This window comes from Delphinapterus leucas, chromosome 1, assembly GCF_059928025.1.
Source record: "Delphinapterus leucas isolate spDelLeu-1000000601 "Yukka" chromosome 1, BTC_Dleu_Yukka2, whole genome shotgun sequence".
Classification (NCBI taxonomy): Eukaryota; Metazoa; Chordata; class Mammalia; order Artiodactyla; family Monodontidae; genus Delphinapterus; species Delphinapterus leucas.
In genome coordinates, this window is record NC_143129.1 from 142926877 (window position 1) to 143071055 (window position 144179).

General features: G+C 45.5%; 1 protein-coding gene across 2 annotated transcripts; it reads left to right on the plus strand.

Annotated features, from left to right (window-relative positions):
* The first annotated feature begins 263 nt into the window (after positions 1-263).
* Positions 264-82585, plus strand: PLPP3 (phospholipid phosphatase 3). Of its 2 annotated transcripts, XM_022575778.3 has the most exons (6): positions 264-1027; positions 41124-41281; positions 55537-55817; positions 56219-56276; positions 67143-67319; positions 80635-82585. In XM_022575778.3, the coding sequence occupies exons 1-6, from the start codon at positions 889-891 to the stop codon at positions 80758-80760; spliced, it is 939 nt and encodes a 312-aa protein (XP_022431486.2). In that variant the 5' UTR covers positions 264-888; the 3' UTR covers positions 80761-82585. The 2 variants fall into 2 exon arrangements, with proteins under 2 accessions (XP_022431486.2, XP_089778141.1); XM_089922015.1 differs by lacking the exon at positions 264-1027 and having other exon boundaries at positions 29880-41281.
* The last annotated feature ends 61594 nt before the right edge of the window (positions 82586-144179 follow it).

The following is a 144179-nucleotide window of genomic DNA, read 5'->3' on the forward strand; positions in this document are numbered from 1 at the left end:
ATTTTTTTTTCTTTGAGTATTTTCGGGATAATATGATTCAAATCAAAATAAAGACTTGAAAGCCCCAAATGTGTCAGGGAGGAGAAATGTTTTTGAGCTGCACAGCCTCAACTTTTGCCTGACCCAAGGCCGGCAAGAAAATGTTTCTTTTTATTCTTTTATTTATTTATTTATTTTTCCTTTTGTGACAATTTAGTGTTTCTGAACGCTAGGGGCTCCCGGATTCTCTGGTTTGAGAGTAACTTTTCCTTTTAGGATTTTTTTTTTTTTTTTGGAAAGGGGTGGGGGAAAATGTGGCCTTAATTATCCTACGTCTTCGGCTGCTTAAGGAAGGGGCTGTGCCTTCGGAATCTCTTCTGAGCCAAGTAAGGAGGTCCCTCTCTCTTTTTAAAGGACCTCTTGAAATAAAACTGCCGAAAACAAATCCAGGCGATCACAACGGCAGCTGCGGCGGCAGCAGCAGCAGCAGCAGGAGGAGGAGGAAAGTTAGAGTTGCGGCAGCGCTTCGGCGTGGCTGGGCTCCGCGCAGCTGGACTCCGCGCAGCTCCCATTCATTAAGCAACCAGCCGCGGAGGAAGGTGGTCGAGGGCCCGCGCTGCCCGCTCGCTGCTTTGCACACAGAAACGGGAGCCCCGCGCGTCCGGGGCAGCGCGGCGCTGCAGAAGTTTCTGCTCGGGAGTTGTCTCTCTCCCCCCTGGACTTTCGAACGATTCGGGATTGAGGCAGGAAAAGCAGAGGAGCCCCAGGGGAGCAGAAAGCACCACCGCCTGCCGTTGGAAGCGGGCAGCGGGGCCGCACTCTCCCGCCGCGCCCCGAGCAGCCTCGGCCGGGAGGCGACCCGGGCGTCTGGGTGTGTGACTGCTGTCGCGGGGCGTCTTGACCAGCGCCATGCAAAACTACAAGTACGACAAGGCGATCGTCGCGGAGAGCAAGAACGGCGGCAGCCCGGCGCTCAACAACAGCCCGAGGAAGGGCGGCAGCAAGCGGGTGCTGCTCATCTGCCTGGACCTCTTCTGCCTCTTCATGGGTGAGCCCAGCCCCGTTGTCCCTCCGGCCCTCGGCGCCCGGCGCGCGTCCCAGCCTGACCAGGGCTGCGCGCCGGGCCGCGTCTCCCGGCTGCGCCGCGCAGTCCGCCCCGGGGGCCGCCCGCAGGCTTCTCGCGGAGCCTTCGCGCCGCTCCCGGTCCCCGGGTCCCCGCCCTCCCCTTTCCCGCCGCCTCCCCGGCCTGTAAAGGAGTGTCGGGAGCGCTGTAGGCTTTCGCGGGCCACTTGGACACCGAATCCTAAAAGACGACCTCCGGTTGGAAGCCCGGCCAGAATCCCACGAAAGGCGTGGGCTCGGCCTGTTAGGATAGGGGATATCGGTGGAACCAGGACCCGGAGCCGGCGTAGAGCTGGTTGCCCTCCATCCAAGTAAGATGGATCTCCTGGAGCGCTGGGCTCCAGCCTGTGTAAGAACGCTGCCTTCCCCCGGCCGAATGTAAACATCCAGCCCTTCCGCCGGGGCTGCCTGGGCCTTTTCTCATGCCGCTATCCTGAACGCCCCCCGGGGGTTGGGAGGGTGCTTTCGAGGGGCGTGATGCGGGGTACCGATCCAGCAGTCACTTTTTAGGCGCCTACTGTGTGCCACGGAGTACTGCCTCTCCCTGACTCGGTGCAACACGGGCGAGGAGGTCCATTTCACCAATGAGGCAACTGAGGCACTGGGAAAGCTAGCCACGGTTCATGCATCGGGACCACAATTAATTGTACTCCCAGAAAGCTGAGGCCGTAGCCCGCTTCTGTTTTCCAAACTAGTTGGAAGCACAGCTGGAAGAGCAGGAGTAAATGGAATGGAGTGGGAGGGAGAGGAGGATTTATGAACTCGCCCCCGGGGCAGGGGGTGGCTATTGACAAGAATCTACAGGAGTTCCAAGATTGAAGTAAGTGTAGATTTTTTTTTTTTAAGCGAATCATGGTGTTATGGGAAGCGTGCAGGACTTGTCATCAGGACACCACCACTCTGCCACTTGCCGGGGGGGCCACCTAACTGCCTCTCTGGCCTCAGTTTCCTCATCAGTTGAGTGAGTGGCTTGAACTAGATGCTCTCTAAGGCCCTTTCCTGCATTAAGAACTCGGATTTGGTCCCGGAGCTGTTCTGCCAACTCTGCTAGCTGAAGAAACATCTGTGTTCCCTGTTCCCCTTAAAATAGAACTCCCGCACGGAAGCTCAAGTCCCTTTGAAATGGAGTTGTCCACGCAGAGTGTGCAAACCAGAGACTTCTTGGGCTGGAGTCCAATGACCCTGTGTTCTTGACTCTGTAGCAGGATCCTTACTGAGGTCCATCTGTCCTTGGCTTGACTGTCCATAGTAAATTTTGAGAGTCAAAGAAAGAAAGGACTCTTGGAGTTTAAATATAAGAATGGCCCCCTTTAGATATGCAGAGACAGCTGAAGGTCAAATTGTATTCTGCGGAAGGGAAGAAAGGTGACTGTAGTTCAGGTGGCAAATCCCATTCCCACCTCCTCGTATCAATTCAGCATTAAGATGTTATGTAAAGGAATTGTCACTGGGGGGCCTACCTTCCTGAAGGCCACTGGCTTATTATCCACAGTGCAGAGCTGAGTACTTCAAAGTCCCCTTGCCAAGCTATTGAATGTTTAAGAGACCTTCCCTGGTCCTGGGGGAGTACCAGGAACACAAACACATTGAAGCTGTTTGCTGTAAACTTGTCTGGGGCTTCCCAGTATTCACTGATGTGTTTTGTTCCCTGGTGGTAGGGTGAATTCTTTCTAGACTGTCTGTTCCCTGTACCCTCCTACCTCCTACTTGGTGATTAGGAAAGCAGAGCTAGAACACACTTGACAGCCTTCGGACAGTTTTATTGTACTCCCCTCCTCTTTCCACTCTTCTGATTTCAGAAGGCAGTCCCACGAGATGGTGTATCTTATCAAAGGAAAAAGTGTGAAGGAATTTGCAAAAAGACACACCTATCAGCTATAGTTTAGCGGGGGACACAGAAATCCCAAGATACTGTTGTACATTGAAGGTGTTAAGTAAGGTGTATGTTTGCACATTACAGCTCTTCATCTGCCCCAACTCTCCCTGTGTCCCCTTCAAAGCTAATATTCTATAGCTAGCTGTTTGTTAAGTTTACTCACTATTGGCCTCTTTGAGCAAATGATTTTTGTTTACTGAAAAAAAAAAGTTAATAAGATACCAGGACCTTGTATTTTACCATAAGGAGCACATAGCTATCCGTTTTAAGGTATGTGCCTTTCCATTAACATAATGTCAACCAAGTCATTTTCAAAGTGTCTGCCCTATGCATAGGCCAAATTACAATATCACTAATTTAATGCCTCTCAACCACCCTTAATAGGAAACACTGTAAGGTAAACATTTACTTGAGAAATTTTTGCAGGAGAACTCTATTGGCTTCTAAAAGAAAATTATTAACACAACATGTGATTTTAATATTCCACACATCACAGTCCTAAAAAATTGTTTCTACTTGGTTCACTTTCTGCCTGGGACTGTCAGTATGATTTAATTTTTATATAGTGTATTGATCATATGGTCTGGATTACAAGGCCCTAATATATGAAAAAGGGAGACATTTTTCTGTTTATTCTCTCACAGGAATATATACCAAGCTTCCTCTCCTTGTGTCTGGAAAAAATAAAAGCTGATGTGCAATATACGTGTTATGTAAGTGGAAATATGCAAGCAGTTTAACTTGTTTCACATACCTTTTGGAATGTTAAATTCTTGGTGAAAAAACAGAAGTCCACTCTCCTTTGAGGACCAAAGGAATCTGGTGTCAGAGAATCACCAATGGAGGTTTATGGCTCAGAAAATAGCATCTTTGCCGATTATTGCTTTTATAAACACAGTTATGAATCTTTGCATAGTAGTTTTTCTGAAATCGATTTTGTTTTCCTTTCAGTTGCATAAAAGTATGGCCTTCTATTTTTTTATGCACTCCTTCTGCTCTACCAGGTTACAAGAGAGCAGCGGACAATATTCCCAGGCAAGAAGGAATGAGCATCTACTGTCTTTCTAAGCTCTGTTAGCCTCTTTTTCAGATGAATGAGCTTATGTCCTTTTCACTTCAACTCTGATGATGAGATTATCTCCATTTTATAGATGAGAAAACTGAGGTACACACTGAAGTCAATTTGAGTTGATCTCTAATCCTCAGTGAGCATGACTGGAGTCCATCCCCCTTTTCTTCCCTCATCTGAAGAACCCTGAAACTCAGATCATTAGAAAATTCTAAAGCTCGGTTTGCAGAAAGTCCTGCCTCTCCACATTTTCCAGTTAGTCATTTGCACCAAAGCAGATGGATAAAGGTGGTTCAACTCTTCTGGTCAGTGATACGGCCTCGTCTCCCCAAGGTATCGTTTTGATTTGGGGTCGTTCTAACACTAATTCCCAAATTTTGAGGGTGCCTTTTTACCCCATGAGACAGTGATTCCAAAGAAAGCACAAATGGCAGTGCACGGCTGTAGCACAAATGCAGAGATTTGGTAAATCCCTGTGGAGCTTCTCTGCTCTGTCCCCTGTCTCTTCCTTGTCCCCCTCCCCAGATATCTACTGAGTGCCTCCTTCCAACCCATGCAGAGTCAGCCCTGCTGACTCTTCCAGGATGGTTGAAAACCTTTATTGTCTGGATTGGCTAGTTTCTTTTGTTTTTCGTTTTTTTTTCTCCTTAGCTCTTCCATCCCTTTCTCTTATACTTGAGATATACCGTAGGGTTATAGCTGCCTTTGTGGGAGACTGTTAAAGCCAGAGTTGGTGGCCTTTTCCACTTTTAGCCCTTTTGACTTCCTGTCAATTTGAGATTCTTTCTTTCCCCCTTCCTGTGCAGTTGTTTGGGCTGGCAAGCCCTGTTCATAGCGTGATGCTAATGATACCATAGTTGAGGGCTTCTTCCCCGTGTAGGCAGTTATGTTTATGGAGACACCCTGCCCTAGGTGTCATGTCAACCTGGTACACATTATTTGAGGAGTGATAATTTGGGGGATGCCTACTGTGTCAGTATTTCACCAACTCAGCTAATAAGGAGACCCATCTGGTGTGACATGCAGATTTCTCAGGCTCCTTCCCAGGAGATTCAAATTCACTAGGCTCTGGACCAGGGCCTAGGATTCTGTGTTTTCGAAAAGCTTCTGGTGATTCTTATCAGGCCAATTTGAGAATCCCTGTGTTGTTTAATAGCTAATGTCTTACAGGCAGTTGAGGAAAGGCAGTTGGTTTATGTAGAGGGATCGCATGTTCTGGCACGTTTTGAATTGTTAGGTTGTCTGTACTTTCCTTTCTGTTTGTGGCCAGTACACCTGTCTTTTCCAATAAAGATATTCAAGATACCTAGAGATTATCATACTAAGTGAAGTCAGACAGAGAAAGACAAATATCATATCAAATATCAAAGACAGATATCACATATCTCTCATAGGTGAAGTCTAATTTTAAAAAATGATATAAATGAACTTATTTACAAAACAGAAACAGGCTTGCAGCTATGGAAAACAAACTTATGGTTACCAAAGGGGAAACGTGGAGGGGAGGGATGAATCAGGAGCTTGGGATAACCGTACACACACTACTGTATATAAGATAGATAACCAACAAGGACATACTGTATAGCATAGGGAACTCAACTCAATATTCTGTGATAACCTATATGAGAAAAGAATATAAAAAAGAAAGAATATAGGTATATGTGTAACCGAATCACTTTACACCTGAAACGAACACAACATTGTAAATCAACTATACTCCAATTAAAAAAAAAATATTTAAGACTGTTAGAATCCCTTCAAAAGGAAAAATTACCTCTGGGTGCTGGCCTGAAGGTCTGATTTTTAGTGCAAGGACTTGCTGGTGTCTCCTAACTGCTAAGAGACTGGGATTTTTATTTATTTTTAAACTGAGTTCTCTGTAGTGTTGTAGGCCAAGTGACCACTTTGGATAAATGAAGTGTTAACTCTATAAATATTTTCTTTTGAGATATTGAAGTTTGTATATGAGTAGACAGTGAAATGAATGAATGAGACTTCTAAAGAGAGCCTTTAAAAGATCAAAGTTAGCTTGGCAAAGTATTGTAGCAACAACACAAGCTTCGGATTCACCCAGGTCTGGGTTTGAATCCTGACATAAAGTCATCTACACAGGTGACATGGGCAAAAATTATTTAACCTTTCAGGCCTCAGTTTCCTCATCTGTAAAATACAAAAGCAAACCTGTGACACTCGTATATGGTGAGGCTCAGATGAGATCACAAATCTGAAAGCACTTCGAAGAGGTAAAAAGCACTAAATCATTATCGGGTATTATGTGGCTATTATTATTCACAGTAATAGTAGCATTTTCCTTTCCTTCCCGGTGTCCTTACTCCTCGATGGTTCTATGAATTTAATATTTTGGCAGCAACGTTGCCTGAAATATATTAGGGGAAACAATTGTGAAGAGAATCCCAAGAAAAAACCAGACAGAGGGAACACAAATGTTTTCTATTAGCCAGAGAAAAGCAGTGGCAGGTTTGGGAAAAGTCACAGTGCAGGAACCTCAAGAGTCTTTGGTGGTTACCTTCTTCCCCTCTGGAAGGGACATGGCTATATCATCTTAAGGGAAAGACAAATACACCTTTGTCGGGGAGGGAATTTGGACAAATGGCCTATTTTAGTGTCAACTCTTATATGTGTCTTTTGAAAGCCCAGAGGAAGAAAAAATAACTAAAAAGAGCAACATGATTGAAAATAATCAAAATGCTTGTCATCCAGGGCACTCTCCATATCTCTTGAGGAAGGGAATCACTGTGGTGGTGAACATATTTATTGTTCAGGTCAACCATGTAATATAGATAGTAGATTCCTTTTAGAGAGGAGGAAACTGCAGTTCAGAGAGGTTAAGTAACTTGCACAACGGTGCCCAGCTAGTAGTCACTAAATTTTCCAGAACTCTTGTTGGCTTACCTTGCTGCCCACTTTTCAATGCAGTTAATGCAGTGAAGGCTCCCTCTTTTCTATTCCATTCCATTTCATTTATTTCCATTTTTTTGAGTCCAAATATGTACAAATATGTTCTGCAGGGCCCAATATAAATAGTTGCAGAACAGCTTGGAGTGTGCTGACTGAGCCTCTCGGTGGACGTAATAAAGAAAATTCCATTGGAGCAATTCTTTAGTGCCTAGATTCATGGATGCTTTAGAATTTGAAAGTACCTTGGGGATTTCATTATCAACAATACAAAGTCATTTTTTATCTCAGTCAGAAAAATAGGCCTCTTTGAACAGGGGACAGGTGGGAGGTCCAGGGAGGAAGCACAGGCTTTGGAGACAGATTAGGTGGGAGTTTGCTTAGGGTTATTAGCTGTACGTGGTTAGGCAAGTTGTGACTGTCTCTGAGGCCTCGGTTTTCTCATTTGTAAAATGGGATAATATGTGTTGTGAAGTTGTGAGGCGATGCCTGGTATAGTGTGTGGCGCTGTGCACTCACCAGCTGCTGTTGTCATTGTCACCACGTCCTAGTCAGTGCCCTTGATTCACATAGGAAGACTTGGATGCTTGGACTGGTTAGTAATTGTCTGGTGATAGGGAAAGGGCAGGACCTAGAACCAAGGTCTTGCCTTTATACCATTTTGCTTTTCTGGTGTCTACATGTCAGTTCGAAACTTGATTATCATTTATGAGGTAGTTCTCCAGAGAGCCCTATTCTCATTTTTCTCTTTCCTGGGTCAATTAAAAGAGGAGCAAGACAAACAGGTTTAACTTTTAACCCAAATCAGAGGATGGTAGTTTAGTGAGGGCAGAGACACATGGGGCAAATTTGAAGGGCTAGGCAGTTCTTTTGATATATCACTTTTCTTCCACTGGCCCTTGTTCTAGAAGGTGCTTATTACCAAAGATGACTGCTGACTGATTTGAACTTGAACAGACACCATCTTTTTCAAATGATGTGTCCCAGGAGAGAAGAAAGAGAAGCCCACGTTTTCGAAGTGTTTGTTTTTGACTGAGGAGGAAACTGAGTCTCAGATGAAATAATTTTCTCAAGGTCATGCATGAGTTGGTGGTCCCAACATTCAGAAGAAGGCTAGGTCAGTTTCTGAAACATCCTTGTGAAACTATTCTTCCTTTAGGTCCAAGTTAAATTATAAATTATGGTCTGCATTAAAATTGCCAAATTTAAACCAAACCAAACCAAACAACACACATAAGATCCAGTTGGCACCTTATGAAAGGAACTTGATGATTTCTGTGTGCTTTGAGAGTATACACTGCAATCAGAGTATTGGTGGGAAGTGTGTTTTTGAGGTTTGTCACAAATTAACAAAATTATATGCTTAGAGAGTTTTGCAGAGAAATGCAAATCAGTGTAAGCGCCTTGTCATAATAAGCAGTATGCTTTTGTTCCTGTTTATGTATCCCTAAAGCACATAATACACATGATTATATTGACACGAAGGAAGCTGTTCTCACTGATGGTTTCTTTATATCTGGCCCCCAAATTAGCATCAATCAGTGTAATTTCTAGAGAGCCTATTTAATTAAGTCTATGTTTGTACCTGTCTTTCAGGTATGTCTTGTCTTCTGCAGTTGTTTCTTGAGCATCTCCTATGTGCAACACCCCTTAGTCCCTTCTTCCCCTGGGATGGGGTTGGTGGGTGGGGTTCCTTGTGCTTTATGAATTCCCATGTTGGGAAAGGGTAACAGACTTTTGCGTAATTTTACACACTTAGTGCTGCTGATTTGGGCATGGTAAGGGAGGGGCTATAGCTGCACAGTGAAAAGCAATGAGTTTGCCTGAGGGCTTGGAGCTGGGTCTTGTTAGAGAAATAATAGCCTACCTTACATGGAGTGGGAAAGGGTATTGCAGCAGAGGGAGCAACGGATGCTGAGACTTAGAAACAAGAACGTTTTTGGGAAGGGTGAGTGGTTGGAGGCTGGAGTGTAAGTGCTGTGTATTTGCATTGAGTTGGTGGGGAAAGAGGATGTTGGGGATGAGGCTGGAGAGATAGTTAGGAGCCAGATTAAAAAGGGGAGCTATAAATGGCAGGCCGCTAAGGGACTTGAACTTTAATTTGGAGGACCAGCGAATGAGGTTGTATTTTCGTTTTCATTTTTCTTTTTATTATGGAAAATTTCATACAGAAACCAAACACAGTATACACCTAGGAGTGGAATTGCTGGGTCATATGGTAACTCCATGTTTAACTTTCTAAGGACCTGCCAAACTGTTTTTCCATAGCAGCTGCACCATTTTAGAAGTACCGTAAGGTTAGTTAAAATGTGTAAGGAAAAAAAGAATTACCAAAGTTTTACAGGCAATGTTTGACATTAACATATTCATGAGCAGTTTTTAAGAGGGGATGAATTTAATCTGATTTGTGTTTGAGGGGAGGGAAATTGGAGGCCAAGGAGGGAGATCATTTGGGAGGCAGATTAGAAATGAACCTGAGGTACAGGGGACAGAGAGGAGAAGGATGGGTGACAAGGAGATTAAAGGAGATTGGGGGGGGTGAGGGGGATGGTGGTGGTGGTGGGGTTCCTGATCTCCTGGTTGGGAGCCTCTGAACCATGGTGATGCCTCTCTCTCCACGAACACTTTAAAGGCAGTGTTTGTAGAAGACCTATGAAGCCTGTATTATAGGATTAGTAAATGCTTCTTTATGTTCATAGCCTTATTAGAAAGATGAGGCTATAAGTTTTCTATATACATAATTTATTTAATTAATATATATTTTGCTCTGGAATTTTTAAATTTCTCAAAGCCCCTTAAAATAAATGGGCCATTGGAAATCCTCTTGGTTTAGAGAAACGGTTTTCCTTGAGTTATAATGGTATTTTTAAAACAGTTTTGCTGAGATCTAATTTATGTACCATAACATTGATTCATTTAAAGTGTTCAATTCACTGGCTTTTAGTATATTCACAGAGTTGAGCAACCATCACCACAATCGATTTTAGAACATTTTTATCACTGCCGCAACAAAAAAACTGTACCCATTAACTGTCGCTCCACATTTACCCTCCTCCTCCCCCCATCCCATGGCAACTACTGATCCACTTTCTGTTTCTTTGCCTTTCACTCAGCATAATATTTTCGAGGTTCATCCCTATCGTAGCATGTATGTTCAGCATGTGTATTCAGCAGGTATTAGTACTTCATCTACTTTTTTTTTTAACATCTTTATTGGAGTATAATTGCTTTACAATGAGGTGTTAGTTTCTGCTGTATAACAAAGTGAATCAGCTATACGTATACATATGTCCCCATATCCCCTCCCTCTTGCGTCTCCCTCCCACCCTCCCTATCCCACCCCTCTAGGTGGTCACAAAGCACCGAGCTGATCTCCCTGTGCTATTGGACATAGATTTTCAATTCTCATGGTTATATTTACCTAGGAGTGGAAATGCAGGACGATATGGTTCCTGTGCTTGACTTTTTGAGGAACTGCCAAACTATTTTCCATAGTGCCTACACCATTTTGGAAGTATCTTAAGATTAATTAAAATATGTATGGAAAAAATACAAAAGGTTTACCGAAGACCTTTGGAATTAACATATTCATGAAACCACGCTAGTGCTGCTTTGTTTGTCAGAGAATATTTCACAAAGAAACAAAGTTTTCAGTCAGTTTAGCAGTGTCAGTGGGTTTACCATGAGTGAGCAGAGAACAATAAAGCTGCCTGAGGAATAGATGCTGGGTGGTCAGCTAGACCCCCTCACCCGCTGAGTAACATACTTCCACAAACCAGGGTGTGTGACAAGCAGATTCCTGCTTCAGCAAAATGAAAAGCAGCCTTAGATCTTCAGAGTACCCTGAAAACACTTAAAAGTACAAATATTAAAAATCTCTATTCCTTGGATTAGCTTTACAATATTTTTAAGACCATGAAATAGAACTGTAGTTCCTGATAAGGTTGATTTTTTTTTTTTTCCCCATCCCCTTTCCCCCCTGGAGATATGGCTGTATACATGATTATCATCTCAAAAACTAAAATTACTGTGCATCTTTTAGATTCATGTGCTAGATCCTGGGTGATATTAAAGAGTATAAGACACAAACACAGATCTTTAGAAACTGGTTGGAGTGTCAAGTTGGAAATTACAGTGAAGATTAAGCTATAAGTGCGTGAAAAATTAAACCACATAGAATACAAGAAGGTGAGGAAAAGGCACTCAACCTTTATTATTAGGAGTTTTAGTTGATATCTCACTTAATCTTTCCAATAACAAAAAAGGTAGATGTCAATAACCGGTTTTGCAACTCAGAGAGGGTAAATGATTTGCTCAAGTTCACACAGCTCATATGTGTTAGGCCTGGGATTTGGACTCAAGCAAGCCTGACTAAATAATGACAATTGCTAACATTTATTGAGTGCAAGTATGTACCTCTCACTGGGCAAAGCAGTGTGCATGCGTTCTCTTATTTAATTCTCCCAATGAGCCTATGAAGTCTTCATTACTATTATCTCCATTGACAGAACTGAGGTTCAGAGATGTTAAAAAATAACTCACCAGAAGTTACACAGCAGGTGAGTTTGAGTTGGGGTCAGACCTGAAAAGTCTGTCTCATGAGGCCATTTTTTTTTTTTTAACATCTTTATTCGAGTATAATTGCTTTACAATGGTGTGTTAGTTTCTGCTGTATAACAAAGTGAATCAGTTATATGTATACATATATCCCCATACCCCCTCCCTCTTGCTTTGAGGCCTGAAGCCCAAGTTTTCCCCACTATTCCCTGCCAGCTTTCACATCAGCAACACGTGATGAATTGTCCAAAATGAGTTAGACTCATGATTCTCACCCTGGGTTCTCTGGACCTGCCAAGGTCTGTTAGGGCAATCACAGGGCATCTCGTGCTCTTTTTAGGACTTCAGAAATACCTAACATGTCCTGTATGTTTTTCGATGATTAACTTGCCCAGACTAACTGAGAACAGCAGCATCTGCCTGGACTGGTCACAGCACCGGGTTCTGTGCTTGTGATCTGAATGTGGAACGACACTGGCAGATCACTCTGGTCTCGCTGGTTATTTCCACTCATCAGGGGATGTGACTGACACTCCCCATGCTTTGATTAACGGAAGTGGATAAATGATTTAAATATAGTTTACCTGGTAAATAAAGACATCTTATAGATGTCACAGAGGGTCGAGAAGGAACTGCAAGGCATCTTTGATGGTGAAAAGGTTGGACATTCTAGAATGGACAGGCAGCTCTGGATTTAGGGCAGAGGAAGCCCGCTGGATCCTGGGAAGGCTTCTTAAAGGAAGGAGAGACTTGAACAAGGCCTTTGTCACTCATATCAGGGAGCAGTCTCTCTGTTAGTGACCCTGTTTGTCCCGTGGGCTCTGTCTGCTGTCTTGGTGGTTTGGTGTAACCTTTGGGTCACACTGAGAAATTGTGAGCTTCTCTGGTTAGTGGCTGTGGATGCGGCATCTTCATTAAATGCAGTAAATAGAACTTCCCCCAGTAGCCTCTTCCCCACAAATGACCCACATTGTTGTCAAGTTAGCAACCACTGACAGGAAGTGGCAGGAGAGCTTCCAGCCACACAGTGGATTTCATTAGACACTGGCCCAAAGTAGCTGTTTTGGTCATTTTGGCTTTCATAGGCTTCTAGGGAGGAATGGCCTAATACATTCTTTCTCATCCTTGCATGTGTCCTGCTGTCATCTTCGCCTTAGTGGATATTTCGATTAAATGCCTAGTGTCTTCTTTTGAAGCAGCCACATGTATCGCAATCAAAGGGAGGAACTTGTAGCAGGCTGAGATTTAAGAATATTTCCAAAGGTGTCACCAACTTACAGGAGTCCTCCCTTATCTGCTGTTGCCCTTTCCATGTTCTCAGTTACCCTCAGTCCAAAAATATTAAATGGAAAATTCCAGAAATAAACAATTCATAAGTTTTAACTTGCATGCCGTCTGAGTAGCGTGATCAAATCTCTCGCTAGGATCCCCAACTGGTGACATGGTCAGCTACTGACATCCAACCGTCCACGTTGTTATGACTTGATGATCCAGGATCACCCGATGCATATGGTCCTTCTTCTGACGTATCATCAGAAGGTCAGTAGTAGCCTAACGCTGTGTCACAATACCTACGTCATTACTTCACTTTATCTCATCATGTAGGCGTTTTATCATCTTGCATCATCACAAGAAGAAGGGAGACTACGGTACAAGCAGGTATTTTGAGAGAGAGAGAGAGACAACATTCACATAACTTTTATTACAGTATATTATCGTAATTCTATTTTATTAGTCATTGTTGTTAATCTCTTCCTGTGCCTAATTTAAATTAAACTTTATCATAACGATGTATGTACAGGAAAATTCATGGTACGTACAGGGTTCGGTACAGCCCACAGTTTCAGGCATCCACTGGAGCTCTTGTAAGTATCCCCTGAAAATAAGGTGGGAGGCTATTATACTTGAATCTTTTGTATAGCAGTTTTCTCATTTAAATCTGTCTGAAGAGAGTGGCTCCAATGCCCTGGCAGGAGGGATGATGGGTCCCACTCACTCTAGTAAACCTTTGCTTTGGACGGTCTATACTGTGGGCATTGTGTGAATGCAGAATTCTCTGGGGCTGGCTGGGAAATTAAAGTATACTTCTTGAGTCAAAGTATTCAAAATACAGGGCTTTCAATCCCAGGGGAAAATAAGCCCTCTTGATTTTAGGGTTTAATTTTCCGAAGGCCACTGACGGAGTTGAAGACCCTTTAATTATAATTTTGCTTTAAATTGGATGTTTGTGGTTGTGTTGACCTCAGCTGTGAAATCCAAACATTTATTATTAATTAATAATCCCTTTCATTGAACAGTTCTACCAAATGATAGCATATACATCTGAGAATTTGAATGTAAATATTCTTCTTGCCTCAATTCATTTTTCTCATTCTAGCTCTTTCTTCAGCTCCCCAGCCCTGAAAAGCCCACAAAACAAAACACCCAAACCACCCTACCCAGGATATCATTCTCCAAATGTCAACAGGAAAAAGTCCGGGAAAGGAACATTTTTGAACCCTTGCACTATAGTCAGGCACATTCACGCATCTCATCAAAGCCTACAACTGTGGAGGGGAGATATCGCTGTAACTGATTTTACAGATGTGGCAGTTGCCCTTGGGAAAGGTCGAGGAACTTGCTGGGGATCCTGCATCTGGAAAATGGTGGAATGCCTGGGACAAGAACCAGCCAGCACCTATGTCTCCTCTTTCCTCCCACAGTGAAGACTCGCATTGAAATTTGCCCTGACTGCTATTTTCAATAATAAGCATATGAAGCAAGCAAGCCAGCCAGAAAATTTTAAAATGAAATGACTAGACCTTGTAAAGTGTTCAAGTGTGATTTGGGGGTTAAAGCCTTTTGCCTCTTTTAGTATTGCCTGTTTCTTTGTAAATTCCTAGAGGATAGATATTAGACTCAAAACGTCTGGGCTGGAAGGGGGAAGGGCATGAACTTTGCTGTACATCCCTGGCAGGCAATCATGCAAGGGGCTTGTTAACTGGCTTGAATTTCACAACAACCTATGGAGGAGGAGGGGGTTGGAGTTCATTTCAGTTTTCTCAGAACCTGGTCGGCTCTGCCTGTCTCAACTCTTTTTGGTGGGTGGCGTAACACATTGTATTGATAATTCAGCTACTTCATCACTAGCAGAGACTGTTCACTAAGATTCCAGGGGAACTGCTTTGCTAGAATCTATTTGGAGCTGGTAGCTTGGACCATGCATCCACTTTGATTGAAAATATGCTCACAGAGCATCCCAACTCCAATTCTGTAGAGCCTGAGAAGAAAAGGGCAGAAAACCGTGGCAGGGGACTACTTTGCCGATTTCGTACAGAAATGGAATGACTCTGGGGGATAGCAACTTCGGATTTGTATTGTTAATTCTTCCTATGGGTTTTCTCCAAAGGAGTTAAAAGGGCAGGGAAATGCAACAATTTGAGTGAAGCAGCCTACACTTGGGTTAGAGGCTCTGTGTATTTCCCAGGCTATTGCAGGACTCCTATTCAGCTGGGATTTGAATGGGAGTGTGATTTGCATGAGAGCAAGTGTATAAAGTAGGTCTTTTTTTCCCTTTCCTCAAAGAAGTTTTGTGGCATTTCTTTTTCTGACAGAGTTGGCATGAAGCTTTGACAAACACAGACCGATGGAAAAGTTAAACAGGCCTGAGAGCAAGCGCATTTTGTCCAGATCCTTCACACTTAGAATGCAGAGCAGCTGGCAGGAGGCAGCTTAGATCACAGGAGTCATGGCAAGCGCTGTTCCTCCACTGTGGACTGGTGATGAATGGGAAATGCTCACAGAAGCAAGGGGAAAATGGATGATTGCCTATTTATCATTCTCTGTGGTCGGGGGAAACTACAGATGAGAGCAACCCTGGGACTCAGCTGTCCATCTTATCTGTCCTTCGGTATTTATTGAGATAAATACAAAGAGATAACAAAGAAATACTAGAGGCAGATCCTGCCCTCAAAGTGTAGGAGAGAAGATGAGAAGATAGACACACATTCATTCCTGGAGAAAACATGGCCAGGTGTCTTGAGCTGATCATTAAATGAAATTTTAAAGAGTCTTAGAAAGTTTAAGAGGCAGCTCCACACTGATCCTGGGCTGTGTTCCCAACTTTGCTGTATTAGCTGGGTGATCCCTGGCATATCACTGCCACTTTAGGAATGGTAAAATGGAGATGATGATTCATTCCCTGCCTACCTCATGGAGCTATTATTGAGACCAAGGGTATGGTATCACATATATATAGGAAAATGCTTTGAAACTGTGAAGTCATATTTGTACAGTGTATATATATATATATATATATATATATAGAGAGAGAGAGAGAGAGAGAGAGAGAGAGAGAGAGAGAGAGTCTTCTGAATCTGCTCTCCTCCATTCTCCCTATTTCTATCCCACTTTAAGTGCATGCTGTCATACACCTAGATCTGAAAACATTCCTTTACAGATCTTATTTTTAGGGGGATAGTGTCCTCCCGTATATTATTTATGCATTAACTATACAGGAATCGTTTCTCAAAACTGTAATTCGGATCACATAGGCCCTTCTCTTCATGATTTTTATGACCCCTCATGGACTACAGAATAACACTTATTAGTATATTTGAGACCCTTCAGAATCTGGCCCCAACCAACCCTTTCTGCTCCCCATTCCCTTCCCGTCCCCCTCCACTTCCCCCCTTTATGCCCTTGTCCCAGACATCTCCATTCTGTGGCTCTTCCAGGAACTTTCCCACCAAATCATTTCTCTTTGCTTGATACGTGTTACTCACCTCTTATAATCAATTCAAGTGCCACCCCCTCTGTGAAGACTTTTCTGATTTCCTCTGGACAGAATTAGCCCCTCTTTGGGCTATCATAGCACTTTGTATTGACCTTTCTTGTGTCAAATTTTTTGGCTTGTTTTATGGTTTTGTACAGTTCCATCTTAATAGATTATGATTCCCTTGTATATAACAGGTGCTTTAAAATTTTTATTAAAGTCAAGACATTGAAGAAAATGTCAATAAAACATTATTTTAGTAAATATAGACAAGAAGCAAAAAGAAAAATAAAATTTTTGTTGCTTATCCTACCATAGTCCTAAGGTAGCCATGAGCACAGTATCTCTTCTTTCTATAAATGGCTGAATTATTATTAAGTATAATTATAAAGCTAAACACTGGATGCTTAAGACATACTTCCTGCAAATCAGTGTGATGGAATGGAAAAAAGCCTTCGCTTTCTAGAGTTTATAACAGCCCATAATAAAGTATTAACTAACCTGAGAGATTGGGGGTATGTAGCTAATTAAAGGCAGCTAGATATTTTAAGTTCAATTTTGCATTTCATGCAGTGTTTTGAACTTGGTCAACAGACTGAATTTGTACTAACCATAATAGCTTCCATTAAAAAAAAAAAAATTGAACTTACCCTAAAAGCCAGGGCTGTATTTTAGGATGAGTGGTTTTTCTCATCCTAATCGTGCCTTAAGGAGAGGCTCTGAATGAGGAGAGCAGACGCCTCCTGTTGGGGAAAGATGCCCAAGCGGAGAGTTACGAAATCTAGGTTTATGTCTTAACTTTCTTATTAACTTACTGGGTCACTTTCGCCAAGTAACTTTTCCTCTCTGTGACACTGTTGTCTCATCTGTGAAATGGGACAGTTAAATCTTCCAGCATGGAGAATTCTCTTGTTCTTTTGTCCAACTCGGCATTTCCTCTGAAATCTCTATCTCCGTTCCTTAAAATATTTTAAAGTTCACATTGAAGGAGGAAGGGAAGGATTTTCTCCTTTCAAATCTTTTCTGTTTGATCATATTGCTGTACTTTTTCTTATTTTTTTTTTTTTTTAAACATCTTTATTGGGGTATAATTGCTTTTGTACTTTTTCTTAATTCTGTCCCTTCAAAAGTATTTGGTTCATAGCTTTTACCATTGGAAAAACTTAAAAACAATCCCCTTGTATACTAGGACACTGTACATTTGTATGTTTACCTTTTTAGGTATTAATCTGGGTTAATCTTGCTTTTCATAATTTTGAGAGGGCTGAGATTGTAGTACCAAAATGTCTGATTCAGAAGAGAAAGGAACTAACAGTACAGAGCACCTAATGTGTTTTATTCGATCCCTGTGATATCCTTGTGGAATGGGTGGATTACTCCAATTTTATAAATGATAAAACTGAGGCATGAAGAGGTTAGTTACTAGGAATTAACCCCAGATCTGTGTATCTTATTTCAAAACTCAGGCTTCAAGACCATTTAATCAATCTTCCCACTTTCACCCACATCTGGGGCAATCCCTCTAAACCATCTTTTCTTGGTTAGTGTCAAGCCTCTGTTAATAATTTCAGTGATGGTAAATTTTATAGCAGTTCTAATTGTTCAGAATATTATGTTAATATAAAATCTACCTTTCTATAAACTTAACCCAGCATCGGCTAAGTTTAGTACTCTGCTGGTAAGTTGTTATCAACATTGATAATCATATCAATCAGTTTCATAATTAAAAGCTCCTGAATAAGTGGTGGTGATACGTCACTTCAGCCAATATTCATTGAGCACCTTTCATGTACCGAGTACTGTGCTTGCTGTTGGGGTCTAATGATGAATTGGATGTAGTTCTTCTAGGGTCTTCTAGAGGAGACACTGGTCAGATGCAGCTCTAGAAATACAACACAGACACAGTACAGAGGTAACAGGATCGAACTGGGGGCCCTGGGGACAGCCTCGTCACAGTTGTTTGGATAGGCAACTCAGGAGAATGCTCTTAGGGACCATTGTCAAAGAAGGCATTGCACTGAAGACCTTTCTTGGGCAGAGTGGTTCCTGTGCCTCAGCTCTAACCATTGGTACAGTGACCACCCTTTAGAATAACCTTAGAATGCAGGAGTGGAGGGGCCCAAGCATCAGTTGTTTTCCCCTGCCCCCTCCCATTGAATAGACGGGAAAACTAGGCTCAGAGAAGCTCAGTCTCTTAGAAAATGAGTAAGATCCAGAGCAAATAAAACCCTTACCTTGTGCAGGTTCAAGTTTAAATCCAATACATGCCATATTTTAAAGCATCCCTTTATGCTGTGGATTTGGTTATTATGCAAGTCAGATAATGACCCCATGTGTCATAAAGCCTTTTAAACCTTAACGTAACATCCCAAAGCACAGCAATATACTCTTACAGTAAAAAAATATTCCAAAAATATGATTATGTTAAAAGTGGATAACCCTCCCGCCCTCCCTCCCAATCCCACTCCCCAGAGACAGCTGCTGTTAACAGTTGTAGTTCCTGCCAGCCTTACTTTGATTGGCATCCACCTTCATCCATATTGGTTGTTTCCTGGACACACCCCACAGATGTCTGCCTTCTGGCTCTGGATCATGCCTTTGCTCTTCAGAGCACCCTCCCCTTCTTCTCTGCCTATGGGAAAGAGTATTCATCTCTAGTCTGGTTTCTGCTCATCCTGTACCCTCACTACCCCAACCTTGGGGAACTTTCACCTCCTCATTTCAAGTCCTTCCAGCTGTGACACTAGGTAGCGACCTTCAATCACTGACTTTCTGTTGGGTTAACTTTCCTTCCCTAAATAATGGGGCAGTTGAGTTAGATGATCTTTAAGCTCTGCTGAGGTCATCAAATATAAAAGACTCCACACTTAGGACATTGCTTCACGGTTAGATGTCTTGATCCGTGTTGAATTGCTGAATCCTGTATAGGGTTGCGACATAAGAGGAGAGATAAAGAGATTCACCCTAAGAAGTTCCCACAGTTTAAGCTCAAGAGTTAGAAAGTTTTAAACTTTCAGAGGCGATATGGCACAATGGAAAGAGGATGTGTCCTGGGGGACAGTTCTGGACTCAAATCCTGGCTCCACCATTTGCTAGCTTACAACCCGAGGCCAGGGTTGTAACCTTTCTGAAATTCAGTTTCCTCATCTGTAAAATAAGGACAACAGTTCCTATCTGACAGAGTGTCCCAAGATTGGGAGATACAGACAGTAGGCTCTTCCACATTAATCTCTACCCTACTCTCTAAAACCTTTTTGTTTAGAAACTTTTCTGTCACAGTTGGCAAGCTTCACAAGCAGTAAGAGAGAGTGCTACCTGGATTGATAGGATGTGCAGTGTACACAGTATGGATTAGATGCAGTTTACCTGATCTGCCAAAAGTAACTTTGGAGTCCTTCCAGGGAATCATCGAGCAGCTGTACAGATGTAGCTACCTTTCTGTCTGCGCTTGCTGAAGGAAGGTGTTTTCCAATTTGGAGAGAACGTGTTGGAAATTTGTCTTTAATGCATTCCAGTGTTCTGAGGCAAAACTTGCCCAAGAGATTGAGCAGAGCCTATGAACCAATATCATTTAAAGTTCATTAAAACTATCATCTTAATTGAATACAATGGAACAAGAAGTTCTCAGTCTTCTGGTAGCAATTAAAGACTAAAGAGTCAATTTGCAGTTGTTTTTGCAACTCTTAAAATAATACTTTCTCTGCCCCATCTCTCATGAAAAGAGTTTTTAGCTATAGACATACCCTCACATTGAGGATTTTGAAAGCTGTGAGGACCACAAACCTGCTGGCAAAGGCTTCTGCTGCCAAGGCATCAGAGTTCTCAAAAGCAAGATGGTTCAAGCTCAGGATGCGCTGATTTGGAAATAGAGTCCAAACAAAGGGCCTTTTGAAGCAGGAAACTGGGCTTTGGCTTCAGCACCGAGCAGTGTGGGATTGGAAAAGCGCCCTAGGACTCGCTGAGGAGAAGAGGCACTATGAGACCGATGGGAGGAAGTATAAAGTTTCTCCATACAGTGAGACTTTCTTTCCAAAGCCTCGAAAGTTGGTTTCGGAAGCTGTCATCTTTCCTCTGTCTGCTTCATCGGCATGCCTCTAAAATGTGGACTTAACGACATGGTATGTCTTTGAGCAGAAAAGGAAAATGAGCCTCCAAGGTACATGGGGACGTTCCCATTCTAGCAAGATGCCTGACCTGAAGACCAGTGGTTTTCTTTGAAGACCCAAAGCAACCACATTCGTGAATTCATTCATTCACTCACTTAATTGCAATATTTACTGATCACCTGCTACGTGCTAGCTTGATGGAGGTATAAAGTTAAACAGCACAATTCCTGCTCAAGGAGCTCAACATTTAGTAAACCAAAACTTGAAGTACTTCCCAATGTGTTCACGCACACATGACTTTCCTCTCCTCCATCACGCACACAGGATTTTACATTTGACCTTCCCTGCAGTGAAACTTCGAATACTCACCTTTACAGGTATTCTAAACAGCAGCGCCCTGACCAACAGAAGGAGTCCAGTTCAGGTAGAGAAGGGCTGTAAGCACGGGGGAAGGCTCAGTGATGGAGCTTAAGGAAGAGAAAATAATTTAAATTCTGATGGATTCTGTTCTTCGTGTTTTGTTTTTTTTTTTCTTTTTCCTGTTCCTTTTTCTTTTCTCTGGCCACGCGGCTTGTGGGATCTTAGTTCCTGACCTGGGATTGAACCTGGGCCCTGGCAGTGAACCAAGTCATAACCACTGGACCACCAGGGAATTCCCAGTTCTTCATTTTGATATATCTAAACTTCACCTATTAAGCACAAACTTCCATGACCAGAAAAGACCCACTTCCTGTCAAAGGCTTGGTGAGACGGAGGGAGGGGAGTGGAAACACAAGAGTAGGAACAACAGAAGGAAAAGGGTGGGTTTGGCGGAACCACTGGCAAGAGAACTTACGCTGGAGAGCCTGGGAGCTGGAACCCGTCGCCGTAGAAGAAGCGCGGTGGCTTTGGGTTGTACATTTGGAAAACTGATTTTTCTGGAACAGAAAGGGCTCAAAGATGTGAGGCAAAAAGGGACAACCTTTCATGTATTAGTGATCTTAGATGTTTGCTCTGTGCCCCAAATGTGTATCGATAATGTAGCCCATGTGTTCGTGTCTTCCAAGAGTCAAGAATCCAAGCTTACTCAGTCTCTACCTTGTAGCGTTATTTATGTGCCAGTTTACTACTGATTGTTCCTACACAGTAGCTTTACAGACGTAGGCTTGATCAACCAATGCAAACATTCTTGAATTCAGAGGTGCCGGGGCCTTGAATCTGCATACCCTAATATTAGTTGGATGTTGTCATCAGATGTAGGGATGTCTTGATTCCCACTGAAGGTGGTGTTTTTGATGACAGGACTTAATCAGAGAAGTGACAATGTCTGATTGGTTGATTGAACAACATTCAGAAGAAAACTTTCTGGTGTGTTTACAGATACCAGGCCACACACATAGCTTTTCTCTTGCTCTTTAGTTTTTTGTTTTTTTTTTTCTCTCTCTTGCTCTTTGAATTAGAGTATTTGTATGGTAGATTCCAATTTGGGGAAAATACTGTATCCCTATGTATATTTGGAGAGGTATAGAGAATAAGTGAGGGTTTATGTGGAACCTTGACAGTGAAATCTGAGGCAGGGACCTTCGTTTTTTAGTTCTCTATTTCTTTTTTTTTTTAATTTATTTATTTTATTTATTTGATTTTTGGCTGCGCTGGGTCTTCGTTGCTGCGCACCGGCTTTTCTCTAGTTGCGGTGAGCGGGGGCTACTCTTCGTTGCAGTGTGCAGGCTTCTCATTGTCGTGGCTTCTCTTGTTGCAGAGCATGGGCTCTAGGCGCGTGGGCTTCAGTAGTAGCGGCACACGGGCTCAGTAGTTGTGACTTGCGGGCTCTAGAGCTCAGGCTCAGTAGTTGTGGCACACAGGCTTAGTTGCTCCGCGGCATGTGGAATCATCCCGGACCAGGGCTCGAACCCGTGTCCCTGCATTGGCAGGCAGATTCTTAACCACTGTGCCACCAGGGAAGTCCTACATACAATTTTCTATGTTGCTAATAGTCACCATAATGAAAATTATTTTGTCTTTGCTTGACCATATGACCCTTTATGATCATTCAGAATTAAGCATCACCCTTTAATCACACATAGATTTCTCTTTCACTCCCTTTCTCTTCTCTTCACCCTGGGAATGGTACTATTGCCCCTGTTTTGCTTGGATGGCTGTGACAGTACCATAGACTGGATAGCTTAAAGAGCAGAAATGTATTGTCTCAGAGCTATGGAGATAGAAGCCTGAAGTCAAGGTGATGCAGGGCAATTCCTCCTGTGGGCTGTGGGGCAAGGATCTGTTCCTGACCGCTCTCTTTGGCTTGTAGATGGCCGTCTTCATGTTCTCATGGCATTCTCCCTGTCTGCCCTGTATGCGTGTCTCTCTGTCTAAATATCCCCTTTGCAGCAGGTCACCAGCCATGTTAGATTAGGACTGACCCTAATGTCGTCACTGTAATTTGATGACTACTGTAAAGACCCCACTTCCAAATAAGGTCATACTCGGAGGTCCTGGGGGTTAGAACTCCAATATATGAAATTTTTGAGGTGGGGCATAATTCAATCCTTAACACCCCGCATTTGTATATGAGGAGATTGAGACCCAGGCCAAGTAGCTGGAGGTTTTAATTTTGGCCTGAGTGAATCTGGAGTGACGCATTATCATCGCGTCTTGTCTTCTCCCCATGACTTGAAAACACCATGAACAAAGGGAAAAAAAATTCTTTGATCTGAATTTAATTAGTGTGAGACAATGTTTGATGGTTATTAACTGCTAAATTTAACTGAGTTTGACTATTTGAAACCTGTGTAAATCATGTTATTTAAAAATGAAGTTAAGTACAGCACACCATACTTAGTTAAAATGTTTTATTGCTCTAAAGCATTTGCTAAGCCTGTTGCACAGACTCTTCCATTCTTATCTGAAAATACCAGATAAGTACTGGTATTTATAATACAGTGACCTGTAGGCTTTATAGCATCCCATCAATTCCCTGGCAACTGGATCACACTTTATAGCAAAACCAATCAGTATTAGATACTGGTCACCAATTTTTATCTTGTTTGTCTCTCTTTTTTGTAGATTCCTTTTAGTTCTTCATTTTCCTTCTCCTGCGTTAGTGATTATGGCAAGCCACACACAAACACTCACATGTACACACACACATTTGCACCCCATATATATATATATATATATATATATATATGTATGTATATACACACACACACACACACACACACACACACACACCATTAGGCCCCAGGGAAGGCTAGAACCAGCATAACAATAACCGGCTAATGTAGCCAGTCATGGTGCAGTTGTACAGCTCATGGATACCTGCACTTGTGTCTCTTTGTCACTGAGTGCACTTGGGCAAATCACTACTCTTCTTAATTTCCCCACATGAATTAAAAAAGAAAACGATTTAACTTATGATCACTGCATCTCCCCAGTTGCTCTTACATCTGTGCTTTGTTCATTGTAGGTGCATAATAAATATCTATTGGACAAAAATGAATGACAAGAACGTGAACACATAGTTTCCATAGTGTGGCGTGAACTAAGGAAGATCCAAGTGACATTCCATTCAAACCAACATGAAGTGCTGAGAAAATCCCCAGTTATTTTCCTTTAGCTGGAAATAATCAAACATTGAAAAGACATTGGAATTTTAGAAAACCCTACATATGCTGATGCCCTTGCCTGCTTTAAAGGAAAGGAAGAAACGCCACGTGGGAACATAGGGCTACCCTAGTCATCTTGCTTCATTCCAATGTATTTTGTGGGGAAACCTTGAGCCATAACCATAGCTTCATGAATTGAGTGCACTCTGTATATGGTACTGTACCTCTAAACTTCATAGTAACCCCTCCACTGGCCCCATGTTACAGATGGCCTGGAGAGGTTAGCAGCTTACCCAACGTCACAGGACTAAAAAGAGGCAGATGCAAACTTCAAAAGCAAATCCATTTAATCCCAAAAGCCCGTGCTTTTCTTGATAGTCTGTATTGTCAGTCACCCGCTCCCATCTCATAAAAAACCCAAAGGCTTGGTGACGTTCATGATACATATTCAGTAACTCTTTGTGAAGTACATAGTAGACTTCTTTATTGGCCAAGATAACACTTGTCTCTCTCCTTCTTACAGAAGACACACCATCCCATATTCATTATACGAGTGACACCGATTGAGCATTTCAGTGTGCTAGGCATTGTATGAAACATTTTCTCATACAGTATCTTTTTTATGTCATATCCCTATGAGAAGTTAACTGGCATGTTTAAGGTGGAGACAGGACCCAGGTGTGTCTGACTCCAGAATACACACACGTGGAGCTATACCATTGCTACTCTTTGCCATGTGCTTCAGTAGCCAACAGATGGATTGCCACCCCCTTTAGCCTCATACTTCTCGTATACGCCTAGTAATGCTTTTGAATAGTGCTGTGCGTTAAGATAACCTGAGAGAGTCTGAGACTAGCAATGAGTTTCAGAGAGGTGTAGGAAGCAAGGAGGGGAACAGGCCCAGCCTCTCCTGGAGAGCAGGCAGTGTTTATTTGAGTTGTGCTGTCCTGGACCTAGCTTGGCGTCCAGGCTGTGAGAGGCTTTCATACATCTTATTCAGGGCGGATGGGGATGTGTCTAGAGAATGCAGAAGGTTTTTCCTTGGGAAGATGCTTGTCATGTGTCACTGAGCAAGGAGCTTTAGATGTAAAGTCCTGTTCTCCAGTCCCTCTTCCCCATGGCCGCCAGGGTGCTCTCTCTCAAACACAACTTGGCCATACTGTCTACCCCACACGTATTCCTTTATTTTGAGTGTCTGCTGTGCACCCAGCAATGTGTAGAGGATGAATAAGAAACACCATCCCTGCTGCCTAGGAAATCAGTCTTGTTGGAAAGCCATACCCTCAAAACATAATTTTGGAGCTGGTTAGAGACCATTTAGGCTAGCTTTCCTTAGCAAGGGCTCTGGAGAACTGTGGTTCTTCTAGGTTGTACATCTCCCTGTTGAAACTCAAAAGTGAACTCTGATGAAGTCTCCAGGGAGAACAATATGTGCCAAATATGCTTTGGGATATAACCGAGTAGTGCAGGCTCCTCTCTTTAATAGATAAGGGGGCTTGGCGAGGAAAAGGGACTTTCTGATGTCACCGAAGAATCCAATGTTGGGCTCCAAGACCCAGCCCTGGGCTTATTCTGCTGCACAGAGGCCCCCTAATGTTACTCCCCGCTCTGCTTCTATCTCAGACCAGGCAGTCCTAAACCACATATTTTCTCCTGTATCTTGAAACCATATGTTTCGTAGGTTTTTTTTTCTCCCTTTCTAAGTTAGGCCTCTGATGTTTGGTGTCTGAAATCGTTCTGTTTCTTTTTCAGAGCTGTTTTGGCAAAGACATTGGAAAGCTAGGTTCACAACGAGGCAGAAGAGAAAGTGAGAGGAGGCTTGCAGGTGTGGAGCCCTAGTAGGAAAGACGGGGTTTCTATGGGAATGTTACCAGCCCCCTACATAGGGAGCTCTTTGAGGGCAGGAGCCCTGGTTTATTCATCTCAGTATTTCCCACTCCCAGCACAAAATAGACGCTCAGTAAAACTTTGATATTCAATATGCTTTAAAATTTTTGTTTATTTGGTGTATGCATATAAAAATTCCATTGTAAAACCCCTTGAATTCAAACGTGAAATGGTCTTGACTTTTTAGAGTAGTGATTCCCAGATCGCCTTGGGATAGAATCATCTCAAGGTCTTATTATAAAAGGAGAATTCTGAGGCCCTCGCCGCAGAACTTCTGATTGAGTTATTGAGTGGGTTCTGGGCAGTGCCTGGAATGTGTTTTTTAATAAGTGCCCCTGATGGTTTGGATGATTGGCCAAATCGGAGAGTCAGTATCCAGAGGGTAACGTTGTTCGATCCCCCACGTCACCCTTAAAGACAGACATGAAAATAAGCACTGGCCTTCAGGCCTGGAACCTTAAAACAAACACACACACAAAGAGCTGTGTGCGAAGGGATACAGAAAGGCTATATGCAGAACAATTGGCCAGTATAGCCGGGGTCAGATGGAGAGGGGCGATGGATAGAAGTGATTTGCAAGCCTAATTAGACCTCCCCCCCCAGTGCTCAAACCTGCAGCTCTAAGCCTCCTGCTAATTGGCAGTCCCTTAATAGATTAGGACCTGGCATCAGGTTTGCATGTTATTATAAACCACACACAGAAAAACCCAGTGGCTGAGGAACTCCTGCCAAACCCAGGCCTGGGTTTTTGTGAGGCTTTTGAAGCGCGCTGCTCTTTCAGTATTTTGTATAGTCAGTGTACTAAAAGGCATCAAACCATTCCTTTGGATGGGATTTGTGAAGGGCGAGTTTGTTCAATAATTAATTCCCCAAGACCCATTCTGTCATCTTGATGGACAGGCTGGAGCCCATATATGCAGCTCTGCTCTCAGCAGTCCTTGGTGCATGATAGGAGACATGATTTCTCATGGATCCTGTCCTATCCTTAGGAATCTGTCCCCTCCCCTTGGTGCGCTTGCAGGGGAAGGAAGAAACGTTAAGAGCGCATCTGCTAGAGCTGGGCTGAGTGACACACCATCTCAGGAAATCCTCACAGCAGCCCTTCCAAACTGCATGACATGACGTGTTTTGCCAATGAGGACGTGGAGATCCTGAGAACTCACTAGTCCAGGGTCACGCCACTACACCTGGCGGAGAGGGGAGGGACTCGCACCTGGGTCTGCTCGCTGCAAACTGCCACCGAACCAAACCAAAGCTGGAAGACGCTTTTTAATTTTTCTTGGTGCTCAGTTGATGAATCTGGGCAGTGTAAGAGTTTTTCTGAGACTCACATCCTGCGCGGGAATACTTGTTTGCATCCCTGGGTAATATATGTACTGTAAGTACACACCTCCCTCCTCAGATCATATAATAGGGTCCCTGCTCAGGGGTGAGGCTGCCATCACAGAGAGCCATGCTGCATGGAGGGACCGAGCGGGGCCGCAGAGGGTGGCTTTGCAGGAGTGCGAAGGCCTCTGACTGGCTGCCAAGAGCGCAGTCAGGTATGCCTGGGGCCTTTGAGCAATTCCAGGGGCCTTGCCCTCTGCTCTTGTCGGCCCAATTAGGTTCCAGGGGGGCCTCCTTCCATTTTTTTCCAAGTCCATTTCCACAAAGGGAGAGCTGTAGTGGAGGCTGAGATTTCAATGAAAACCTTCCATTTTTCAGGCAGACATACCAGGCAGCTCTCATGGCAATACTATGGTGAAGGAGAATAATGTTATTTGGCATTCCGCCCTTTTAAGAAAGTGTATGTGTACGTCGGGGGTGGTGATGCGGATGGACAGGCGGGAGAGGATAGGCAGAGAGAACAGTGTGGGCTTTGTAATTTACTGCAATAGAGAGGTCAGGTGGGCAGGGTCATGAGGAGAGGAAGGCTGCAGGGAAGCCCTCAAAGCCCCCTCCTTGGGCTTCAATACCTTCTCCTCCCCCTTTTCCTGATTCATTCACTTTGAGAGGTTGCAAAGGGGATGTTGAGGAGTTTTTATGTTTTTATTTGGAAGAAGGGCTCTAGACGTTCTGTCCCTTGGAGAGAAGCTGGCTCCTTGCTGCTTTGCAAGGATTAAGGGCCTGGCTTCCAGAACCGTGGAAGAAACATCCCAGGAACTACCCTTTTCTCTCCACAGCTGAAAAATGCATCATGGAGCAGTGGCTTCCTGGAGAGTTCTGGCAAAAGAGCTTCCCTCTGGAACAATAGGGTTCCTATAGCAAGCCACCTAGGAGTTCTTCCCTACAGCCCGCTCTCCCACGTGCACCTGGATGACCACATTTTGTTTCCCTGATCCTGGTGGGGAAGGGGCGGGGCTCTCTGCCAGAGCCACCAAGGGCGGCCCCAGAGCACAAGGGTCTCTATCTCGGGAGGACTGACCCATTTACGAGAAGTACCCCTTCTGAGGTCCAGTCAAAGGCACCTAAACGTAGGAAATGTGATGGCTACAGGGCACTGTGCAAAGCCAGCCTGACCCGGCGGCGTTTCTGCCCTGCTGCTCTGTGACCTTATTTCTCATCTTCTGTTCTGGCCTTTGCAAAATCGAGCTGGTACTGCTTACTGGAAAGGATTATTGGGAGGGATAAATGAGAACCAGCTCAAAGTGCCTAGAATAGTATCCAGTTTGCAGGAGTAACTGATGCTAATTCCCGCCCCCCGCCCCCCCCGCCCCCCCCGCCCCCCCCCCCCCCCCCCCCGCCTCTAACCCACACTGCAGTATTGCTGATAGATACCTACTTCTTTGAGCCAAGAGCTGCCAATCATGAATTTGGTTTGTATCTGAAGGTTTGCAGATTTGGGGATGTTTTCTGGGGCTGTTCTTTATAAATGAGCATCTTTGAACCCTGGAAGGCTTTGCTTGTCCAGGCTACCTTCACAAACTTAAAGTAGCCTGCTCCCCAGTTACCCCAGCTGGGATAGTGGGCAGGAGGTGATGCCCATCTGCTCTGTAAAGATGCCATGGAAAGAAAGCCTTCAGTTTGTTCAGAAGATGCCCTGCACTCCTTGGATAAAGGTGAAAACTTTGGAAGGTCCGTAAGACACCTGGTAAGACCACCTCTTTCATTTTGCACATGAAGAAATAGAGCCCAAGAGAGCAGAAGTGCAATGATATAGTTAGTTAGCAGCAGAGTTAATGGTGATGAATACAAGTTTTTATTATCAGTTACCATTGGTTAGTATTTGTTTTTAAGGTGTCCTTGGCTAGAGAAACTTTGACTAAATTCCCCAAACTCACTTGTGCTATCTTATTGCTACCAGGCATTACTTCACTGAATCAAAAACTAGTGTGGAGATCATTTTCCTTCCAGAATATTGGCTGAGCTGACCCAGCTCAGACTGCTTGAGATTCTTTCTTGCTCAGTAGGTGAAAGGTTGGCTAATTTATTAGAACAGACACAAAGTAGAATGACCCCAATATATCTATCTGCCTTCAACTTACTATAATTTATAGCGATCCTAGTGATGATTAAGTTAGAAACCTTTTTCCTCCAAGGAAGAAATTTCTTCTGAATTGAACAACATTTCTACCTCTCAGTTTTTCCTTTTTAGCATCTTTTCAGCATTTGTGTGTTAGGAATTAGATAGGCTCCCTCAAACTACTTTTCTCACTTTGCCTCAAGAGTAAGAGGTGGGTAGGGGATGAGGGTGAAACTCTGAAGCAGTTTTTTGGGGGTGGGGGAGACTTCCCAGTTCTGGATTTTTCTTTTTGTTTTTTTTGTATTGCTTTAAATACATCATTAGCATTCAAATAACAGCAAGGAATCTTTGAAATGCATTTATTGAGCTCGTCTATAAACAGGTATTGCATACCTATCGGCTGCTGAGTCATGTGCTAAAGGGCATCTTCCATGCTCCCTGAATATTTTAGAAATGCCTACGTGGAAGTTCCCATCATGTGGCATCATGGGCAGTTGTCCCCAGAGTGTGCCTTCTTAGAGGGCAGGGACCACTTCTTATTAATTTTTGTAGCTCATAATTCTCTCAGTGAGGAGTTTCCTCCATCAAAGCAGGCTTTTTCTCCTTCACTTTCTTGCCACCCATTGCAACTTGGAGAACTCAGTGGGGCATGCACCAAGCCTCAGATGTCTGGGAGAGAAGTTTGACTTGTACTTTAATCAGGTGTTCTGTAATGCCATTCACTCCCGGGATATGTCTAAAATGAAAATATAGCCTAGAAGGACAGCACAGAGAGAGGAAATAAACTACAAATTAAAAAGTGATTAGTGAGTGTTTAGGCAGAAGGTCAAAGGGATTATTTTGGACTTCAAACTTTTCAGCTTTCAGGGCTTGTATTCAGTTACAAAATTACATCCCCGAATTATTTGTGCAGGTGGCAGCTGTCAGATTTGAAGAAGGTTTCTGTGTTTTACAAAAGGAACATTGACAGGGCTGGGAGTGGGGAGTATGCTCCTGGGGTGAGGGCTGTCTTCTCCACCACACACTGGAATTGCTCCAGTCTTGCGCAGCTCGAGTGACAGTCCTTGTCTGAGCTGACACAGCCGTGTCCAGGTTGGTCAGGTGACCTTCTTGAGGAAACCAGTCAAGCCGGTTGATTGGCATGGAAACAGTCCCGGAGAGTCGATTTTCAGACTGGGAGCGCAGGGAACGAACCTTTGTTAAATACCTACCATATGGTATTTCATCCTCACAGCTCTTCAGAGTAGCTCTTGGCGTCCTCTTTTTACAGTTGGGGCTCAGAGAAGTTAAGCCATTTGCTGAAGATTGCCTACATGATAAATGGCAAACCTGGTTTTCAAATCCAGGTCTGTTGCTTTCTTGAAATCTGTGCTCTTCCTCTTACTGGGAACTTTCTTCACGGCAGAGATTCCCAAGAGGATCACAGCAAGTGGGTTAGGTCGGGGTGTGCTGAAAATGATCCTTTAGCCCTTGGCCTGAAGAGTAAGTGTCTTAAAGATCATCCAGTTCAGCCGCTCCTCTGAGACTTGAAGCTAGTTGGGTTCTCCGTAATTTACTCCTGGTGCAATCGTCTGCTCTTTGTGAGGGTATGTGGTACTGTGTTGCTTTGGGAGATTGTGTTAAAAAAAACAGGATTTGGGGATATGAGAGAGATTAGCTTAAATTCAGAAACAGGGGGAGGTGTTGGGGAGAATCTAAGGGGGGGGGTCATAGAGTGTACTGGGGGCGGAGCCATATCCTCGGAATTTTAGTCTGTTTCCTATACAATTATTCAGTACCCGTGCGTTGAGCACCCACTAAGTGCCAGGAATTCTTCTTTGTGCTGGGGATACAGAGATGAATAAAATATGGACCCTTTTCTGAAGAGACTCTCAGCTAGTGAGGAGACTTACCAGAAAAGAGTCATTACAGTGCTAGGGGGTGGTGGGTCTCAGCCTTCCCATCTAGTAAATGGAATAAATGACACCTCAGATCTCTTGTAGTTCCAAAATTTTACCAGCGTATTACTGAAATGTTCCTGACTCCACTAGAGTAAGGTTTGTAACACCAACAATTATCTAGTGGATTTTAATTTGTAAATTCCTTCTCACTTGGCTTTGACTTTTTAGAATGAATGAGCTTCTATCAGAAAGAGGCTTTGTTTTCATTTTAATACTATTGCCTTGAAAAATAGAACACTCTATCACATAGATGTGTATAAGTTGGGTCCACTTCTTTCTTCTGAAGCATAACCATGTAATTTATTAACACGTCCACATTGTTTAACTGGCCAGTAAGGCAGATTCATTCTGGCCCTACCACCAGCTTCATGGAATAAACTTGCTAAGGCCTTTGTAGTTCAACAAGCCTTGGCTTCCAACCCTCATTCATTTTTTTTTCTTTTTAAACATCTTTATTGGGGTATAATTGCTTTACAATGGTGTGTTAGTTTCTGCTTTATAGCAAAGTGAATCAGCTACACATATACATATATCCCCGTATTTCCTCCCTCTTGCGTCTCCTTCCCACCCTCCCTATCCCACCCCTCTAGGTGGTCACAAAGCACTGAGCTGATCTCCCTGTGCTATGTGGCTGCGCTGTTTCCCACTAGCTATCGATTTTACATTTGGTAGTGTATATATGTCCACGCCACTCTCTCACTTCGTCCCAGCTTACCGTTCCCCCTCCCCGTGTCCTCAAGTCCATTCTCTATGTCTGCATCATTATTCCTGTCCTGCCCCTAGGTTCTTCATAACTTTTTTTTTTTGGTTCCATATATATGTGTTAGCATACGGTATTTGTTTTTCTCTTTCTGACTTACTTCACTCTAGGCCCATCCACCTCACTACAAATAACTCAGTTTCATTTCTTTTTATGGCTGAGTAATATTCCATTGTATATATGTGCCACATCTTCTTTATCCATTCATCTGTCGATGGGCATTTAGGTTGCTTCCATGTCCTGGCTACTGTAAATAGTGCTGCAGTGAACATTGTGGTACATGACTCTTTTTGAATTATGGTTTTCTCAGGGTATATGCCCAGTAGTGGGATTGCTGGGTCGTATGGTAGTTCTTTTTTTAGTTTTTTAAGGAACCTCCATACTGTTCTCCAGTGGCTGTATCAATCTACATTCCCACCAACAGTTCAAGAGCAACCCTCATTCATTTTACTAACCGTGAGACCTTTGGCAAGTACGTAGCTTCTGAGCCTCACTTTCCTCATGTCTGAAATGCAAATGTTATTAACTGCCTTGCAGTGATGACTTGACACAAGTTTTGGGTTTGAAAACGTTGATAGGAGGCACAGTCTTTGGTTAAGTTTAAGATATACACACATGCACATACTCATCCATATATGTCTAATGTAGCCATTACCTATCATGGAGGACATTGTTGAATCAAGAGTTCATTATTTCTATTTTTATGGCTTCAGCCAAGGACTTTATGTTCTCTAGAGTAGGGATGGAAAAGCCAAACGTCTCCAAGGGCCAGGTAGTTAACATAATTGACTGAAGTAGACCAGGTATAGGAAGATTGACAGTACAAGCTCAATGGGAATGGAACTGAGAGACAGCCTTGGTTCAGGGAGACAGTAGGGCATGGTGGTGCCCTGGAGAATCTGTGTAGCCAGTTACCACTGCCTGCATTGATTGCCACAGGGCGGTAGAGATGGCTTAAGAAGCTGAAATCTGAATGTTATGTGAGACCTCTTGTTATTAAATGTTGACAATGAATTTTAAAAATCTTAAACACTGGGTGGGCCAAGCGGAACATCTCTGCAGGCAGGTTCGGCCATGCACTGCCAATGTGTCACCTTCAACCTAGAACTTGGTAGGACCGTGTAGCCTGATGGGTTAACTTGGAATACCCTGACGGCCTTGGATTTCCTATCAGCATGACTTTGTTCTTGTGAGGCCTCCAATAATGCTTCAGCCCTTCATTTTTGGCACTGCATCTGGCTCCGGTCTTGCCTTTTGACTGTCTCGAGCTTTGACCCTCCCAGGTGTCTGATGTCCTGCCAGTCCCCATATTGTTTATTTTACCACCACGTGAACCTGGAGTTTTGTGTACACCTGGATAGCATGGCTTGGATGGGAGCACACTGCTGACGAATGCACGTTTAACTATTGGAAAAATAAGAAGAAATGTTTTTTCACCCTTATTATAGACTTACCTCCCATTCAGCCTCCTGTGATCTTTGAGAATACGGGGCAGGGTTCCTGCTGTGATATTTCTTCTCTGTGTCAGGGTGCCAGGTCCTACTAACCACTATCGAAGCCCCTTCTGTTTACACAATCCCTAGAAGTCCCTGGAATTAAAGGATTTTATAAGCATGCTTTTCCCGTGGCATCAGATTGCACTGGGGAAGAGGCTGGTGGGCCCGTGGCTTTTGACAGAACTCTGATCACATCTTATCCCTGCTTAAAAGCTTTCCATGGCTTCCTGTCACATACAGAAGCAAGAATTAACATTTATGGAGCCCAGCGGTTACTGGTTGTTTTATAGATTGTCCCAGTTAGTCCTTCCAGTCCACTCTTTATGTTGGGAGCTATTACACAAAGGCCTATTGCACAATGATGCAGGTGGAGTTCAGAGAGGTAAACTGACATGCCCGAGGTCACACAGTAAGCATGACAGGCGATAGAAGTGGAATCCTGTCTGCCTGACTCCAAAGTTCCTGGTTAAATTGGAAAAAAGTAACTCTGCCAGAGTGGCTGAGTGACTCCTTTGTAGAAAAGATATTTATATTTAGGTCTTGAATCAGAGTCTGCCAGTGGTACTTTAATCCAGATGTTAAAAACATTACTTCCCAGAGTTGTCAGGAAGATCAGAGGTGATCATTTATGTAAGAGCTGTAAAACCCTGTGCACGCATGTGATTCTTTCTCTGTACTAGCTCTGGGCAGTGTATTGCAAATGAACACATCTGGGTCATTAGAGAGACTGAGGCAGGAGAGTGGCCGGATCTGTACAAATCCATCTCAGCATCTAAGGAGGAGGAGCCTTGCTTTTTATCCTTGTTCAAGGTCAACCTACACTTTCCGGAGCTTTGTAGCTTTGTGAATAATCTGCATAGACAGAGTTCACGTATACTTAAGAATAAAGGCTAACTGGCCCTGTCTCTGAATGAACTTTAGAGTCAGAGTATTCTATTGCATACTCTGGTTACACCTCTTATCAGCATAGTGGGCACTGAGGCAAATTATAATCTCTGACCCTCAGTGCTTTGGCTATATACTGATAATCAATTTAGAGGATTGTTTGGAGAGTTAAATCAGTTGATATATCCAAACCTCCTGGCACATAATAGGTGCCCAATGAATGTAAATTTACTCTCACCCTTTTAAAAGAGGGAAGAAAAGAGAGGAAGGAGGTCTTGGGAAGTGACCCAGTTTTACCTGGAGCAGAGGAATCGTTAGTCCTTCAGGCTCTAGTAGTTGTGTAGTACTAGAAATAAAATATCTTGTTTGTGAAATACATAATGGCAACAAAAGAGGTCTGGAATTCTCTCAGTGAAAGGTATGAATCATGGGCTGTTGGTTGAGTTTTTAGTTCTTGGTGGATATGGCAGCCCTTTAAAAATCCGACTGCACAAAAGCCGAAACAGCCAGAGCTGGGGGTTTTAAGGTGGTTGAAGTTGTTTATTTTAAAGGATAAAATGTGTTTATTTTAAGCCCTTTCAAATAAGAAAGATCATTCTAAGTCCTTTTTCATACCCACGATTAGACTAAAGACAGGTGTCTCTTTGTCACGGAATCTGAGATTTTTCCAAAGTTGAGGAACTCAAAAACAGTGCTCAAGGTTGTATCCTGAGCACCTCACACGGTGCCCAGAAACTAAACTCAGGAACTGTCTATACATGCTTGTGGAATCCAGCTAAGACCAAGGACTTGGGCTCAGGAAACCCAGGGACCAGGATTGGATCTGCCATCCCTTTCTTCATTTCTACCATGTGGTTGCTTTAAGTTCTGACAGTCTTCTTTTTGTAAAGAAAGGGCCTGAACTTTCCAGTACCGAAGGACTGAGCATTTGTCAAAGAGAACCTCTAGACCCAGAATACTGCATGTTCACACCAGCCAACAGCAAGCGTTTTTCATGGCAGCCTCTTTCAAAGGTGGGAAGTGCCTTCATAATAAACTTAGTTTTGTCTCATCTGGATTGTGGCCAGTCTAGAAATCTGGACAAATATCGTAAACCAAAGAAAGTTTGCACACTTCTAAGACAAGTAGCAATTAATTACTTTAAATAGAAACCTTGTCACTTACAAGCAACATAAATATTTGTATTTTGAACCTCTAAGTAGTAGCTGGGTTGACCATTCTGGCCTTAAGTGATTAAAAAAAAAAATCAGTTGGTCATATTTTAACAGGGAAGACATTTATAAAGAAAGGGAGGGTCAGGTCATGGAGTAAGAAAACATAAGCCCAAAGAAAGACAGACCTGGGTTCAAATCCCAGCAACCAATTGACTCACTTGGGAACCTTGGCCACGTTACAAAACTACTGGTTTCAGTTTTCTGTTGGGTACAAATGAAAATAATGGCCCGTAACTTTTCAGAGCTGTTGTGGTGATGAAAATACATGAATTCCTAATTCGATTCTAAACTCCTTGAAATCAGAAGCCCGGTGGCGTCCACCTACGCTTCTCACATCTGGTCCATATTGGTGCCATTTGCTTGCTTTGATTTCAGATGAGCTGCTTAAACTTTCTGAGCCTCAATTTTTCACTTGTAAGGTGAGTAAAACAGTAAAGCTGGTAGAACTCTGTACCGTAGGTAAGATGCATAAATTCCTGTCACAGAATCATTTGAGCAACCAGACTGTGCTTGGCACACACAGATTCTATATCCAGTATTATTTTGTGAGCAGATATGTAGGCTTTCTGCAGATATGAGTTTAATTATCACTCACACAGATGCTGAACTTGGCTTATTTTAAGGTAACTACAGCTCGGGTGAAGTAGAAAGTTGGACAACTCTGGAAAAGGTACTTGAAGGGCATGGTCCATAGGAGCGATGGGAAAATCTCTCCCCGATGCTCTGATTTCGGTCATGCAAAAGTGCAAAAATTTCTCATTCGCTCTCCCACCCCCACTCTTTTCCTACCCTCACAAGAGCTTTCTAAAAAGCACTTTGAGAGCAGGAGGCTGTGTTTAATTTTGCACAGACTTGAAGCTGTGGCTGGAGGGAGCAGGGCTCTGGGGCTGGGTCACTTTGGTAACACTTCCCACATGACTTTATCAATGGGTGGGCCATGGAAACTTATCCCATGTTTTCTTACACCCCACCCCCAAACCGCCCAACCTGCCCAAGTGTTCGTTTTTCGAAGCCCAAGAACTTTCAAAGGCCTGAACCCAACACAGGGGCTTTTCTTCATGCTTTGATTTTCTGCCCATTAAGTGTTTGTCAGTGAGTTCGTATTTCGCCTCCTCTGCAGCCTACACATCCCAAGAGGTCCCTGGAGGTTTAGGAAGTTAATTGATCCTTGATTAAAAGAAGGAGAAATGCTTGAGTTGAGGTCTAGCATCACCAGATGGGGCGTGTGTGTGTGTGTGTGTGTGTGTGTGTGTGTCTATTTACATACATTTTGGTTCTGCTTAGCAGAAAGCTTGTAATGTACCTTTCACTATAGATAAATGTAAATTCCGGGATATTGGCTTCGGAGTCTTCATTATATTCAGTACTGTCGTGTGTGGTGCACAGTGAATGTTCAGAGAGCAGGAGCCAGTGCTGCTGCCTTGACTGTTCCAAACAAAGCATTTTCTTCTTCAAAGCCCATGAGATTTGCTGGGCTTCAATTAATGTATTAAACTCATAGGTGCTTCCTTCCCTCTCTTTTAAGTGACTCATTTACTTTAGAAAGCACCCAGGAGTCAGAGCATTTGATCCCTGTCCACCACTACCACGGACAGGGGGACTCTGGTAAGTCACTTTAATCCCTTTGAACCTTAGGGTGACTTAACGTGTCAGCTGTTATGACTGCTCCTCCTGTTGGCCTTTGGGCCACTGGAAGGCTGGGACTCCAACTCAGTAGCCCCATCAGTGCTGAGAACAGAACAGGCAGCAGGTTTGTCAGATCTGCCACAGTTTACGTGGGGATCCTCGGTACCTTGTGTATCTCTCCCAGCTCTGTAGCCAAACTTAAAACTGTATTCTTGTGATGGCAGTGGCCATCAGTTTTGTTGATGGCCTGTTGCGGTCCCTAAACTACACTGTTTTTATGAGTGTATTTAGCCCCTGGACCCCAGAAAAACCTCTGACTCACATAAGGGTCAAATTAAGCCTCCCATCCGGGCCATCTTTAGTATCTCTAGTAGAGTGTTCTTTCGTGCCTGTGCTGTGCTCTCTACATCCATCAGTCATCACACTAAAAATGTTTTAGTGCACTTGTTTTCATGATCTTACAACACGATGCACCTCTTGAGGGCAGGTACTGTACTTTGATGTACTTACCCCTTGATTCCCAGTGGCTAGCCCTGGGAATGGTCTTATAATGAAATGATCAGGGACTGCAGTGATTGGTAATAAAGATGGTGCCAACGCTGGAAATGGAGATCCCGTTTTGGAAAAGAACGCCTCGTCTCTGTCGTGGAGAGGCAAGGCATGGTGTTATGTCTCTTGAGGACTGGCTGTCCCATTGGGGGGACATGTTCATGCTTTTCCCATCAACTGAAGGGGATCTGAGGTTATTCTTTTCCCGGAGCCAAGTCAAGATTTGACTGGCATCATCCCCAATCATACCACAAGTTTGTAGGGGAGACAGAAAAGGCCACCGGGTTTTCTAAATGCCGTCTCCACGCCTTTCAAGAAAATAAAATGGACCATATTCCGATCCAACTTCTTGTCTGTTTGTGGCCATCATCCACATAATTGGAACCGGAAACCCTCCCCAAGCCTTGGACAAGGAAGGAAGGAAAAGGATTTGGATTGTTCCCAGGTTAAGAGTACAGAGGAACTGACCAGACAGATTTTCTTTCCTAACCTTCTCTGTGGGACTTTCCCCTCCTTCTTCCTTTTAGCGTTTTTGAGTGTCCACAGTGTGTGCCAGACTCGGTGCTGACACTACCCCGTGCTGCTGCCTGGTTTCTTCCAACGAAAACAACTTCCTGTACTGGTTTTATTCCATGATACGTGTCTTCCCCTACTAGACTGTAAACTTCCTGAGGGCAGGGCTTGTGTCATCTTTGTAGTCCTCGTACTTAGTAGGCATGTTTAAGACTCAATAAATATTTGTTGAACGAATGAATGAATGAATACATTACTATATCCTCCCAGCAATCCCAAAGCAAGATTTTGTTTTTCCCGTTGAGCAGATGAGAGGGGGGTTTTGGAGATGAAAAGTAACTTGCTCGGGTAGTAGGGAGCAGAGTTGAGATCATTAACCGAGTTCAGTCTGACTCCACAGCTCTTTTATATGTGTTTTATTGTCCTTAGGAACATATGTTTTACAGGCCTATCATGTGAACACTAGTAAAAATAGAAGCTTGGGGGCCTTAGGAGCGGAGCACAAATGTAAGGAACTTGGGGTCTGTTCCCTTCCTTTTATTAGCAACGCTCTGGCTCCTTGGCACCACAGAGACTGTGACCGGGCTCAGATGTGAAGCTAATGGTGTTTATCACGATGTGTGGAACTTTAAAAGTGGACTATTAATATCATGCTGCTGGCTTCACAGCCCCTTTTCATAGCCAACTTGGCCGCATCTCAAAATGTTTAGGCAGTGGAATGAAGACGGCTCAGGCCCACGTGATATCTTTTCTCTCCCAGCCCCCAACCCAAGAAGATCAGCTAACTGCACTTGCCATCTCGAAGCCAGAACATGGATTCCCTGTTTCCCTTTCTTCCTTCTCTCCATCGCAGAGCTAATAGTTGTTGCCTTCCAGGGCCCCTCTGTGTTTACTCTCCGAAGGTCAGGCACAACGCTGTGGTGTGCGGCTGGGCTTTTCAAAGCACCAGTATGAATTTGATAAAGTAAATTGTTGTTCTAGCAGGAAGCAGTTGGGGGGGGGTCACAAAATAAATAGCCGTAGAATTCAAATAAATCCAAAGAATAAAACCAAATAAATCCATGTGTGTATGCAGTGATACATAAATACACTTTTTAGAAAGTGAGCATTTTTATCGCTGCCAGTCAGGACCAAAGTCATTGAAAAACTGCAGAATTCATGGCATATATATTTTTTTCTTTAAGAGGCCGTCCGGGCCTTCGAGCCACATGACGTGAGCTTAATTCTTTTTGAAAAACATGAAAATGGAATCTTATCTTTTAAACGGCTGCTTATCGTGGGGTTTTTTTTTCCACTAATGAAATTCATATATGGATGAAACCAATTTGCAAAGTTAAATTAGGGATTTAAGCACTTTGGGGTGGATTGAGAGACCCTGAGTGAGCTAAGCATTCTTTCTGAGCCTCTATTCTCTCCACTGGCAGATGAGTGATAGTAGTGCTTAAGTGATTTTAAAATGACTGCTCAGGGTTGTTGGATGAGTCAATGCAAAAATGGTTGCAAAATACGTCACCTGTTGTTGGTGCACAGCAGTGGTGGGCTGCTATCATCGACAAGATGGTTTTCATGGTCTTCCTTAGCCTGACATTCAGTGGCTCACCTTGCACTTTTACTTTAACTTTTACTCACCATTGTGAGGTGGCCTTGGGGCTAGGTATTGAATTTGGATATAGGGGAGGAAGTGTCTTTCCAGCCTAAAGAAGAGCATGAACCAAGACAGAGGCTCTGTGTCCTGTTTTGTTGGAGGGTGTATCAAGGAGGTTCAGGTCGTGGGGAACTCTGGAGGTCATACTTAGGGATGTCATCTTGTCCTGTGCAATGGGGAAACATTGAAGAAGCTTGAGCGTGGCCATGACATACTTACGGTCAGGAAGCAAACTGGTGGATGTGGGTAAGAGGCACAGAAGGCCAGGAGACCAATTTGGAAGCTGCCGCCGTGTCCAAGAAAGAGATATTGTGGGCCTTCACTTTTTGCTTCAGGCTTATGAGGGCCTTTCCTGGCAGGTGATGGAATCCATTTTCCATGACCTTTAAGAGAATGGCATCTGAGCTGGACATTGATAAACTAGCAGCAGCTGGTACCCCTGATGCCCTTGGGCTCTGCTCCAGGTCCGTAGGCAGGAGGGCCCAGGTCAGCTCTGCTCAGTCTTGTCAAAGACTCTTTGAACAGTGAAAGAAAAGCACTGGAAATGGCATTCACTAAGCAGCTACTATGTGCGAACACTGTACTAGGAGTTTTATGTGCTTTGTTTCCTATTCCCCTTTAGTCATCACCACAATTCATTTGTGGGGAAACTGAGGCTCGGGAAGATGGAGAGAGAGCCAGAAGTCACATTGCTAGGAAGTGGTGGATCTGGGGTGCAAATTCAGGTTGTCTGATTCCAGAGTCTTCAGAATTCCAAGCCACAAAGTCTTGGGATGAGCTTCTCAAGGGGGAAATGATTGACTTAAGAGAGGAAGGCACTTGGAGGCATCATGAGACATCATTAGATTTGGGGCTTTGTTAGTAATAATTACAAATCGGGCTTTGATTTTTAGCAGGATGTTGTAGAGCAGTGGAAAAGCTCCTGCCCTGCCGCTTCCACCGCCTCCCTCTGTGCTCTTGGACAAGGCAAGAGGATCACACCACACCCTTCTTAGTGGCAACTAAAGGAGGAAAGGGGGTGCATGTAGAGAAGGCGCTCTGTAGGCTGTAGATCAAATGCAAGGAATTAACGTTGCCGTCGATGTTGTTATCTGGGATGGTCTTTGCTGTAGGCCATTCTTCTTTGGCCTCCTCGCACTGATGTTTTTCCCTCTCTCTTGTTTTTTTCTGGTATATTCGGTGATGGTTCCACCTGGACCAGCGGGCCTGCCCTTCATCATCATTGAGACAAGCACCATCAAGCCTTACCACCGGGGGTTTTACTGCAATGACGAGAGCATCAAGTACCCGCTGAAAACCGGTGAGACAATCAATGATGCTGTGCTGTGCGCCGTGGGGATTGTCATCGCCATCCTCGCGGTAAGCGCCCAGACTGCCGTGTGCAAAGCACATCGTGGACTGTCCGAGCTAGTATAGGTTTGGAAGATCAAGTAGAATTTCATTTGATTAACACTGTTTCATGCAGTTAATGCTATTACTATAAGTATTTTAAAATACTAAATATATATTTATATATATACTATAAGTATTATAAAAGTATGCTAAGCAACCTTCTACAATGCTTTGCATACCTTATCCTTACAACAATCTAACAAAGTCTAGATATCGTTCTTATCTTTCTTCTACAAATTAAGAAGCTGAGGTCTGCAGAGTAAAAATAATTTGCCCAAGGTCACTTAGTTAATGAGTGGTTGAGTTGGGATTTCAACCTATTGTCCCTTACCCCAGAGTCTGAGCTCTTAGCCACTGTGCTATAAATCTGAGCCCCAGAGGACGGGGGTAATACCTTACCAAATATCTCAGGCCTTTTCTGTGTTCTTTCCACACTCTCGTGGTGCTGCTTTGACAGTGGTAACACACTGACATTCTCTGGCATATTGTTTAATTCTCTCATCCAGGGACTGTAGTGTCTAAGTGAAAATAGAATGAGACTTGCAATCCAGGGACCTAGGTTCTAGACCTGGCCCTCCACTGCCAAGCTGTACGTCTTTAGAATCTCGTTCCAGTGCTGTACGTCTTTAAAATCAGGAGTGACCATCTTGCTTCAAAACTTTGCAGTCAGAAGTAAAAGAGATCATGAATATTGAAGTAATTGGCAAACTCTTAATTTCCGGCCAGGTTGCTCATACGCCAGTGTAAAATCTAGACTTACATCCAGATCTTCCCTTAGAGGATGAAGCCCTCATTGAAGATGCCAGAGTGTGCCACCGACTTGACAAGGTCCAGAATTACTTTGAGCAATGGTAGCCTCATGGGAATCAGGGTATGGTCTATCTGGGCTTTACTTGGTCACTGCCCTGTTTCAGATGTGTCCATTTAGGGCAGGGGAGGGGGAGAGTAACTGAGGGTGTTCCAGTCTTATAATTTGTAGTTCATACATTTTCACAGCCATCCATTCCACACCTCCAATATTTTCTAAATTTTTTCTTTGTCCTTGAACTTTAGCCAAATGGGCAAAGGGATAGGCATCACATCCACCAAGATCGAAAATCTTTGTTTCAAATCCTTGAGCCATCTTTGTATTCATCCTAGCCTGGAAGCTTATCTTTGGCCTGTAACAGCAAGCCAAGAAGGAAGGAGTTAATATTAAGAACACTTCACGTGAAGTAAGGGCTTAGTATCCTCCTCATTCAAATGGAAGATCAGAAGCTTGGAGGGATTCAGTGACATGCTCAAAGTGTAAAGCAAGTAAAAATTCAAGCCTAAACCTGGCTATTCCCAAACCCTCTGTCCATCTTGCAGGCTTGATTTAGGCTTGGAGGTTGGCTATCCTATCCAAGTGCTCAGTGGGATGGGCAGTTAGTGACTGTTGCCTTCTCTGCATCAAATGCAAGCTGCTGATGGTCATGGAGCACAGTGCATGAAGTTTTTCTTTTGACTTCCCCACTCTGGGAGTTTGTGATAACTTTGAGACCCCTGTTTGTTTTTTAATAACATCGTAAACGAGGCGCGCAATCGACAGTTTGACATAGGGGAGGGGGCAGGGAGGCTAGTCGAATTCTTTCCAGCCTTTAAAAGAAAAACAGTCCATTTGGCAACTGCAGTAGTTTCTTAAAGGTGGACTAAGGATCTTTGTGTTCAAAAGCTGAGAAATATGAAATCTAATTTTACTCTTTGCTCCAAATTAACAGTGCGGGATTGAGTTCTCTGGGAAGAATGGCTTTGCCTGGAAAAAGCGTTTAAATACTTAATACAGTATCTTGTGCTAAGGTTTGAACAGGTGTCTTTTGACACTTGGAGGCTCCGTTAATTGAATGCTTTTAGAAGCTGACTCTAACCCGGGAGGGCTTGAGATAAGAAGAGCACAGTGACAGGGATGTTCTGTGATCTTCGTACTCTTTACGTGCGATTATCAGTGGCTTGCCTAGTGGGCTGCTCCTAGACATGGCGCCCTGGAGAGAGACACTCCTCAGAGGCCTTGGGCCCCTCTGGCTGCGTGAATTAGGTGAATTGCTGGTTCTTCAAGGCCTCGTTTTCCTCATCTGTAAAATGAGAGTGTTCTTTGACTTCACTCCTGGGGATTGCTGTGGGACTCAAATGCCGTCCCTTCCGTGGGCACATGCTCGGCTGCAGTGGGCTGGGTGGACCCAGCGTGCTCAAGTGGCTTCTTTGAGGTCCACGTGTCTCTTCCATCCTTCCTTCCTCAAGCAAAATTCCTGGTCAGCAGCTCTTTCCCTGCTGTTTGCCAAGAGTCCCTTCTTCCTCACGAGATGCTAGTGTTTCTAAGAAAAATCTGCTTTGAAGAGCTTAGCTGTGGCTGGCCTCTCTCCTCATGTCACGTGGATGTTTTAATTAAAATGCTCCCTGACCTCCCAGGTTTCCTGGAAATGGTCATGTGCTGTGGCCTTTGTTATAAAGGATGGGCGGCAGCGATGTTTCCTTCTCCCACACAGGGTTAGCAAAATAGGTTTGGTGGGGCTTCCCTCTGGTTCTGAAAAAGGCCAGCCAAGCAAATGTGGTAATAATTGGTGTCCTTTGTCAGGGGCTACTGTTGTGCCATGGAAACCTGAGACCGTGTTCAAGCCTTTTGCCCTCGTAGAAACCCCGCCACCCTGACACGAGGTTTTCTGGTGTCTCAGTTTCTCATGGGGTTAAAGTCGTAAGCGCTGGTTCATCCCTGAGCTCCTCTGCTATGGAACGTGTAGCAAATTAATGAACCTCACTGCGCTTCAGTGGGATCATCTGTGAAATGGACATTATATGTCTACTTATGAAGGTTTTCAGAAATAAATGAGCTAAAGTATGGAAAGTCACTTAGGGCCCGACACAAGCGGTATAGTAGGTAAATGTTCACTATTTTTATTGTAAATGAGTAAACAGTCAAAAAGTCGTGAAGTGACTTAGCCAAGACCTTATGCCCGGTATAAGTAGAATCAGGAAATGACTTCCAGCCTTTGCACTCGTCACATCTCCCGCTCTTTCCTTGTAGTTTATTCGTCAGAAACCGGGTCTCTTGATTCTCGTTCCAGTGCTCTTTGCAAGAAAACTTTTACCCCCTGGTCCAGCTGTCCCTGCATTTCAGCTGGAGGCATGTGTGAGAGGTGGGCTCCTAATGAGGTCTGCTTGCCTGCTCACCTGCCATTAAGGACTGGAGCACTCAGGGGAAAAAGGAAAAGCAAAGACCTCGGAGGAAAAGTGACTAATTCCCATTCATATATATTCTCAATTCTGGAAAAGCTATACGACTTGAATTCAACAACGATAGCACTCTCTCCCACTGTGACTGGCCAGAGAGCCTGGCTGGCCCCGGCCAGAATCTGCTTCTGATCAGAGGGCGTGAATGACAGTCAGGGAGGGTGGAGGGGGTACCCAGAGCTGGAAATCTAATCATCCTGCTACTTGCTGCCCCGGTCTCCTCCCACCGAATGTCAGGTTTGTTTAAAACAACACGAGACGCCTTTACTGATTAGGATGCCCTTGTTCCAGTCTGAGTCCCCACAACAAAGGAATCGCATGCCAGTGGGGTTTAGAGTGTGGTTTAGAGATGCACGAATCAGAAGTTATAGAGAAAGCAGACACCTTTCTATGGCAGGAGATGTGGAAAAATCTAGTCATTTTGACCTCTTTTTCCGATGTATCGCAGATTCTGGAATTATAGCATAATAGGAATTCCTTCTAAATCCACAAGGCAGTGGTTCCTATCCCTGCCTTGTAAGGGTTTAAGGACTCTACAGCAGTGAGATCAGGAGCGAAAGCAGTACGTGTCATTTCCTATCTAGCCTTCTCTCGATTTGCCTTGTACCGCGCTGTGAAGAGAATTATGGGCAAAGATCTTAATATGGAAAAATGCTTAGTATTCTTTTTAAATAAACATGAGCTCAGTGCTTGCCTTGGTCAGACCCTGAAAGGGGTTTAATAAAGATTCTTAATATCTAGGAGTTGAAGCATGATGAATCCCAAGTGAATCCCCTTCTCCCTCTGGCCGTAAAAACACTACTTTTCCTCAGATCCCATTGATTTTGACCTCTGTCATGATATTCCTAACTAGAGAAAAAGCTCAGGCTTTGGCATCCTCTGATTGAGGCTCACGGCCTGCCTTCTGAGCTTATCCATTCTGTGACTTGTCCGTCAACCTCGAGCAATCCATTGACCCCTTTGGAAAAGAGCTATACCTTCCTTTACTGTAAATTGGTGACAGTAGTTCACCAACTCCGTAGGCTAGTTCTGGGAGTCAAATCAAGTGACATTATGTGTGTCGTCAGTGAGAATCAGCCTTTTCTTTTCTGTAGTGTCGTACCGTAGCCTTTGTACTGTGCATACAAAGTAGGCTTCGTATGCGTATTCTTTCACTTGTACTTGGTAGTGATTCTAGGGGGTAGATTGGTACAGCTAAGGCAACTGGGAATCAAGATATGAAGTGACTTTCCCATAACTAAGGAGTGGCAGGGCCAGACCAGTAGTCCTCTGGATCCTAAGGCAAGGCTTTTAAGAAAAATAATGACACCACTGCTACCTTCTAAAGGCTGCCTCCCCTTCCACAATTACTTATCAAGCCCCCAGGGCGTGGCAGGTGCTGGGGATGCAGTGTTGAACCTCAGCCCAACAATCTGTGTGTTGTCTCTTGTCGCTAAACTTCCAGAAGCTGCCCCATCTCAAGCAGACGAATAGCACCTTCAATACACATTGCCTTGTAATGTGTCCACATCTTGTCTCCCAGCTAGATAATAGGTTCCTGCAAGGCAGAGATCAGGTCTTTTCCTCCTGCACATGGTAAGTACTAAATAAACACCAAGCAAATATCACCTCTTCTCCAGGAAGCATCCCTTGGCTGCCTCCTCCCCCCACCTTCCAAAGGTCCCAGAGGTCCCCGGGCCCACCGCTATCGTTGCAGTCACTGTGCTGAACTGTCATGTCTGTTTGATTGTCTATTTCCTCGTTATCCTGCTAGCTGCATCACGGTCGGGACCGGCCTGATTTGATTTTGTATTGCTAGTGCAAGGCACAGACTTGGGTGCTCAATATACATGTTTGTAAAAATCACAGAGGAGGTCATGCATTTTGGGCAGAAACTCACAAGCATTAGGCCAAAAGATGTCAGAGGACCTAGGAAGGAGGGACAAGTGTCCTGTTTATCTCCCTAAAATCTTCACTGTGGTCCCTGATGCACGTGGGGGCCTGCTCTCTACCACATGCACATTTCTAGCTGGAGAGACAAGAAGAAGAGCTTATAGCTCCGAGACTTGTTTATTCAGGATCAGGCTTCAGTTTGCCCACATCTGGACTTCATTACTTCCTCCCCCCCCCATCTCCCTTTATCTGAGAGAGCACTGCCAAGAAAACAAGGTTCCCCAAGATTGCTTCCTCATTAAAGGTTAGTCGAGTCTTCAACTCTGAAAAGCATGAAGTCGAGCTGGCCCAGTGGTGCCTTGGTGGGAGACCCAGTTCCCCAGTTTACAATCCACTACATCTGTGCAATTACCAAGACCACCAACAGAGAGTGGCCGTGTTAATCCTTCAACTGTGTCATCCCGGATCAGACAGCTACAGAGTTCTTCTGAGACCTTCTTACCCCTGAGGGTGCGGTGGGGGGAGGGGCCCTATTTGCAATGTAACAAACACAGGCATGGAGGTTAGGATTTAGGTTTCTCCCTTTCCCCCCCACGCCCCACACTCTTCAGAAATTCTTCCTTCGTTACTATCACTCTTAAGGGTTCAGGTTTATTTGGAATATGTATCGAATATGAAGGTGGTGATATTCTCCGCTTTAAGTGATAATGCTTAGGGGGCTCTGGGAAATCTGTTTGCGTGAGTTAGTGTTAGGGGATGGGGTAGAGGATCGGATACCGTTGATGAACTATCTAGTGGGCCCGAAACTACTATGCCTTATCTTGAGTCCTCTTCAACAGCTACAGGGGGTAGGTATTATTTACCCCATTTTACAAATGAGGGAAGGTCCTGAGGCTTACAAGGGGGATGTGGCTAGTGTGAGGTTACTCTGCTTAATGAATGGGGAGCAGGAATGAAAACCCAGGTCTGTCTGGCTTCAGAGCCGGGCGCGTGAACTGACATTGAAGACCCCCTCAGTGCTAGGGGCTATGCAGAGTGTTCTTTATTTAGTGAGCTAGAAAATCTTTAGTTCCTGGTGTAGAGAGCTCAATGTATAGAGGAAGACGAAACATCTAGAGCACCGGGCAGATGACTGCCCGAGATTGACAGTGTGGGATGGTGTTTTGTAGCAAGTGGTTTGTGCAGAGTCTCTGGGCGAGACCTTCCTCAGAACAAGCAGGCAGCTCCTAGGCTTCCTCTTGGCCTAGAAGCTGATAGACAAGACATAGATACTGTCCTTGGAGCTTATGGTATAAAGGGGAAGCAGGGCAAGTACAAGACTGACTATACCATTAGATCCTCAAGGAGACTAAAGAATTGGTCTGAGAACTAGAAGAGAGTCAGGGCTGTGCAGGGTGGGTGGGCCCCAGAGAGGTGAGAGCTTCAAGGACAAAACAGGCCAAATGCTATAGATGGTCTAAGGTGTAAATAAAGTGCTGTGGGAGTTGAGAGGAAGATCACTGAGGGTTGTTTTCATTGGTGAAGGCTTCATCGTCATCATCCTTCATGGAGCACTTGTCCCATTTAATATCACAACAACCCTTGAGCTCTTGGTACTGTCATCATATCATCCCCCTTTGTACACATAAGAGGGCTGAGAGTCATAGAGCTCAGTTGTCCAAGACTCCTGAGTAAAAGAGCCCAAACTCTAACCCAGTGCACTAGTCGGCACTTGAGCTCTACTTTGAAGCAGAGGCGAGACTTTCATCAGAGATCCTGATACTCCAGGCAGAGGGGATGGCTTCACCATGACTGAAACAATCGGGTGTTTTCAAGAGTAGTCGAGCCAGAACCGTTTGGCTGGAGAACTAGAGTGTAAGGGAGTAGACAAAGATAAAGTAGGAAGAGATAACTGCAAGACTGTGAAACTCCTTGAGTGCTGAGGAGTTTTTACTCCAGTTAATTGCCTAGAGATTGATGAAAGTATTTTCAGCCTTCTGGGCCAATTTTCCAACCAAGGTTAAGGATGAGGCCTGAACCACAGTGGTGGTAATACAAGGGGAAGAGAGAGACAAGAATGGATGTGAGACACCTTGCAGACGTGAGATGAACAGAATTTGATGACAGTGGAGTAAAGGAGACGGAGGGGTCTAAGATTTCCTGTCTTTGCAGTTCTATGTTTGGTAGCATCTTGAGTAGAAATGAAGGGAAGAGAAGTGAGGTTTGGGGCAGAAGTTGCAATGAGTGTGACTTGGTCAGGTTGACTTGCTGATAACATCGGTTTGATAACTAACTATTTGGATGATTTGGCAGAAGATTGGAACAAGACTGATAGGGGTAAATGGGAAGCTGAAACTAGAGAGAGAAAGGTGCCCTTTTGAAGGTCATCTTCACAGAGGTAATCATTGAAGCTATTGGAGCAGCTGAGATCACAGTGAAAAGGCAAGGATACCACCCTAGGAAGACCTACCTTTACCTGGTAGAACCCAAAAGTGGAGCCACTGGAAGAAGAAGGGTGTTTGAGAAATAGGAAGAAAAGCACAGTGGTGATATTAAGGACGTTAGGAAATTCAAGGTCAAAAGGAACGAGAGGTAGGCAATAGGCAATGTTACAGAGAGAACAGCCGGGAGACTCTTGCATGGATAGGCAGAGCTGGTCATCTAGGAGACACATGGCCGTGAGTCCCTGACTTTGGAAAATACGATGCTTCACGCTTCAAACTGCCTGCCTTGTAAAGCTTGTGGGCTTAGGGCAGCCACTACTGATTTCAACCATTCATAGCTTCTATGGTGACCTCTCTCTGGCTTCTTTGCTGTCCATTATTCTAGATATTGGAGTTTTGACCTACCCGTAAAGCCCAGAATCTCCACTGGTGGCCTTGGACAGATTTAGGTTCCCATTGCCTTTCCCGATTTGTCAGGCGCTGATCTCCTGCCAAGAGGTTGAAGACAACCTAGTGGGAGAAGAACGGGATATTAAATTTCTCATCAGTTATTTCTCGTCACGAAAGATACTGCATTTTATTGTGGTAGATGGAGCATTCAGCTCAAAGAAAACACAGCTACGTGTATCTCCAGCCTTAGAAGCAGGACCCAGATACGTTACATTTTTCCTTTCCCTTGGGACTGAGAAATAACGTGAAGAAAAGGATTCTCCATTATTCTCCATCATTTAACGTTTGTTGAATGAATGAATCTCTTCTGGGCTGAGAGAAGTTCATTAATCCACAGAGCTGAGATGTGAAGGGGGAGCTTGGTGCTCTGTGGCTGGCAGGGATCTAGATGTGCACGTGTCTGACAGGGTTACATGACCTTCCCAGGTGCTCAAGGAACGTCTGTCTCCCTGGAGACATCCATCCTGCCACCACCGGCTAGGGCTTCTAAGAGAAAGCTAGCTTGACGCCACTGGACAGAACACGGGAGGCCCAGGCTGCAGCGACAGCCCTGCCACTGCCCGTTGCCTTGTACCTGAGGGTGATTCAATGGCCTCTCTGGCCTTCGTCATACTCATAAAGTATGGATAATAATTTAGTAATCCATAGGGTGTTGTGAGAAGCAGATAACAGTGGATAGGGAAATGTTTTGTAAGCCATAACAGGCTGTGCAGATGTTATCATTCAAGCAGATCAGAATATAGGGAAGTTCGTCCTTCGAACTCAGCAGGGGAAGAAGATGAGTTCTCAGTCTCTGAAAGACGGATTGTTGGGACACTGTGTGCAAAAGTCTTTTCTTGGGAAAATCTATAGAGGGGACTGTTGTAAATAGCCCTTGCTGCCTGGGATTTAGACTTCCCTTCTGCTTTGTTCCCCTGAAAAAGACATCCTAGATAAAATGGTCAAAACCAACATCTCCACACCCATATTTTCTGGTTCTACCCTGGAGGGGTGGTACTTCCACATTCTTTAGTGTGGAATGTTCCTTTCCAAGGGGCTCTTAGAACTATCTTGGAAAAGATGTCTTGTATAAAAGTACAGGCATTTCCTACAGATATTGCCGGTTCGGTTGCAGATCATCGCAATAAAGTGAATATTGCAACAAAGCGAGTCACACGAAATTTTGTTTCCCCAGTGCATGTAAAAGTTATGTTTACACTAAACCGTAGTCTATTAAGTGTGCAATCGTATTGTCTCTAAAAATCAATGTATATGCCTGAATTAAAAAGCACTTTATTGCTAAAAAAATGCTGACAATCATCTGAGGCTTGCGGGAATCATAAGCTTTTTGCAATGGTAACAGTAAAGACCGCTGAACACAGATCACAATAACAAATATAATAATAATGAAATAATTATGAAATAATGAAAAAATTGGAAATATTACGAGTATCACCAAAACGTAATACACAGAGACACGAATTGAGCAAATGCTGCTGGAAAAATGGTGCCGATAGACTTGCTTAACGCAGGGCTGCCACAAACCTTCAGTTTGTAAAAAACAACAACAACAAAACAAACAACAAAAAAAACCTCACAATACCTGCAAAGCACAATAAAATGAGGTATGCCTGTGTTAAGTTTTTGTTTCTCTTTTTTCCAAGGGCAGAAAAAAAAACCCAATGTTTGCATGGCTCTTCTGCTGGGTGCTAGGCATTTGATATACCACCTTCTTTTTTTTTTTTTTTTTGCGGTACACGAGCCTCTCACTGTTGTGGCTTCTCCCATTGTGGAGCACAGGCTCCGGATGCGCAAGCTCAGCGGCCATGGCTCACGGGCCCAGCCGCTCCGCGGCACGTGGGATCTTCCCGGACTGGGGCACGAACCTGTGTCCCCTGCATCGTCGGGCGGACTCTCAACCACTGCGCCACCAGGGAAGCCCCTGATATACCACCTTCTTGAATCCCCTGGCAATCCTGTCAGGTAGAGATTACTCTTTTTTCTTTTTTGAACTTTTTAAAAAATAAATTTATTTTATATTGGAGCACAGTTGATTAGCAATGTTGTGTTAGTTTTAGGTGTACAGCAAAGTGATTCAGTTATTCATATACATGTATCTATTTTTTTTCAAATTCTTTTCACATTTAGGTTATTACAGAATATTGAGCAGAGTTCCCTGTGCTATACAGTAGGTCCTTGTTGGCTATCTATTTTAACTATAGTAGTGTGTACATGGCAAGATATTACTCTTATTTCATAGACAAGGAGACCTAAGCCCAGAGAGGTGAAGTCACTTATCTAGGTCCAAGGTAAGAGATGGGATTCAGACCAAGGTTTTTCTGGCTCCACAGCCAGTGAGTGCTTCTTTCACCACCATGTGCTCTCTTCTTTCCAAAATGTCTCTCCTAATGTTTCTCCAAATTTCCCCTCCGGAACAGTTCAATATTTGTGAATATGTGGCCAGTTGAGCTCTTGTACGTCAGAAAAGACAGGAAGAAGAGCTGTCTGAGAGTTGGAGACTCCCTCCCTCCAGACTGCGGCCATTCTCGTGCAAGGACTGATTGACTGATCCCTTTCTCTCCACTCGTAGCTTAATTGCAATGCTTTCCCACTTTATTAGTTTCCAGATTCCGTGCCAAGTGCTTTAAAAGGCAGGTAGGGGAGAATTCTTCTCTGCTCGCTGGCAGCCTGCCATCACCCCCCGAATCTGTTGCTTGCTGTTTCAGAAAGGGATCCACGTTGAAGTCTTTTTTCTCAGCCGTGAAATTTACATATCATAACCTTGCTGACTGAAGCAGAAATGAGGGCTCCAGGGGCAGGAGTATGGGCCCGAGTGGGGGCAGAGCCTTTGCAGGGGGGAGAGGGAGGGGGAGGGAAGAGCTTATTTTATTACCGGGGAATAAAAACATTGTGAGTAATGAATAAAGTCCGAAAGCAGTAAATCTGGAACTCCAGAGTTACGTGTGTAACGTGTCGGAGAACAATTTAAGCCCTTGCCTCTTCTGCAGAAGCGAGGTATTTGGGCAGCCCGAATTTCATTAAATGGTCTTTTAAGGGTTAGGATTACAAGAAGCCAAACCCGGCTGGTTCATAATGATGATTTATGGCTGTGTTGTCGACTCCCCGACCCTTCTGTACAAGGGGATGGAGAAAATACATAATTTGTTGCTCATTAACTCCAAGATCTGTCAGGGCTGCCCCAGAAGCCATGTGGTCCTGGAGTCATGTGTCTGCTAAATGGCTTCAGCCTGGTCCTGTCCTCGAAAATACGCAGTTGCCATTCTACAGTGGAAATTGTTTTTAATAACAATAGAAATAATAAAATGATCTCGATGTATTTCTTCTGTGTGTCTTTCAACTTGAGAGTCAGAATACCTGGGCTCTGTTCTTAACACTGTAAGCTTAGTAGCCTCACATCCTTCAGATAAGTCACTGTTTCTCATTGCCTTAGTATTCCCACCTGTAAACTGGGTATATTGTCTTCACAGGTTGCAGATTAAATGAAACTGTAAGTTGCTAAAGAAACATAAAAGATTGCTAGTATTATTAGGGTTGTTATTGGGAATTTGAGGGGCCATCAAATATTCTCTTTTTCATCTTCCCATGAGAGGAGGAAGCATTTTAATTAGCAGCTTGCTATTTGCAAGACTGTGGCACTGAAAACTGCAGTTTTAGAATGAAGGGATGTTAGAGCTGAAAACAGTCCTTGAGCTGTAATCAAAACCCTTTCTCCCTAAGATGGCTGACGCAGAGAGGTGACTCCCCTGAGATTCATCAATAAAATGATGTAAGAGATGCTGATATGCAGTGGGAACCCACATGTTCTTTTTCAGCATCAGATAGGAAATCACGCTCAGGCCATGCCGATTTAGAAACAGTTTCTTAATCTGTGGCAGTGGATGGCTCAAGGAACTCAGGAGCAATCCAAGGGCAGGGATCATTCATGGGGCTTTGGTTCTGCTCCTTGCCTGTGGTGTCATCTCCGAGGAAGTACCGTTCCTCTGCTACTGCTTATTACCTTTGTTTGGTTGGGAGGCTACTGGTGGAGGTGGCACAGGAGAGCTGGGAATAAATGTCTTTGCCATTATGAAGGAATGAATCACGGAGTCTAGTGCCCTCGTTTTGCAAATGGAGAAACTAACTTATCCCAAGTCACTCAGTGAGTAGGGACTCGAGCCCTGGCCCCTTGACTCCTAGTTTAGTGCTTTCCCCACCCCCATGTCTAACGTCACGTGGGCATGATTTATAAATAAAGAAGAATAAGGAAGAGAGAACATGAGGGTGGTAACAAACATCTGGAATGTGTTAGCCTGTAAGGTTACATAGGGTAAAAGTATAAACAGGTTCAAAAGGGGAATTAGACCATGAATGGTAGGAAAGAATGCTGGGTGGAGGGTTAGAACGCCTGGGTCTAATCTTTAGATGTGAGTTAATTTGGACCTCAGTTTCTTCCGTATATGATGGAGCCTTTCATTTATGACCGGCTAGGCTTCTCAGATTTTAATCTCTGCAGCATGTTGTCAAAGGACTCTTAGTAATGTTTAGATGGCATTTCCAATTTTGCAATAAAACAACTGTGAGGACCACCATCCTGCTCCCTTTCATTCATTTGTTCCTTCATCTGATCGTCCTGTTCTCCCAGGGAGTGGCTAAGCCAGGATGCCAGACCAGACTGGCCTTTGATCAGCTCTCTCTAATATAGAGTCATACGATCTAGGAAACTCAATATGATCTAGGAAACCAAAAGGTAGCACTTAGAAGTATCAAGTATTTGTAAACACAGAATCACTGTATAAATGTTAGCAGTGCTGGTAGCTGTTGTCACGACTGCAGCTGCTCGCCCCTGGGCCCAGCTGGAATTTCATGGCCATCCTCCCCCCAGACTTGGGAGCCCTGGACTTGGATCAGATCCCTAGCCTCGACGCCTTCCCCAGCTGTAAAAGAATGACGGGACACTTTGAGAAGGACTGCCCGGATGTGTCAATCTATTGCTTCCCTTGTGGTTGTGAACATGTTCTCTGTTCCCTGAAAGGGCAAGTGTGGCTCATCAGTGTGGCCTCACCCTGTGAGGAAGTGTGAAAGAGACTTTGTGGTGAGTGGTGAGTTGAACATCGCTGTCCCTGGACTCTGGTTGCATCCAGGAAGTGGCCAGGGCTGTGCCGTGGAGTTAAGACAAGGGCAGCAGGCTGTGTGGTGGTGCATCACCAGCGCAGAATCGGCCCTCGGCTGTGTAGGCAGCAGAGGCATTTTGAGTCAGCTGCCCACCCCCCGTTCTTAATGTAAAACCCGACAGTTTTGGTTAAGGTGCTTTCCCTCCCCGAGCCTCAGTCCACCTCCTGGTGGTCCTGAGGAGTTCATAAAATAAAGTGTATAAAAAATAAATACTGGTATGCAATAGATAATCAATAGTTGGTGGCCCTTTTCTTTTTTTTTCTTTCCTCTTTAAAGTAGTGATAAATCGCCCCTAAGCATTAAGGAGTAGGCACTGTGGGATGGAGGAAGGGTATGACCTGACGTTTCTTGGTTTGTAGGCCAGTGTTCTTTTCATCATGTGTGCTACCTCTAAAGAGTAAAATGAAAGAATCGCCTTCTGTGACCCAACAGGGCATTTCCCATCCATGTTACCACCTTTCCGGCAGTAACTGCAGAGATTTAAGTTATTTCAGAAGGACGCCAGGTAGGTGGCAGAGCCTGGATTCAAACCCAGGACTGGGTCTGGGGGCATTCGCCCTTTCCCACAGAAACCTCGGCCGTGGCTCGACATGGCACAGATTGAGGCCCGGTGTAAAGTTAGATCATTGTTGGTGATCCTTTACCCCAAATCCCAGAATCCGGAAATTTGCTTAGGCCCTCAGACCATGACCTTGATTCTTCAATAGCTAAGTCATTATTTGTCTCTCTCTTTGTTTTAAAATATATGCGTGTGTGTGTATAATATATTTTTATATATTATGTATTTTTATATATTATATATTTACATATAAATATATTCAACTGCATATTTTTCTTGTTACAAAAATACTATATGGCCATGTAGAACTTTTTAAAAAAAGGAAAAAATGACTGTGTTAGCACATTAATCTTTTCTCCTGTGCATATTTATGTCTGTATACTTCTTAAATAGAAAATTGGGATGTTCTAGATTATAACTTGGAGTTATGTACTGAATATCTCTTATGTCAGTAAATATCCTTTACAGACTCACTTTTGTTGATGGGTCTTGATACTGCCTAACCCCCATCCATTGTCTTTCAGATCATCACAGGGGAATTCTACCGCATCTATTACCTGAAGGAGAAGTCCCGGTCCACGATTCAGAATCCCTATGTGGCAGCCCTCTATAAGCAAGTGGGCTGCTTCCTCTTTGGCTGTGCCATCAGCCAGTCCTTCACAGACATTGCCAAAGTCTCCATAGGGCGCCTGCGTCCTCACTTCTTGAGCGTCTGTAACCCTGATTTCAGTCAAATCAACTGCTCCGAGGGCTACATTCAAAACTACAAATGCAGAGGCAACGACAGCAAAGTCCAGGAAGCCAGGTGAGACCCCACCTCCCGTGGCACTATGTCCATGCCTTTGCTGTAGGCAGTTCAGTGAGCACCTACTTAGTAGGGTACCAAGTTCAGAGCTGGGCCCCGGTTTAGATGGGTAAATAAAGCAGAGTCCACATTCTTAAGGAACTCACAGTCAGATGATTGAGACAGATAGTAAATAAACAGTTACAATAGAGCATTGCTAAGTCCATTCGTTCATTCTTTCTTTGCTTCGTTTATTCACACATTCATGGGTGCCCGCTAGGTTCCAGGCAAACCACTACCAAGGATGCAAAAATGAACAAGGCAGTGCTGCTTTCGGGGTCACTGTCTAGGGAGGGAAGATGCACAGACATGTACCGGGGATATGAATACGGCCCTTACACTGCCCTCTCTTGCTCTTACAGGAGGTCCTTCTTCTCTGGCCACGCCTCCTTCTCCATGTACACCATGCTGTATTTGGTGGTAAGTACTTTGATTCCAGTGGAGTCCAGCCCCAGCTTCAATCCTGTCTGTGCAAAGAGCCATCAGAATTGTTAGGGACAGACTTCACTGAGAAATCTTTGAAAAAGAGGTTAGATAGAAGAATTAGCCTCTATTCTGAGCTCTGCCACTGAGTTAGCAGAAGTCGTTTCACTTTCCAGACTTTTCCCATGTTTCAAATAAAAATAATATTTACCATGGCTGCTTGATAAGGATTGAGCACCCATTTTGGAATGATTAAGTGATAAAGACACTTGTATAACATTTTATGGTAATAAGCACCGTTTTCTGAAAAATCCATGAACTCAGTTGATCCTTTCAGAAGCCTTATGTTATAAGTAATATTATCTCTACTGTGGGAAAGGATTACTCAGTAAGTCTTAGAGAATTAAAGCAAACTGCCAAAGTTTACGTAGACACCAGAACTATCGCTCAAATCCACGCCTTGTGCTCGAATTCCTCGTAATGTTCTCTGTGCCATTCCTCCCCCACCCTCTACTGATGGAAGGGCTTTAAAAATCATTGTGTGACTATAGAGTGATTTTGAGTTTTACAGAATCCTTCTGCATCCCTGAGCACACGTGACCTCATAATAGCACAGTGAAGTAGGAAATCCTTGGCCCCATTGCTCAGATCCAGAGACCAAGGCCCAGAGAGGATCAGTAGTGTGTTGGAGGACCTTCAGATAGTGGTAGAGCCATGGTCTGAGGTCCGCTGTTGGCCTCGCCATGCCATGCTTCCTGGAGATGCCGGGATGGTGCAGGTGAAGCGCCTTGCTCCCCTCCAGCTGCTACACAGACAGACAGCCGCTGGTCTGTTTCTCTTTGTCAATTAAATATGGTCCCACTGCCGTTCCTTTCCCCTTGAATGAGGTCCGTGTGCCAAAGCACTTCCTGCTTTTGGCTGCTTTGATGGAGTTCAGAGCGAGAAGGCGCTGAAAGGTCAGATGTAGCTCAGAGGAGCATAAGCTGTTTGGAAAAAGAACATTTTGGTTTCAACTTATTTGAAAAGCATAATTAGGAGTTGGAAAAACAGCAGAGAGGTTTTTTTTGTTTTGTTTTGTTTTTTCCCCCAATCCTTTCCAAGTCTGGAGGCCTCCAGGCTTCCTGTTACCTAGGATACAGAGCTAAGAGGTAGGCCCCAACCTCTAAAAACATTAAATATGGATTTTAAAAATTCATGGAGGGCACTTCCCACCATTCTTCATTTTTTGTTGTTGTTGTTTTAGTTTTTGCTTTGCTCTTAGGAAGGACAATTTAGCAGCAATATTTTGTTTCCGTTCCATTTATATTTTACCCAGGGCTGGAAGCAATTTTACAAAATATAATTCAGTGCTTTGTAAAGTAAAAGTGCTGACAGGTTTCTGGTACCTTCTAGGTGCCAGGCACTGTGTCGCACTCAAGCTATACCTTTCGATTCTCTCAATAACCCGGTGAGATGTGTTTTTTGTTTTTTTGGCGGTATGTGGGCCTCTCACTGTTGTGGCCTCTCCCATTGCGGAGCACAGGCTCCGGACGCGCAGGCTCAGTGGCCATGGCTCACGGACCCAGCTGCTCCGCGGCATGTGGGATCTTCCCAGACCGGGGCACGAACCCGTGTCCCCTGCATCGGCAGGCGGACTCTCAACCACTGCACCACCAGGGAAGCCCATGAGATGTGTTTTGATTACACTGTTTTCAGTTTCAAACAAACAAACAAACCTGAATCTAAGAGGTATTTGAAGGCTGGTCCTCATGACCCCAGCATCGTTGTATGTTCTTTTCATTGTGCTGCACGACAAAAAATAAGGCCAAACAAACCTCTGCAGGATAAACTTACAGAATATAAGCTCCAACCCTAATTTCAATGTCGCTTGAAGGTGACCTGCCTTTCTTCAGATCTGCTTTAATGGGTGAGATGCCCCCCTACCCCCAGCACCCATCACCTCCTGGAAGCTATGATTATAGCAAGAGCTCTCTGTGGGGGTGATGGGTGAGGAGTAGATTGTGATTGAATGTTTATTTGCATCTTTGAGGGAGGAAAAAATTATAGTGCCTTTATATTCCAGGAAGGAAGGAAGGAAGGGAGGGAGGGAGGGAGGGAAGGACGAAAGAAGAAAGAAGACAGCCTCCTTAATCCTTCATCTCTGAAGCATATTTTTACACACACTCCCCCGTGCACACACCACACACTCTTCAGAGCTCTTGCAAACATACGTTCACAACTCACAGACACCCACATATACAACGTGCAAACACAGGGCTCTCCTTTTAGCTCGAAGATTATCTTGTCTTAAAACAACCTCTGCAGGTAAGGGCTAAGAAGTAAGGAGGACAGTGCCCTTCACCAGGGCTCCTTTTTATGTGATATTACACAGAAATCTCAACTCTTTGAAAGTCCAATTTGCAAAGCTTTCTAAAGGAATTTTGAAGAACACCGTTGCCTCCTGTCTGGGGAAGTGGGAAATCCTGCAGTCCATCAGAGAAGCCCCTAGACTCCTCCCACAGGGCTTTTATATTGGGCTGCAGGAAGTGCCGGAGCAGCACTTGGCCTCCCACAGAGCCCCGTGGGCTTTTATGAAGGCAGCCTGTGATCCACAGCTTCTCTGGAGCCTTGGGGAGAAGCCCGTTTGAACCAGCTGGGCATGGCATTGACAATGTTTGCCTTTAGAGTTGGACAGACCTGGGTGACTCTGGCCATGCCAATTACTAGCTGTGGAACCGGGAGTTGATTACTTAGGTTTTCGAACCTCAGTACACTCATCTGTCAAGGGGAGACGATTGTGTCTGTTTTTGCAGAGTTGTTGCCAGTTTTCTTCTCTAGGCCCTGCTTTCCCCATCCTTCAAATGTAAGAGTGGAATTAGAAGGTGTCTTCTGATTCTCAATCTCTGTGGTTCTATTTAAAAGCAGTTTGGACTACGTGCTGAAAGAGAAGATGGGAGGCACTCAGAGACAGTTTTGTCCAGATTCCCATGGAGTTCAGAGAGTGGCGGACCAGAAGCGCCAGCCATCCCTTCACCAGGCCTTTCAGTACTAGCCACCATCTAAAGCCTCCCGTGGCTTTGGAGGGCGCTCCATATTAGGTTTTGATTTGTAAAATGGATAGCTTGGAAAAACCATGCTCCAAACACCAAATTATCTCTGGGCATGGAAGCTTAAGGATGAGGTTAAGGCCTGTCAGAGATTAATGCAAATTCTAATCAGAGAAATCCCGCAGCCTATATAAACATAAACGGTGCTTCCTACCCTTGAGCCCTGGTCTAAACTCCAGAGGACCACATCTGGATTGGCCCCGCGCCTCCATGGTCAGGGATTGAGGATGGCCTGGCTGTCTGGATAAAATGGCAACACAGGAGCCAGGCACCAATTCACATAGCACACCTGGAGTTACCTCTGTTGTACCAGGCATGCTGCTGCCTTCTGGGGCTGCCAGATGAATCAGACATGGGCCCTGCCCTCAAGGAACTCACCTATGCTTTCAACATTCATCATTCAGCATGTATTTAGTGAGTGGCTGTTATGCACCAAGCCCCATGCCAGGGGTGGGGATATAGCGATTGGCAAGACATGGGCATGGCCCTTGGGGAGTTCAGTCTAGAGGAACAGGTGGACAGTAACGATAGTCTGGTCCATGCTACAGGAGGGCCCGGGGTGTATAGGTTATTATGGAAGCTCAGAATTGTGGCACCCTGGCTAAGCTGGAGTGGAGAGCGGAAGCCGGGGAAGGCTTCCCTTAGGTAGTCACGGGATGGTGGGAGGGTTGGAAGGACTGCCAGGTGCACAGGTGGAAGGGAGGATGGTGATGTGGGATCTGCAGGTGTTCAGTTGAGTAGGGCTTTGATGGCTGGTAGGAAGCAGGGCGTGGAGGGTGCAGTGAGAGCTGAGAAGACCCTGGGGGTCGTCAGCCTCAGCTCCTCCTTTTGCAGCTCAGATCAGGCAGCAGCAAGTTCGAGTGAGACCTTTCCTGGACTGCCGAGCTTCTCTCCTGGGAATCTGCACCTCGCCCCTCCCCTTCCTCAGGACACTTTGTCTGAGAAGCCTTCCCTGGATGCCCCCTCCTATACTCCCTAACTCCCTTTGCAGCCTTTTTTTTTCCCCCAATTTCTCACCATCTGACATACTCTTTGTGTATCTCCACCAGATAAATTATAAGCTTCATGAAGGAGAGGTTTTTGGTCTCTTGATTCACTGCTGTTTCTCACTTCCCAGTGTCTGATACTTAAGTATGCAATGAATGATGTACGAATGAACGGATGGATGGATGGATGAAGGATGGATGGATGGATGGATGGATGAATCCCGCGTCTTTTGACACTCCCAGGCCGTGCTCCTTTTCCATTCCAATCAGAACTTTGTTCATCTCCTCATCACTGACTTGATAGATCACAAAGGGCCTGTGTGATGTAGGGAAGGCCTTTGCTGCCTCTTTGCTGAACTGTTTACCTTTGGACTCTTCACTGTGGTGCCCGTGAATACTGTTGATGTGTCAGAGGGTTTGTTGGGTACCAGGGAAGTGGCTGTGCTCTGATAGCCATGTTCTCTGGCCTCTGGTTGTTAGTCATTGAGCTTTTGTTCAACATGTTTAGAATCCTGGAGCAGTGGGGTCTGGTATGCCCACGACACATGCCCACAGATCCTGGGAGTGTCTGGTGAAACCCCTTCCGGGAACAAGATTGTTGTTTCCAAGGGGGGATAAACCACAGCACCAGATGTTTTTCCTCTTCTTCCTGCCTGCCTCATCCATCCATCCATCCATCCATCCAGCAGTTTCTGAGTACCTGTTCTGTGCCAGACCTTGTGTGAGCACCTGGGGACACCAAAAGAGCTCACATTTTGTGAGGAAAGCCTGAAAAATATTTAAATAGTTGCAAAGCAGTTGGCTAAGTTCTCTGATAGTGGTGGACTGACGGATTGGAGCCCAGAGGAAAGGACTATTAACTCTGCTCTGAGTCAGTTTACAGGCTCTCCTGAGCTTAAGATCTGGTAAGAGACTCTTCTATTCTCTTACAAAAGCTATACACCTGTGTTTGAGACGTGCGTGCTATAAAAGTGTGTGACAGGTGAATTAGAGGAGCCTGAAGTTCCATATGTCCCATTCGGATTGTCCTTTAGTCCATGACGCCTGTATAGTCCCCTCAGATTGCTTCTCCAGAGACAGAAGTCCAATACAAAAGACCAATACTTGACATGCAAAGCACTAATTCCCTAAGGAAGCCAGGTGGTTCTGTGGTTAGAGCATGGACTTAAAAGAGGAAAATCTTACTCAATGGAAATCATGGCCCATTGTTACCTTGAGCAGGTGACATGGCCTCTCTTGGCCTTGCTTTCTTCATCTGTAGAATGGGCACCATGGTGTCTGCCTACCAGGATGGTTGTAACAATTGCAGGGGATATAATTTAAAGCACTTCGCTCGGTGTCGAAGAGCTCAGCAAACCAGTAGTTTCTTTTTCTCCCCCTGATAGTGGCAGAAAACAAGATCCGATTCCCTTCTAAAGGAGGAGAAAAGTCAACTAAAAACTCCTCTTTGTCCTGAACGTAGTTGAATAACTTCCCAGTTCTGCACCACGTAGAGTCACCAGGCACGTGAACCTGAGCCATGGAGGAGATGGGAGAAGGGAGAAAGTTTCTCCCATGGGTGTCAGCGATCTGGACAGACTTCCAGGAAGAAAGAGGGCAGGGACAGAGGAAGGACAAAAGCCTCCTTCTCACTCTTAGCAGAGAGCTCCCAAGAGCAATGGAAATGAAGCCAGAGGACAGTACAGACCTGTTTCACCAGTATGCAAATTGTGTAATGAAACACAAATGACTTAGCAAGAACCAGTGAGACTCACCCCAGTCTGACTTGCTGGTTCAGCCCCAAGCTGGCTTGAACTCAGCCAGGTCTTTCTAAGGAGGTTTTGTTAGAATTCCACAGGATCCCAGTTTTGAAGCTCAGACCAGGAAGAAGAGAGCTCCATTTCTGGAGTGAGTTCTGTGTGCCGAGGACTTTCATATACATCGGGGGGCGGTGGGGGGGACAGACATACACCTTTCTATTGTAAACTCCATATCTACAATCAGCAGTTTTATTTTAGCAACTGGAAGAAAAATCTTAGTCCCAGAAAAGGACTGAAAGATTATATTCTTTTTTTGTGTGAAGGAACTTGTTTTATTCATGTCTGTGTCTTTCACAGTTTTGAACAGAATAGATGCTCACAGTATTTTTTTATAAGTGAACAAATCTCCTTATGTGACATATGGGAAAGCAGAAATCCAGAGACGCAGAGTGCCTTGTCCAGGGTCAGACAGCTGGTGTGTAGCAGAGAAAAGATTCAAATCCAGTTGCTCTGTTTGCAAGTCAGGCACTTTCTGTGGCATTGCACTGACACACAGGAAGTGGATTCTCTGAACACAGAGGCCTTCACACAGGTGGGGAATTGAAGACAGAGAGGACAGGACCTCAGGGCTGCAGATGCCCAGGAGAGGTCAAGCTGATTTAGGCTTTCTGGTTTTGTCCAGCTGTGCTCACTCCTTTCTTAACCACCCGTTTCAGGGTGCCTGGGACTTTGCTGAAGCCCCTGCAGGAGCTTTGATTCTGGGAGAGGCTCCTTGCTATTTGGTCTAGGACAGGGCATTACCTCCTTGGGCCCACAAGGTTTGACTCCCTCTCCTGAGTAAGGGTTACCTGCCCCCTGTGGAGTGGGAATGAATGGAGCCTCCTGACCCACATAGTATCCCCAGGTCAGGTTTCCAAGGGAGCAGGGTGTTCCAGAATGTACTCACTGATTCTGGAGAGGCCCGAGCCTCTGGCCTGGAGTGAGTGGCTCTTGTGAACTGGGCTTTCAACTGGCAAAATCCAATCCATTCAGCACTTAGGTTGGGGTAGGGCAGAGGGTGTTATCAGATCCTTTGGTCAACCTCAAAGCCAGTTGCCCTCAGCTGACTTTTCAAATCTAAAGTAGCCCTTGGGTGAAAGGTCATTGTGCAATCGCTTTCTTTAGTAATTTGCTTGTTTTGGTGAAATCAACAAAGTCATTGAGTCAGTCTCATCTTTCAAAGAGAAAGAGTGACATCGATTTCTATAAAGAGTGCCTTGAGTCCCTGTCTCATGCCAGGCAGGGTCCTGTGATGTCTCATTTGATCCTGGCAGCCCTAAGAGGAAGATGTTGTCCTGCCGGTTTCACAGAGAAAGAGACAGGCTTAGAGAAGTTAGTGAGTGGTAGAGCTGGGACTGGAATCAGGGCTGTCTCACCCCAAAATTCACTTTGCTACTGCTGTGCCCCAGCTACAGACACCAGGATCCACCCTGAGATCTTGAGACATTTCTCAATAAATGTGTCAGTTACTGATGGATTTGGGGGCGCGAGCTTCCATCTGCCCACTCGTTCCATGCCTGACTGCTTCCCGAAGGGATTCTTTCCCCCAAGATGGCCCCTCACTTCTTTCTTATTCCTGAGCACTCCCTTTCTGAAGCTATTCTGATGACAAGTCTCTTCCTCCCTCCTCAAGTTCCTCTCATGTATTTGCTTTTTTCTTATATTAAGCTCCAGGCTTCAGTATCTGAGTCAGTGGAAGGGGAGATGTGTGCCTCGTCCGGTTGGGAAACCCACCCTTCCTCTGTCCCACCCTGATCTCCAGGGCCCGTGACCTAAAGTCTACATGGAGGGGGCAGGGAGAGATGGAGGATTTTGAACAGTCATTTTTTGAGGACCTGCAGATTTTTAAATTGAGGGAAATGAGAAAACCTTGAGGTTATTAGGTCCAAATTAAGAGAAAAAAAAACCATTGTTAGAGAATAAAAGCATCTGTCTTTGAGCAGTACGTGGTGCCAGGCACTTAGCACCAATCTGTGCTACAGCCTGTGAAACAGTGGTCGTTACACTTATTTCACATGGGCGAAAACTGAGGCTCCATGAGGTTTTTTTTTTTTTTTTTGGGCTGCACCCCGCAGCTTGAGGGATCTTAGTTCCCTGACCAGGGATCCAACCCACACCCTCAGCAGTGAAAGCATGGAGTCCTAACCACTGGACCACCAGGGAATTCCCCAATGAGGTTTTTCTGGTGAAAACCTGTGCCCCTTCCGTTGCCCACCCCGCCCCTGTCCATGGCCAAGACTGGCTGGAGGAAGGCCAGACCATGGTGGTCACAGTACATAGGGCCTAGTCCTTCTTCCCTGAACTTGCTATTGTCTTAAAGACCGGGTTGAGTTGGAGCTATCAACATCATTCTCACTCTCAAAAAGGAAGAGATTTCTTTGATTCATGACTGTAGAATCTGCTGTTTGTTGGGTCATTTCAGCAGAAATGAGGGAGTAGCCTTTGACCTGCAGATTATTTTCTGGTACTGAGTACCTTGCTTAAAATCATTTTACACCATGGCCTACAGTACCATTTCCCAATTGTGATTCATTAGGTAGATACTCTGTAAAAATAATGTCTTGTAAGTGATGAAAATAAACATTTAGTATTTACCAATCTTTTTTAAAAAGACCCTTAGTATTCCATGGAGTATGGTTTGGGAAAGACTGACCTACTAAATAAAGGCCACGTTCATTAGTTTGACCTCCAGTCCCCTTCATGAACTGCCTGTGTTTGCCTCTGTAGCCCTGTGTTTCACCCCCTCCCCCATCCCCTGCCCCATACCCCCTTTTCTGCTATTACAGAACTTCAAGAAGTTCTCTGCCGCTCTGATTGCTGCCTTATAAGCCTTTGCTCTGCCTGGAATACACACCCCCTCACTACCATCCCCTTAACTCCTAGAAAATACCTATTCATGTTTAGGATTCAAGTCAAGTATACCTTCCCCTTAGTAACTGACCTTGGTCCCCCAACTTCTTTCCTAGTTTCTATAAAGCCCATAGGTGCACTTACATGTTTTCATATGTTCCTCCAACTGTATGCTCGTAGGGCAGGAATTATAACTTCTCATTTCTGTGTCCTTAGCACCTATCATAGTGCCTGGCTTATTTATTGAGCTGTGTGTGTGCGTGTGTGTGTATTTATTTATTTATTTATTGGCTAGTTCCACAGGTTTGGCCTTTTAGGTTAATTTTAGAATAATTTTTTAAGGTTTTTTTCTCTAAACCTTTTTAGGATGTTCCTAGGAATCTGATTAAGTTTACATATTAACTTTTGAGTTTATAAGTTGAGGGTTCTTATAAATGGGTGTTCTTATAAATAAAAATCCTAGCGATCTATTCAAATTGTCCTTTATGTCCTTGGCTTCATAAAGGCTCTATGCAGTTCTTGGTAACCTAATAACTATTTATAGCATCATCTTGGCCATTATGATGATTTTTTTTTTTTTTTTTTTTTTTTTGCGGTACGCGGCCCTCTCGCTGTTGTGGCCTTTCCCGTTGCGGAGCACAGGCTCCGGATGCGCAGGCTCAGCGGCCATGGCTCACGGGCCCAGCCGCTCCGTGGCATGTGGGATCTTCCCGGACCGGGGCACAAACCCACGCCCCCTGCATCGGCAGGCGGACTCTCAACCACTGTGCCACCAGGAAGGCCCCATTATGATGATTTTATCTCTTCTTTTAGATTTTTAACTGGGTATTTTTTATTCTTGCAAAACGATTGGTTTTTATCACTCGTTTAGTGGCCAACATCATCAGTGCGTTCTCTTTATTATTTTTTATTTGTTGTTCTTACATTTCCCAACAATACATTTATATAATTTCGTAGTGATTATAAAGTTGCCTGCTGTTTTCCAGGCCTGGGTTTTTTTTGCAGTTGTCTTCCAAGTCGTTGAGGTTTCAGTGCTAGAGGTTCTTCCTACGTGGGCAAGAGTGACTCTGGAATCTTCCACTCTTCTATCTCCTCAGGTTTACTGTTGGCTTGTCAATCCTGACCACCCAAAGGAAGGTGTCCATTTGTCTCAGGAAGGGCAGAGTCACTCCCTTGCCACTGTCCAGGTCTATCTTTAGGCTGTCAGCCCCTCCCCTCTGCTCTCTTCCCCTCTCTCTGGTCTCCCAGTGCCTTGCTTTGATTTGTAGTCGGAAGTTCCCCTCGTCCCGTTGTGTCTTCCCCCTCATTTCCCAAGTTCCCACAGGAACCTGAGAAGTCTGCTGTGCCCAGAGGTTAGAACGGAAACTGCAGCAAGATAACTCCAAGGGACAATGCCCAGCTGACGTCATTGCAACTTCTTTGCCTCGGCCAGAGCGGCTTTTTGGTTTTTTTCTTCCATTTTTCTTCAGGTTACTCTTCTACCCCACCCAGTCCAGTCTCTGTCAACCTCTCTTTGAAAGCTCTCTGGCATTGTCTGGTTGGTTTATGTGTTTCCTCATATTCTAATGCAAAATCCCTAGTTCCAAGTGGTGACTTAGAAGCTTGTTCTTTGATAGAGTTGCTTACTTTTGAAGCAGAAGCATTCCCTTGTGACTATCATAATAAACCACCCTCCCCCACCCCATCATCATGCTTGTGTTTCCATGACACTCCTGAGAGGCAGGTAGTGTAGGGATTGTATAGCCGTAATCTCCAGGAAAACACACATGCGCATTGAATGAGTTGTCATCAATTGTAAAAAGAAACCTTTACTAACCCCAGTTACTATTCTTTAATTGGTTTCAATCAAGAAGATGATAAAAGGAAACTCAAGTTTCTGGAGGGTCTAGTACATGCCAGGCAGCGTGCTAGGGCCATTCTCATGAATTCTTTTCCTTGGCTCTTTTTAGCTTACCTCCCTAGAAAAGCTCCATTTTTCTTAGTGTTTAGTAGAGGAACTAAGGCTCAAGGTTTAAAAACATGGGCTTGAGGTCAAGTCCAAGTTGAATGCTCTTTCTTCCAGACCGTTCCATGTGTGGGAATGTCACGTGTGTCAACCTGGGGCTAGAATGCAGGGGAGCGGCCAGTCACTCAGTGTCTGTTCGTTTTGTCTCCTCCCTCCAGCTGTACCTGCAGGCCCGCTTCACTTGGCGAGGGGCCCGCCTGCTCCGGCCCCTCCTGCAGTTCACCCTGATCATGATGGCCTTTTACACAGGACTGTCCCGCGTGTCTGACCACAAGCACCATCCCAGTGATGTCCTGGCGGGGTTTGCTCAAGGAGCCCTGGTGGCCTGCTGCATAGTAAGTAGCCTCTTGTCCTCAGCACACAAGCAGGGCCCTGGATGGCTTGCTTGTTAAATGTTTCCAGCTCAGTGACCAAAGCCAGGGAGCTCAGTCCTCTTCTCTGCTTGGTGTCTGAGGAGCCATCCTGCCCCAGGAGCCCTTCAGTGAAATGAGGATAATTCCTGCTTCTTTCCAGCCTGGGAGTTTTAATCCAACAGATTCTGTGAATCCTTTTCTCCAGAAATACGGAAGGTTCGTGCTCATAGTTGCAATAGCAAGAGGTCTTAGATATTATTCTACTCACTCACTCTATCCATGCGGGCAGTCAGGGTTCAAGAGAGGAAGAAACTTGCCTCAGGTCACATGTCAAGAGTCTAAGTCTCTGACTCATATGTTGTTCACATGCTGCTTTGGTGATCACTTACTATTCAGAAGCACTTCCCAGCTGCTTGGAAAACATCTACCCTTCCCACTGTGACCTTTACAGGACTTGGTCAGACGCTAAACTAGGTGTTGGCTGGGGAGGTGGGAGTATGGCGAAGGCTAAGCCCTCTCCTAGCCTGAGGGCTTTGTACAATCAAGTCACAGAGCTGCCTAGAGAATGGCCTTGGGATGGACCACATTCCGATCGGCCTCAAGTGACCTACCCCTTCACGTACTTCCTCTCTGACTCCCAGTGAGGGGGGATGAGGCATTCCACCTCTGAGGCTCTATCTCTTCAGGAATCTCTGCTTTTTTTTTGCCTGCTAAGTTTTTGTTTTTAAGAGTCAAAAAGAGAAACTTTTTTTTTTTTAATCTGTACAACATTACATTTCACGCTAAAATTTTGAGGGTTTTTTTTCAGCAAACAGAACTGAGCACCTCCTCTGACATTGTGCCTTCCTGGGCCCTACTCAGGGGCACTCACCCTGGTCCAGCAGGAATCCGTGTTCGAGTACCACAAATGCAGCTTGTATTGTTAGTTTAACCCTTGCTCATTCCCGGTAAGAATCGTGAAGTGAGATCTAGGCCAGCCCCTGGTCCTTTCCTGGTTTTTCAGCCTGGCTGCAGCCCCATGTCTCCCTGCAATAACCTCCCTGCTTTCCTGCATTCGTCACCCTGTGTTGAAATTGTGGACGTGTGTCTCCCTTTCAATTGTTTCTCAGGGACAGGGACCCTAGTTAACATATATGTTATTCTCCCTGTGTCACCAAGGCCTCTCAGAGATTCTAGCTCAGAGTAAGTGAATGTGTGTGTAATCAACACAAAGCTAGTACTCTTGAGAACATTCTCTTGAAGGCAGAGGGATGGATAAGGCACAGCCCTTACTTCCATAAAAATCCCAGTCTAGTTGCTCACAGCCAGGCCAAGCACAGGAGCTACAGTACAACGAGGGACTGTCACGGGGACTGGCCAGGGCACTTCGGCAGGCAGGTGAGGCAAGAAGAGGGGCAGGGAGTTGGGGCGATCAGAGTGGACACCACAAAGAAAGTAGCATCTGAGCTGCCGGCCAGCCTCATCCCAGGAGCCCTAGTCTAGGGACTGGCTGTTTTGAGGGCTTTATTCATTGCTTTCTTTCGTTTTTCTTTTCAGTCAAGGCTAGAAGGGAGAGAAACTGGGGGAGCAGACCGTTAATGAGAGCAGCTGTCACTGAGAGCTTGTTCTCTGAAGCTTGGCCCTTTAATGTGAAGTGACAGTGGGGGATGGGTGTTTGCACGACAGGGTAACCCTTTGCTGACCGTGCCCTCTGAGCTTTGCTCTAGGCAGGAGGTCAGCCCACGGGGGCCTGCTGTGGTGTTTCCTTCTCGGCGCCACTGCACTAATTAAAGTCTCCCGAATCCCCAATTAAAAAAATTGAAAGGTTGGGGGGGTCCTTCATAGCCTTCCCCTCTTTTATAGAGCACTCTCTACGCACAATGAGACAAAGTGTCCGGGAGGACCATGGTTTATTTTCGAGAAGGGAAATGATGGGTCTGACTTTTATCCTGTTTGGCTCGGGTGCACCGGAGCGCTGGGTAGGAATTTGGTCCTAGCGTTTGTCAAGCATCTACTCTATGCTAGCTCTGCTCTGGGTCCTTTACTCATCGGCTCCTTTTAGGGACACGAAGCCGTTGTATACCGCGGCCATTTTACAGATGAGGCCACTGAGGCTCAGAGAGATGACTCAAGTCATCTGAGGTCAGAGCTAGTCGACAGCGGCTCCCGGGATGATCACTGACTCCAAAGCTTTGCCCTCTGTGCTTGCCAAGGAGGCATGGTCACCCGAGGCATCAGCAGCCTAGGCAGCTGCGTACAGAGCAGAATTTAAGGGTGTCAGGGGCCTTCCCAACCCTTCGGGCTGATCCAGTTGCTGCTTTCCGTTTGAAAGCCTGTTTTACAGTGTCAAGATGGCTTAGAAAAGGGTTACAGACACCTTTCCCTGTCCCACTTAGCTGTGAACACATGAGGGTAGGGACTCGATATTAATCATTTTTCTCCCAGTGCCTGACTTCCAGCCTGGTCCTCAGGAGCTCATGGTCCTGGCTGGCTCAGCACTCCAGCGCTGAGTGAGCCGTTTCATTTAAGCCACCTGAGAGGCCAGGGCAAGACACTGGAGTCAGCCTAGGAGCTTGAGGATGCTCAGCTTGGGGAAGAGAAGGCAGTGGGTCACTTCCCATCAAAGGAAGTATAAGGACCAAGACCCTGAGTTGAGCCAGAGACGGGTCTGGGGAACCAAGAGGCCATCTGAGGAGACCGCGTGCTGGGGGAGGGGACCGTGAGGTGGCTGAAGGGCATCTGCCTCACGGGTTTTGCAGCTTTATCGGGTGCTTTTCCAGAGTTGTACCAGGTAGCTTGCAGCCTAGGCAGGAGCCTGTGGTCTCTGCTCTGCTGTGTCTCGAAGCAGAACTTGCCCCCAAGAATCAAGGCTGTCCTGGCACATACCAGGCAAAGCCGAGTTCTCTTCTCGCCCGTGAATGGGGCTGATATGAATGGATCTTAACACAGGGACATTACCTGAGCTTGGTTAGGAGGACCAAGAAAAGGCAGCCCAGTGAGGTACAAGGCCATCGCACAGAGGTCAAGGAACCCAGAAGCCATTTCCCACTCTGCCTGATAACCTCCTGAGCCAAGCTTCGATGGACCCCCGTCAACAGGGAAATCATATTTGCTGACATGCATTGAGAGCTCACGTGCCAGCCACTATGTTAAGCACTTTACATAGACCATCTCCAGCCCCCAAAGATCCTATTTTGAACCCTATACCCATCACTGTCCTCACTAAAAAGATGAGAAAATAGGGACTAAGGAGGATGAAGTAACAAGGAGAGGGTAGAGTGTAGAGGGTCGACCCCAGGGCGGTCCAGCAGAGACAGGTCTGAAGACCCCAGACTCTTCTTATAAGGCCTCATCTCCTGCCCCTCTCACGTCCCTTCACCTCCAGGCACATGAAACTTATCAAGATTTTTCAACACCCTGAGCTCTTATCTTAGACAGCTGTCCCCTTTTGATGGAGCACACTGTTCCAGTTTCACCCCATCTCTGATGAAACCTGTGTTAGTTCCCCATGTTGCTGCTCTGACAAATTACTACAAACTTAGTGACTTAAAATGACACATTAATTTTCTTAGAGTTCTTGAGTTCGGAATTCCAAAATGGGTCTCAATGGGCTAAAATCAAGGTGTTGGTAGGGCTGGATTCCTTCCGGAGGCTCTAGGGAGAGTCTGTTTCTTTGACGTTTCCAGCTTCCAGAGGCTGCCGGCATTCTTTGGCTCGTGGCCCCTTCCCCCGTCTTCAAAACCAGCAGCGTAGCATCTTCATCTCTCTTTCATTCTCTCTGACCTCTGCTTACATCTTCACATCTCCTTCTGTGACTCTGACTCTCCTGCCTCCCTCTTACGAGAACCCCTGTGATTACATTGGGCCCACCTGGGTGATCCAGGATACTCTCCCCATCTCGAAATCTTTAACTTAATCACATCTGCAAAGTCCATTTTGCCATGTAAGGTAACATATTCACAGGTCCTGGGGATTAGGACGTGGGCATCTTTGGGGGTCTGTTGTTTAGTCTAGCATACCTTCTCTTCTGTCTTTTCTGACGACAGATTGCCTAACTGTCTTCTAATGCTCCCATAGTCCTTTGCATGTTTTTCCTGCTATGACATTCAGCCTGGTTCTGTCATAATTGTTCAGATGTCTGTCTCCCCAACTAGACTATGGGTGCCTTAAGAGCAGAATCCATGGCTTAACCCTCTCGTTGTTCATTATCAGTGCCTGGTACAGTGGCTGACACACAATAGCTACTTGATAAGCATTGGCTAAAGAATGAATGATGAATTAGCCTGTAACCCCAGGCAAGACACTTCCTCTTGAGCCTAGTTTTCTCATCTTAATTGATCTTGGAGGCCCTTAGCTCCATGACCTTCTCCCACAGAGATTCCGAGGCACAGCCAACTTTGGACTTCGTAGTAACTGAGCTGGACCTGCCTTCTCAGTTGGAACTGTCTCCATGTAATGCCCATGTAGGTGACCTCTATTTGGGGATCATGACATGTCTTTAAGTCCCCAGGGTGTACAGTGCATCACTCCAGAATGTTGGCTCAGCCACTGCAGAGCCTTGGGCAACAGGCCATGACAGCCAAGCACTTTTACCCGGGTCTGTTGAGAGTAAGTCCTGTCACAGCAAAAAGACATGTCTAGACAAAAATCACATGCCAAACAGGAGAGGGTTTGGTCCCCTCCCTCACTGCTTACTAGCTGAACGCTTTCCAGAGGAGGAGGGCAATGGCAGCCAACACAGACAAAAAACCTACACAGTGTCGTGAACTCAACACAGAGACACGGACACGCAGGGGCAGAAGGGCAGGCACACTGATGTACATCTTCACACATGTGGACGGAGGTGCACAGGACAGAGGCACGGGGACAGACCCAGTCGTACCCAGACACAGACATCCATCCTCTTTCCGTCACCAGCACTCAGAATCACAGATACACAGACAGGCCAAGGCAAACACAGGCACATGCTCACACACACACACACACACACACACACACACACACACACACACACACAGCCACCCCTCCCAAGATGTGAACTCTACAGCTGGGCTCACCATTCCCACCCCTGGCGTAACTCAGGGACCTGGACGAAGCGACAGACCTCGGTTCATTTCCTATCTGGTGACAACTTGACTATCTGTCCACCTCCTCCCTGACCCTCCAACAGATGGCAAATTGTGGGGCCCTGGGAGGGGTCAGGGCAGGGCCAGGCCGCCATGGCTGTGGGTGCAGCAGAGGAAGCAGCTGCTCGTGAATTTCATAAACATGCAGCAGAGTCTTTCCTGGTTTTCCTCTTGCAGGGTGTGTGGCTCAGCCAGCAGTCGCTCTTTTGTGTGCTGCTATCTTCCTCCAGGATGTAGGGAAGGGCGAGGATGTTCTTTGTCTCTGCCGCAGTTAGGTGACCCTGGGAGAAAGGACAAGTGAGAATGTGAATGGAAGAAGGGTTCAGTGATGACAGCCCCCCAAGGGGAAAATGGGGCACAGAGAGAGGATGGGACACACCCAAGGACTCATGGTGGCGGAGTAGGAACCAGATCTTGGCTCTCTTGATCCTATCTCAAAGGATTAAACTAGTAAACTCCAAACACGTGTAGTCTATGCCCTGAATTTGTGAGATCTTCTGTAACAGGAGATTCCCATCTATTTCCACTGGATTCATTCCACTACTGCCTGGGCACAGGGGAATGGATGAAATGACCTCCCGAATCATTTCTTGCCCTGCAAAAGCCTAGCTCTTTGCCCAGAAGCCCTGGGGCTGACCTTGTCATCCTGGGCCTCTACTCTCAGGTGGGCAGGGGTGCCAGGAACCCCTGGGTGTGGGAGAGGGAAGGAAGCAGAGGCAGGGGTAAACTTTGCCCCCCAATAGGTAATGACAATTTGCACAGTTCTTCTAAAATCTCCTTTCTCATTCCCCTGCTGAGATGAATGGGGTAGATGGTGAGGCAGAGACTCAGAAGGGGGAGTTGTATTCCTGCCACTCAGGCATATTGGGCAAGTCACTTCCTCTCAGCTGCCTTTTCCCACCCCGCGATGTGGGGATGATACGTCTTAACATCACCTGATCTTTGGATGGAGGATTCAGTGAATTAAAGGTGCCTCATTCTTGACACATGCAACGCATTGATCAGATGTGTTTTGCGTGTTAAGTATGGGGCCTTGTTTTAAATATTCACAGCTGAAAAGAATTGGTCCTTAAAGAGCTTCGAGTGCAGTAGTTTCCCAGCCATGATCCGTAATAAGAAATACATTATAACCCAATAGAGGTACCCACACATAACTAAAAGATTTCACAAAATAAGACTTAGGCTTACTGTATGTGATACATTCTAATATTTTAAATTTAACCCTTAAGAATGCTGGTAGTAACCGCCCAGTAAATTGATTTTAAACTTACTAATGACTTGTGACATGCAGTTTGAAAAACACTGGGCTATTGGGGACAGGCACGTAAACACACAAGTGCGGTAGAAGGGCACAGCCATTAGGATGAGATCCTGTCCTGGGGACAGTGAGGGCTTGAGAGAGGGGAGAGCTCATTCTTCTTGAGGGTGCTGGAAGACTGGAAGAATTCCTGGAGGAGGAGAATCTCGAGCAATGAATGGATATTTTCTGAGATACAAAAGATAAGGAAGGGCATTTCATGCAAAAGGAATAACACAAAGACATGGAGATGGATGGGAACATGGTATGTCTTCTGACCCTAAAAAGTTCAGAATGATGGAACTTGTGGAATATTTGGGGGAAGTCAATAATAGTAGCTCTCTTTACCCTTTCAGCTTCAAAAGGTGGGATTTCTAGAAGTAGGCCCCTGCCTTCCTCTAACCTCTGTTATTCTTGGGTACCGTGTTCCTGAACTCTAGCTGATACTGGATCTAGCATCTTAGTGACTGCCATCAGCCCTCTGGGTCCTCCTTACCAGAAACCCTCCTTTGTATTAGCCAAGAAGTGCCTTCCTGTGAGACTCCTTACAGGGCTCAGACGCCTATTCTCCTCCAGAATTGCCCACGACTTTCCTCTGGTGCTCCAAACCCTCCTTCTTTTTACGGGACCAGCTCCCTTCGTGACCCTCAGTAGCAGTGATGGTCATGAATGATGGTAACTGAGGGAGGATTTGAAGAGCTCTTTATAGGTATGAAGCGTTTTCATGTGAATTCTTCCATTTAAGCCTGGCAGAAACTGTGAGAAGGTAGATTTTTAAATAATGGTAGCACACAAATGCAGGGCAGGCCCATCCTCTGAAATCATAAACCTCTTCATTTTGCATAAATGCAAGTCTAGACGAGAGTGTGACTTGGCCTGGGTCATAGAGCAGTAGCAATTTAGGGACTAGATCCTGCTGCCTGACTCCTCGTATGACACTTTCTACCTCATCAAGTGCCCTTTCAGATATACCAGGAAATTACTCAGTACGGACACTGACAAGTTCCCGTGCCAGAAAATCACTGAAAGGCCTCTCCTGAGGTCAAAAAATAATTACTGCAATCAAGTAACTCCCATTTAGTCAAAAGACAGGGCTGCCAAAGATGACTTTTCTTTAGACGGCACTTATTATACGTAGGGCATGAGAGTGAGCTGAGACCCAAGGCAAAGAAAATTATTCCTTAATCAATGAGATTGTTTATTACGGTAGAGCAGGATGCCCAAAGGATATCCCAAGACCAGGGCATCAGGGTGTATGCAACAGGGGCAGCCCATGGTTTCTCTCCTCACAAGGGGGATGGCCTAGATTTATTGAGGCTACGCTTGCTGGGCTCTGAGCACAGTTCATTCGCTTTGAGTATCTCATTGTCTAAAGGGGAAGCATGACATAGCATTTATAGCATTATGTCTGCACTCGAGCCTGTAGGCCTCATGCGAAGACAGAAGTTCATTAAAAGTTCAGCGTGGGTACCAAAGAGAGCAGATTCGAGCAGCTTAAGGAAGGGCTCCTGGAGCCCAGTGTATAGATAAGGAAGCTGCTCTCAGAGAGATTACAAGATGTCTAAGACACACAGCCAGTGAGTGGCAGGTCTATGGCTTGAGCCCGTCTGTTCATCTCCATGGACTGTCCACTAATGGCTCTCCTCACTCGAGTCTACATAACAAACACCACTAGTGTTTGTTCAATGCAGATTCTAGGCCACACTTCTAGTAGGTCTGGGTGGGCCCAGGAATCCGCTTTTTCAAGAAGCACCCTGCTGATTCGGAGATAGACGATCTGAAGATTATACCTTGAGAAACATTGGAATAGACAACTCTGTTCTGATTCTGAGATTCCAAAATTCTTCCACTCTTATGTTTATTTGCTCCGTGTTGGCATCTAAGCTCAACGAGGGCTTATAAAAATTTCAATATATAAGGATGTGGTGCCTGTCTTCAAGAAGTTCTCTCAAGGAGTTCTCAGGACTTGAAACACTCAGGGACTCCAGAAATATTTAAAGGACAATTTTGTTGTCATAATCTGCCCTTAACAAAATGACACTCAGGGCTTGCTGACTCAGCAATTTGCAGCAATGGGAGTGGAAACCTGGCTGCAGACGAGACTTTTTGTTTCTGGCCAGTGGTTCTTGGTGAGCTCCAGGCAGGCAGCGCCTAGGCCAGGCTGGGCTGTGTGCTGTGCGCGTCTCCAGAGCTGGTGAATGCTGGCAACGAGACATTGGAAGCATCTTCCTCTTTGATTGTGCTGACTCATTCCCCAAAATAGCCCCAGAAATTATTGGACTTTGAGAGCATATCCTACCTGCCCTGTGGAAAACTCCCATCTCATATGGTCTTCATGTCTGGCTTGAATCTATACAGGCTTTCACCTATTTGTCCATATTCTCAATCATTTCAATTTTCCCCTCTCTAATTTTCCTTGTTTCTGGTTCCTTCTCTTGTTTCTTTTCTTTCCACCCAAGGGGCAGGGGAAGAGACGTGACTTGATGTGGGTAGGCACTGAACACGCAAGCCAGTGATTATTGCTCTGTTTATTAACAAGCCCTACTTGCTCATTTTGTGACATCATATAATCCTTTGAGTAAACCTCTGAGGTAGGCATTGTATCCCTCATTCAGGTATTTTGCTGAAAATGGCAAAACTTGGATTTAAAGACAAGTCTGTCCCACTACCAAGAGCAAAGCCTGTGCTACATGTGTAGGATGGAGAGTGGGAGGTGGTGACCCAATGGCACAGTAACAAGAGTCGCCATTTAGAAGGAGACTCCTGTACATTTCTCATCTCGTTACCGCCAACAGGATTCCTCCAGCCAGGAGTTGCCTTGTTTGTGTGTTTGCTCTTGGTGGAAGGGCTTCATTGTCTTGAGTGCTTGTCTGAATCAGATTACTACACCCTCAGATCACAGAAGAGCTTGCCTTTCTGACTCGGGAGAAGGTCAGAACCACTTTCCCAAGCAAATATTTGAGGGAGCCAGAATTTTAGAAGGCAGAGGAAAGCAGAGCTGTCATTTTTCCCCTAGCGTAGTTACCCAAACTTTAAGAGTTTCGCTGGGAACAGGTGAGAGATTTCTAGAGTTGAAAACAAAACTAGAAATAAAAGCATTATGTCCCCCTGCACACATACATGCCGCCTCCATCAACGGCAGTTGTGTCCTCAACGTTTCAAACACCCATCTCTTCTTTGTCTTCACTGCATGGTGATCTTACAGGACTCATCCTCTCCTAGATTCTGCAACAGTGTCCTGACCGGGACCCCTGTCTTCGGGCCCTCTGCTCCCTTTCTGACGCCTTCTCCTTCTTAGGTAATCATGATCTTAATGCAAGTCTTCCCAACGTGCTGCTTCCCTGTTTCAGCCTTGACAGTGGCTCCTCGGGCTGTGCCAGACCCCTTCTCAGTATCTGGCTCCCCCTCCAGCCTCCCTGACCGCTCAGCCCTCCCTATACTGAGCTTCCTGCGGCTCCTGAACGAGCTGGGCTCCCTCACTCCTGTGCCTTTGCACGCGCTACTCCCTTTGCCTAGAATAACATTCCTGGCATTCACCACCTGGCTTACTCCTACTTATCCTTCAAAGCTAAGCTCAAATATACCTCCTTTGGGGGAAGCCTTCTAAGGCCCTCTCCCCTCCACTTCAGCCTGGGTTAGATGCCACATTCTCTGTGTTGCTTTAACACCCCGGCTTTCCTCTGTCATAATCCTCAGAACACTATTGTAACTGCTCTATTTACCCGGATCTCTCCCTCATTGCCCTGTGAGCTCTTGGAGGGCAAAGAACTCTCTCTCTTCTGTACATTTATCATCTCAGGGCTTTGGCACGGAGCAGATGTTCAATAAGTCTTTACTGATTGCACTTTTCAAAAAAGCAATTTGTGAAGGTAGAGGAGAAGAGAAATGGAATGGAAAGCATACGCTCAGGATAGGAGAACTTAAAATTCTCCCTGGTGCTTCACGCCTAGATTTCGTGTTTGCCAAGACTGTCGTCTGATCGGCTCTTTCACACCACAGAGGAGGTCTGTGCAGTGGGGCTGTGGGCTGGGAGTGGGTTTGTCCCTCAGACCTGGGGTAGCCACCTAATTCGTATAGACCCTTCCCAGCCTGGGCCTCTGGGTTTTCTTTCCAGGTGGAAATCACCTTCTGCAGGAAATAGAACTGGCCTTTCCTAGTCCTTTTTGTATTCTGCTGTTCAAGCATGAAGACGGAGCCCTGTTTGAGTCTTGATGGGATCGTGTTTCATGATCCCCCAAAAAGTGTTTGCGTAACCTCAGGCCATGCTGAAGGCAAAATACAGCTTAAGGGGGGATCCTGCTGGACCCGACTCCACTTTTTATCTTGCCGCTGGGGTGTGTGCATGTGACGTGGGAGGGTGTGGTCCCCCTGACATCCGTAGGCGTTCTCCGTTGCCGATAAGATCCAAGGCCAGAGTGCTTGTTTCCAGTGGAAAGAAGTGGAGGAATTCAACAGCAAACATTTTATAAGCTCCTGGTGTGTGCAAGGCTCAATGCAAAGGGCTGTGGGTGATGTGGGATGATTAGGGCTGGGCTGCATCCTCAGGAAGCCTCTCATTAGGAAGAAAGACTGATGGGCAAAGTTTTGGAGACACGAGAGGACGTGGCTTACTCTAGGCCCAGACACGACCTTGGTACCCACGCAAGGAACGCCTTTATTGAACTATGTGCCAGATGCAGGTTTAGTTCTTATCAAGTACCTTCTTGCCTTTAACCTTCATTTCATTCCTATCTTGCAGTTCGGAAACGGAAACTCTTAACATGTAGTGGATATGAGCTCAGGAAATTAAACTGGGAAGTCAGCCAGTAGATGGAGGCGGTATCGGGATCTTGAAGGGAGGGATGTTTGTGTGAGGGTGTCCCCTGCCATCTTTGCCCTCAGCACATGGCACACAGGCTGGGAGAAAGATCTCTAAGAAATGAGATCCGTAAGAACCCTTATTTGGTGGCACTCGCTGCTAGGCTGGAGAAAGTGGAGTTCAGAGCCAGCGATGGAGAGATTGACCGAAATCTCTTCCTCGGGGACAAAGTGAAGGAGGAAGGGGAAGGTAATTTCCAGGTAGAGATGAGGACATGGGCTCTCCACCTGTCAGAGAAGAGTTGAAAAGCTTAATGATCTCCTATAACTTTAATCATGTTTGTTCAGATTTCCTTATACTGGGGGCGCCTGAAACCCCCCTTCCCCACCTGTTTGTAAAGGGTTCCCGTGCAGGGGAGCCTAGGGCCTCCTGGCAGGGTTGGGTACAAACCTTTTCTCTCCTGGTTCTCAAGCTGGCCCTGGCTACGAGACAAACCTTTCTGTGCCACGGTTCTCACTGTTCACACCTCCTTAGAAAAGAAAGAGACAAAAGGCTTAATTTTTTCCTTTGCAAAATGGTACATTCAATAGCACTCAGGCTGCAAATGTCTTAAAATGTTCCATTTCTTGGCTAATATTTCACTTCCTTGCTGTAGGATAGAAATCGCCTAGCCTTCTTTCTGTATATATATATACATATATATATATATTTTTTTAACCAAAAACTAGTAATGAAATGTTTAAGTAATATATATATAATGGGTACAAAAATTCAAAACATACAATACAAAGGATTTTATGGTGGCCAGTAAATAAGCCTCTGCTTCCCATTTGCCTTCTAGTCACCCCATTCTCCTGGGGTGACCAGCATCACCTGTGTCTTGCTGTGATTTTGATTGCACTTTGCTGATGGCTGTATCTACAGAGAGAACACTGTAGAAATTGGTTCAGCAAAGGATCCAAGTCACTTCTGTGGCCAGGCCCTGGCTGCAGAGCCTTGGTATTGGTGCAGTCTTATTAAGAACTTCATTTTCTTGCCTATAATGTGCCCTGAATGAAGTCACAGGGCCGTCATTATTAGTGAGCGCGTGACCATCTGCAGGACAGACTCTTCCATCCAGAGAGCCGTTAGCCATAAGACCTTTGAAGTGTTTTAGCCACTAAAACACTAGTGGCTAAACTCAGCCATATGTTTCCTATTAAATTACATGACTGACAGCTGCCTCTTATGGCTACTTAGTACAAACGCCTGTTGCTTAATGGCTCAAATGGATATCTGTGTATTTATTTTGCCACCTAATACAAAGCATAAATTTTTCTTACGCTGGTAACTTAGCAAGTTCTTGAATCTTTCATCATAAGCTAATTGAGACCGGAACTCTGCCCGAGCCATCCTTATACCCTTGTGGGTAAGCGTTCAAGTAAACGTTTCTCAGCGATTCTAAGAACGACTCCGTGAGGGCACATGCTCAGGAGGAGGAAGGAGGTTGGGAATAAGCGATAGGAGAATTTTTGTTGACCTTTCCACCGGGTTAGTTGCTGACTCCTTCAGTCAGGAGACCCTGGCTTCTCGACCCCCATCAAATTGTTGACATCACTGGGCTTTCAGGAAAAGGTGATAGCGACTGCTTCCTTGCTCCAGCGCCTGCCGATAGGAATTCATACTGGCTGATCTCTTTTGGTTACACCCTAGATTCCTTTGTGAGGAAAGGGAAAGTATCACGGACTAATGACGGTGACTAATTATGACTTGCTTCCTTTGTGTGAGAACTTATCTTTCACTGCTACTCATTTACCTTGAGAAATAAGGAAGTGGAGCTTGCACATAGGGGGCACTGGACTGAGAGCCCACGGAAGTGCGGGCTGCCCCTGCCATGGCTGTGCAACGTCGGGCGTGTCACTGCCTTTCTCTGGGCCTCAGTTTTCCTCTCTGTACAAGAAGAATTGGACTCTGTGGTCTCCTTGGTCCTTCGTATTCAAAGATCTACAGTTTGGGGGCGCCTTTCTCTAAAGTCTATGCTCCTATGGTCTTGCCTTTGCCTCTCCCCAAGGCTCAGATGTCAGTGACTGATTGGGATCTCTGATTTTGTGCTTCTAGGTTTTCTTCGTGTCTGACCTCTTCAAGACCAAGACGACACTCTCCCTGCCTCCTCCTGCTATCAGGAAGGACATCCTTTCACCTGTGGACATTATCGACAGGAACAGTCACCACAACATGGTGTAGGTACTACCCACCTCCTGAGCTGTTTTTGGAAAATGACTGCTGACAGCAAGTTTTTGCTGCTCTCCTATCTCATCAGACAGTAGAATGTAGGGAAAAACTTTTTGCCCGACTGATTTTTAAAAAGGAAAAAAAAAAGTCTTACCTTGTGGCCTTCCAAAATAGGTAGTGTTCACCTATATGGAAACAACAGCAAAGTAACAGCAAGTGCGGGAATGCTGGATGTGCAGTTGGTTTAAGTGTTCATGTTCTAGTGAACACAGGCTTGTTCTGGAACAAACACTAAGATGATTTGAGTAGAGCCTGCCGGTCACCTGTGTGACCTGAGGAATCCCAGGCCTGTTGGAAAAGCTCAAATTCACCTTGTAGCACACGACGCCAGAAATAGCACTGAATCAAGAAAATAGCCATCGGGGGCTCCCCTGTTGTGTCTCTCTGTCCACACCACTCGATTCTCCACTGTGACTTTGGTTCAGGACTCTTATTTGTTTGTTTGTTTTTGTTTTTAACTCTAAGAAGAGAGCACGTTTGCTCAGTCAAGCGATCAGATCCTGAATCCAAATTCCCAGTTGTGAAGCCTTATCATTCACTTCCTCAGCCCGTAGGCCAGCAACCACAGTCCCTCACTTTAGTGATTAGGTGACTCTTTGTGGATGAGTGAATTTCACAAATAGCACAATTTCAGAAGCGCTCGAGGGCACAGGCCCTCCCGTGTCTTCTCTTGATGCACCAGCCTGTGATGCTGAGATGTTAATTACAGGATGCTGATGTTGTGTACGTCAATCACCAGGGCACTGCCACGCTCAGGTAGTGATGGTTAGCTTCGGTTACTGCTTTCTTCCTGGAAACCCTTGCTGGGTGCCCACCGGGATTGCCTGGGAGCGCCCGGAGACGAGCAAAGATGTGGTCTGCCATCAGCTGATGGAAAGCAGCCTTCCATGCAAGAGATGAAGGAGTGGAGGGGGCAGAATGAAAAGTGAAGCAACCCTTTGGCTACTCAAAGTCTGAATGAGCCAGAGTAGCAGACAGTCTCACATCCCAGAGGCTGCCCTTCCAGATAAAGTGGGGGTCTCTGGGGGAGCCGCTCTTGCTAAGCTGTGTAAAGCACTATTGTCTTGGGGTTGATCTCTAGGGCAGTTCTTGGTAGGTTCTGCTGGGCAGAACACGTGGGTTAAATCTCCGTAGAGTTTCCTCATCCTCTCTCCGTAAGTGCCCTTCCAAGCAAGGTCCCACTCGAGGCAGCAGACAGGGACCGCTTCTACTGAACCTTTGAGGAAAGGAGGAAGGAAGAAATGCTTTCAGATCTCGGATGCAAACCTTTCAAAGGGCTAAATGTAACCACATGGGTCAACCACATGCACATCCTTACAACAGAAGCCGTCCTTTCATTTCAACTTATAGCAAGCTATGATTTTTATATATAAATATTATATAAATAATGTATAAAACATTAAAAGTTAACTATGTAAAATATTATTTCTGAAACAATTTTAGCTATATCCACTATGACTATAAACTGTGTCTCGACCTGTGTTATTTACATTAGCTGCTTACAAAAGCATGGAGTTCATTTTTTTTTAATATCAACTAAAATATTGTAGTTCTGTGCTAGACATTGTTTTTACAATGAAAGAAATAACTGCAAATAGAGAAAACTGTATAAAAACATTAAATTGTCAGTATTTTTGTAAGGTTCCATTTTGTAAAGAGAATAATATTCAAAGACTTTTGTAGAATACAAAGTGAAAACTTGTATCTGCGAAACTATACTTGTATTAAAGGTGCTTTTTAAATAAAAGCTCATAACAACTAAGGAGGGAGTTGGAAGCTCGGAATGATTGAGGGGGTTGGTCTTGGGTGGGTGGGAGGAGGGGGACTTGAAGGCTGTGCTCCTCGAGGGGGCTCGCCGCCCCTCAGGGCATCACCGTGGGATTCTCTCAATGGAAAATATGGTGGCCATGGTACTGTCGATAGGGATGCCCCAAGCTCTTTCATCTCTGAGAGCCTGTTTGCAGAGTGAACAGAGAGAGCTCCGGTCCTGCTCTCCTCTCAGGGTCTTCTAAAGAGCTTCTGTATTCAAAAGGGGGGTTTCCTCGGGCAGGGGGAGCTGTGGGTCCCCGAAAGCAGATAAGGAGCAGGCTGTAGATAAGGTGTGCTTCGGGAGGTAACAAAGGGAGTCCTTTACCCAGCCTGCGACATCAAAGGAAGGAGGCTGCACCGCTAAGAATGGTATTTGCCCCCTGCTTTCCTTCCCTGTGTCTCCCCAGCCTGGAAGAAGAGGGGAAGCTGGACGTTCACTCATATTGTTTAAGCACCTGCGTGCCAGGCGCTGTGGCCTATTTGTCACTTTTGATCCTTCCAGCAGTTCTTATTTTGAGAAATAAGGACTGCTAAGGAATGCAAAGATGATGTTTAAGGTCGTAGAGGAGTAAACTGCAGGCCAGAGCTTGGATTCATTTCCTTTTCTGCTGCTGTCACAAATTACCACCAACTTGTGGCTTAAAACAGCACAAATGTACTATCTTCTCGTTCTGGAGTCTTTAGGGGCTCCGTTTCCTGGAGGTTACAGTCAGCTGATTCGCAACCTTAATTCCATCTGCTACCTTAATTCCTTAATTCCCCTTTTGCCATGTCACATAACATATTCACAGGTTCCGGGGATTAGGACATGGGCATCTTTGAGGGGACCATTATTCTGCCTACCTGTGGCCGCCAAAGATTCACATCCAGCCCACATGCAAAGTACATTCGCCCTATCCCAACATTCACCAAAGTCTCAACACATTATAGCATCAATTCAAAATCTCAAATCTCATTATCAGACTACATCATCTAAATAAGGTAAGGATGAGGTTCTGGGTTTAATCCATCCTGAGGCACAATTCCTCTCCATCTATGAATCCGTGAAACTTAAGAAATAAGTTATCTGCTCCCAAAATTCAGGCACAGAATAACAGTTATAGACATTCCTAGTCAAAAGAGAAAATGGAAGGAAAGAGGGAATCATTGGTCTCAAGCAATTTTAAAATGCAGCCAGGCAAACTCCCATTTGATTTCAGGGCCTGGGAATAAACCCATGTGGCTTGTGGCTTCCTTTCTGCCACCAAGGTCAGCCTGCTCTTCGCTGCTACACAAGCCTCACTCAGGTCCCTGTCCTAACTCAGCATTTTCCTGTAAGTGGAGTTGTAACTTTGGACCCCACGATGCAGCGAGGGAGATTCTTAAGGCCAGAGTCCAAAGTTTTTCCTTCAAATCTAGGGGAACAAAGTTCCAGATAGACAAAATAACTTCCTGGCAGGAGGAGGGGGATACACAGCAAGTTAGTGGGGGAGCCGGGGAGACCAAATCAGGTCATTCCATACTGCTTGTCTCCCTGTCTTCCCATTATACCTTTCCAATAACACTTGGTGAATTAAACTAGTCTCAAGGAGGGAGAACGCCATTTCATGGGCACTTAAGGAAAGATGGGGCTGTGCCATAGTATGGCGCAGCTCTGGGATTCAGATATAAATTATTTCAGTTATTTGTTGATTAATACTAATTAAGTACTCTGTACCGGGCACTTGTAAACACATGAGGTAGGACAGTGGATAAAAGGGACGGGGTCTCAGCTTCAAGGGAATTATGGGCTAGAGAAGAATGCAAAAAAATCAACTAATCACACAAATAGGTAATTAAGAAGTAAGAAGAGCGTTATGAAGAAAGAATACAGGAAGCTATGAGAGACGTCATTTGGAGGACTGTGTCCTATCTGATGGTGGTTTTTCTGAGATCTACCAAGGGCCAAAGCCTGTGTGTACCACTTATCTACACCAATGACATGAATGAAAAGAGCTCTGCCAGATGTAGGTCTAGGAGAAGAGACAAGTAATTACGGTAGTGTGATAAGGGGAGGAGGGGAGGTGTTGCAGGATCATAAGTAGAATGAGTCAGACTTTGACGTCCTCCATGTGGACCCTCTCCCTATCTCTGGTAAGCATCCCTTCTAGGACATTCAACCCTGAAAAAACATTCCAGCTTCTGCATGAACCAACCCTTCCAATGATGATAATTGTGCCTTCAACAGCCCTTTGCAGTTTTCTGAAAACTTGAGCGCACACATCACATTTGGATTCTCCTCACCTCCTTAGGAGAAAAGATGAGGCATGAATGGCCCCAGATGTCAGAGATGAATATAGGCTCAGGGAGGCTTTGGTAGTTTTCTTTTGATACCCAAACAGTTTGTAAATAATAATGAATAAGAAAAAGAGAGACAACATATTGTTTAAACTTTCTAAGAGAGGATATACACATGGTAGATAAACATAGAAGTGTGCTCAGCTTTATTAGTCATGGGGGAATGCAAATTAAAATCACAGTGAGATAGTACAAATGTTGACAGTACAAATGTTGGTGAAGAGGTGAAACAATTGAACTTTCATTCACTGCAAGTGGGGATATAAATTGGTACAGCCATTTTGGAAACTTTGGCAGTATCTACTAAAGCCAATAATATGCATACCCCATCCCCCAGAAATTCCACTCCTAAATATACACCCAACAGAGGGATGTATGTGTTCTCACCAAAACTGGAAACAACTCAAATCCCCATCAACAATTGAGTTAAAAAGTGAAAATTAAAAAGATCATTAAAATGTGTAATTAAATATTCACATGAGGAATACCATCTAGCAATGAAAATGAACAAACCCCTGCAATGCACAACAATATGACTGAATTTCACAGAAAGAATATTGAGTGAATGGAACCAGGCACAAACAATACATACTGTGTGAGTTCATTTTTATGAAGTTCAAAACAGGCAAACTCACAGCAAAAGAAACAATTAACAAAATGAAAAGACAACCCACTGAATGGGAAAAAAATATCTGCAAACCTTGTATCTGATAAGGAGTTAATATCCCCAAATGTAAAGAACTCATACAACTCAATAGCAAAAAACAAATAACCTAATGTAAAAATGGACAATGGACCTGAATAGACATTTTTCCAAAGAAGTATATGAATGGCCAACAGGTACATGAAAAGATGTTCTACATCGCTAATCATTAGGGAAATGCAAATCAAGACCACAATGAGATATCACCTCATGCCTGTTAGAATGACTAACATCAAAAAGACAAGATATAACAATTGCTGGTGCAGCTGTGAAGTAAAGGGAACCCTTGTGCGCGGCTGGCAGCATGGTAAACTGGGACAGCCACTGTGGAAAAACAGTATGGAGGTTCCTCAAAAAAATAAAAGTAGAACTATTATATGATCCAGTCATTCCACCTCTGGGTATATATCTGAAAGGAATGAAAATCCTGTGTTGAGATATCTGCACCCCATGTTTATAGTAGCATTATTTACAATAGCCAAGACATGGAAATAGCCTAAGTGTCCATCAACAGATGAATGGATAAAGAAGTCGTGGAGGGGCTTCCCTGGTGGCACAGTGGTTGAGAGTCTGCCTGCCGGTGCAGGGGAAATGGGTTCGTGCCCTGGTCCGGGAGGATCCCACATGCCGTGGAGCGGCCGGGCCCGTGAGCCATGGCCGCTGGGCCTGCGCGTCCGGAGCCTGTGCTCCGCAATGGGAGAGGCCGCAGCAGTGAGAGGCCCGCGTACTGCAAAAAATAAAAAAAATTTAAAAAAAAAAGAAGTTGTGGAATATAGATACAATGGAATATTATTCCTCCATAAAAAAGAAGAAATTCTGACATTTGCAACAACATGGATGGAACTGAAGGGCATTATGCTAAATGAAATGTCAGACAGAAAAAGACAAATACTGTATGATCTCGCTTATATGTGAAATGTAAAAGTAACAAAAAGAAAAAGAAAAACCAAACTTATAGAAAAAGTCATCAGATTTGTGGTTACCAGAGGCAGGGGTTGTGGAGAGGTGGAATTGGACGAAGGTGGTCAAAAGGTACAGACTTCCAGTTACAAGATAAGAACTAGGGGTGTAATGTACAACATGATGATGTAGTTAGCACTGCTGTATGGCATATAGGCAAGTGGTTAAGAGAATAAATCCTGAGTTCTCATCACAAGGAACAAATATTTTTCTTAATATATAGTTTTTGTATTATAAGAGATGATTAATACTAACTAAACATATTGTGGTAATCATTTCACAATATATGGAAGTCAAACATTATACTGTGCACCTGAAACTTATACAGTGCTGTACGTCAATTATATCTCAATAAAACTGGAAAAAAAAAGAAAAAACCCAAAACAAGCAAGCAAAAACAATACATTTCAAGGAGTTCAGTAAGAACAGAAAATTCCAGAGCAATGATTATACCTTGGTCAGAAAAACACACTTGAACCAAAATAAATATTTGTACCACTTGATTCCTAGCATTGAATCGGGCCTGGTAGGAAACCAAGGAAATTATTTGACTGTCATAATGATACTCAACCTTGTTTTTCTCTACTCATCTCCTATCACAGATTCTAAAAAAGGGGATCACTGACTTTCCCAGCCCCCATTCAGCTGATCATGTTCTATGTATTTGAGAAAACAGGAAAGCACTTGAGATGTCTCATTAGCCTGGTTATTGCTGCTTCCTTCCCTCGACATTGTGCTGTGAGGGTGTGATGTTTGGGGCTCTGGCAGCTACCTTGCCAGCCATAAGGAAAAAGCCAGAACCTCACAGAGCAGTTGACCAGTGCCCTAGGTGGACTTAATGTGGGTGGTAGTCACTTTGTGAAAATTTATTAAGCAGTACATTTCGATTCATGTATTTGTCTAGTGCTATGTCACACTTCAACTGAAAAAGGGAACAGAAGGAAATTTGTTCAATACCAAAGGAAAATAAAAAGATTGACAAGATATTGGCAATTTTTACTTCCTAAATAGCTTTCAAACTCATCCCTTCCCTTTATTCCCTTTGTTTATGTGAGGCCCCATTAACTCTTTTTTAACCAACTGCAATAGCCTCTTTACCAGGTATCACTGCTTCAGTCTACATTCTTGTAAGAATTCCTCCATACAGCGGCCAAAGGGAACCTTCTAAACACAAATCTGACCATGCCACTCACCTGCTCAGGGAATAAAATCCTTCACATGGTATTTATTCTTCTTTTTAAATTTGAATTTATTTCAAAAAATGTAATATAATACAGAGAATAACACGAGAACCGTGTGCCTACCACTCAACTATAAGAGATTAGCATATTGCCCTATTTGTTCCAGATCAGATATTGTTGTTGTTAAGAAAGAAGCGGTTGAGATACAATTTTAGCCCAGTCCCTTCATTCCACACAGTCTCTCCGCCAGGTAACTATTATCCTGAATTTGGTGCGTGCCCTTTCAAATCAGGTTTTCTTACTTGACCCAACATATGTATGCATCCATGAGCCCTATATAGAATTGTTTAGTGAGTTTTAAATAAGCATATATATAAAGAGTATCAAAGTAGTATGTTTTTTATAATCTGCTCTAATCACTCAGCATCGTGTTTTTGCGATTTATACATGATGGCACACAGATCCGTAATGTTCATTTAACACTGTAGCATCTCTGTATGGGTAAACCACACCTTATTAATCCATTATAAAGTTGATGGACGTTTAGATTGTTTCCAGTTTGTTGCTATTGCAGACAGTGCAGAAATAGACTCCTTTATGTATTTCTCCTTTTAGTCCCAATACACAAAGAAATGGAATTGCTAGATGGTAGAGTATATGCGTCACCACTTTAACAGGTATTATTGCCAAAATGCTCTCAGAAGTAGTTGTATCAAATTTATACTATCACTAGCAGCATATGTAATTTCTATTTGATTTCCATCTTCAACAACTGGTACTGTTGGACTTTAACATTTTAACAATCTGATAAGTGTGAATAAGTAAAATCCCTCTGAGTTTTAATTTTCATCTTGCAAACTAAATAGGTTGAGTGTGTGTGGTTTATAATTTTTTATTGTGAGCTTATCTATAGCAGGATTTCTGTTGTCTATGGGAGTCCCATGCATCCTGGTCTCTAAAAAGCAGTTTTGTATTTGCTGCCACCAGGAAGGAATCCCAGGGGGTTCATAGACCCTGGGCTATGCAATCAAATTATGTTATTCTCTTTTTAAACTTTCTAAAGAAGGATTTCAGAAAATAGTTCAGTCCTATTAGATGGATATATAAGACTGTGTGATTTGACTTTTATGTGCCTCTCCAACTTCAACTTCAGCCAGAAGTTATTACCTTGGTTTTATACTCTCCTTTTATTTCTGATACATGGAATGTCTTTTGATCTGGTCCATGTATTAATAGAGGAAGGGAACTATGTTCAGTGGAGAGAACTGTTATATTTTATTCAGTATTTCTATGTGTTTTTTCTGGGAGAGGTAGTTCTACGTTAATGAAGTCTGCCACGTCGCTAGATTTGGAATTTCAGCATGGGATTCCTTCCATGATCTGGGATTTTCCTATCCCTCAACCCCTATTTCTTGTGATACACCTACCTTTCCCCTTGTCCCCTAAAATCCAGCTATGCTGAATTGCTTGCAATTCTCCCAAACTCATATCATTTTGCTTTTGCATATGTAGCTACCTCTTCCTAGTGATTGTCAAGAATCAGATCTGCCTCCACCTACCTGGGAAAACTCTGAGCCCAGAGGTTGTGTTGGATGGCTTTGCTGGCCTTCCACTGTCCTCTTGCTCTGCAATTGACTAGATGTCCAACTATCTCACCTATTGACTGTGAACTCCTTGCAGGCAATGACAATGTCTTATCCTTCATTTCCTTAGGATGGAGCACAGTGGCTAGCACAGAGTAAGTACTCGATTAAATATTTTTGATTGAATAGATGACTAGAGAGTCCCTTCTTTAGTATATGTTTGGAAGTGTGTGTGTGTGTGTGTGTGTGTGTGTGTGAATTATATATGCAAGGATGTACATGTATTTGCCAATGCACAATTGTGTATCTCTGGGCATGCACGCAAGTGTGTGTGTGTGTGTGTGTGTGTTTGTGTGTGTCCAAGTATATGCACGTACGTGAATGTTCACTCTGTTTCCTCTGAGTGGGTGACACAAACTCTCAGGTGGCATTTGTGGGGATGCTATGATGTTTGTGGTGACGGCGGAGAGGGGGAATAAAGGATAATTGCCACTTTGGTGCCCAAACTGTGGAATATGTGGTCCAAGCAGCTCTCAGAAACTCGCCCCATGGAAGGTGCCTTTTATGGGGGATGGGGGGGTGGAATCCATTGTACCTAAGTAAGCACTGCACTGCCCTTGAATTCAGGGTGTTGGAACGAGGGGTTGGAAGGAGTTTTGACATCAGTGGTACAGCCTCAGTGAACAATGACTCCTGTGGACCTCATCTCTTTAACTCCAGTAGAAGCTATGTGCCAAGTTTTCACTTTTCATTTTCTTTTTAATCCTTTAAGGCCAGTTCCTGCCTCACACCGGGGCCTCTTTCCATCCCATTAAGCGTCTGCCTTCTATTTCTGTGTTTCCTTCCCTCTCATTGCTCTGGCATGTGTGGGCAAACAGAAACTTTCTACTGGCACTCTCACTCGACATCTTTCTCTTTCTGCCTGATTCACGGGAGGCTGTCTGGGGGTCCACCTTGATTGGCAGGGGAGTTCCACGACCATGATGTCACCTCTGCTCAGTTGGAGGACCCCAGCATGAATCAAGACATCAGAGGAAATGAGCGGTGATCCCCCAAGGAGACAAGCTCATAAAATCATCATCAGTGACAGCAAAGGAAATTAAGGAAAACTGAGGTCAGAGTTATAAGAGTACAGCCAGTGTTTGTTTATTCATTCCTCATTCATTCAGTGAATGTTCACTGAGCCCCTACACTTTGAATAAGACATAGTTCTTGTCCTCAAGGAATTTACAGTCTAACGAGGGAGACTGATGGATGGACAAACAGAAAGACAAAAGTAAGCCCAGGATACTCTGGAAACCCAAAAAAGAGGAATCTAAATGACAGGAAGATCAGAGAGGAAGCAAATTGTAAAGAACATGGGTTCAGAGTCAGATAGACTTGGGTTTAAATCTCCAGTCTGCCACTTAACTACATAAGCCCCTCACTTCTGGAACCTCTGTTTCTTCAGTTGGATGTTGGAGATAACATAATACTTATGCAAAATGGTTATAATGATTAAATGAAATGATATTTTAGTATAGAGCCCAACTCACCACAAGCATTTAAATTGAAGATATTTTCTATCTTATATAGATGTTGCTTAAATTTTGAAACAACAAGTAGGAGATGGCTACATAAAGAAAAGGGAGTATGGTGTTCTTGGTAGAGAACACAACCATGTCCAAAGGGCTGACACATTTCATGAGCTGATATATAGCTTGATGTGGTTGAAATAAAGGGATCGCATGTGAAAGCAATGACAGATGAAGTCAGAGAGGTAAGTTGAGGCCAAATCATGCAGTCTTGTATACCTACCTAAGAAGTCTGAGCTAGTATCTCTGGAGGTTTTCAAAAGGGAGTAACATGATTAGATTTGCATTTCTAAGAAGTTTCTCTGAGGCAACTTGACAAAAGTGCTAAGAGCCTTAAGCATGGACATATAATTTGCTCTACTAATGTTACTTCTAGGAATTTATCATAAGGAGATAATCAGAAATAAAGACAAAAGTTTATGTACAAGAATGTGTGCTGAAGGCACATAAGGAAATTGGAAACAATCTAAATGTTGACTAATTGGAAAATGATTAAATAAATCACAATACATCCAGTTGATGCAATATTTTAAAGCATTCAAGTACATTTGGCAATATTTCAAGGTATAGGGAGGCATTCAAAATGAAATGCCAAGCCAAAAAGAAGAATTCAAAGCTTAAATACAGTGATTCTGGTTTTGATTTAAAATAAATAAACAAATGAATAAATATGCAAAACTATTGGGAGGAGTTGTACCAAAACCAAAAAATAACTATAGTTATCTTTGCATAGTGGAAATATTGGTGATTTCTGTTTTCTTTTTCAAGTTTTTTCTGTACTTTCCACATCTTTAGAATGAATATGTAGCTTTCACAATTTAAAAATATTTTTAAAAATGATCACTCTTACGGGCACTGTATAGAATAGAGGTTTATGTAGGAGAGACAGAAAGAAATGAGACAGTTAGTTGACTATTACAATAACCCAGGAGAGAAGTGATAAGATTTTTAGCCAAGGCAAAGCCAGAAGGGATGTACAAGCAGGAGGGCGGATTCTAGAAATATAAAGAGTTAGAATTGAGAAGACTTCATTGCCTATTAGATATGGGTGAAAACAGAGAGAAGATATCAAACATGGTGCCCAGGTTTCTGACTTGGGCAATCAGGTGGAGTGTGTACTGATCTCAGAGAGAGAGAAAACGGGGAAAGGGCAGTTTGGAGGAGAGAGTAGTAGAGATGAGGAACTCTGTTTGGGATATGCTGAACTTCACCTGTTTGTGAGATGTTGAGATAGATGTGTCCAGTAAATAGTTGGATAAATAGGCCTGCAGTTCATTTAGTTACTCATTCATTCATTCAACAAATGTTAATTGAGTACCTACTCTGTGCCAGGCAATGCTTTGGTTTTGGACAGCAGTATACAAAACAAAATAGAGCTTGCATTCCAGTTGGGGACTAGGGTCTCTAGCTCAGAATAGACATAACAGACATCTGGGCTGAAGACAGACCTATGGGAATCAACAGCTTGGACATGGTAGAGGTGGAGAAAGACGTGGGAAGTGGATGAGGTGGATGGCCCAGCGGGGTTGTGTAGGATGAGAAACGTGGGCTTGTTTTGGATCAAGTTCTTTTCTATGGCTTAGAGGATTGAACTGCTTTGAAAAATGTCTGCACACCCTTTAAATATGATTACTTTCTGACTGTACTCAACTCCCAGTCTAGCTACCACTTCTGTGAGAGGTGGACAAGTCACTGAATCTTAGATTTGATGGTCTTATCTCTAAACTAGGAATAATATGGCTTTAACCTGCATCGGTATAACTCTCCTGCTTCAGGACCTCTGCAGTCTCTGTTCCTTCTGCCTAGATCTTCCCTGTGACCTTCCCCTGCTGGGCTCCTTCTCATCAGATCTCTGCCCCACTAACACTCCTGCAGAGAGGACTTCCCTGACCCTCCAGGATAAAGCAGTGCAAACCCAGGCCCTTGATACTCAAGCACCCTATTCTAATCGCTGTCTGCTATTTCTTTTACTGTTTTTTACTCATTGTTGATTCTTGCACTCCCTAACCAGAACGTGTCATGAAAGTATGGGTCAAACTTGCCTTGTTCTTTGTGATAGTCCAGTCTCCTAGAAGAAAGCTTAGCATGTAGTAGGCAAGCAGTAATTTTTGAATTATTTTGAATTTGAATAATTTTGAACAAATGAAGGATTTTCCAGCTTTATGAGCAAATATTAATAAACAACTCTTGAACATTTCTATGTGCCAAGTACCTTGTTAAACTGCTGGGGATACAGAAATCTTACTTGCTTCTTATTTGCAAACAAGTTTACAATCCCATGAGAGATACAGACACCTATGCGGCTATTATAAGGGAGTGAATCAAAGCGGGGCAGAGGTTTGGGTTGTTGTGAGGAAGGGTCTGGAGATGTGCTGTATGTGTGGAGGACGGAACTAGGTGGTCTCGGGGCTACAAATTGGAATACTGGGATTGTGATGCCAACTTGGTATTCTGACCCAGAGGCTTGGTTGATGGATGAAAAGATAGGACAGGAGAATGAATCCACTTTACACTTACACTAGACTATGAAATTTATATCTGTTTGGCTCACAAGCACATCATATCCAGATGTATATACACATAGTAGGTGCTCAATAAATATTTTTTGAATAAACAAGTTTCATCTCAGCATGAAATAAAATTCACCGTTGGTATATTCCTGAAATGGAATATCATTCAGCCTTAGCAAGGAAGAAAATTCTGACACACGCTCTGACATGGATGAATATTGAGGACAGTTTGCTAAATGAGATAAGCCAGTCACAAAAAGACAAAAACTGCATAATTTCACTTATATGAGGTATCTAGAATAGTCAAAGAAATAGAAACAGGAAGTAGAATAGTGGTTGCCAGGGACTGCAGGCAGGGAAGAATGGATAGTTGTTTAATGGGTGTAGAGTTTCAGTTTTGCAAGAAGAGAAAGTTCCAGCAGTTGGTTGCACAACAAAGTGAATATACTTAACACTACTGAACACTTGGAAATGGTTAAGATGGTAACTTTTATGTAATATGTATTTTACTACATTTAAAAGTAAAAAAATAAAATAAAATAAAATTCAGAGTGTGACTAGTGATTCAGTCGCATCTGAATCTGTGTTATTTTGTTCTCCTAAGTGAAAGAACTCAAAAGGTCTGTGTTCCTAGTGAGAGTTCTTCCTGTTTTCTGAATCTATGAACCTGCATGAAAGGGGCAAGGGGAAACTGAGGCTCCGAGAGGTTTTGTAATTTGTCCCAGGTCACACTGTCAGCAGGGCTGGTCCTGTGATTAGAACCCGAGTCATTGACTTGAGTGCAGCGCTCTCCCCATTCCACCTGTGGTCAGGGGTCAGGGGCAACCTCTGCAGCCACCTCTCACATCCTGATCCTGCTTGGGGCACCACGGTTCCTGCTGCAGGACAGATGTCCCTTGACATCTCTGCTTGAAAATCTGATAGGCACCTTGCAATCAGCTATACGGAGCTCTTGATTTACTAGTTATCAGATGGTATATTCTTAAAAATAATTTTTGATGATAGTTCACTGTGTGATTTTTGGCATACAACTTAGGAGTTCAAAGAATGAAGTCACAGTCCTGTAAACAAAACTCTTTCCCCATGAACTGATTCTTGACACTAAGTTCTCTGTGCTGACATCTGTAAATATGATAAATAGGACTAGAATTCATGCTTAACTCTGTGTCACTCTAGTGATAAATATTATATACCAGTGGATATATATACTAAAGAAAATTCTCAGATATCCCATTATGAGATAAATTCCCTATACTTTGTATGTTTCCTTACTTTATATGTTTAGGAATTATTTTTTTAAATCCAGATTTGTTATTTTGATCAATTGTGTATACTAATCATTATAATGATAACTCAGTGCAGATGGAATTTTTTAATGCTTAGAACCATATGTTTAGAGGAAACAAAACATCTTATATAGCATTTATATACATTTTAGAGATATATGATATGGTGATCAATAAAAGACTTTCAATCTTATAATCTGTATTAGGTTAAGATTCTGGAGGAGAGGTAAATGGAATGAAATATGAGTTCAAGGAATAAAAGAAACTAAAATTTCTGATTGTTGAGAAGAGTTCTTTTATACATTTTTTAAAGTAAATGTAGGCATCAGAACACTATGATATTCACTTTCAACTAGATCATTTAAAAGTGACTTAGTACCTTTATTTCAAATTTTCAATATTTACAAATTGCCGTAAATTTCTTCGCAACTATGTAACCTTACAATGAACAATTTTAGATGTCAGTGTAAAATGTGTGTTAGAGTACCTAATTTTTCAGAATTCTTTTGTGGGTGTGTAAACCAAACCAGTTTGAAAACCGGGGGCGCAGACTGTCCTTGATAAGTTGTACTGTAAAGGATGCTGAGAAATGGGTAGGTAGCGGGAGGAAAATATGGAACCTCAAAAGACCTGTTTGGTTTGGGTTTGCTCCTGTTTCTGACGATGGGAGAAATTACAGAATGTTTATGTGCCGAGGAGAATGATTTAGCCAGGAAGGTGAAAGTGATGGTGCGGGAGAGGAGGGACGGTGGCTTGGGGCAGTGAAGGACGTGGGCACAGAGTACCAGCAGACGTGAGGCCCGTGAAAGGACAAGGCAGAGCGACGTGGCCGACGCCGGGAGGGAGGGCAGAGAGGATGGGCGAAGGGCAAGCGCGTATATCCGTGTGGGATGGAGGAGCGGGTGGTGGCTGGAGGAAGTTCTCTCTGACTGAGTCTATTTCCTCAGTAAAATCAAAGCAAGATTAGCAGCCGTGAGGAAGGGCGCGGGAGGAGGTGTTGGGGACGACAAGAGAGAAGATGTCGAACGGTCCTTTAGAGGAGTGGAACGGAATTCACTCGGGAAGTGCAGTAGGACTTGGGCTTGGTTTCAGGAGTTTGTTGAGAGGAGACAGCCAGGCGGTGTGCTTCTTCCGCCACGTGCAGCCAGGTGGACGCAGGTGAGGGCGGGCGGGAGAGTTGTATTTACCCAGCTTGCAATGTGCAGGTGCACACACTGATGGGTGCGGGTGCAAGGGAGTTGAGGCCGAGTCATTAAAATGATGGAGCCTGGACTTTAAGCTGCGGAAGGAGGGACAGGACGGCCACAGGGATGGGTGATGCAATCCATGAATAATTAACTCCCTGTGGGGGGCCAACTGCTGCGTTTGGAGTATTGACTTTCTTTTTAAAATTTCAGCCGTCTTATTTCCCCCCCCCCAAGGGCACCGACTCTCCGATTCTCCTCCTCTTCCGTCCTCAATACTTCTGTCGTCGTTTTCACAGGTGGAATATCTTCTAACATCTTCAAGGAGGTCAGTCGCGGTTTCTTTCACCATTACCTCTGCCGCCTGCGTGGCCCGCTTTGCACGTTTCCTAGGCATTCGCGTTTCTGTTTGTTTTGGTCGCCGGCTTTCCTCCCGCAGCGGCGGATCCGGGCGGTCCCTTCAGGTTCTGGGGGAGAAGGAAGCGCTGATTGGTTGTCCTGCGAGCCGGTGCGGGGCCTGTCGCCGGGGGGCGGGGAGGGCGGCCAGGAGCTGAGCCAGCCGCGGTTCTCCCTGGGCCGCTGGGCTCCTGCCGTCCCTCCATCCCGGGCCTGGGAGGCGGGCTCCCGGGGCGGGACTGTGCGGGCCACGGGGGACCTGATTTCTTGTTTTCTGCCCAGCCGGACGTTTTGGCACGCAATGCAGATGCTTTGTAGCTGGGCATTTATCTGGGAGAGTGTTTGCGGTGACATCACAGAGACAGATTTTGTTTGGCCTGCCTCCCCGCCCACTCCCCGCCCTCTCCAGACTTCCTCGGGTGGCCAGGCACGCACCCAGTGGGAGCAGTCCAGGGCTTCCAGCCAGTCCTCCTTTTGAAAGGCACGGGGTCGGAAGGGTGATTGAACATTAACTCTTTGTGGCGGCAGTTTATCTGTCAGGGAGGCCTGGCGGCCGGAGGATTTGGATTTCCAAGCAGCTCCACGCACAGAGTGCTGTCCACCAAACACTGTATTTCGTGCTTCGTTCGTGCCACACCCCGGGGACGTTTCCGAAGAGAAGGACAACTTTGCAGCCCTTTGGAGTGACTGCCTCTCATTCTCACGTCCCAGCTCTTGGTGGTTCCTGCATTGAATTCTCACAACCTGTGATGTCGACATTAGTCTCCCATTTTTCAGATGAGGCAGTTGAGTCTTAGAGAGATGAAGTGACTTACCGATATCATCTAGATAGGTGGGACAGAATTCGGTTTGGCCCTGATCTGCCTTCAAAGCCCAGGTATAATCTATTATTCTACTAGAGCCATGCCCTCCAGGGATACTGGGTTTGCTGGGTGGGGAGAGGACAAGAGAACTAAGTAAAGCCGGAAGTGCAGACTCCAGGCGACCACTAAAAGCAAGGGAAAGCACCATGACTTACTTTGTTTGCTTGCTTGTTTCTGTGCCCTTTAGGGAAATATGCCCAGAGGGAGTTCATTTAACCTGGCCCTACAGGATGAGCAGGGAATTCCACACGCTGACAATGGACATTTCAGGCCCTGGGAGCAGAAGGTCCAAAGGGGAAGAGATTCTGGCATCCACAGAATGTAATGGGGGAAGGCCCTTAGGGAGACCCCAGCCCTTCATTTTACTGAAGGAATAAATGGAGGCCCAGAGAGGGGACTTAATTATTTAAGATCACGAAACGCAAGTGCCCAAATTGGGGCTGGAACCCCAGTACTCTGCCCTTTAATCTGTGGTCTGTCTTTATTAGTAATTTAGTAGTAAGACACAATGTAAGAGTTGTTCACACTTGTTCAGCACTTACTAAACAAGTACTTTATATATATTCCTTTCTTTTAATCCTTGGAACAACTCTATGAGGTAGACGGTATTTTACAAAGGAGAAAATTGAGACTGAAGGAAGTAACTTACTCAGGATCACACTGCAAGTCTGAGCCTGGAGCCCAGGCTCTTTCCTCTCTGCTCTAGTAGTGATAAGCAGATACGGAAAGAAGGGTGTGACCAAAAAAAAAAAAACCCTTTTCAACGTATGTATTTTTATCTCCCTTATTCAGATGAGAAACTGAGGTTCAGAGACCGTCAGTGACTTGCCTAAGGTCACAGAGCAATAAAGTGGTGGAGGGGGCAGTGGTGACTACTCCTGGGTTCTCTCTACTCCTATCACAGGCCCCACCTTGGAGAGAGAAGCAGTCAAAGCCCCTTGTCTCTTGATCGTCTTTCACATCTTCCAGACAGCTCTGCCTTGGGATCGTCCTCTGCAGGCCAAGTGGCTCTGGTCAAATCTTACTTCTCCAATGAGGAATTACCTATCCTAACAAGACAGGGACCTGGGTCTCCCGGCGGCCAGTGAGGTGATTTTCTGCATTCCTCCTCACTTTCTCCTGTGCAGCTTTGTCATCAGGGGATCTGGATCACATTATCCCCCAAAGACCAAAGTGTGAGATGCTTTTAGCTCCAGGGTCCTTTGGAGAAGCCACTTGGTCAAGCCCCTTTGGTTTAAGTTTGCAGGATAAGCATCAAGGGGCAAAGCCCGGTCGGGACAGTGGCGCTGGAGGCCTGGGGCCTGCTTGAACTGCGTTAGCACCTCTTACATCTGGGTGAAGAGCGACGAGTAGACAGAATTATGAATTGGGGGTGGAAAAATGAGTCTCCCCAAATATTTCCGTTCACTAGTAACCCTCACTGACTGAGTGAATAAGCTTCATGAGAGTGCTCAAAATTAATTAGGTTTATCTGGCTTGTCTTCACTGCTCAATAAGGTGTCTCTGAGGGTTTGGCTTCCAGAAGGGATGTTTGAAAGATGGGTTTCCACTGTGGAAGGAATCTCTGGACCAGATCCCAGGAGGTCTGGGGGGCTCGAGCCAGCTCTGCCAATGACTGACTGTGTGACCCTTGAAAAGGCAGTTCACCTCTCTAAGCCCATCATTATTCATTTACTCATTTTGTCATTCCATACACATTTCTGGAAGCGCTACTGTGGGCCTGGCACCGTCTTAATGGTTGAGACAGCTTCTAACAAGACAGCCTCTGCAGTGGGAGACCTCATAGCTTCTGGGGGGAAATGCTCAAGGCTAGAGACTGTGAGTGGATTCTAAACTGCTCTGGGATATGGGTAAATGCCCCCTGGAAGAACTGATGTCAACAGGACCCTAGCCCTTGTGGAAGCTCTGTGAAAATTTGAAAAAGGCTCCTCCTTTTCTGGACAAATGTAGCCTCATACCTGGATGTACAGCTTGGCAAGCAGAGCCCAAGCAGATCTTTGTGTCCCCAGTTGCCTCCTAGGCTGATCACTCTTGCCTGGTGAACAACTTGCTTATCTGAACACAGCAGCCCTGAATGTCAAGATTGAGATAGAAAGGTCCGGTAGAAGGAAAAGATGGCAGAGACCATTTCAGGCTCAGAAAGGAGTGTGTATAAACCCTGCAGGCTGGAGAGAATGCTGCCTCCGCTTGGGGAGTTGCCTGTGGTTCAGTGACTGGAGGGACGAGTGGGTGGTGTATTAATGGGGGGATTGAGGAGAGATGAGGTTGGGAAGATTGGCAGAGGCTGTTTCTTCACTTATGAAGCAAACAGTTAGTGGGTATCAGTCCAAGTGTAGTGCCATAAATACTAGGGAAATAGTGAACAAAATCAACCCAATGCCCTTCCCTGGAGGAATTCATATTCTAGTGAGATCCCGATGGGCCTCCGGTGTCTATGACGGCATCATGAGGCCATACTGATTTCTGACCCACCTCCCCTCTAGCACTGTATGAGCCCCCAACCAAGATAATGTGTATAAAAGGCCTTTGAGAACTGGGAACTTCTGAATCATTCCAATAAATAATCACTTTTAATCTTTTTTTTTTTGGCCGGACTGCGTGGCTTGCAGGATCTTAGTTCCCCGACCAGGGATTGAACCTGGGCCTGGCAGCGAAAGCACCAAGTCCTAACCACTGGACCACCAGGGAATTCTCAATCACTTTTTTTTTTTTTTTCTTGGGGTACGTGGGCCTCTCACTGTTGTGTCCTCTCCCGTTGCGGAGCACAGGCTCCGGACGTGCAGGCTCAGCGGCCATGGCTCACGGGCCCAGCCGCTCTGCGGCATGTGGGATCTTCCCGGACCGGGGCACGAACCCGTGTGCCCTGCATCGGCAGGCAGACTCTCAACCACTGCGCCACCAGGGAAGCCCCTCAATCACTTTTAATCTTAATCTGAGTGACCAACACTTGTGCCCAGGAATTTGGGGGCCTGTTCCTGGCACCCACCTGATCCTACCTTCTGAGAAGAAGACACCTTTTGTCATGGTCCTGATGCGACAGGAAATGTGACGCCTTCCCTTGCTCTACTCTCAAGGCCCATCCTGACCAGGAAAGATCCAACCTCTCTGGGTCAGCTGAGCAGGCTGGATGGCCTGTGACTTCCTGGGGCCTGTATAGGAATTCACTGGCTCGTTCTCAGGCTATGAGCATCTGCTGGGTCAAAGGCTGTTTCTCTTCTGGCTGAAGCACCGGTGTGGATGAGAGAGTCACTTAGAAATCACAAACAAAAGGGAAGCTCTGACTCTTGGGTAAGAGAGGGTTATCCCCGGGCTAGAAGCTGGGTCTGGCCTGATCAATAAATAGGTCTGATTCAGTGAAAGAGGCTGATTCCTAGGCCTGGGAAATTGTCCTCTTCCTCACTATGTGGCTGTAGACAAGTCAATTCCCCTTTCTGGGTAGTAGTTCCTTCCTCTATTAACCAGGAGGTTGAACTTATTCAAACCTGAACAACAGAGTCATTTGAATTCTTCTGTGGGACCTCAGTATGTAAAACAGATAAAAGCAGTGATGCCGCGGTTAAGGCAAGTGGTGGGGCCTGGAGATCTGCTGATCTCATCTTGTCCTGCCTCATCCTCCCTGGACTTCTCCCACTACCAGATATTGTCCTGGAGTCAGAGTGAAATTTGGTTTGAAAATGAATGGATTAGATCATTTTTCCTCTAACTGGGCTCCTCTGGCCCCTGGGTTCAGGGTAGGGGTGAGTGCAATTAAAAAGTTTTGTGATAATTTTGTGTATCCATTGAAATGGTTATCCAGCCCTCTCCCCATTCCATATAAACATAATATGGATTATCTACTTGACCTTCCCCCATCTCTGTTTCTATGTATAGATGTGAGATTTCAGTGGCCCCCATTTGACTTTCTATTTATGACTATGGCAGCACCATGAATAAGTCTAAAATGTTTTCCATTTCACTTTCCATGCAGTGTGTTTCCCAAATTGGACAATCTGTGATTTTTTTTCCTTAAAAAAGATGTATTTGTTAGAAGACAGTAGCATAAACAAGATAGGAATTTATTTCTCTCTCATATATGAAGTCCAGGTAGGCGTTCCAGGGATAGAATGATGGTTCCTTGAGCATCAGGACCCGAGCTCTTCCCATCATGTTGCTCTATAGTCCTCATCGTGTGCCTTCCAACCTGTGATCCAAGATGGCAGCCCCAGTTCCTGCCGTCAAGTGTGCATTTCATCCAAAAGGAAGGAGGCAAGGAGGCAAGGGGAGAGCCTACCATTTCTTTTTAAGGGCAGAAGTTACACAATCACTTTTTCTTCCCATCCACTACCTATAGTTTGATCATATGGCCACCCCTACCTTCAAGGGAGGCCAAGAAATCTCTTTAGTTGGGCAGTCTTGTGACCAACTAAAAATTCTATCATTATGCAAAAGAAGAGAACAGACAAATGGGCCAAATGGTAATCTCTGCCAAGAGTCTAGCCATTTCTCAAGCTTGAGACACATGAATTTCTACACTTTTTTTTCTAGGTGTGAAATTCTGTGATGTGAGTAACATCTAAAAACTTCAACCTGGACAGGAGCTCAAGATTTCAGCTAATCCAGTCTCTTTCATCAAATGATGAAGATATTATGGACCCATTTTACAGAGAAGACAACTTTGGGCCAGAGAGGTTAAGTGACCCACCCAGGGTTAACTTGTTCAGTAGCACAGGGAGAAGTTAATCTTGTGGAGATAATTGCAGGAGTGGTGGGATTCACTGGGCACCTGGGAGGGCTCTTTGCTCTGTGCTTTCTATTGCTGCTTCCATGATGTCCTGGCTCTTCAGACCATACCTTACCGCTGATGCTATCATTTGGGGGATAAAGTGGACTCTGACCCAGGGATCGTGATGTCCTGAGGGAGCCCAAGCTTTGCAGTCACACAGAGCTGGCTTTCAGTCCTAGTTCTTCTTCTTATGACTCTGCTGCCTTGGGCAAGGCATTTTCTCTTGACCTTAGTTTCCTCTTGTTTAAACAGAAGATAATATTCATCTCCACGTTTTCTTCCCACCCTTCCTTCTTCCTTCCACCTTCCCCCCCCCCCGTCCCCCTCCCCTTTTCCTCCTTTTTATCACGCATAGAATGAATAAATAAAGGGAACTGGCCTGGGACTTAGTACTTAGAAGTGAAAGCCCAAGGTAGTTTCCTTCCTTTCTTCCTTCTTCTTTCCTCTTCTCCTTTCATTTTCTTTCTCTTGTTTCAGTTTCAGGTAAGTTTAGATTTTGTCCCACGAGGTTCAATAATCATAGGGCCCAGAGGACTAAAAAAAATTGTAGTAGTTGGTATGCACCAGATTCTCTTCAGAAAATGCAGTGCCCAGAAATAGTTGCCCTGACTGGCGAACTTCTACTTCCCTTTAACATTTTTTTTTGGCTTGTTTTTTGCATCAGGCAAGGAGAACTATAGTACCTCTTGGGTTTCCCCCTCTGACACCTTACTGCTGGACCCTGACGTGGCTATTCCCTCCCTTCTTCATGACTTCTGAACGCTTGAAAATGTTTATAAAATGTCATGCTTCCTGTAGGGTTTTCTCCCCCTTGTATTTAGCTCTGGTTTTCTATAAGCTCCTTGAGGACAGGGAATGGACATCTGCGTATCCCCGCCTTTATGTGTTAGAGAAGTGAAAACTGAAGCCTGATTGGAGATGAACTTCCTCTGAGCAAGGACCCTGTATTCTACTTCTTTGCCTTCATCGTAGCACCTATGAAGGACAAAGGAAGGAAAGAGGAGTGGAGGGAAGGAGAAAGAAGGTAGGGCAAGGGGGAGGAAGGGAGAAGGTGGGAAATCAGCATTTAAGCATGAAAAGTACCAGCTTTTAAGAAAATGCTACCTCACTTAATCTTGACAGTGCACGTGTGAGACAAATTGCAGAGGATAAGACTGGAGCCCAGGAAGGTACAGTCACTTGTCCGAGCTCCCACAGCGCATGCAAAGCAGAATGAGAAACAGAAACAAGATCTGTGAAGCTGAGGTGAGGGTCTTATTCTTGAACCATGAGTCAGAGTTACTGACACAGTCAAGTGTGAGAATTAAATGCACTGTGTAGGAGGCTAGGTCTATCTCAGGGATTCCCTTTAACGATAGTAATAATGAAGCTCTGTGACCCTGACAAAGTAGCTGGTTGTCTTGGAGCCTCAGTTTCCCCATCTCTAATGAAGGGGGCCCTCTGTGAGTGTGGGGGTCCCTCTAGGCTCTTGAGGTGCTGGGATTCAGCCTCTCTCCCTGAATTCCTCAACCATCAGTGTGAGCCATTTAAAAATGATAGATTCTTCCAGCAGGAGCAATGCCTCTTTCGCTAGGTCAGGCCAAGCAAACTTACTTGGGGTTTTTGATGGGATTTCTCTTAATTGATTGGGGTGAGGAGTTCAGAGTTAAGTTGGAGGACTGGCTTTTCAGCTCCAAGCTGGAAGAGACTGGGGCCTGACGTGATTTGAGGTTGCCTGCCCCCTCTTAGAAGGCTGATTGGAGAGCATTCTGCACCCAGCAACACTCCCTACTCCCTGGAGAGCACAGAGGGAGCTGATGTAAGCTATCTTGGTCCTGGAAGAAACGATGTCAAATTTCTGGGGCTTTCCTATTTTGACTCTCCCCATTGCCTGGATGGTTTTCAGTGTTCTTTTGTTTTATTTATTTATTTATTTTTTGGTCTGTCTCTCTCCCTTTTTCTTTTCCTCTCTCCCTCCCTCTCCTCCTTCCCTCCTTCCCTCCCTCAACTTCCTTTCTTCCTTCTTCCCTTCCAGATGTATTCTTATTCTCAGTTTAAAAACATTTAAGACAATAAGAGGTTTTGAATGGTAACGCTCTCCAGAGTCTAGCTATCAGTGATTTTTTACGTCTTCTGATCATTGGTATTTTATGTCTCTTCCTTATTCATTTAACTAAGACTCATTAATAGTAGCAATAGTTACAATTGGGAGAACTTACCGAGCACCATTCTTTCAGGTCCCACAAGGCACTGCATTCTTTCACCCAGCAAATATTTATGGAGCATCCACCCATTTCCAGGCACCATCTTGGAAGAGATTCAGCCGCAACCAAGGCAGAGTCTCTTTTCTGAAAGGAGCTTACATCGTAGTTGGAAACACAGACAATGAGCAAGTAAACAAATATTTAATGTATTTTCAGGTTATTTAATTACATCCTCAAAACAACCTCATGGCAGGTATTATAAGCCCATTTTACACACACAGAAACACTGAAGTGTGGATAATGAAGTTACCTGCCCAAAGTCACATGAGAAATTTGAATGCGCCCCAGCCTGTGGTCTTTGTAAGATCCAATGAAGCTTTTTATTGTTAGCCCAGAGGCAGTAGACTGTGAAGCTATGAAGCTGAAGCTCCAGGGCTACTCACTTGCATGGACACTTTTTCAAGTCACTTTGGACCTAACTTTTTTTTTTTTGGTACGCGGGCCTCTCACTGTTGTGGCCTCTCCTGTTGTGGAGCACAGGCTCCGGACGCGCAGGCTCAGCGGCCATGGCTCACGGGCCCAGCCGCTCCGCGGCATGTGGGATCTTCCCGGACCGGGACACGAACCCGTGTCCCCTGCATCGGCAGGCGGACTCTCAACCACTGCGCCACCAGGGAAGCCCCGGACCTAACTTTTAATCCCTTCCTTAGTGAAGGCCCATCACATTTTATAAGCCTTGGGCTTCACAAAACCTGGACCAGGCTTCACCTACATAAGGATTCAGAGACGATTCTAATTTTCCTCAAGAACTTAGAATCCAATGGAGGAGAAAGACATGAAAATAAAACATCATAATACATAGAGATGAGTGCTATAATGCAGGTGTTATGGACTAAATTGTGTCTGCCAGATTCATATGTTGAACTCTAACCCTCGATGTGATTGTATATAGTCAGAGGGCCTTTAGGGAGGCAATTACGTTAAATGAAATCATAAGGGTGGGGCCCTCATCCCATAGCATTGGTGGCTTTGTAAGAAGAAGAAGAGACAGCAGAGAGCTCTCTCTTCCTACACACATGGAGCAAAGCCCACATGAGCACACAGAGAGAAGGCAGCTGTCTGTAAGCCAGGAAGAGCACTCTCACCAGAAACTGAGATTGCTGGCACCTTGATCATGGACCTCTAGCCTCTAGAACAGTGAAGAAATAAATTTTTCTCATTTATGCTACCCAGTCTGTGGTATTTTGTTGTGGTATCCTGAGCAAACTTGAACAGGAGGCAGGTACAAGGCAGATGGATTTGAGGATGGGGGAAGCATTCCGGGCATAGGAAACAGCCTGAGTAAAGGTGTGGAGGCCTGAGGTAGCACAGCATACCTGTAGAACCGTAAATAATAACTGTACATACTCTGGTGGAGTACGAAGGCAGAGATGAACAGTGACGGTGGGTGGGAGAAGGTGGCAACCATGTGAGATGCCATGCTTAAGACTGGATAGGTGTGGGAGTGCCCCTAGTTTGCCCTTGAGCAGGGCAGAATCAAAACCATCATGGTGGCAGGAGGAAGAAGATGGATGAGAGGGAGGGAGACTAGTTAGGCAACTAATGTAATAGTCCAGGTACGAAAGGGTGAGGCTATGAAATAGGTCAGTGAGGTTGGAGAGAGGGAATGTGTTGGAACTAGGAGGAGAGAATGGCAGAGAGAAGAGGAGCTAGAATCATACTCGGGTTTCTCATTTGGGTATCTGGGTGGATGGTGCTTGGAATATTTTGGTCACATGTAAAGTGACTTGAATATATACATAGATTTAATTTACTTATGAGGAAAAGGGTTTGGAATTCTTGTATTTCAAAGAAATATTAGGTGGAAGTGTGCTATGGTCCTAGATCTGAAGGTTTGGTCAACTGGATGCTCTGATATTTGGGAGCCAGCAGAGTGGGAATAGGGTGTCCAAGAGGCACAGGGGAAGATCTGCAGGCAGCCTTCATTAGCAACATTATGCTTCTTAACAGAATACTGCTTCTTTTTCTTTTTTTTTTTTCTGTTTTTTAATAAACCTGAAACTTGGGCCAAGAAAATTATAATGTCTTGGAAGGAGTTGGGGTCAAATTTGGGGCAAAGAGTCTGGTCGAGTCCTAGTCCTGACCTAACCCACCATGTGCCTTTGGGTGGATCATTTACTGTCTCTGGGCCTCAGTCTCACCTTTTCAAAACTGAACCACTTGGGTTAAATGATCTTTAAATTCCCTTTTAGTGCTCATATTTTATATATCAATGTTTAACTAACATTATGTAAAAAATGTACACAAATCAAGAGTTTGGAGAAGATTAGAGTTTTATTTCCAAGGACAATGCCTAATTCAGTCCTGAAATGACAAGCTTTAACTCCTACGTCATTTCATCTCACCCTGGATTCACAGACTCATAGAGGAGTCTAGAGAGAAGAGATTATTTAGATACCATCCAGTTCAGTTTCTTTTTTTTTTTTTTTTTTTTTGCGGTACGCGGGCCTCTCACTGTTGTGGCCTCTCCTGTTGTGGAGCACAGGCTCTGGACACACAGGACCAGCGGCCATGGCTCATGGGCCCAGCCGCTCCGCAGCATGTGGGATCTTCCCGGACCGGGGCACAAACCCGTGTCCCCTGCGTCGGCAGGCAGACTCTCAACCACTGCGCCACCAGGGAAGCCCCAGTTCAGTTTCTTGATTCCACTTTTGAAGGGAGCGAGGAACAGGAAGAGAATCACCCAAGGTCATACAGCTGGTTAGTAGCAGAGTCAGGCATTGAACCCAAGCCTCCCGACGAGGGCCATGAGGGGCGTATAACCACCAGCTTACTCTGTAGACTCTGATGTGAGTGGTATCCCTGGAATTATCAAGGCAGAGATCCTGCTCTTGACCCCCACTTCAGCACCCCGCTCATTCTATGTATCTAATTGTTTAAAATGCCTCCTCCACCCCCCTGGATACCTGGCACCCTCACTTCTTCCCTTTTACTTGCCAGCTGGAATTCTATTCATCCTTTAAAACTCAGTACAATTGTCACCTCCATGGTCCCCTTTCTTCCCTCTGTACATACCTTTATGGCCATATAAACATAACACATTGCATGGCAATGGTTTCTTACTTATCTCTCTACAGTTAACCGAAAAGGTTGGGAACTGTGTCTTATTCATCTCTGTACTTCTAACATCTATCTAGCCCAGGTGTTCAACTAATGTCCATGGAATGAATGAATACAACGGATAAATGATAGCATGAGTATAAACTGAGGTCTGCTGGAGAATATAGAATCAAACAGAAAAGGCTTAGGAAGCCATGTCCCATGAGGTGTAAATGAGGCTAGGGTTTTCCTCTCATCTGGTTATTTCTTGGACCTACAGGTCATCACCCTCATTAAGGACAGCTCTGCTAAGCTATAAGCAGGAAATGCCTTGGTATCAGGCCCGATGGCCCATATTGAAGACATAATCCTTTGGCCCGTGACTCACCAATGGATTCCAGAAGGCTCAGTGTGGGTGGCCTTCCTCAATCAATCAATGGTTGGGCGTCCCAGCTTGTGATTGGATCCAAGCCACCCAAGCGTACAGGTCTCTTAGATGCAGGCTGTATGGAGACCTTTGGCCACCAGGCCTGTATAAGTTGTAGCCACCCACCAGGAGATACAGAGAAGCATCCATAAAATCCAGCTTTTATGACCACTGACACCCCCTTGAGCATGGTTAATATGATTATTTAACATTTATGAGACACCCTCTGTGCAGTGGGGCTAAGGGAAAGCCAATTTGGCAGCCTCAACACAAATGGATGTTTCTATGTAACCCCACGAAGGTGATCCCTCCTCCCCAGATTAGTTCATTTGCAACTATATTCAGGAGCTCATATAGGCCAGGGCAAAATTCAGTGCATTCTGTATAACATCAATCTAGGCATTAACCCAGGGGAACTTCAGTTAACCAAAACCCAGCAAAGGAAAACCCTCAATTAATTGGATCTTGATTTTTGCACTTCTACTGATTTGTTCTATGAGTGATGTTGACGTGCAAAGTATTTTGTTCAGTCTTTCTCATTCAGTAAAATATATGAGCTGCTGACTTTATGCGAGACCCTGTGTCTGCTCTCCGCATTGTAGAAATAAATAGACAGCCTGTGCCCCCAGACAACTCAATCTTGGGGGTAAGAGAGGCATGGCAATAAAAATATAGTCTTACAGGTGATGTGTAAGAGCGAAGTTCACAGAAGAGTAGATGCCTGGAGGAAGGAGTGGTCAACAGGTTAGGCAAGCTTTGTAGGAGGAAAAGCTTAAGATGGCATTTGATTGGTGGTGACAATTTCAGGATAGGTGGATATGGACCTTACAGGAAGAGGAAATGAATGAACAAAGGTACCGGAAGGTGAAATGACATAGGATATTCAGGGAACGCTAAGCCATGCGGACAGGCTGGAATCTATGGTGTGAGGGGATGAGGTGGGAAATCTAGGCAAGGGCTAGATTATAAAGGGCCTTGCCCATCGTTTAAGAAGTGACTGCTGCATTTGGAAGCACTGGTCATCCTCTTCTCGGAATGCTCTCCTCCCTTGGTCTGGGTGACATCACATCCTGATAGAGTAGCTCCTACCTCTTTGGCCTTGTCTCCTCTGTTATTTATATGGAACTATCTTTCTCTGCCATGTTTTTTTTTTTTTTTAACATCTTTATTGGAGTATAATTGCTTTACAATGGTGTGTTTCTGCTGTAGAACAAAGTGAATCAGCTATACCCATCCCCATATCTCCTCCCTCTTGCGTCTCCCTCCCACCCTCCCTATCCCACCCCTCTAGGAGGTCACAAAGCACGACTCTGCCCATGTTTTAATACCAGTGTTCCTCCCCTGTTTTCTTCTCACTCTAGACCCTTCTCTGAGCAATTTTCGCACTGCAGTGATTCCCCAAATGATACCCCTCATGCAGATAAGTTCTTTCCTGAACTCCAGATGTGTACATAGATCTAACTGCCTAGTGGATGTCTCTACCAGATGGGGGTAGCTCTTTGTTCTCTAAACCATCATTCATTCTGTATTTCCAATCTTATGAAAAGCATCAATATCCAGCCCCTTGTTGTAGCCTCTGACCTGGAACTCTCCTGGACTCCTTACTTTCCTTCATGAGTCACTTCAAGTCCATCAACCATTCATTCATTCATCCCCTAGACATTTATGGAGTTCTGACTTTGACCAGCAGCTGGTGATGTGGAGATGAGTAAAACAGAACCCTGGCCCCTGAGGAGGAGTCAGAAGAAAGGGACATGAACAGGTGGCTGTCACTCTGGGTGCACAGTGTAGCAAGAGGGGGCTGTGGGAGTATGGAGGAGGCACCTGCCCCAGCTTGGTGGCTGGCCTGGTGTGAGGGAGAACTGGCAAAACTTCCTCCAGGAGGTGATTACCTGTGCCGGCCCTCAAAGAATGAGTAGCAGGAAGGCCGGGCAGTAGCGGGTGGGAGATGGTGAGGGAAGAGAGTCATTCCAGGAAAAGGGAATAACATGAGGAAATGAATGGAGATGTAAATGGCACAGTATGGCTGTAACTACAAGCAGTTGAGAGCTGCCGGAGAGAAAAATGGGAGGTGGTAGGAGAGAAGCAGGTGAGGTTGGTTATAGTTACACGGAGCCTCGTGTTCCCTGATGAAGAGTCCAGATGTATCTCAAGGGCAACAGGAACCCGGCGTTTGGAGCAGGGGTCTGACCTGATCAGGTTAATTGTGCAGGAAGATCACGCCAACAGATGGGGTAGGTTGTCAGGGGAGGGAGGGGCTGCTCCAATAAGAATACCAATGCAAGAGGTGATGAGGCCGGACCTGGGCCAGGTGCTCCAGGAATGGGGAGGAAGGGTGCCTGGGGAGACGTTTCTCAAGCAGGGTCAGCTGCCTTTGCTCATCATTTGACTATGGGAACGATCCAAGGATGGAATGAAGGGGCTGAGCTTTTTCCAGCTGAATGTGGATATTGTTGGTGTGTTTGAGAACACAGGAGTGGAAGCAGGCTTCCTGGGGTAAGAAGAGCCTTCAGTTTTAGACCACTTTTGAGATGTTATACCCCCAAATGCTTTGTAAGCTTGATTTTCTTCACATGGCGGACTGGGGCTGCCTGCACCTCCTGGATCTGACCTCGACCTCTCTGGGTTGAATCCATAACTTTGAACTGGGCACAGAGGCCCAGAACGGAACAGAGAGCTGCTGGGAAACGTGGACGGTGGGAGTGAAGTCACCAGTCACCTTTGCTGACCCCCAGCCTGCTGGCTTCAGTGGGACTCCTACACCCTACCATTTCCCGCTAGGAATGTGGGGCCATTGGAGAGATACAACCACTCTCCATCCACACCAGCAAGTGTGAACCCTGTCCATCCCTGAATGAACCCTGTCCATCCCTGCCTCCGTGCCCCTCCACCTCCACGTGTTTCTCATTAAAGGGCTGATGGAGGGGCCGCTGTGGTTCGTGGATTTATCATTACTCTGTCCTCCTCCAACTTAATCCTCCAGAAAAGCTTATGGTCTTAAAGGGGCTTTGATGAAGAGGTGCGGTTCTCAGGGAAAAGCGGGTTTTAGGGTTCTGTCTAGATAATAGTTCCCTTTTCTCTTTGTTTTGAGTTGTGTTCCTTTTGTTTTAAAGGGCAGGTGTTTCCTGTTGTCTTTGGACAAAGTAGCATCTCTTTGGTATTTTCTTAGAGCGAGTGAAGTGGGGTCAGCCTGAGGGAAGCATGGTGAGCATAGGGGTTGCCAGCCCTGAGCTACTCCTTCCTTGTCTATAAGAGGTTGGCCTAGATGAAGTCCGAGTCCTCTTAGGTCCAAGAATCTAAGATATGGTTCCGAGGGTCCGTGAGGTGGGGTGGCAGCACCATGAACAGAAAAAGCAAGGAGCTGGGAGCCCTTGCTCTTCTTGCCGGCTGTTGAGACCCTGGGCAATTCAGCTCACCTCCCTGAATTAGGATTTTCCTATCTGTCAGATAAAGACAATTATCCTATTTGGGTACTTTCAGGCTGTCGTGAGGAACAAATGGAAATGTCAGAGGGTAATTTGTAAAGGACTGTGCACGTCAAGGAACTTGGGCCCAACTGGTGACTTTGCTCAGCTAGCTCCTTTGACAATTTGAATTGGGCCAGTTGAATTGTGGCCTAGAACGTGGTCAGTGGGAATAGTGTGTATAGCCAGTATCCCTCCTCAGTGAGACCCAAATTTCCTCATCAGTACCATGAGTACAATAATAACCATCCCACAAGGTGGTAGTGAGGAATAAATAACATAATTCCATTCACCTCTTCTTCTATCCATCCATCCGTCCATCCATCCAACCATCCATCCACTAAACTTTATTGCACACCTGTTGTTCACCAGTTTCTGTGGTGACCTCTGGGTACCCAGAAATGAATAGGACATAATCCTGTCCTCTATGAAAACACAGTCTAGGTACAGAGACATAAAACTAACCAAAAAACTTATAAAACAAGGAGTTCAGGGACACACATGTGCTCCAGGTGTTTGGGAGCCCAGCATTTAGCTTAGTCTGTGGGTCGGCAAAGTCTCCTTGGAAGAGATGGCATCTGAGCTGAGACTAGAAGGATGAATCAGCCAGGTACTGGGAGGGTTGGGGGAGGGCACAGGCGAGGTAGACCACCGTCCAGACAAAGGGACCAACGTGGAATATTATTTTTTCGTAACTTTGCACGGCTTATTCCTCACTTCTTTCAGGCCTCTGCTCAAAAGGTCCCCTCCTCACAGGCATTTTCTCTGAGCACTTTGGTCACTCTCTATCCCTTTATCCTGATTTAGTTTCATTTACATCACTTGTCATGACCTGAAGTCATAGTATATTTATTTTTGTGTACTTAGAATCTGTCTTCTCTGTTGGAAGGTAAGCTCAGTGTGGGCAGGGACCTCACCTGTCTTGTTCAGTGACAGATCCCCATCCCTTCAGGTCTGATGCTGTATTAGTAACAAGGTACTATAGGCTGGGTGGCTAAAGCAACAGAAATTTATTTTCTCATGTTTCTGGAGGCTAGAAATCTGAGATCAAGGGGTCAGCAGGGTTGGTTCCTTCTGAGGTTCTTCTGAGGAAGAATTTGTTCTATGTCTTTCTCCTGGCTGCTGGTGGTTTGCTGGCAATCTTTGGTGTTCCTTGTTTTGTAGATACATCACCTTGCTCGCTGCTTTCATCTTCATGTGGCATTACCCCTGTCTGTGTGTGTGTGCGTGTATGTGTGTGTGTGCCTGTGTCCAAATTTTCTCTTTTTATAAGGACACAATTCCTTGTATTCCAGTGTGACCTCATCTTAACTAATTACATCTGCAATGACCCTATTTCCAATTCAGTTCACATTCGGAGGTACTGGAGGTTAGGACTTTAAGATATGAATTTTGGGGGGACACAATTCCACCCAAAAAAGACACACAGTAGGTAGTCAGGATCTATTTGTTGAATGAAGGAATGCATGGATAAAGGCAGAGAGGCAGGGATTAGCATGGTGCCTCTGGGGAACGCTGGGTTGCTTGGGATTCTTGGAGCTTCAAGGGCAGGGCAGGGCCTGGTAAGAGCTAACACCCAGGAGGTATGTGTACCTCTTCTTTAGCACATGGGAAGTACCCAGTCAGAGGAGGATGCTACGATTTTAATTTCTACTGGTTGTTAGGTGGATGCATTGCTATCTCCGTGGCAATGCATCCTTGCTCCTGGTGCATCGCAGTTCACAGCGTGGCAGAGCTGAGTGTCAGCAATTTGGGCCAACACCATCCTGTTTACCAAGAACCATATGCGCACCAGCTTATTCAGCAGGTCCCGGAGGCCCATGTCTTATACGAGGCCCTCTAACCTGGTCATCTTTTCTTTACATCCCAACAATGGGCTGCATTCTGCCCTCTGATAAACAGCCTATCATTCATGACCTGAGATCAGTAATGGTTACAGGGGTTCTGGTACATTTCCTTTAGGGTCATAACCACTGAGACACAATTTCTGATTAATCAACGCTTGTGATACAGCATGGGCAGGGTAACAGAACATAAATAGCAAAGGAAACCAAGATTAATGTGGAAATGTCCCTGAGATATCAGGATAGGAAGTTGGGAAAGAGCCAAGAGGGCTTCTTGGATAATAAGCTGGAGTCAGATGGCTGTAACCTCAGAGCCGAGTGAAAAGTGTTGATTGCCTGTCATGAATCCAACCTCTTCCACCTACGAGCTCTGGGATCTGGGGTGAGTCATCCTCCCACGGTGAACCTCAGTTTCCCCAGCTCAAAAGTGAGGATAGGGCTTCCCTGGTGGCACAGTAGTTGAGAGTCCACCTGCCGATGCAGGGGACGCGGGTTCGTGCCCCGGTCCGGGAGGATCCCACATGTCGCGGAGCGGCTGGGCCCGTGAGCCATGGCCGCTGAGCCTGCGCATCTGGAGCCTGTGCTCCGCAACGGGAGAGGCCACAACAGTGAGAGGCCCGCGTACCGCAAAAAAAAAAAAAAAAAAAAAAGTGGGGATCGTATGACCTGCGTCATTGTGAAAATGCGAGAGAATGCATGAGAGTTTAACAGAGACTGTGGCGTTTAACAAGAGCTCAATGCATGGTAGCAACAATAATATCGCACACAAATTTAGCGCTTATGATGGGCAAGGCATTATTCTAAGTGATCTAACCCCATGAGGTGGGTACCATCGTAAAACTCACTTTGCTGTTGGGAGAACTAAGGTTCAGAGGGTTTAAGTAAATGCCCAAGGTCACATAGCTACTAAGTGGTGCAGCTGAGATTCACACTCACGCAGTTTTTCCTAGAGCCCCTGCTTTTAATGATTATGCCGTGTTAACTGTTGGCCTAATTATAATTGATGTTAATATTCTTTAGCTATATGATGAGAATTTGGGGTATTTTCAATCAAGAAAACTGGAGGTAAGGTAAATAACAAAAGTTATTGAACGATTCCCATGTGCCAGGCAAAAAAATACTTATCTCAATTAAGCCTCACGTGCAGCCTGGAGAAGATGTATGATCACCTGCATTTTAGAAATAAAGAAATCATGAATCATGACTCAGAATTATTGTGCAGCTAAGATTCAAACCAAGTCCATCTGGGTTCAAAGCCCAAGCCCTTTCTACCACACCCGCTGCCTCCGGGAAATTCATTGGAGATACATTGGAGGGGCTGCATGATATCCAGAGCCCTATCCCTAAGGGGTGACTAAAACATGGGAGGCTCTTCCTGACTTGTGTCAGAGCTGAGTTAGTAAGGAAGACCATTTACAGGTTCACAAGACACCGGGTCCAAAATGAGTAACGAGTCAGACTCCCAAAGGAAGTTAAGAGGGCAATAGGAAAAATACTGCTGGGTCTTGATGGTCCATGAAAGCGCAGAGGAAACATCAGCAAGTAAGGAAGATGGATAGGAGAGCTTATATTTAAAACTGGCTGGAGGTAAGGAAGGAAGCGATCAACTTAATTTTAGAAAGCCTTAGACTCTGAGGCTCCTAAGGTTTGAGACTAGGAACTCGGGTGAGGATTACTTGCCATTCATCATCCATTGGCCTCTGGAGGAGGGGCTGGGGCTGATTCAGCTGGGAGGTATCCTCCGGTGGGGTAGAAAAAGGATGAGCTTTGAAGCCAGGGAGATCTAGTGTTGAGCTACATTTGGTCAACACTAGAGGTGAGGTGGGAAAGGCTTTACCAGCTGTCATCAACAGGGTCTCAGTTAAAGATCTGATTTCTTCAAGTATCTGAAAACATTCTACAATGAAAACTGGTACCAGATGCTGCTTGTACTGTGCTATGGGCCACACGTATACTGTTTTCAGAAGACTTGAAATTCCAGTGGTAGTTTAAAAACTGTACACCTGATGGAGAAGGAAGACAATGTAATGTTTCAGCTGGATCCAGAGGTGCGTCAAATTAAGGGACAGCTCCAACCGGCAAACAGGTGTTTCATGTTGGTATCCAGGAAGAAGTGGTTGATAATGGACAGTTCAGAAATGCTTTCCCAAAAGGTGGATGGTTCTTTAAAAAGTTTGAGGTCACATCCCTTGCAGAAAACACTGACACCCAACACACTGATTCCTGGTCCAGGAAACACGGGTCTTCCACGTATTAAAAAAAACACAAAAACAAAAAACTTATTTCACCTCTCTGTGGCTTGGCTTCCTCATCTATGAAATGGGACGGTAGTATCTGCCTGCCACAGTTTTTGTTAAAGATTGAATGAGAAATGTGGAAAGGGCCTGGCCCTTGGTAGGCACTCAATTAATGTTCATTGGGTGAATCTCACGGGGAGGTGAAATGTTTATAAAAGGAAGTCTTCACTGAATCACGCTAAGAGTATCATCAGTGGATTCTAACTTCTTTAGATCAGGGGAGGTTTCCATGGCTTCTGTGCTCTGTTTTTGGCCTTTCCCTTATTCAATGCCTACTATGCTCTGAAGGCTCTAAGAACGCTTAATAACTGCATGAGTATAAATCATATACTCAAACCCTGACATAAAGTATTGTTGCTAATTACATAATGCACACTGAAGTTTACATTATAGGACTTTAACGCCGTTAGCTCTTTTTTCTTCAAAACTGAGGTATATTTATGTTTTCTTTTCCTGATTTCAAAAATAATGGAAGTTGGTGGAAAATAATTCTGTTAATTCAGGATGATATGGAGTAGCAAGTGAAAGAATTCTCTGTAATTTGACTTCCCAGACATAACCATTTTTTGTTATGTGCATGTGCTTCCAGACTTTATTCTGTATGCATATAAACCTATATGTTGCATTGTATGTACACACACAGACACAGACACACACACACAAACCTTAGTGCAGAATCTTGATCTCTAGCTGAGCACATTGCCACCCAGAATAAAGACTACATTGCTCAGCCTCTGTTCCAGCAATGTGTGTGCAGGGGGCTAAGTTCTAGCCAACAGCATATAAGCAGACAGGTTGTGCAGCACCAAGAAGGTTGCTTAAGAGAGGCTGATGGAGATGGGAGGTGTGTCTTTTTGGCGTTTTTTCCTGCCTTCTTCTGACCTACAAAACAGATGTCAAGGTAAAGTGTCAGCAGTCATCTTAGGCTGTGAGGGGACTCTGAGGATGGAAGCCGCACGTTGGGGACCAGAAGAGAGTAGCTGAGGCATTGATAACTTAAAGGAATAGCCATACCAGCCCCCATCGTCCTTCTCCAGGTCTTCGTTAACATTGGAGAATAACTCCCTGTGATTTTAAGCCACTGTGATGAGATCTTCTGTTAGTGGTGCCTGGACACTAAGTATCTAAATGATACACAGTTCTTCCCCACCCCTTCCCCTTAGCTGTATATTATATATATTTTCCCCTGTCAATGCATAAACAAATCTACTATGTTCTTTTTCATGACTACATAAATATTCCATTGTAAGGATTTACTGTTAATTTTCTCAATTCCTCATTGATAAAACTCCTAAGTTCTTAATTTTTGAAAATGATGAACAGGGTGGACCGTAAATCTTTGTGCACATTTTAGTATTTTCTTAGGATAAGAAGAGGAATTTTAGGGCTAAAAGAGATGTGCATTTTAAATTGGTAATTTAATAAAATTGATAAATTGTTCATTGTAATTGATATGTATTGCCAAATTGTCTCTAGAAAAGTTGTTTCAAGCTATACTTCTGCAGGTAGAATTTTAAAAAAATTTGTGTCGTGAGATTTTTCATACATGCAAGGCACAAAGAGGAACATACAAAAATCTACATACATACTATTCTGTTTAAGAAGTAGAACATTTCCACAACGGCCTGAACTGTCCTGTGTATCTCATTCCAATGGGACCATCCAACTCTTCTTACCCAGTGGGCTCTCCTGATCTTTCAACACCCCTTGAGGCCAATGGGTGAATCTGTAGGATTCTTTTACTTGCAAGCCATGGACACTCTCCCCCACTCAAAAAGAATGCATTGGTGCATACAATTTAAATGTCTGGGGTAGAACTTGTTGGAGGGAGGAGTCAAAGGAGGTCATCAGGACCCCATCTCTTTTCCTCTCTCAGGCGTCCTTTCCTCCACGCTGGCAAGATGGCGGCCAGCACCGCCAGGCCTGCATTCTTCAGGTTCACATCCTGAACCTGCAGGAAAAAATAGTGCATCTTCCCAGTAACTCCCACGTAAGACCTGGATTCATTCCAATTAGATTAACCAGAGTGCTGTGCCCATCCTGAATATATCTAGCTCTCATTATGGATTTGTCATCTGGAACCTCTCAAACGCTTCTGATGTTCATTTATATTTTCTGCCTGAGATGGGATAGCAGACCCCAGGGTTAACTACCTTTTCGGTAATGTGGTCCCTGGCAGAGGATACAAGGATAAGCAACGCTAACATTTACTGAGTGCTATAATGTGCTGGGCCCTTATCTCATTCATCTGCAAGGTGGGTATGATGTCCGTTTTGTAAAATGGAGAAAATAATGGCTTAGAGAAGATGAATGGCTGCCCTGAGCTCACACAGCTTGTGTGTGTTGCGACTGGGGTCTAACCCCAGGGTTCTCTCATTCCAGCATCCAGTGGAAACACGGCCAGGGCATGCTGTCTCTCTTGCAATAGTCATGCAATCACCACACAAGGCTGATGTAAACTGAAGCACTGCACAAACATTAGTGCATTGAACTCATTGTGATGTCCTCACTTTACCTCCTTCAAGCCCCCTGGGGGAGGGAAGGAGACAGCTTGGTAATTGGCCTGGTAATTCTGAGTAAACAGATTAGGTAAGGTCTGAGAGAGACAAGTTATTTCCTGAACTATTTTTTTCTTTATTTCTACAAGTAAGTTTTCAGGGGATATCTACAAGTGTTTAGAATTTTGAGAATCATATAAAACACTTACAGTAGAGGTTTACTCTGGGCAGGCTGAGCGGACCCTACAAGGTATGATGGAAAGAAGCAGGGCTCAGGCTAGACGGGTGGGGTTTCCAGCTGGCTTCTGGCTGTTGCTGGCCCCACTATGTAACGTGGAGCTGGTCCCATCTCCTTGATGACCTCGGTTTCCCCACTGGTTCAACACGGGCTTTGGATAAAGACATGCCCATCCTACAGCTTTTCATCTGTAGAATAGCTGTGGGGTAAGGGTGATTAGGAGCTGCTGGTAACTCCAGGCTAACCAAGTGTTATCCGTGAGCGTCTCAGGAAGAAAAAAAATATCTTCCATTGGCTGTAGGGCAACCTTCTTTTGGGCTGAAGAGGAGCTGAGGAATGGGACCCTAGGGGTTTTCCTGCTTCTGGAAATATTTGGCTTTGGTTATTCCCCAGCCAAAAGCTTTATGACCCCTGCAAGGAGTCACCTGGAGTACCTGACCAAGCTCCAGTTTGAACATGAGGAATATAGGTCGTTAGCAAGAGGCTTTAATGTCCCGTAAACTGGCTTCCTGGAGGGGAGAGCTCACCACAGCATAATCAAGCTGTTATTCAGAAGCTCAGCCTATTTCCAGCCAGGGGCACACAGAGCTTCTGGAGGAGGGGCAGTGCCAGGAGGCGGGAGGAGCACGGGACCGGGGGTCAGGGGCTCTAGTCCAGGCTCTGCCACTGAACTGGGCAAGTCACTCCCTCTCCTTGGGGCTCATTTTCAAGATGAGAGGTGGTTATGGGTGTGCTTGGGGACTTTCCAGCTCAGACAAAAACCACACGAGGAAATGAAGTGAACAGATCATGGAGCCACTTGCCTGAGTTCTGTGACAGCCTTGCTACTCACTGTCTTTGTGTCCTTAGGTCATTTATTTAAATTGCTGTGCCTCAGTTTTCTCATCTGTAAAATGGGAATACTCAGTGTTCACACCCCATGGAGGTTTGTGATGCTTCAAGGTAAAGCCCTTCAGGTAGTGCCTGGATAAAGTAAGCACCCTCCACATATAAACCCTCACAGTGATCATCACCCACTCCATAGCAGGCGGCACCCTCTGTTTGGGGACTTGGGGGAGCAGACTTTCTGGGGTTGGGACCTCAGGCCTGCAAGGCTCCGGCAATGCATGAGGCTTCCTGTGGCAGTGGGAAGATGCCTTTATACTCAACTCTGTCTACTGGGGACTCTACAGGGGAGGACAACCCTCAGCAAGGAAACTCCTGGGAGGTCGACGTGTAAGACTTGGAGGTCTCCTGCCAGGAAGAGGGGAGGGCAAGAGAAAGGAGAGAGAGAGGAGGTGGAAAGATAGGACCAGGCTGACTTGGGTTCAAGTCCTGGCTATGCAGTGTCCTTGCTGTGGGAGCCTTGAACGAGTCTCTGGATTCATCTGAACTTCACGTCGCTCTCCTGTAAGATGAGAGCACGGTGCCCAGGCTTCAGATCTGTGCAGCGTGTGAAAGAAACAGCAGGGTGAGAACATCTGGCCCGGTGGCAGTTACACCAGGGATGCTCAACAGGTATCAGTCGAATGTGAATCAGAGGCACGGAGGACGCAACCTGTGATTGCAGCAGGGTGCTCGGAGAGGAGCTGGTGGTGCGTGCATGTGTGCGTGTGTGCGTGTGCCCGTGCAGGTGTGGCGCAGTGGAGGTGGGGGGAGGGAGAGGGAAGGTCTGCCTCTTACCTAGTGACCTGTCCAGGTCTCTTTATCCTAAACACCCCGGCCGTGGTTCCTGGCCACACCCCTACCACCGGACACTGGCCGCAGCCTCTTAACTGACCTCTTTGCTTCTGGTCTCACGCGCTGCATATTCTCCTTCACCGTGTGATCAGAGTCATCATTCCAAAACGGAGCTCTAGTGTCACTCCTCGGTTCCTTGCTGTCCTCCGGATAAGTAACAAAGCCCTGGGCCAGGGTGTCTTCTGATTGTCCCCTGCAAGGCCGTCATCCTCCCTTCCCCTCCTAGGACCCTGACCCCCAACGGGCCCACCATGTTCATGTTCCTAGCTGGGTTCAGCCAATGCAGACCCGGGAGATGGGAGGGAAGGAGGCGAGCGGTCAGAGCACTGACCTCCTGCTTCCCTCCTGCAGGTTCCCGGGAGAGGTTTGTTTCCCTCTGCCAAAGGCCACAGCTCCTGTCACTGTCTTCCCTGCACCCTGCCTGCTCCGGTCCCCTCACGCTTCAGGGTGGCACTGGCTACTAGCCCATGAGCACTGCGGCATCCATTCTCACTTTTCCTGCTCCCTGACCACACTTCGTGTAAAGTTTCTTACACTTTTCTTAAGTCACTCAAGTGAATGTGCTGTCTCTTTCCTGCTGTGACCCTGCCTGATACATACTGCTTACAAGGCCCTATATGCTCTGCCCCAGCTGGTCTCACCCCTGCACCCGATGTGTCCACTTCTCCCTATTAGTCACACTGACCAGCCTCTTTCTCACCCCAGAGCTTTCCCACAGTTGGAGTTTCCGCCAGGATCACTTTGTTACTCTGTACCTGCTTCCTCCAAGAAGCCCTCCTTGATACCCCCAGGCTCGGTCGGAGCCCCTCCTCTAGCTCCACAGGTCCGTTTGTACTCCCCACGTCACTGCAGCATGAATCATGATACTGCAGTTGCCTGCTTACCTCTCTTTCCTACCAGATTGTGGACCCCATATCTCGCTGGTGGAGAGTGAGGTAGAGGTTAAGGGTACAGACTCTGGAGCTGTCCCTCCTGGGTTCATTTCCAACTCTCCACTTCTCAGCTGTGTCTGTGGAGCCTTAAGCAAGTCACTTAACCTCTGAACAGTTACCCCATCTGTAAAATGGGGATATAGAAAATATCTACCTTTGGGGTTGTTGTGAGGATTACATTAGTTAATATATGTAAAACTGAGTATTTTTGTAATTCTGTATATTTGCTAAGTTTGTATATATATAACTGTTAATATTAACTCATATATGTCATACTTAGTTTTACATATGTTAACTTAGTTAATATAAGGAACTTAATGTATGGAGTTATTAACTAATTTGGTTAATAACTGGTGCCCAGAAAACATTAGGTTTTTAAAAAATTTTTTGGCCATACCGTGCAGCATGTGGGATCTTAGGTCCCCGACCAGGGATCGAACCCACACCCCCTGCAGTAGAAATGTGGAGTGTTAACCACTGGACCTCCAGGGAGGTCCCAACATTAGGTATTATGGTCAGTTGGTGACACAAAGTGTATGCTCACTGACAATAAATGGATTCTATGTGACAGGTGTGTCATTGCACAATACTGTACTTTCTTGTTTAGTTTTTACAGCAGGCTTGGGAGGAGGAGAGTCTAGAAATTCTTTTTTTTTTTTTAACATCTTTATTGGAATATAATTGCTTCACAATGTTGTGTTAATTTCTGCTCTATAACAAAGTGAATCAGCTATACATATACATATATCCCCATATCCCCTCCCTCTTGCGTCTCCCTCCCACCCTCCCTATCCCACCCCTCTAGGTGGACACAAGGCACCGAGCTGATCTCCCTGTGCTATGCGGCTGCTTCCCACTAGCCATCTATTTTACGTTTGGTAGTGTATATGTGTCCATGCCACTCTCTCACTTTGTCACAGCTTACCCTTCCCCCTCCCCATGTCCTCAAGTCCATTCTCTATGTCTGCATCTTTACTCCTGTCCTGCCCCTAGGTTCTTCAGAACCATTTTTTTTTTAGATTCCCTGTATATGTGTTAGCGTACGGGAGAGTCTAGAAATTCTATCCCTACTTCACAGTGAGGACACTGAACTTGGACGGACTTGCCCAGGGATCCACAACTGACACAGAGCTGAGGGGCAGTGGAGCCCGGATGTGGAGGCCCCTGGCTGGGCACTGTCACCCTCGGCTGCCACAGGGAGTGAGGTCTGTGTGCTTCAGCTCTGGCTGGGTCTGTTCTGGGAGGGGGGAGCTGCAGAGCGAGTGGAATCCAGGGGCTTTAGAGGCCTCAACTTTGGTCACTTTCCCTGAAAGTCTCTGAGTCACCTTTGGGATTTTCCAAGCTATAACCTCCTGAAGGGTTGACAAAAAAGCCCAACGTGTCGCAAGTTCTGAAACCAACTTGCAAGTACAAGTTCTGTTGGCACAGACATCCATCTGAGGAATACAGGATGGAAAGGGAGAGCCCCAAGCAGTGAGACCAGAGGGGAAATGAGCCTTTAATGTGCCAATGAAGAGTGACAATAATAATTCACCTAAGGTTCATAAGAACATTTTTCCAGTTCTCATCCAGTGGCAAACGGTTCTCTAAGAGTGCTCAGCGTGCTGCCTTTTGGTTGGCTGCATCTGTGTCTTTTGTCCTTGTTGCTGGACATTCTCATTCAGCTTCTGAACCCTGGACCCCAGCTCAGACACACCAGAGGAGCCCCAGACGTGACTGTGGATTGACGGGCTAGATACGAGAATGGGTCTAGTTTTCTTGGTCCTCACATAACTCTGTTTTACAGATAAGGAAACTGAGATTCAGAGGGGTTAAATGCTTTGAGCAAGGTGACACCATTAATAAAGGGAAAGACTGGAGTGTTGAGGCATTTCCCCTAGGAGGTGTAATGGAGAGCAGCCACCAGACCAGGGTTCATAGTCCCAATCTGCCAGCTACCTGCTGTGTGATTTTGTATAACTGACTAAACCTCTCTGAGCCTCAGGGGGCTGTGTTGGTGAAATGGACACAGTAGTAGTAAATATTTTATTGAGTTCTTGTAAGGATTAACACAATGCGTGCAAAGGGAACTGCATATTGGCACGAAGAACTCCGTAAGTGTTGATTACTGTATTTGTTCTTATCGTCCTTTTTAATTGCTATTATTTCTTACTATTATGTAAAAAAAAATACTGCAGTGTTAGTTACTTTTATCATTGAATATATGCCTGGTATACAGCTGAACTGCAACAAATTAGTTTCTTTCCTTTCTGGGGGTTAGTCTACGGTAGCCTCTACCCTAACTGGCCCCAGGACTGAAAGTTTGCAGGGGGTTCACGAAGCCTGATTCTGACACATGTTGGGGGGCACGGACAAGGGTGAAGAGATTGAGGGTGATGACCTCGGAGTACATTTGCTGTAGGCAGGTGGATAGAGCCCCCTCCTTCTAAGCAAGCGTGGAATCACTTCACATAAGCCCCAGCTCACCTGAGCTTTTCCTGCCCTGCTTGCGTGATGTGACTATGAGAGCCCTTGCAGGGGCTTTCCAAGGTTTTCTTGAAGCTTCTTGCTTCTCCCAAACACTCCCACACCCCCATCCCACTCCCAGCCTCTCCCTAGTGACCGATATAAACTCTTTTGGTGTCTTCTGAGATGTTTTCCCTCTACAAAGACAGCTCAAGGACAAGCTACTTAAACAATATTTATTTATAATCCAACCAGGAGCCAGGTCATCTCTCCAACACAGAGAAACTATTCTGAGGGGCCTCCGTTGTCTCACATTTATAAACCTGGGAGGCCTTTTCATGATGCAGAAGGGGAAACTGAGGTTGAGAGAGGCAAGTGGTTTGCCCCCCAACCACACACCAGTTAGTGGCAGGGTGAGGAAGAGACCCAGACTTTGGGGCTCATTGTCACCGAGGGGTGTAGGGGAGTGGGGAGCGAGCCTGGGCTGCTCCTGGGCTGCGAGCCTGGGCTGCTACTTACTGCCTTATGGCCTTGGCAAACACTCTGATACCTGGAACCTCTGTTTTCTTACCTCTGAAATGGGCATAATTATATCTTTCTCACAGGAATGATAGAAGGAACAGAGACGATCCTGGAAAGGAAGTCACCTAGCACAGTGCTTGGCATAAAATAAGTCCCCTTTCCCTCCTGCCTCTCCCTTCCTTCTGGAAATGAGCAAAGGCTTTGGAATCAGACAGTCTTGGACTCAAGTTATGTGTGGACTTGGGGAAAGTATTAACTTCGGGGGTCTTGATTTTTCTTGTTTATAAGATGGCAACAGGAGTGACCATACTGAAGGGCCTTTGAGGAATTCAAAGGGATGATAGATGTAACATAGGAGCCCTTTCTAGACAAAGCTGCTCTCTTCCTTCCACCTTCCTCCAGGACTCCCTCCACAGCATCACAGATTTGGGTCCCCTGGCCCCAAGCTACAGGGGCAGGAGAGAGTGGGTAAGTTCCTGCGTCCCCTTCCTCCAGGCAAGAGCAAGGCAGCATCGGGCTTGGGGTTCAGCCAGCAGAGCTGATGTTTCTGGGGACAGCAATGCTCCCTCCCTCCCAGCCCTCGGGCCACTTCAGGACATGGATCCCTTGCGGGAGGGGGCATCAAGCCCAAAGAGGGTCACTGAAGCAGCTTGCAAAGGGGGTGTTGGAGACTGGGACATGTAAATAACCCCGAGGAAACAGCCCCTTGGCACCCCTTCCTGGTCAAGAGTAAACATTACGTTATTAAGAGAGACACTTAGGCTTCAAACCACTTCATATTTAATCAGCAATCATGTTCCATTCCAGGAAAAACATCAGTTGAGTTTTTGACAAGAAACAAAGCTTTCTGAAAACTTGCACGTGCAGCCCAGGCCTCGAGGGACAAACTCGTGGCCCTGTTTTGAGCCAATGGTGGCGCCAACCTAGGACACTGGGGCCCACGCAGTGCACATCTGTCTAGTGTTCCTGCTGTCCTGAGGAGCAGAGGTGGAAGGTTCAGGAACAGAAGGGCAGACGTGGACTGTGAAGACGTTAGGCCTCTGTTTGAATCCCACATCTTCCTTCCATGCCTGTGTGTCCTTCATCAAGACGCGTGACCCCTGAGAGCCTTGTGTTCTTAAATGTAAACCAGGAATAATTATGCCTACCTGGAAGGTTGTGCTGAGGTTTCCATCAACGACACCGATGGATGAGGTTGAACCATATGAAACTGCCATTTCTGAAGGTCATAAAGGGTTGAACACTGACAGTTTCAGACGCTTCATGCTACCGTGTAAAGTACGTGGCACATTTGAATAGCGCCCAAATTGGGTTAAACATTTACACAGTGAGTCTCAAAACTTAGTAAGTGTAGGAGGTGGGGAGCGGGCATGAGGAGTGCGTGCAGAATGTCTGATTCTGAAGATCTGTGCGGGGCGTAGGACTCCGCATTTGAACAAACTTGCAATCCCTCACTCCAGGTGATTTGGATGCCGTGATGCTTAGCGCTCAGCTGAACTAAGCTTTGAAAAAAAAAAACAAACAAACAGGAGAGGAGGGAGAGGACAGGCTAGAAAATGGCAATTCCCTCTCCCAAGCCCTTGTCGTCTTCTTCCTCTTTTTGTCCAGGTAGGTAACGGGATTACCTTGGGGTGTGTGTGTGTGTAAAAGAGAGTGGGAGAGGGGTTGAGACCCTTCTGATTATATTAAAACCCTAATCCTAACACTGGGGGCCTGTCTCCCCTTTTGAATTACCAATATCCCACATCTTTGCGCCATTCTGACGTGGGTGGTTAGTCAACATGAGTTTTACCCTCAGTAGTTGCCTCTAATATTCGAAAATTCTGGACACAGTTTCAGCTATTTTCAACATGTCCTTAAAAGTTGGAGCAACAGGAGTTAGCCAGTGGAGACATGTGGACATTAGACTCGGAAGTGTGCTGTGAGCTCCCCGATCCAGCTTCCTCCCATGGCAGGTGAGGGAGATGGCACCTCTCAGGGTCATGCGATGTGAGTCTGGGCAGTGGTGGAACTTGAACTTGAGTCCTTGAGGGCTAAACATTTGCTCTCCTGGGAATTCGTAAGTAACCTTCTCACTGTTGTGGCCTCTCCCGTTGCGGAGCACAGGCTCCAGACGCGCAGGCTCAGTGGCCATGGCTCACGGGCCCAGCCGCTCCGCGGCATGTGGGATCCTCCCGGACCGGGGCACGAACCCGCGTCCCCTGCATTGGCAGGCGGACTTTCAACCACTGCGCTACCAGGGAAGCCCTGTAACTAACGTTTTACCTTCGTCTCCTTATTGCTGTTGTGACTTCAACCCAGGCCAGCAGATTCTGAGTTGCATCAACGTGAACCTACATGACTTGTCCTAAGTGCTGCTTCCTGGTTCAACTGATACCGCACATACACTGCTGCCAGGGAAAGCAGTCCTATTAATTCATCTGTTCATCCAGTACCTAGAAATCAGCCACACTGAGGATGCATTGATGAGCACATTAGACACACGTCCTGCTCACGTGAACTCCTCAGCCTCCGTGTTCCCACTGTGTATAAATATAAGAACTATAAGGAAAATGCAGTGGCACTTTGAGAACATATAATAAGGAGGCCAGCCCTGGTCGAGGCTGGTGGGACTTGCCTGCTCCTTACTTTCTGATGGGAACCTGGTGATGAGTCCAGGCTGCAAAAAATATGTGCAAATTTCTATGAAATCCGTACTAGGTCCAGACACCATGCTGGTCTCTATGGCTATAGCTATTGATCTAGAAGAAAGGATGGTGAAGCCAGGGAGAGTACTGACGCTCAAGCCGAGGTGATGTTGGCAACTGCAAACACCTCACAGTGTTTGGGCGGAGTCCTCCTACTTCCTTGGGGAAGCATTCCTCGGTCCCCATTTCACCCACAAGGAACGGAGCTCAGAGACTCTGCCTGTGTTGCTTGATCTTGGGTTCTGTCCCCACAACTGCAAAATGGAGACAGTAAGAATCTCTACCTCACAGGTATCGTGAGAATTAACAGGAATAACATACGGAGGTGCCCAGCACCAAGCCTCGTCTTGTAGCGCCTGAGGAATATTGACTTGTTTCTTCCAGGAAATTTGGTCCACACCACTTAGGCACTACATGGCATGGGCCGGGCTTCCGCTAGGTGTGTGTGACTCCTAGAGGCTGGAGCCGCGCCCCCATCCCCCCGTACCATGAGCTTTCCTTGGGATCAGTGGTGGAAAATTCTAGAAGACCTTAACTTTGTAAACGTCATTCAAGACCCTGAATTTGAACTTCATTTGGGAGATATGAGGAATCCACTCAAGTTCTTTGAGCTGGGAGTCGTCGTATGACAAAGCTGCTTTTAGGTGATGAAAGAACAGGGTAAATATGGTGCTCAAGGATGGAATGAGGAATAGAAGTCGAGTCTATTTTGGCTCCTCTGTGAGTTCAGTCCTAGAGGAATGCTCCACTCCTGAACGGGGCAGGGAGAGGCTGGGGAGGACAGATGGGAGAGTGGTCATCTCCCCCACCAAAGCATTTGGCGGTTGCCTGTGTAATACGAGCCTGGCTCCGATTTAACCTATGTGGCCCACGTGCTGCCTCCACAGCATCTACCTCCGTGTCTGCTTGCCGCAGAGTTGGCTGGCGATTACACCGTTCCACCCTTTGAAGAGGCAGTGGCTTCAGATGCCAAGTTTAAATCACTACCATTCCAAATTAAAGTAGGAATCATGCTGCCAGTCGCCCACCAGGAATAATGTCATAGTTGCTCTTCACGCTAGGAACTTTCCAGATAGTATCTCTCATTTTCCCAGCTACCCTGAAGAATGGGTGTTATTATTTGTACTTTATAGAAAAGGGAGCTGAAGCTGTGAGGTTCCCTTAAATAACATGCCAAGGGAACACAGTTTACTACGTGCAAGACGTACATAATGAACCTAGCCTGCTCTGAGTGTGAAACCTATTGCTTTCTTTTTAATCGCTTTTTATAGATGATCCATTTTTTCCACATGAGGAGACTGATGCTCAAAAGAGCTTGTGAGTTGCCCAAGATCATGCAGCTACTACAACAGTTAAGGAACAGCTAATTACAGGATGTTCACTATGGCCCAGGCAGTGGGCTAAGGGTCTACTATACACTATCTCATTTAATCTACGTAACACCTTGCCTTATGTCACAAACAAATGCCAGATGTATTTGTGATCGCGTCTACCTGCCTTCAGAGCTTTCAACTGCCCAGTTCTGCTGTAAGGAGACTGATGGGGGTTGATATAAATCCCAAGACTTCAATGGAGGAAAGGGAATGTTGGCTAAGAAGACACCTAATCAGGATTTCTGGGGTGTAGCTGCTACAAGCCACCTCTTCCTCTGAATGCAAGTCCTGTCTATTCCTAAGTGATGGATGGAAGCCTGAGCACCAAGGATCAGGAATGCCTGGCCTCACATAATGGGCATTTGAGGGAAGGGCGCCAGTCACTTGCTACAACCAATGAAGAAGTAAAACCCCAGAGACACCTGGGGTGGCTGATATTAGATGGATGAATGCAGGCTGCGTCTCTGGGATCTTTCTTTCCCAAGGAAATTGATGGAACATATGTCGGGCCTAGCTCACAGCATTCCAGCCCAAAGCGGCAGCTGTCCAAAGCCCGCGAGTGTCCCACGCCCAGAGGTGAGGGGGCTGGGGAAGGGTCCTGATGGCCTCTGACCTAGTCCTGGAGACGAGGTACTGTCTGCTCTGTAAATACCACAGACATTCCTGGGGGATGAAAGACATGTCCACAGGCAGCATCGTAAGCCCCTCCAAACTCCAGACGTGCACTGGTCATCCTGGCTGGCTCCCTCTTTAAACAGCATTGGAAGATAAAGGTATGGCTGTGAAGGGTGTGGAGGCTGGAAGCCAGCAGGTGTTTTGGGGCCGTGCTGAGCGGCTTGCGGGATCCTAGTTCCCTGACCAGGGATTGAACCCGGGGCCCCAGCTGTGGGAGCACGGAGTCCTAACCCCTGGACCGCCAGGGAATTCCCCCAGCAGCTTTATCAGGAGCACAGTTTATTTTCTTCATGCAACCCCAGGAGAGCCACTGCACTGTGGAGTTGGAATGATAATCATAAAATGAATGGACTTTAGTGGAAATTTTTGGAGTTATATCGAGTGCTTGCATATCAATAATCTCTTTTCTCTCTTCTAACAGCCCAGTGAGGAGTGCGGTGTTACTCCCATTTTTACGAACGAGGTGACTGAGGCCCGGAAAAGGTAAGTCCTTATGCCTCAGCTCCTAAGTAATGGAGCAAGGTCTTGGATCCAGGGCTCCTAACTCTGGCTCACATTTTTCTTACCATGTAACTCAGAGACCGCCTGGTTTAACCTTGCTGCCTCCACTAACCATTGGACAGATGGATATCCCACCTCTGCCTGAACATCCAGCGTGGCCCGTTCCGTGCTGGACAGCCAAAATTTAGTGTTAACAAAATAGTGACCGTTTTTGAGCCCCTGCTGTGCACCAAACTATATACTAAATGCACATTACCTCTGATCCTCAGATCAACCTCACATGGTTTAAATTTGTGGGATCTGAGTTTCACAGAACACAAGTGACTTGCCCAAGTTCATACAACCAGTAAGTAACAGAGCAAGGATTCAAAGTGAAGCCCATCTTATGTCAAACTCATGGCATCACACTTTCTTCTTATATTGAATGGAAATCATCTTGAATTCCCATATAGATGTTTTAGTTCTGCCTTCTGTGGCTGCACAGGACAAGCTTGCTTGCTTTTTCACCAATCGGCCATCCTGACCGATGCTGGATGACATCTTTGCTTTCTAGGTCTTAGCTCCTCTAGGTGTAGAATTCCTGGGTCCTCCGACTCTTCCTGATGGGACCCGGCTGTCAGATGGTTCATGTGTCTGTTGTTCACCTTGTGATATCAGTCACAGGGTAGTAGAAAGAGCATTGGGCGTGAGGTCTAAAGAAGTGGGCTCTGTTTCAGTCTGGATTTACTAGCTGTGTTTCATCTCTGGCCTCATCTATTACATGCAAATACTACCTAATTCTCAGGGTTCTTTTAAGAACACAGAATATGAACTAAGGATGTGATATGTCAGTAAAAGTTAGATAAAGTACTTGGATGTCCAAGGCAGCATTATTTATAACAGCCCAACCTATAAAAGAAAAGCCATTCATAATAAAACAGACAATAGTATACCTACTTAAACACTCACCACAGGAGAATGGGTAAGTAACAGTGATACAGCAGTTTAGTGGAATGTTATGCAGACATTAAATTTTTCTTGAAAAAAATGTCTATGATAAAATGCTAATTAAAACAAGCAAGATATGTCAATTATACATCAATAAAGCTGGAAAAAAGCAAACAAGATATAAAACTTTATCTCTAGTATGATCTTAATTCTACAAGAAGTAAAATTGGAGTAAAATACATCCCAACACCAAGAACAATTATCTCAACGATTATCTTAAGATGATGGGCTTATGGGTTGTGTGTGTGTGTGTGTGCGTGCTTCTTTACCTTTTTCTGTTTTCCACATTTTCTGTAGCGAGCATGGGTCACTTTGAAAATCAATGCAAAATACGGGGCTCAGAATGGAGCACAAAAAGCTACCCCCAAATAGGGCCTCACCGGCCTAAAGATCAATTAGTACCTTTTCAAAACCCATTTGTTTTTTTTTTCCTGCTGTGCCAAAGTGCCACTTCAGCATCTCTCCTCTGCTCACTCATCTCTTTTGGCATCACTATCTTGATACGACTGGACTCAAAGAGGAAGCAAATACAATAGACTAAACCCAGTCTGTAGGAACTGCCCGGGCTCACGTTGCAAATAGGATATGCTGAGACAGTCTTTACAAAACAACCCAAACCAACAACTTCTTTAGTGTCTCATTGAACAACCACATGGTGGGAAAGCTACTTGAAAGATGATATTCTGGCCTTGGCAGCTGCTCCTGGAGGGTCAGCTGTCCTGGACATGCCAGGGCCAGACAGGGCAGGGGAGGGTGCCAGATGAATGAATCTGGCCTGAGATACCATCGGGTGACCTGGGCACCATTGAGTCCTATCAGGACAGCTCCCTAAGTTATGTCTTCAGGGACTGATAATATTGTAACTGATGGCCTCTAGGAAAAATGCTGCCTCTCGCTTTCTGGGGAGGGCAGTAGGGGAGAGGTAAGGCAGAGAATCTTTTCTGGAGGTGCTTCAACTAGATGTTCAGAGCAGCAGCAAGACGCTAAGTCCTCTGTGAGCATTGGTGTGGCTCGTTCTGAAAATGGCAGGAGCTTAGCCTCTTTCCTGTCCTACTGTTGGAGTGGCAGGAGCTGGAGACTTCATTTTTCTCTATTTATACAACAGAAATATGTGAGAAGGAAAGGGATGTAGACATTAGGGGGTGCATCCTCTATGCTAGTACCAAGGTCTTGCCAAGGTCGTCCAGGCAGCAAGGCAGGATTAGAACCTAGGGTGCCTCATGGCCCACTTTGTCCATTAAAGCACATGAGAGAGAGCTGGTGGTCTTTTACCCCACAATTCTTCCCCGTGATACTGATGCCCATGATTCCTGACATCTAGTCAGTGTCTGCTATGTGCCAGGCATCATGCAGACATTTAGAAACATTATTCTATCTGTCATGGGCTGAATTGTATTCCCCCCAAATTTATATATATATATATATATATATATATATATATATATATATATTTATTTATTTATTTATTTGCGGTACGCGGGCCTCTCACTGCTGTGGCCTCTCCCGTTGCGTAGCACAGGCTCCGGACATGCAGGCTCAGCGGCCATGGCTCACGGGCCCAGCCGCTCCGCGACATGTGGGATCCTCCCAGACCGGGGCACGAACCCGTGTCCCCTGCATCGGCAGGCGGACTCTCAACCACTGCGCCACCAGGGAAGCCCCCGCAAATTTATATTTTGACGTTCTACCCCCCCCACCCCGTACCTCAGAATGTAACTAATTGGAGATAGGGCCTTTAAAGAGATAATTAAGTTAAACTGAGGCCATTAGGGTGGGCCCTAATCCCCTAAGACTGGTGTCCTTATAAGAAGAGGAAATTAGCACAGAGGGAAGACCATGTGAAGACACAGGGAGAAGATGCCCATCTACAAGCCAAGGAGAGAGGCCTCAGAAGAAACCACCTTAATCTCAGACATCTAGCTTCCAGAACTTCCAGAAAATGTTTCTGTTGTTAAAGCCAGTCAGTCTCTGGTACTTTGTAATGGCAACCTGAGATAACTGATAATAAAGACACCATCCTAACTATAACCCTGCCAATAGGGAGCCTTGGCTCCAAGTGACAAATGAGGAAATTCAAGCTCGGAGTAGAAAAATAACTTGTCTAAGGTCACAGTTAATAAGACTTGATTAGAACCCAGTCTCACTGAAGCCTAGGGCTTGACCATTGCTCTTAGAAGAAATGGGGCCGTTTTTGCGACAGTGCTTTGCTAACTGTGCGTGGTTGTTGAATGAACACAGCATTAGGAGGCATCACTATTACTTTTGCTATGGTGAGGGACAGTCCCTTCATAGGAAATTTCAGATCGAGCCTGGTCCTCCGGGGGGCCACTTCCTGGGGATGCTTTGCTCTTCAATCCCAGGGCCCCACCTTTGGGCTGGAGAAGGGTCTCCCCGATCTGTCTCACAGTTGCAGGGCATTGTGAGGTAGCAGACTTGGAGCTGGGGCCCTGGGGCTCCATCTCTTTCCATCTGCTAGAGTCCTGGGGGTGACCTTGGGAAAAGTACACAGCCTCTCTGACGTCCACATGTTCCAATTGCTCTGCCGACTCCTGCTACCAGGTTCTTTGTGGGCAGTTTAGGGTGGAGGCATTGATATTTTCCCATAGGAAAATCCATTGCTAATCATAGCAAATTTTTAGTCTTTCTGTCTCCTGCCTCTTGCTTCCTAATGCTGGCTCAAGCCTTAGATCTTGGCTCAGCTGTCCTTTACTCAGGGAAGCCTTCCCAGCCTGGACTAGTTTTTCCTGTTACTAGCTAGGTTATCTCCATAGTGGACACATAGTTCCCTGATGTATCCCCCCCAGAGCCAAGACCTCTGCTGGGCATACAGACAGACATTGATGCACAAGTTAATATGCTCTTTTATTGCCCTGCCCTGTGCTTTCCCTTATTAGCACTTATCATCATTTTAAATTATGTACTTGATTAATGTCTGTCTCCCTGGCCCTGGCCACAGACTGAAACTCCATGAGGGCAGGGGTTTTGTTTCGCTGACCATTCCAGTCTCAGTACCCAGCCATGCCCTGAATGGAGGAGGCACTTTAAGAATATTAGTTGCATAAAATTCAGTGAAGGAGATCCAGAGGTCAGAGAGGTTTTGATTCATTCAAAAGACATGGTCCCAAAGTGAATTTCCAGGCCTTAGGAGAGCTCACTCTACACCGTTCATTGCTTTATTCATTCAACCAACGTTTACCCATCCGTCTCCTCTAGGGCTAGGCAATGCATTTACAAAATCGGTAAGAAATTGTCTCGGCCTCCATGTGGTCACAGCCTGCGGGGGGGGAGGTCGTATTGACAGTGGTCGTAATAATTCAACATAAGCAGTGCTGGAACTAGAGGCGGGAATTGGGTTGGTGCAAGCCCACAGCAGGGTGTGATGGACCCAGGCCTCAAAGGGTCACGGAGGGCAGAGAGGAGGCAGCTTGTGAGCTGAAACGCTGAAGCCTGAGTCAGTGCACTTAAGGGGAAAGGAGGAGATGAGCATGTTAGAGGAAAAGCTTGAGGGAAGGCCTAGAACGGACAAGAACATGGCTGGCTTGGGGGAGGGCAGTTAGGCTGCATTCCTGGAGCTGTGCAAGGTGGGGGTGGGGGGCAGGGAGCTGGGGAGTGAGGCTGGAAGGTGGGGTGGGCCCCTAAGGATCTACACGCACGCCCCCAGACCTTTGTAACCGGAGGAGGAGAGCTGGCTGTCATTCTTATCAAGCTGGGGCTCAGCTTTTGTCCCCAGTCCAGGCCCAGCTCTCTTTGATCCCAGCAAGGCCATTGTTTCCCCAGCACTGGCCTCTCTGCTTCGTAGGGGAAAATGTGATCTTTGTTCTCCTGAGACTTTGTATCCAAGTCCTGCCCTGGTGGGGACAAGCCGGGAGGGGCTCCATGCGAGGATCTAGTCCCCGCGGCTGAGGGACAAGGGCCACCCCTGTCTCCTGGCCTCCGCCTCGTGTGGGTTGCATTCGGCTCCCAGAACCCTCTCACTGGCACAGGTCATGCTGTGTTGGGGGTGGAGAGGGAACACTGGGCAGTTTCAGCTTCTTTATTTTTAAAAATTGTCTTTGTTGGCATTTCCAGCGTGATCTTAATATAAATCGAATGCAGTGAGGCATTTGGTGAAAACCTGGGTTTGAATCTTAGCTCAACTATTTACTGGCTGTGTCAGCCTGGGTAAGACACTTCATCTCTTGGGGTCTCAGTTGTCTTCTCTGCACAACCAGGAAAATGAAAATATTTATCCTACAGTATTGCCGTGAGGTTTTATTCATTCGTCGAATGAATAAGCACCTACATGGAATCTGTTAAGCACCTACTCTTCATCAGGCACTATGGTCTGTGCTAATGAGGCAGACTTGATCAAATCACTCCTGAAGCTTGCCAGAGAAGAAAGACATCCAACTGACATACGTGTGAGCTCTACAAGAAGAAATGCAGATTGCTAAGCGAGTGTGTACCAGGGCTTCACTGAGTCTTGGGGGTCAAGAGAAGAGCCCCCAGAAAAGTAACGCTAATGCAGAGATTTGATGCATATAAAAGGAGCCTGGGATGTGGGATGTGGTCGAAAACATTAGTTCCTGCCCCCACTGCCTGGGATCAGATCCCTCACCAACACCTGCTGGGTTTGAGTGGGTTTAAGAAACTCCCCCTCCCGTCTAGGGAACATACTCAGCTGAAAAGAAGTGGACTCTGGGAACTGCTTCCAGGGGCCTGGAAACTGATGAAGACGTATACAAGGTTACAAACACAGGGCCAGCTGTGACATTTTCTGTGTGCCTTAGTGAGAAGTGCTGGGGCTCTTCTACTGGAAGCTGAACTCTTGGCCCAGCTCGCCCGCTGGAGGAGAAAGGGGAGGAGCTGGCAGACTGCAGTGCTTTGTGAGGGGAAAACAAATGGGTCTGTAACTTGATCGAGGTGGCGAGGGGAGGCTGCCAGAGCTGTGGGGATGAAGAATAGCTTCTCAGACGAGTGTCAGGGGGAGGAGGTAAACTCCTCCCCTCAAGTGAGGGGATGTGCAGAGCAGGGCTGACTCTTCAAGTGGCCTCAAACCCCAGTGGGCGGGGCAGGGGTGGCGGTGCCACTTTGGGCATCCTTGAGCTGCAGTGCTCACCTGTATGGAGCACTTTCTATAGGGCAGGGACATTTACAGAAAAAATGAGGTTGTCCTTGCAGCAAACCCATCTGATGGGGAGTATTTTTACCCCAGACAGCTGAGGCTCAGAGAAGTGAAGTAACTTGCCTGAAGCCACACAGCCAGTAAGTGGTGAGGGTGAGGTTTATATCCATTTCTGTATGTCTTTAAATTCATATTTCTTCCACTATCCTGCTGCCAGACAATTTTTTCAGACAAGGTTTCCTTCTGGATTTTCTACATCTAATAATGATAGTAAGAATCCCTTTTATGTAATGTTTTATAAAGAGTACTCTTGCAAATACCATTTCACAGGGTTTTTATAGTGCCTGCCCTTTAAGATGAAGTGTTATTATTCTCTTATTTGAGATGAGGAAATAGAAGCTCAGCCAGGCAGGTGGCTCCCCTAAATGCCACTCAGAAATGCAGTCCGGGAGCCGAGCCAGGAGGTGCCAGATCCCGTGCACTTTCCACCATTGTCTTGAGACCCAGGTGAGCTCCTCAGGTATCTGCTGATATCCAAACCATCTCCTAATCCTTCAAATGAAAAGCCCAAGCACAAACAATTTGTTTTTCTAACAAGCTCAGAGCCTTGACTGTGTTTCTAACTCTTGATAAAGCCCGCAGCGAAAATCCGCTTTCCTGGGGCCCCTCCTCCTGAGAAAGGGATGATTGGCCATGTGTATTTTTCACTGGGGTTCCCACAAAGAATGTTGCGTGTAATACGAAACATGTGTCATTGGAGTTTGCTGGAGTGCCCCACCCTAGGCCCTTCCCTGCACAGTGGGAGCCCCTCGTGTAGCAGCTGGTGCAGGGGATGGGGTGGGGGACAGAACCCTACACACCTTGAGGCGTTCCCCCCAGAACTGGAACTGCCCCTCCTGCAGGCAGAGTGGGAACTGAGCTCTGTCAGCCCTCCTGTCTCGCTTCCCCATCTGCCTTCTTGCCTCACCATGTTTCCATTCCTGACTCACCACACTCAGGTGTGTCTGAGTTCAAGCTGGAAACGTACACGACATGGGCTCAGGAACATCTGTGGGGTAAATTACAGAGTGAAAAGGGGAAGAACCATTCTGCTTTCCATCTCCATGCCGTCAGTGTGCTGGGATGTTGCTGAAGGAAAGAATAAGTGCTCTGTGATGGGGACCTTCATGTGGATGTGTTTCTAGAGAACTCTGAAGCTAAAGGAAGAATATCACTACTTCATCCTTTCTCTTCTCAGAAGCCAGGATTGTTGGAAGCGCTGGTTTTTGAGCTTGAGTGTGTGTTAGAATCACCTGGAGTCCTGTTAAAGCGCAGATTGCTCGGCCCACCCCCATGGGTGAATTTGCATTTTTAACAAGTTCCCAGTTGATGTGATTGTGCTGGTTCAGAGAATTGGGAGCCCAGGTGGTCCTTGTTCAAGTGGGGTGAGGATGAAGCCAAAAAAAAAAAAACAGAAGAAAGAGAGTGACTATCTTGTAGTGTGGTTGTCCGGAGACATTTTGAGGGCACGGGATCCGTGTAGACTAGAGCCAACAGGATGGGCTTCCTGGACGGGTGGTTGTGATGCATGGGGAGGATTTGGACGGTAGAAGGAAGAAGGGAGAGCTTTGGGTGAAGGCAGGCACAGCGGCAGGTGAGGACGCCAGCCTGCAGAGATATCGAGGCGCAAACAACCTTCCTCATCAGGGTTGCCTGCAGTTTACGCTCTACAACCCCCCTGCACACAGCCCGAACACACAGCCCAAACAGCCTGGTGGGGCAGAGGTCACCGTCTCATCTCCAGGGAGAAAAACCAGCGCAGGGGGTCATGGGAATTGCAGGAGGGAGGACCCAGGGCCACAAGGTTTGGCAGTTTATTCTCTTGCAAGGGGTTGACCTTTGCCCTGCTTTAACCGCTCTTTGCAGCTGCTTTACCAGGGGTGAACAACGCAGTCTACTCCTTGGCAGCATACTGGTTTCTCTCACCCGATTTTTTCCTGTTCCCGTTTGCACTTAAAAGTATCAACACAGGGGCTTCCCTGGTGGCGCAGTGGTTGAGAGTCTGCCTGCCGATGCAGGGGACACGGGTTCGTGCCCCGGTCCGGGAGGATCCCACATGCCGCGGAGAGGCTGGGCCCGTGAGCCATGGCTGCTGAGCCTGCGCGTCCGGAGCCTGTGCTCCGCAACGGGAGAGGCCACAACAGTGAGAGGCCCGCGTACCGCAAAAAAAACAAAAAAAAGTATCAACACAAACCACTCTTGCCCTCCTTAAGCCATTGGCCAGTGGCTGTCTCCTCTTCCTGGTTCCCTGAAACCTATGCGTTTCACCCCACAGCCCTGCGGAAGAGGAGAGGAGGAAAAAATCTGGACTGAAAACTCACCGTGTTTCAGGGCCATGCTGGGCACATCTATACATGAGATCTCAGTGCATAGCACTGAGGGCTAAGGGCGTGTATAGACAAAGATGCTGAAGCTCATGCTGAGGGTGAAGCTCAGGTTCAAGATGAAGCCCCTGGCCTGAGAGCATGTTATTAGATGGTGGAGCTGAAATCCAACCTCCAATCTGTTTGAATTCAAATGAACTAAATAAACAGCACTAGCTCATTAAAAAAGCTCCTCAGAAACCAGAGCCCTACCTGAGGGTCAGTGGACAGCAGGAAAATGTTTCCAGAACACCATGTGCTCTTTTGCAGGTTCATATATATGCACAGGCTGGCCTCCTTCCTGTACTTTCCAACCTCTTCTGCCCACAAGCTCCTGTTCATCCCTGAAGCATCCTCATGATGCCTCTGAGATCCCCTACCTGCAGCAGGTGCCCCTCTTCGAGCCTCCCCTTTCTTTGCATTTATCCTTAACATGGCATTTAGCACAATCTATCATGATGGATGTTTTCCTGGGCTTTTTTCCATTGATTATAAACTCCCACAATTTATGACTCTCTGAATCCTCAATGCCTAGCACAGCACTTGGCACACAGAAGATGTGTCAGGAGATTCTTGTTGAATAAATGAATGAACAGCTGAAAGAATGAATCTTGCCCTCAGATTCATTTCACCACAGTTAATCTAGTAGTCCCACCTCTGTCTTAGACCAGACGAGATCTGGAACTGTAGCCAAGACTGCCAGCTGCCTGTCCAAATACTCATTCTCTTTATCTTGGTTACTAATTTAAGTGAATTGGGGGTTTCAATATGCCTAGTTAAAAAGGACATTTCCCAGCTTCTTTAGCTGCAAAGTTTGGCCCCGTGACCAAGTTCTGGCCAATGAGATATAAGAAGAAGTTTTGGGGTGAGATGTGGGGAAAGCTCCTTAAAAAGGGAAGGAGGTATGGGTATGACAGGTAGAGGTCTTTTTTTTTTTTTTAATTTTCCCTTTTCCTTTTAGAATGACATGATGATAGAATTGCAGAAGCAATCTTGGACTATGAAATAACTTTGAAGGTGGACATATACTGAGGATGGAGGAGCAGAAAGACAGAAGGCACTTGGGTTCCTATAGGCCATGGAGCCCTGAGTTGCTTGCTTCTAGACCTCTTACATGAGAAAAAAATAGACTTCTATTTTGTTTCAGTTACTCTTATCAGTTTGTGTTTATTTATGGGAAGATGCAGCAAGGAAAGTAAGGGGTCATCCATTCTGGGGCTGGTGGGCTAGGCTGTTTTCAGAAACTGCCAGAGGTGCCACCAGGCTGAATGGGTGGGCAGAGGGCAGTTCCCAGCTGTGGGGTCCTGGTTCTCTTGCAGCACCACCTCCCGCCCAGCTCCACCCAGTAGGGACAGGGTAGGACTTGGAAGCTGGGGAGGGGGCTCGCAGCGACCTTGGGCTGATCTCAGCATTGCACTTGGGGGCTTGAATGGACTTTGGGGATCCAGAGTCTGTGTCAGAGCTCAGCGTTGCACTTGGGGGCTTGAATGGACTTCAGAGATCCAGAGTCTGCGTCAGACCTGAGGGACGTCTGCCTGGCAGCCATTTTCATGATGGTTTTGTTGTCAGAACACGGATTTTGCTGCTCGATATGTTAATTCCTTTTACTTTTTCCTGACTTGTTTAGATAAGGGACATGAGATCACCCTCCTGCCCCTGCCCCCGTCATGAAATACAAGCGGCAGGTCTGGGAAAGTCTTCCATATCCTTTTCTTAAGAAGAAGCCCAAGACAAACACTGATCTTGTCTTGCCTTTGGGCATCATTAAATAAGGGTGTGAAGTTTGGAGCCACAGGAGTCATCTTGACACCATTAAAAAAATCACAGGGACACTGGTTTGTGGCCCTGACACCTTAGAGGCACTGTAACACCCAACTTGGGATGCCCACATCTGGACTTCTTGCTATGTGAGATAACAGATAACGTTACTGATTATCCCTTTTTTCCTTGCAGCCATACGTATCCTAATTTAAATAGAATCCGACCTCTTTATTTGATAAAGGGGGAGGATGAGGCTCAGAGAGGGAAAGCAACTACAAGAGTGGCCACCTAGAATCCTATCTTCCTCTCTAATGATGGAAAGATTTTTTTTCCTGCACAACACATGGAGTTACCTCAAGAATAAAGTGAGATCCCACACGTGTTGGGAATACATGGAGACCATCTCCATGGTTCTTTTCTTTCTTTCTAGAGGTGGAGGAACAGACATAGGACAAGTCCAGTTCTACTACAATGAGCATAGTCCCTCATGACAACAAAAAGAATAACTGCTCTTCAAATTTACAGAGCACTTTATCATTTATATAGCATGGCAACACTTGCCAAAGTTTTTCACATCCATAATTTCATCAGATTCTCACAACACTGGGAGGTGGGCCAGACAGGGATAATTATTCCCATTTTACAGATGAGGACTCCAAGAGTCAGAGAAGGCTACCTGATCCACTTGAGTAAACTAGACCTTGAAACACATGTGAGTGGTTGAAGTGCAGGCCTACAGCCAAGAGTTACAATGTCAGTGCTCTTTACTGTTTGCAGTGCCCTACTTTCCTCCTGTGGTCTAGGTTAAGACCCACAGGGACTTTGCAAGGTAGGCCAGGTGAGTGTCTATCCCCATTTTACAGATGAGGAAGTAGAGACTTGGAGAGGTAGATGATGTGTTTAAGGTCACAGAGCCAGGTCATTTTGCTGATAAGCTGTTATCTTTCCACGACTCCATAGCCTTTTCTGTTATCATTGCCAATACAGGTATCTGACCTTGTGATGAGTAGGGCAGATATGGCCACCCTATGAAAGTAACATGTCACAGGGCAGAGAGAAGCCGAGTGACTTGACTGAGATGACGGTGCTCAAAGCAAAGATCCGAATCTGGGCTTCCTGACTCCCTGTCCATTGCTCCTCCTTCCTTCCTACTTCCACGACCTTACTAATAAGGTGATAATGGCTTATGTCACCTCTCCAAGGAATCATATTCCCGGGAATATGCTTGTCTTATCCACTGCTGTACACTAGTTCCTGGAACAGTATCTGACTCAATAAATATTTGCTGAATGAACAAATGAATCTATGAATAATTCCAAGCAAATATTTATGGATGGCCTGATGGGCCTTGGAAAGAGGTGAAAGGGCAAACTCAGCAGTAACAAAACACATTTTGGAGTCCACCTTTTAGTTTTCACTGTCCCCACTGTTCTATGTCCTCATGGGCCCGTGTGATATCCTAGGCATGGCTCAGACCTGAGTTGCTCTGGGCAGCCCCAACTCTAGCCCTTGCGGGACTTAGAATAGGCATGGCTGTCAAGGTAGCCTAGAAGTCTACTAACTCAGTTTATTAACTCATGCGTTCATTCATTCCATCCATTCATTCACTCATGCAACAAGCAGACCTGGTCTTGGATCTGGGGGATGCTAAGAGTTTCTGCCCATGAGTTGCTTACCATCGGTAGGGCCACAGGTAATGAGCAGATATCAAAACAGTGAGGTAAATGGCAGCTACAGGTGGCTACATGTAAGGCACCATGTCCTTACACGGTGCTCTAGGAGTATAGAGGAGGGGCAGCTAAGCCAGTCTGGGGTCCACGGAAGACATGACTACAGCTGCCATAATTGAGAGCTTCCCACACGCCAAGTTCTGTGCCAAGCTCTTTACATTCATCAACCAGTTTACTTCGCAGAACAACTCCCTGAAGAAGGTGTCCACACTCCCATTTCACAGATGAGCAAACTGAGGTTCAGATATGGGAGGTGACTTTCCTGAAGTCACACAGCTCACTTGTGCGAGTGCCGAGGTTCAGCTCTAACGTCTGGGCTCACCACTCTTCCGCATGCTTGCTGTGTAGACTACCTCCCTCTCGTGAGGTCACACTTGAGTCAGATTTTGAAGGGTATGTATGAGTCAGCCGCGCAAACTGGCTGTGGCAAGGCTGGTGGTTATAGGAGTCACAGAGTGTGAGGGTATGGTTTGGAGGATGGGCAAAGTCATTTCAGACAAAAGGGAACAGCACAGCAAAGATATGGAAGTTGAAAACAGCAGGCTGTGTCTAAGTGGGGAAAACAAAATGGGAGGTGGGTTGTCCCCACTCATCTTTAGGGAGAGTTTATACAGGGGATCTTCCTGCATATTGGAGTCAGGGATAGATTATCCCATGACCCTGACAGTTCCATAGGAATCGTAATCTTTGGGTGATTTGTTGAGTCATTAAACATCATCCAGGAAAGTCATGCTGGAAAGGAAGAAAACCATAACTGGGCTTTGTAAATTTTGTAGAGTTTTTGTCAAGGAGGACTAAGAAAATATCTGGACCTTGTTCTCAGAGGGGGAAGCAAGAATATGAGCCTGCCTGGCACTGAGTGGGTAGCAAGATTTGCTTGGTGAGTTACTGCTGTCGGGGAGGGGAACCTGTTTCTTTCTCTCCCCTTCTCATTTTTCTTTGCTTTTCCTGTGTACCGCCTGAAAATCCACTGTGTGTCTGGCTTGGTGCCATAGTAGCTACATGGATGAATCACACACCTAGTTGCTGCCCTCAGAGTATCTAGTCCAGGAGGGGAGATGGGACACACTAGTGAATGATCCCAGGCGGGGCATCTGTTACAGAGTGTTTTTAGTTTGATAAACATTCCCAGGACCCCACGTGTGGCCAGGTGTGGGAAAGCGAAGATAAATAACCACAGAACCCCAGTTTCTGAGAAGCCACCGTTACAAGGAGAGAAACTTAAAGGACTGAGTGTTAAGACGGAAGCAGGTGCAGGACGCCGTGAAGGACAGAGAAAGGGGGGAGAGTGAGGGTAGCCACAAATGTGAGCTGACACAGGAGCCAGGACTTCGCCCCAGCCAGGGGCAGTCGCATTCACGTTTCCTGCACGTGCTCTTTGAGGAAATGAACGTGTGCGTTATCTCAGAATCCTTCAAGACTCTGTGAAATCCCTCCCACAAGCTCTGTTTTTCTGTTGAAGAAACTGAGGTTCAGAGAAGTGAAGTAACCCGCCCAATATCACACAGCTGGCAAGTGGCAGAGCTGGGGGCACAGCTAGACTTTTTGGCTCGTGATTTTTTTCAAGACACACTGCTGCCTCTACCAATAACACAAGGGAGAGAGTGACAAGTGCCATGTGCCCATGTGCCATCTACTTTTAGTTTCTTCATTGGACGAAGGCCCACAAAGTGTCCCATTGTGTCACATCTGTTCAAGGCTGCGGCTGATCTGTGGGCTCGGGCTTAATCCAGTAGGAGGATTTAGTGACACAGGTTGCCTGGCCTCACAGTAGGAGAGCTGGTTAATCCTCCCAAACTCCCTGTTCCAGCTCCATCCTTCCGTCACACTGATGGGATGGGGCTCAGAGCCCCATCTTGGAGTCTTTGAAATGTCAATGGCAGTAATCACTCTGAAGCGCTCCCTGCAGATGTGTGGAAGTTCAGGTCATAAGTGGGGAGTGGGGCAGAGCTGCCTTGTCCCGGGCAGTGAGGCAGGCAAAAGCGAATGGGGGGCTCTTTGAAGCCGTTGAAAGAAAAGGGAAGAAAAGGCTGAGTTAGCACTCTGGGCTAACTGTTTTGTATACATCTGAGAGGAAGAAGTTACTACTCAAAGCACTGAATGTTCTTGCAGCAAACTTTGAAGGCCAGTGTAGGTGATGCAGCCCCCACCTTGTCAGTTTTCCTGCTTGGGTAGCAATCGCTTTCGGATGACATAGGTAAAAGCATCCTGCCCTGCCCCATCTAGAGTCCTGTTACTCCTGTTCTACAGATGAGAGCAAAGTGACCCAGAGAAGTCAAGCAGGGTCACAGAGTGAGTCACTGGTGCAGCAGAGGCTTAAATTTAGGTCTTGGACTCCAGGACAGCACGTGGGAAAAGGGGAACACTTCTAGGCAAGTTCAGCACCACTGAGCACCAAGGAGGAGGTTGGAGGTGTGACCTATCCATGGTCATATTTGCTGAATGCATAAAATCCAGAAGAGACGGCTGGGGAGCAAAGAGGCTGGTGTTCGGCCCTGAAAGCAGGCTCTCACAGACAGATGCCTGCAGCTCCGCTCTTCCCAGAGGAGCTAGTGAGATCCTAGCTCGGGAGGGCAAAGGCCATTCCTCTGAGAGAATGATCTCTTTCTCTCCCGAAGCTGCTCCTTTCAGAACTGCGGCTACCCCAGCCCCAGACATTGAATGCAGCTGCACCAAGAAATCAATGGTTCTCACGGCCAGAGAGATGCTTCTACGTGGTTTAATTTGACATAATTATAAGTTTCCTCAATATGTTTTATGATGTGCATTGTTGTTTCAGCAAAACATTGTTTGGACACAAAATTTTTTATCATTGAAAAGGAAAGGTAATTTTTTGCAAGTTCTTTATCATCCCTTCTGGCTGGTTCTCCCCTACATTCACACGCTTCCATGATAGGCTCAGTCTGGGGTTGCTTTTTCCCTTTCTCTCATTTATGCTTTGGAGGGAGAGGGAAGCCTAAATTATATGGTATGATTCTAGAGGCTGTGAAGGCCAAGGGATGGCTGGGTCAATGGGGAAGGGGGGAAGGGTGCCTCCTGGAAATGGAGATGACCTCAGGCTCCCTGAGCCTGGCCGTCTGTGGCCCAGGAACCTGGCACACAGACCACCCTGTGGCCCCCCGGGAGCACTGGCTTGGGAGTCTGCTCATTCAGGACTCAAAGCCTGGATCTGTCACTTGCTATCTGTATGACATCAGACAAGTTGCTTAACCTTGCCCCTTCAATTCAGTTTGCTTCCCAGACTGAGGTTCAAATATTCCTGGAAAGAGCATGTCACTGTACTGGGGTGGGGAGTAAAATCACCCAGCACAGAATTTCTTCATGAGCCACTGGTTTTTATCAAAATGGCAGTGTGT

Excerpts from the sequence above, each read along its gene's own strand:
- PLPP3 (XM_089922015.1), top strand. The coding sequence starts at position 40,979 with ATGCAAGGAATTAACGTTGCCGTCGATGTTGTTATCTGGGATGGTCTT. Across the intron at positions 41,282-55,536 it reads TTGTCATCGCCATCCTCGCG|ATCATCACAGGGGAATTCTA; the intron begins GTAAGCGCCCAG and ends ATTGTCTTTCAG. Across the intron at positions 55,818-56,218 it reads AGCAAAGTCCAGGAAGCCAG|GAGGTCCTTCTTCTCTGGCC; the intron begins GTGAGACCCCAC and ends TTGCTCTTACAG.